The sequence below is a fragment of the Patiria miniata genome, unplaced genomic scaffold, assembly GCF_015706575.1.
Source record: "Patiria miniata isolate m_02_andy unplaced genomic scaffold, ASM1570657v1 HiC_scaffold_3, whole genome shotgun sequence".
Lineage (NCBI taxonomy): Eukaryota > Metazoa > Echinodermata > Asteroidea > Valvatida > Asterinidae > Patiria > Patiria miniata.
This window is the reverse complement of record NW_024037069.1, coordinates 44556019-44675240: the sequence shown is the minus strand read 5'-3', so window position 1 is coordinate 44675240 and position 119222 is coordinate 44556019. Positions and strand designations below refer to the sequence as shown.

The following is a 119222-nucleotide window of genomic DNA, read 5'->3' as shown; positions in this document are numbered from 1 at the left end:
TTTCATGCATATCCATTGTACCATTTTGAAGAAAAGCGCTAGCAAACAACACACGATAAAATAAATAACTCTGACCACGGTTCCATGGTTCAACAAATTTCTTGAAATCGCCTACTGATGTGAAGCAGTGTAATAACAAATTAAAACCTGGTCATGGTGACTGACTCACTTGAAGTTATGGACACATTTAAAAAAAAAAGGCAAAACCAATTCCGTGTGCAGACTGGAAAATAAGCCACTTCAATGAAAATGGCATAACTCCTCACCACAGCCACTCATTTGAAAAAAAGAATTTCGAGTCAAAATTACTTTGGAAGACAATAACCATTCATTTGAAACACTCAGTTTTTTCCTCAATATATTTGCCACAAAAATGGTGAACTTGGGTCCAGATCACTCTGAATCACCATGTAGTACATCATCGCTAAAACAAAACGCACGTTTTGTTTTCGAAAAGAATTTTCTTGAGGGTTTGAAGAAAGTCTTTGGTTATAATGTCCAATCTTACGGGACTGTCTGCGGTTCATAGGACCTTAAGGCAAAGGTTTTGGAACCAGTTCAGGAACACGACTAGAGACCTGATCGCGTTGACAAAGGGCAGGCAAGGGCTTGAGTTGCTGAAATATCATTCTTTCTCATTTCTAAAGAGTAACAAATCGCGCTATTCGAGTGAAAATTCACTCCAATCGACTGTAACTATACGACAAAACGATTAAGCGTGAAATTCACTCGATCGAAAAGATCGAGTTTTCACTCGAGTTTCCATTGAAGTGATTCTGTTCTTTTTCTTCTCGAAGTATTGTAATCTAAAAAGTCTGGTTCCTGTTTTCACTCTTTCGAAATAACGGCGTGTACACGTTGACGATTCTTCCTTGCGCTATTAGCTGATTGGCTGAGCTTTCATCAGGAACGCCCCAACCACCTGTTTTCAAAATTCTCCGATGGCAAACAGCTATCTTGACGCGCTGGCTGTACACTGCTGACTGACTGGATTGACCTGAAATATACGAATCAAAACAATAGAGGGTTTATCCTAGCAGGACATTTTTAAACTGTAAATCGTCTAAATCTCGAAGGTGATAGATAGAAATTTCCCCCTTGAGAGCAGACCCATCTTAAACCAATCGTCAAACAGTCTTGGCAAGAATTACATGAAGATCTTTGTTTTTATCCTCTTTGCTAACTCCTGCCAAACGAAGCACAACTCATGGTTCCCACTTCGATTCGAGTCTTTAGGTTCAGCACAATGTTATCAGTAAATGTAGAAGTTCCGAATTCAAATCAGAAATAAATTTCACCACGAATGAAAATAATTTCAAGGTTTCATTTTTCGTTTGGACGCAGAGCGTCCCCTTTTTGGTTTCCATGCACCACGCCTCGCCTGAGATTCCAAACATCCGCCCGTATACCTTCATCTCAGTTCCCTCGATTACTTCTCAAGAACCCCACCCCATAAATGCCCTCTATTTCAAGGATAATCCCCGTGCTGTTTTCGAGTTTCTCCCGAAATACCGATTCCTTTTCTAGATTACTATTTTTCTAGCAATACAAAAGTTATTCGCTTTCGAATGAGACATCGACCGAAAAAAAATCTGCGCATGTTTAGTTATTAAATTATTATTTTATAATTTTGAATTATTGGCAGCCAGACAATAATTCCGTTCTCATGGGGTAGGCTGGTTCCCGTCCCACAATCAGTATCGATAATGTACGGACCGGGAGCCAGTCTGCTCGCAAAGCGGATCCGTTTGTGCCCAAAACAAAAACTGTTTTTTTTTCCAGAGGGTTGCAGACATTTAAAAAAAAAGGGTGATGGGAAACAAAGTTGAACAATTGTTAAAAGAAAAAACATCAAATTTGATGAAGAGCACGGGAATGCAATTTTCTTTTCTATATATCAGCAATTATATGAACATTTTCTTCCTCCAAGATACAAACCCAATCGCAGAGTATCGTGTGTATGTGCTTCTGTCATCATAAAAGCTTGCATCGTTTGGACAGAATACTGAAGCAGACGCTGTTCCAAATTAAATCAAATGGGGAAAAAATGACATTATACATCGGAGTTACTTTGACGGCGCTCCTTTCTTGTCGTTTCTGGTTCACCCTTTGGCATGCCACATCCCCGTCAACCGTTTCTTTACCTCAGACGACAGATCACTGCACAATGCCCCAAGAATTATCCGTCACGATCAATAGAAGGAACGCAAGGAAGTATAAAGTCTGTGTAAACTTGAGGTTTTTGACAAATATCGCATATTCGAGACAAATTCCAAAGATGATTGTGGCATAATGGATTTGCATCTTCGAGGAGTATGTGTATGGGAACGATGGAATATTTTTTTCTTTCCTGAAATCTTATTGTAAAGAAAACAGACAATTTATGAATACATTAATAAAAGCATACATCGACTTTTTAATATAGTGGCACGTGAATACCACAATTCAGATAAAATTGGCAATATTTTGCGGTATAACAGCTGGACATAGGCAAGTTCTCTGTACTCCTAATGGTAGAGTCAGTGGGAACCTTGAATCCAAATTTATGCGCGTGAACGGCTCTTTAACAATATTATTGATGACATTAATGGTATGGAGACAGAATGGACGGGGTAGCGGAGGAAGAGGAAGAAGTTATAATAAGAAGGAGAAGAAAAGTCTATAGCCAACAGGCAAGCATTATCGAGCTGTTGTGAGTTTAAGTCTTCTAGACAATGTGTTTTGAAAAGGTGAAAATGGAAATTCTGAACGGGTTTCAATAATGGATTAAGGTGAAATATAAATCTACTATCCCTTTCTGTTGAAGCTTCATGTTTCTCGGTTGGTTTATTTAGCAATATTCTGGTTGTGTATGTTTGCAAATTGCTTTGATTTGCCGACTGACATACATTCCTTAATGTTCTTACACGATGCCCCACCGTCCGTATGTTTGATTAACGGTAACCACAGCGATGTACGAGTACCTTTTTTCTTCCCTCTAGCGTGCACGGGGGGCAACACGGGCCGTGCGGTGCAAACAAATCACCGTATGCATACAGCCCGTCACACGCTGCACGTGCCCACGCCGTACCGTAAACGCCGCTGGCACTTACACTAGGCGCGCTTGAGCGCACTGTATTGCTGGCGCACAAGGCCTCGCAAATTGGAGTGGTTTTGTATGAGATCGATTAGACTTTAACAACGCCCTGCGCACTGCAATAATGCTCCAAAATATGTAATGCAGTATGCACGGCGTGAGGCATAATAATTAGGCAGCGAGGCTCGGACTGTAGTCAGCAGCATACCGTGTGCTGTGGAATAGTAATACCACATTTGCAACGCAAGGCACCGACCAGTAAAGGACAGGTACTTGCTGAAGCGCTTGACTGACTAATTTCGAATATTTATGCATCAAGCTGCCTACGTAAATTAAGCGTTATGAATGCACGTTGGGTTTGCTTGATTGTCTGCCAAATAAGATAAATAAGAATGTTTTCTTTGGAGATAGGCATGGGCGCAGGGGACACTCGAACGCAGACGATGTGTGTGTGGAGGATAACTGTCAGTTATGAAAGTGGAAAGAATACTCGAAACGGCTTACCTATAATCGTCCGTATCTTCATGAATATTTATTAAGAGAAGCCAACATTTAATTTGCATGTACGGATTGTGCCACTGTGTGTGAAAATATCCCTAAAATTTCGAATAGCCAAATTTATCAAAATTAGCACAAATATTATGATGCGGTTTTTTCTCCATCGTCAATATTGACAATGAATATCACAATAGCAAGACATCAGTTAGAGTTACCATTTGTAGCTGGGTCATTCCATACACCTGGGGTCCAATTTGTTGTGTCCTTATTACATCTGATATGTATAAGATTTTGTAAATCATTCAAGACACATTCTTTATACCTTCTATCTCCAAGAGTGATTATGTGAAGCAATGTACCTGTCAAACAAATTAAACAATATTCTGAAGTCATTTTTTTTACGATACTTGAATGGCAAGTTACACAACAGGTCAGGTGTATAACACGAACACCAAACATGTCAAACTTTTGGACCCCACATTTATGGAATGACCTATCTCTGTCTTTTTCTTAAGTGAAAATCACAGAGTCCTGAAGACGTCGGGTATTCGAGACCTTCGACATGCTAAATGCGCCCCAAAATGATTGAACGTTATAATTATTCTGTCATTGACCAAATTGACATCGTTAAATTTAATGTTCAACTTTAGTTCTCCACTCTCTTTATATAGACTGACCTTCCAATTCTAACAGGGTATGGATCTTTTTACAGTTTTGTATAATTTTGATGTCATTCCGCACTCAAATTGTCGTGTTGTCTACAACACCGTACGGGACCATCAGGGGATGGACAATTTAAGGAAAGAAACTAATGAATCCGGGTCCAAATAATTTATTAATGAAATAAAACTCACATTTTGATGAGCTTAGTACAAGAGGAGTAAATATGTTTAACTGGATGGGCGTTGTTGATTGTTCCCTCAGCGGGCCGTGTCATAAGTCCGACGCCTCATTAGTCCGAAATTTCGGACTAATGAGGCGTCGGACTTATGAGGCATAAAATTTATTAATTCCGCCTCATAGGGCCGACGCCTCTAAAGTCCGACGCCTCATAAGTCCGACATCGGAACAACGAGGCGTTTAATTTGTCGGACCTACGAGGCGGCGGAGCTATGAGGCGTCGGACTTATGGGCCTTTATTTCGTTAGGGGATGCGATTTTGTCGGACTTATGAGGCGTCGGACTTATGAGCGGACCCCGTTCCCTCAGACCATGCTCAGACTAACTGCGCCGAGCACGGCAACGTGCCCCGTATTATATAGGCATTATTATAGGTAACGTTAATCCCACGACAAACATTAGATAGGCTGAATCCGGGAAAATTGCAGAAATGCTTCACAACAGTATCATGTATGAATTATCAAACATGATACCTTATCGAACAAGTGGTAATATTTGCCATGTCTACCTTGGTGTTCCGTCCACTTATCCAACAATGTTTCGCTGCTTTTTCGTTCATTTTATATTTTTCTTGATGTCTTTTCACACTATCGTCTTCCCTATATACCCGCGTTGAAATGATCATGGTTCCACCGTAAGCGGATCTGGGTCTCATAGAACACGGATCAGCAAGGCATACCACACCGTTCACACTTGCACCAAGTTGTATACAGGTCGGCTGTAAATTGTGGATTTCCTCCCCGGTTAGAGCCTCTCATCCCTGGTCCAGCCCAGGGTTGGATTTTCCCCATGCACGTAGAGCACCGGATCCGTAGGTGCCGTGTTGTATTTTTGCTAGGGTGAATGGTTCCCGAAATCCCTGTGTCGAACACAACAGGGAGAGTTGGATAGTATGAAAGGCCCTTTATTTATCCTCGGTAGACTGCTCAGTGCTTTCTTCTTCAAGTTCTGGCTTTGATTTAAAAGGAGAAAAACTTGTAATTTGGAAAAACCAAACAGAACAGTTTACTGATTCGAATCCATCTGGTCACCCACGATGGATTGACAAATGCAATATACAATAGTGGTCTTGGCGGGACTTGAACCATGGTCACCTGAGATGCAAAGCCGGTAAACAACTGTAGTACGCAAATGATTGCTTGCATCATTGCTAATTGCTTGCATCGTAGAAGAATTGGTACTTATAGAGTTTTTGACAAGAGTTTGTAATGTTCGGTTTTTTTAAATATAAATTTCTTTTTTTAAATTTCAGCACGGGCTTCTGTTTAGATATTTTTCTTGGAAGATGTATTTTGGTATTTCCGATACTTTTAATTTGCATTTTTTTTTCTAAAGTTGTAATACACGCTTAAAATTAATATTTACGGGCTTAATATAAATCCCAGTATTATCATCGGTAAATGTTTGTTTGCCGTTTAATCAACCATTGCAAGGCATGTAATTTGGAATGAGCACGCGGGGCTCTACTGCCCCGCCCATAGTTATTTTCTTCAAGTGTAGTTTTTGTCCATTCATATTGTCCTATTATTTCTTACATGTAAAAACATTGTGAACATTTTCAAACAAGATGCGGCTACATACGTATACACATGTTTTCGACCAAAGGGTCCAATGATGTCCACCCCCCCCCCCCGCGACGTTCATGGCTGCACTAGAAAACAAAGACACTTCAAATCACATCGTTTATGTGGAAGAAGTTAATAACACGCATAAAGGAACATTTGTAATAAAAAGTTAAACCGATTTAACGAAAAATACCTTGCTGATGAAGAGAGGACTGGCAAATACCCCTTAATAATGATTTCGCCTGCAAGTGAAATGGTATCGTTCGGAAGAAATCAATCATTGAAGGTGGTTTTAAAATAAAAACGTGTGCCCGCGGACACAGTTTTTACATGCGTCAGCAACGGAATCCAGTTACGCGACCCCAAAAAATAATGTGCATACGTTTTAAAAACTCTGTTTTCTCAAAATGAATAGTATCCACTGAGCTGAAACTTCAACAAGTTAGTCGTTCTGCACCCTTCATAAGATTATGAGCCACTTGTGGTACTTCATGCGAAACTAATGCACAAGACGCAAATGATTCTATGCACCTTTAAGCTGTTACGTAAGAACCCGTTCAAGCGCCGAAACCTCTCTTGACCATTCAAGGGGCCTTCGCACAGCGAAAATAATTGAAAAACTTAAGAAATTTTCGCAAAGAAATTGAGAATCTTCTGCTTCACGGGATGCGATCTGCAGGAACAGGCTGGGGAGTCCCCAATAAATTAATATATGCTCAATGATCACTGTACCATTTGCGCAGATTGTCGCTGCTGTAATTTAACGCACGCTGTTGTAAACAAGTAGTTAAAATCCTTCTTGTCTGCCCGCTATACGATCAGTAAAACTTCACAATATGAAATTAACTTTTATAGACCTATATCATAGAACGTGGTGTTAAGTTACAGCTGAACTCGTAGTTAGATCTGATCGGCAAAAACCTTTAAGGGTTAGGTCTGAACACTAAACTTAAAATTATAAAAACAAATATACATATATTTCTCAATTTAGTCCATCAATATTCCGTGCTCAGCTGAAGTCTGTTCACATTTTTCCTTTATAAGATCTAACAAACACGTCACGTCTGGTCCTTTGACTTTTACGATTTATATATTTCAGGTCAATCCGACCAATCTTTTTTTTTCAGAGGTAAGTTGTTGGACTTACTTGACCACAGATAGGAAGGCGTCTATGGAGGGGGCGGGGAAGGCCCGTGACAAAAAAGGGAGGTTAAGATTGTGGTCATTAAAAATTAGATCAAAACAATCATCGGCATTTTCGGCTTTTCCAGGGGGAGTGGTGAGGGCGGGGAGCGGGTAAGGGGGGGGGGGGCACATCATAGCAAGGGTAATACTACAAAATATTTCCGAAGTTACAATAAGATTGCGTTTAATAACGACCAACTACAGGGTGCATACACACCTCAGGTCACTAGCGTCGATCCCTTCTAACAATAGCAGAGCTGAGGTGCAATGCTCGCGCCCCAATTTCTAACTTGGCAGGGGTCCAAAAACCATTGGGCCCTACCCTCGACTACTTGTCCCGGGTTGACTAGAATTCAGTGTCAACCTATAACCTTTGCTTCGTGCCCTACACGGCACGGCACCAGGCCTGGGCACACCGAAACGATTCAGCATTGATTGACTCGAAAGGAAAAATCGTTCTGGAGGAAAAAAGTTTCTTATAGGCCTACTAAAGGTTCATAGCGGGTTTTGTTGTTTAAACTCCTGCAAAACATGGCGTAAAATCTACATCACTGTCTGGAGCTGTCCGAATTTGGGCATTACTTCGTTCCTACACATTAACGAATAACTATAAAAACAACCGATTGTCGTAAATTTTATTCTGAAAATATTTGTGTTCTGTGTTGACAGCAAAAGTTTTTCCAAAAAAATTCCATGCAGTTTGTGATTGATATAGTTCCTTAAAAAAGGCGCCCAACTGCGCTAGATGGACTCCTTGTCTACATGACAGAGAAAAAAAATGAACAGTCTTCAATTTCAAAGCGCTTTGTACAGCGACGACGAAATGATTTTTTATGGATTTAATTTACGATGTCTCCGTCCCTCCTCCTCCCTGCAGCTAACACGACCTTCGAATGTGTCAGACCAAATAATTCCACTCCTGTTCCTATACAGACGACTCATACAAACCACCGTCAATTCTGCGGGGTTAGGTGGGAAACACTAGAATTCGTCAAAGCCTCGGGAGAAATTAATACTGCATACAGGTCCATGCCGGGCGACGGTCGTCCCTACCCAGGGTATCAGCACCCTACTGTTTGGTGTCACGTGTCCAAGAATCATTTTTCAATGCCAAAACGAAATTGAGAAGTTGTCGCACCGGTACGGTGTATGACTAGTCGGTATCGAGGTTATATGACTAAACCAAATGCCCAGTTTCGGTTTATATGTAGGCGAGCTCATGTGGAAACCATCAAGGTATATACCCAAGTCGAAATAGACGATATGGGCCTGTTTTGATGTGTATGCCTATTGAGAATGAGAGTCCACAGCCGTACGTGGGTTTCCCTTGTTGTTTTACCGGGTTTTTGTTTTCGGCATGCCGGGGTCGGCTGGTCGTGCGTACCGTAGTGTTTGCGCGCTGGTCTACGGTACACAGTATGTACACACGGACTGGCTGGTTTGGGTCAAGAGTGCGGGAGTTTCGTGTCGTGCCGCGCGGTGAGGGGTCAGGGCTACGGGAGCACGCAGGCTTTCACACGGCACGTCTCAGCCACAGCACACGGTGGGGCTGTATAGTCGTGAACTCGGCGTCTGTGGCAGAATCGGTACCGCTAGACTCGTCTGCTTGCCTTGTAAATGGAAACTATGACCCTTAAGCAAGTGACTTTGTGTTTGTATCCCCCTTGAAGCACCCATTTGTTCGACCATCGTTAGCTGGTAGATCGGAAATCAGTCTAGACTTTGGCCGAATCATGCATGATGCAATGCCAAGCGATGGGTGCTTACTACCCGGATAAAATTAGAGTCGGAAGTTTTAATCGAGCAGTTCATATCTCCTCTCTTTCTATCTTACTTTTTAAGATATGGGAAACCCTTGTGTCAGATAAAGCCACTAATTCTCGTCTTGCCACCTCAGGAAAGAGTGTGGGAAGACTGTATAAGTGCAACCTAGGAATTAGGAAGAATCATGATGGGTTCATGTGACTGGTATTTGAAAAATTGCACCTGCAAGATAGTTGTCATTTTCAAATATATGTATTTTAGTATTTATGAGGAGGATGGTCGATACCTCATGACCTTTTGGTACGGTGGATTTCATTCAAATGACCCTCGAAATAGTCGAAACGCTGCAGTTACTGCATGAGGTATGAGTATAGGGGTACTCCACTCGCCTTCCATCGCTGTGACCCGGGTTCGAATCCCGCCTGATGGGCCAATATGTGGATTGGGTTTTCAGTCCCTACCCGATTCCGTGAGTTTTCCCTCGAATATTAATGGGGTTTTCCTCCCCGTGTAATTTCCTTCCACATCTTCAACCAAGAGACCCTGCTGGACATAAAGCTTTCGGGGGCTATATCCCGGCCAATTGCCGAATAATAATTTACAAATATAAACTAAATATTTAAGCTGAAATGTCAACTCAAACTGAAACATTCTGACGCGATAGACCTTATAACCTCAAAAATACTCCTGAACAACAAATAATTACACAGATTCTGATGAAATGATACCTCTCCTCGAACGAAATCATGTTTAATGCGAAGAATCCAGTGATGCAGCGAGGGAAATTGAGTTGAAACCCGGGATTAATACCAGAAAATCTCGGTGGTTGATTGGCGGAAGTGTCTTTCCTCTAGCGGGAGAGAGTTCATTATAATACCGAACGCTGAGGCAAGACTGGCTGGGGTTCAGCAGGGGGCCCTGCGCTCCACCCATCCGGGGAAAATCAGCTAGCTCTCCGCTACACTTGCCGCAGGGGCGACTCGCATAATTGCTCTATAACTTTGCCAATCTGGACAAAAATTCCTTATATTTTTACCCGACAACGCGCAGTCACAAAGCTCGACACCTTCGTCGAGGCCTTCAGCTATACAAACACACAATTTTTAATTTTTAATTTAACATTAGTAAAAAATAATGATGTTTGTTTCTCCAGGTTTTTCATATTTTGATAAAGGTACTGAGCTTATAACTGGGATTCTATGATACTCCAGACATTAAGTTTGTAGTCTTGCCGCCCATAATCCTGTTGAGTTCTTGCCTTTTTTGCTTTGTTGCTGATATTTCTTTGACTCATCTTTCTGTTGTTAATTTTGCCTGCTCGTTGTTGCTGTCATTGTTGTTGTTTTTTCATTCGCACGAGTTCTTGTTGCAGGTTTTGTGGGTTTTTTATTCTTTCTGTAGATTAACAATTATAAAAGTGCACAAAGGAATTGACTGGACCGGAATATCGTTCCGGTGCTCAACCAACTTATCCTGCCCTGTATCGGCGGGGCCTAAGTTTGTCAATATCTTGGTTCAAGGGGCGCTAGTCAGAAGCCAAAAATCCTTTTCATATAGCCACCAGGGACCATGGGAAATGGCAAACGGTCTGTCTGATCACTTCTTATTAAAAAATTACTTTACATCACCCCGACGCAAAAATTCCATCTTATGAAGAAAAAAAAATACTTATTTTCGGTGCCGTTGTAACTTCCGCTGCAGTTTTACGACTATTGTCCGCACCTTTACACGATATCTGCCTCATTATACACGAGTCATGTACGGATTTTCTAAACAACTTATTTGAACATAGCCGATTATCATGATGTGGAAATATCGGATTAGTGCGTCTTCCGACGAGACATAATAAGCGGATTCGACGCGTATCGCGGATTAGAGAGACCATTCAAAGATATGCTAACATAAAGGTTAATCCATCCTATAAATTGCGCCCGAGATTCCAAGATCTCTCAACTCTTTTCTTCGTCAAAATCCTACAAGAAAAACAGGAAAATAAGGAATTGAAACCATCTTTATTCCCTTTAATGACGAAAGAAGTCCTGCTCTTCGATTTAAAATTGGTGAATAAAAGCGAAAGATTAATTTACGCAATTAGATCCACTCTTTTACATCAAATCTGAATATTTTCTTCTGCAATACTGACAAATAACGGAAATATGACAAAATATAGTATAATTTGATACTAGTTGGATGTGATTTAGGAAAAGAAATAGTATAGAACCTTCGTAAATAAGACAACGGCAAGTGTGGCACGCGCGTGTAGGCCTAATTCGTTTCAGCCTAGAATAACCATGAAGTACAGAGGAACAAAACAATTCGTAATCTGTTCCATTTCAACCTCAACTCAAGTGCAAGGTTGTATCTTATAAAATCACAGATTAACTGGACACCTGAAAAAAAAGAGGATACCTGTTTGGATGAGGCTGTAGGGAATATTGGAGCTCAAATTCATAGATAATCAGATTTTGAAATTGATATTTTTAAAATTATTTTTAAAAGTCACAAAGTTCTGACAAATTTTCGAAATATTTGGAGCATTTTTTTTTTAGAGGAGCATTCACAGATAAGAGCCGTCACAGTCGATGGAACGAAAATTCTCCCCCACAATTTGAACCCCTATTGGTTGAGGGATTTACCCTGAAGTACTTCCCGTTTCCTTTTCAATAAATTCCTCAAAATCTAATTTTTAAACATGGACAAATCAGTCCAGATCAGCGCCAGAATATCTTTGCATAATTATGAAATGTTTTTTTCACGCGGTTAAGCTACGGACCGAGAAGTCCCTTTAAGCCTTTGACATTTGAGGCTCCATGACTGGAATTAAGCGCTCGACGGAAAGAAAGCATTTCCGAAACCCAAAGTCAACAATAATAATTATTTTATATATGCTATACATACAATGTTAAATGACAATAACCTTTTGAGCAGAATTGTAAGTTGCGACGCCGATCCAAGGTATTAAATGTCAATAAATTTACATGTGTGGCGGAAAATTGAAGGATTATTATTCACACCGGCAACCTTATAGACGAAAAGAAAAGAGAATCTCTTTGGGAAAAATATTCATTTGTCGGGGTTTTTTTGGTCGCAACAAAAATCCCGTTTTGCTGTAAACCTGTATAGTTTCTTTCATAATGTGCATCACAAAAAAGGACTCGTTTGAAACGTATACGTGTATTTATTAATTCTTTCTGATTATCAAATGAATTCAATTCGGGTGCATTTGCTACCAATTTGAAACGAATGGGAAACGCCGATATTTGTTATGCGAGCATAAACAAAGCTGATCGGTGTGTGTCACATTCGTAAATGCTAACACAGATAATAAACGCACTCTCATAACCATGATAACTGGCACTTATCATAACATTTATTTAAAAACCTGCTGCTTCTAATGTTAAAATAACATGCTTTATAATGTCAAGAGTTTATAGTCTTGCCCTGCCTTCTACTTGGCTACCCTGGAGACTTATGGGATTATTCTGATATAATTTTCAGGATACGACATGGTTTCATTTTCACTGAATTATGACGTACCTCTAACGTGACCCGTGGAAAAGTTTAAAAAACGATGTTTGTGTTCAAAATTCCATAACTGGAAAAGTACATGAGCGATTTGAATGATTCTTTCTCTAAAAGAAAGCGATACATTCATAACTTCTTTAAAAATAGGGGTACCATTTGGTTTTTTTTTTACTCACCCTGTATAGTGCGAACTGTATAGTGTTACTTATTGCCGACCCTTGTATAGGTCTAAGATTTCCTCAGAATTACCCGTGTCACATGTAATTTCGACTCCTATGAAATCCAGTCCTTTTGACCTTGTATGGACTCTCAGCTTCGCAAGCGTCATTGAGCTTTTATTGTTCTGTTCGCTGAGCCATACGCGATGCAGTCCATGAGTCCGTATTTTCATAGGAGTCCAAATTTTATCACAACACCGGTTTTGAAAGAGATAAGCACTGTGCGTTTTTTCCTCTTCATTATAAATAGGATCGTTAGATTTTTGTGCATCTTTTTTTCGTTTGAAGCAACAGGATTGCTAAAAAATCTTATGAAAACAACAAATAACTTGTTGAAGTTTCAGCTCAGTGGATATTATACATTTTGCGAAAACAGAGAAAACATAATGCACAATTTTGGGGTCTCTGATTCCGTTGCTAGCGCACGTAAAAACTGCCCACTAGCACACATTTTTATAACCACCTTTAATCATTATTTTCTTCTGAATGATATCATTTCAGGGAGAATTATTTCACGGGGTGCTTGGTACCAGTCCTATCTTGACTTTGAGCAAGGATTTATAGGTAGTCAGGTACCATTTTGGGTAATTGCCAATGTTCCTATACGTGCCTTTCAGAACAGACTTTTGTCCAATATAGGCAATTAAGTAGGCTAATTTAATCAACCACACGTGATGTATCAAAGCATTTTTCCGTCTGAGAAAAAGTGGGACCGTTTAATACTGATTCATTTTCAAGAGTTGAGCTGTATGATTTGAACTTCGCAAAGTCCAATATCATATGTGCCGAGGTGGAAACTTAATATGACCCGATTAACGACGACAGAGTCGCTATGGTAACGGCGGATCTAACGCGTCTAGTCATCGCCAAAACACCTCCGATGTATTTTTTTGGTTCATTTAGAACGATAAGATATTTTCACGAATTGTGAGTTTCCTTGCTTTTCATTTTCGTGTGTCGAAATAAGTATCACAATTAGATACGGTCATTCTAATACAGCTATAATTATGTTGGCCCAGACCCAGTCAGCTGCAAGGCTGGTAGAATTAATGCACACTGCCAAACCCACAGTGGCGTCACCAGACTTTTCAGTCTGGGGGGGGGGGGGGGGGGGGGGGGGCACAGGGGGGGGGGGCACCAGCATTTGATGGGGGGGGGGGCACTTAGGTGGATACGGTTCGCCGTCCTGGGGAGGGGTCTAAGGGGAGGGGGTAACCCCCTCCCCTTTGGAAAGTTTTCGCATACGGAGGATGGGCTAGATGCAAAATGGTGCCACATTTGATGCTAAATTCGATCTGAAGATATCTCCAGAAATTGCTATTTTTGAGGTAATGATTTTAACAACGCGCAGAATTTTGCAGAGGATGGGGGGGGGGGGGGGGCACCAGCATTTGATGGGGGGGGGGCTCTCGGGGGGGGGGGGGCACTAGGTTTTCCAGGGGGGCCCCCCCTTGGCGACGCCACTGCAAACCCATTTTGTTCTCGTATATCTTCACCGTGTTCAGTTCTGAGATAATATACTGCGCCGTATCAGGACACAAGAAGCTTATCTCGTGATGGCAAACACTGTTGTGCCGGAAAAAACTGGGAAACAGTTCTTATTCAAGTTCGAGGCGGTTCCTGTGGGAAAATGATTGGAAGCTTGATAACGAAAGGCATTTTATTGCCTACAAAAACATTGCTGGTTATTAAATGAGAAAATATGTTTAAAATCATTGCCATTCTGCTGTGTTTTCCGTGTTGTATAGGCCTATAGGCCTACTTGCCTCTCAAAAACGAAAACAAATTTTGTCTTGTTTATGTAGCAGTTTATGAAAAAAGAAATAAGAATGAGTGTTCTGATGTGTTTTTTGATATGTGAATAGTTTGCGTTTTGCTGAAATATCACTTTTCTTTATTTTGATCCATGGACAAGGTTAAAAAACGGTGTTTGTGTTGAAAATTCCATAACTGGAAAGGTACATGAACGATTTGAATGATTCTTTAGCTAAAAGAAAGCTTATTAGTTGGGATTTCATATCCTAGATCTGGAAAGTGCTACATGCAGAACTTCTTTGAAAAATAGGGGCACCTTTTGGGTTTCCTTTTTGTTTGACTCACCTTGTATGCTGAAAAAAGGTTGATTTGCAAAACCTTCCTCGGACATCAGAGGTTCTTGACAAAACGCACTTTCTTCACAACTTACCTCGCTTAAACAGAGAATGGTGTCATGTTGAATAATGCTATTATGACTGAACATTAGTTTTGTGCATTGTTTACAAAAAGTATATCGATGACTATTCGATTTGCGTGTTGGTGACAAAAACATGCAATGCAATATTGACAAATAACTTAACAATGAGGGATACTGCACTGTCGTATTTTGAATATACTCAGTTTGAGAAATGGCAAGTCAAAAAGGACTCGTGTCTACACAAACTGTCTGTTCTTAACATCTTTGCTTTATTTTTCAAACAATGCAATAACGGTATATGCAACAAACATCGATAAAACATTGATCAACAGAGAACAGTGGCTTCCGTACAAAATCTACAATACTGAAATACTTTGACAATACTTTGCTTTATAAATTACAATGCATATACGTTTTCAAAACAAGGCAGTGAATTAAGCCGAACGCGTGATCTAGGACGTTCACGTATCTGTTGAAGGAGCACATCGATTAAATACGTCTAACCATTAATATTCAAAAAGCACATCTGCACTAACACTATCAACAAAGGCAGCTTTTTTGGTAGAAGACTTTTATATTTCTTGACTATGTGCGTTGTTAAACGTGCTACATTATAATATATCCACAGGTGTCGATAACACGACCTGTCTAATGTTATCTAGTAGCTTCAATTGTTTTTTTTCTACAATCAAGATTATTTTGAGCACAACGTGTTCTACTTATAACATTTGGTGCCTGCGGAGTGGAAGAACCAAATAGACAGTGCGGTGCACTTTTTAGTCTTGTGTTCCTATTTTTATAGATATCAACATAAAAAAACATATTTTTGTTTCATAATCTGTAACTTTGAATGATTTGTAAATCAACTTCAAGTATGGAAATTCAGAATTATACATTGATTCCAATAAAGCAATCACATTCAGCCGCCATTTTGGTTTCCTGGATAAGTCTGGTGCCTATGGTATAACGACAATACTCCATCGCGAATTCAACTATGATCATGGGAAACAAGACGAAGCCTGCTGAATATAGTCCATTGAATTGATTGAACCGTCTTGGACAGCTTCTTTCTCCTCGCGCTCGTGTCTTGGAGTCTGGCACCCTTTACCCTTCTCCCTCCGTCGCCATGAATGACTGGGACTTCTTTACACCCCGCTAATTGGTCTGACAGCTCCGGTTTCCGATCTAGAGTCCTTCCTGGTGCCAAAGGTCAAAAACTAACAGGCAAAACGATATTACCAACGGAAAAACGGATCCTAAAACCAAATATGTACGGAAATAAGTGATATTTTCATTGGTGCCTATAATAAACGAAGGAATCTGCTCTCGTCCCTGCTCTCGACCCTGACCCAATAAATATTTATCAAATAACCGCGGTTGAAAAGCTCTTTTTTCAAAGGGTTTGCAATACGGAACAATACGGAAAAAAACATGGCGGCAAGCTCGAACAAAAATGAGAGCCTTCGCAGCCTGTCTGTGCTGTTTGGCACTGCTACAGCCGTCTTGCTGGAATTTCATTCAGCGAGTCACATATCCTCCATTGAGCAGCTATCCGTTCGTATGGCTCACAGCTCGGCTTCCATAGCAATGGCTTTTTGTCAAGCGAGTAACTGAACACTACACAGCCCGAAAAACAGTCAACAATAAAAATGCCGTGCAAAATGCATCAGTGCCCCGTATACACCGGAGCATAATAACCTTATTACCAATGAATAAGGGGCAATAGATGCATCCATTTATATATAATTCTGATATTCATGAAGGGTTGAATATGAAGACAATGTCACTCCTGACATCCACACACTTCAGCCAGTGGTACGATCGCACCGAGGACAATAATGCAGTGATATTTGTTTTCCCTTTCGGTAGACACAAGGTTGAGTCAATGGAGCAGGTTTACCAGAAGGCCAGCGTATCAGCGTGTCAGTCTCGCCCTTTTGACCCCGTGCGCTCGCGGCTTTTCCCGGCCGAGCAGTGTCGGTATCTCCCGGTCCAATCCTGGGCGGTTCACACGGGTATATATACAACATTACAAGCATCATCCAAACCCCTTCGGCTACATACATAAATACACAGCTTTTAACGAGAGTGTTCTACTTATAAAACAAGAGGTACGGTGTGCGAACAAACATCTCCAAAAACCAAGCATTTACAAGTCTGGATGTAAATCACATTGCCAGTGTAATATCTTACAAGTTTTATCAAATAACAGAGCCGTTAGTTAGCCTGCTTTTCCACGAATACAAAACACCAAATAACAAAAAGTTGTATGTAAAATCTACCACATTTTAAATACAGAGAACGGTGTAACTGTGCGAATATTTATATGCAGGCCGTCATTATCTTTTTACCTTTCCAATTACTGATTAACCAATTGCTAATACCTGATCAATCGATTGATCTAAACAGATCACTTCCTACTAGCGAATCCAGGATGGAGGGGCGTGTCCTTCCTCCCCATGTAGGGACGAACAGCCGTGATAAGGAAATACCAACATATCCGGAAATCTACGCCTACTTTTTCAAGGAAAAACCCCGCCCCTTCCCGCCTCTCTTCGATTTGAATGTGTTTTTCAAAGGAAACCAAATCATTATCTAATCCAAAATGAAGCTATTTTTAAACTATTCCCCTCCTTCCTTGGATCCGCCCATTTACCTCCAGTGAATATATTTAGCAAATAACAACTCTATGCTCGAGTATGTTACACTACACAATCAACAACGGTCAATAGTTCACTATATCCATGTCATACATATAAACAAAATGTTCTGATGTCTATGACGTTCAATGAGTAAAATTTCTGTACAACCAATAAATACTAATATATACGTACAGTAATATATAAAATGCAACAGTGAAAATAGCGGGGCCGCTTGCTCGAATTGACAATGCAAAACAAAGACACGTGACATCCCTGTTTATCCACTTGCTATTGATTCACTGTACATTATAATGGCAGTATGTTTAGCATTGAGTATACTTGACTCGTTCAACGTAGACCACGCAGACCTGTCCAACAAAATACAGTGGTTTGCCTACGGCGCCAAAACACAATGCGCATATTTTTTTTGCATTCCCGCCAGATTTTCGGCCTATGTCACATTTCCCGCGCCGATAAAACAAGAAAAACACACATACAAATAAATTCGACCAAAATACTCTTGAATCACGGTTTGAGCCATGCCGCGAAATAGACAAATAAACATCATAACGTACAAACAAGCAATTTCATGGCGCGATATATAAAACTCTTTTCACATAACCGGCCGCTGCTAACGGCTTTTACAAGACCTTAAAAAATGGTGCATAAAAATATACCCCTCGCCGTACGTTATCAGCGCATAAACAAGAACTAGGCGCGTATAGCGGTACGACGAGTGACATTACACAGGGGGTAGCGTAAAGACATATCGTTCACATCATTATAATATTACAAGTTCAAAGACTGCGTGTCCTATAATCACGCGGCCAAAGCTTCATTTGTTTACATTTAATATCATTTTGCTCCGGTACTTCACGGTTGTGATCAGCATTGTTTCACGGTGACAAGGATTAGTAGTGCTCTTAGCCGAAATCACCCTGATTATGCGAACTGATGGAATATCAAACCTGATTCATGCATCCAATGCATTTAAGTGATTTTTTTTTGATATCCAGGTCAACGTACGCACAGGGGTATCCAGCCCTGTCTTATGCATTCAGGGTGAGAAGGATTTGGTTTGTGTTTTCTTCAACAACACTCGTTCCCTGCTCGCTGAGATATAAATGAAATTACAGTGTGGCTGTTCAGGTTGGAGACAGACGCCACGTGACACGTCCCCAGGGCTAAATCCATCACGCGCAGCTCTGGAAAAATCCTTCTGGAGTGTAACTCTCCCTGACTGTAATGGTGAAATCCCGCGCCGTGACGTCAGTCACCACGATGTAATCGAGATTGTGCGGGTGGGCGGGGCTCCAGAATCGATGGGCAGGGGGCGGGGAAGGGTAAGACTTGGGTCGTCTCGTCACGTCTGATGTTTTGGTGACGTGGGTGTTAGCTACGGTAGTTTGGTGTGAAGTACGATTGATGCTGAGATCGAGGGGTACATTGGGGTCATGAGCTGGGGGTGGTGGGGTGGGAGTTGATTGGGGAATCGTCTTCTTGTGAAGACTCTTTGATGGGGTTGTCTTCGGAGGCCCTGGGGACGGTGTACTTGGATGTCGACCTGGTCCGGGCTGAGCCTCAGTGTGGAGTAAATTAGTACGAATGGGCGCCCGTTTAGGAATCTGCAAACCGTCCGAGTTCGTTTTCCTGACCGAGTTCATCGATCGATCTGTTATGGCCGGTTTGTCACCGTTGTGTACCCGTTTGAGATTGGGCGCTTTATCCCAATTGGGCGACTTCAGTGATGCGGTCTTGTCTGTGGGCGTTGTTCGTTCTGATGCAGGTAGGCGGTCGCTATGGGGAGAACTGGGCGTGGCTGTTGGTGATTTCGTGGAGGAGGGAGGTTTCTCAGCCGATGAGTGCTTATTGGTGATAGGAAGCCTGACCAATAGAGAGGGCGGTTTTGAAGTGATTGAAAGTTTCTTGATGGGAACTCCTGAGGTCGATGACCTTTCTGAGCTGGCGGGTTTCCCAGATACTGGCAAGTTACCTGCAGACGGAGGTTTTACGGAGCTGGGCGGTTTTACGGAGCTGGGCGGTTTTCCGGAGTTGGGCACTCTTACGGAATTGGGAGATTTTATGGAATTGGCCTGTTGCCCATGGTTGGCGATTGATTTGCCATTGGACGGTCTTTCGGGGTAGCTGACAGTCTTGGTTGTGATTGGTTGTTTTGGCGTAGATTGTGAACCGCCATTGCTGATTGGCCGCTGCGAAGTGGGCGGTTTTTTAGCTGTGGGCGATTTGGGCGGCGATCTGTCCGCTGATTTGGGCGGCGACACGCAGTTGGGTTTGTCGATAGTCTGTGACTTTTTGGGACAGGACATGCGATCCAATTCCGTCGAAATTTTCCCAGAAATGTTGGTTTTCTTGACGCAAATTTGTTTGCTGGAGAAGTGCAGCTTAGGGAAAATATTCTGTCCCGCAGATAAAGACGTTTTCTCGGATAGGGGCGGGGCGTCAGTTAAAGGCGGCCTTACTTTCATGGGCGGTCTTTCAGATGTTGGCGGTCGATCAGTTAAAGACTTCTCCTTTGTTGAAGATCTCTGGTTTAATACAGTTTTCTCAGATATTACTTGCTTTTCTGGTACGGATGTGGTTAATCTTTGGCAAGTGGTGGCTTTTTCTAATGTAGGCGGGCTTGTTGGTGTAACTGGAGATTTGGGAGAGGCGGGACTTTCAGGTGTGGGAGGAGTTTCAGGTGTGGGAGGAGTTACAGGTGTGGGAGGAGTTTCAGGAGTGGGAGGGGTTGTAGGATTTGGCGGTCTTTCTGATGTGGGCACTGAAGCAGAAGCAGCCAGCCTTATAGATGATGGCGATTTTTCGGAGTTGGGCGATCTTTCCAGATTGGGCGATCGTTCTGGATTGGGCTGTTTATCAGAATCGGCTTGCCCGTCGCACGGGGGTGATTTCTCTGAGCTACTTGGCGGTTTTTCTGGTTGTGCTTTACTACCAGCAGGTTTTTTTGCGGCCGTTGGCTGTCTTTCCGATTTGGGCGATTTCTCGGAGTTGGGCGAACGGCCGGGGCTTGTAGTCGAATGTAGTCTGGCAGAATTCGGTGACAGGGCAGAGGTGGACAGTATTATGGAAATCCTATTACCCTCACCCTCGGAAATTCTCACGTTCGGTAATTTTTCTGCTGAGGCCGATTTCTTCGGGGAATGCAATCCAGCGGTTGGACTTTTCGATGCCCGTTCGGGAATAGTCACGGTGGTGTTATTCCTAGGTTTCGGGTCATCCGAGGCCGCGCTATTTTTGGGCGAGATTGTTGACTTGTCCATGGCCGTCAGAGCACCCAGAGATTTATCCGAGATGTGCAAGACAGCGAGAGGTTTCTCAGAAGGAAGCTTGACCGGAGATTTGAGTTTCTTGTCGGTCGAAGTCTTGACGGAAATGCCCGAGTTGGAATCACTATCGTGGAAGTCCCAGACTGTGGAATCAACCTTGATTGTTGTGAGTGGGTGTGGCTTCTTCTTCTTACGTGCTTTCTTCTTTTCTCCTTTGACTGATCGATGTTTCTTGAGTAAACCTTCCTCCGCGTGTTCAGACGAAGCACGGTGGCGACGTCGATGCTTCTTTTTATGTCTCTTCTTCACATTTTTGTCACCGCTGTCTCGTTTCTCCTTGGCGAGCGAGGAAGATAATTTACGTTTCTTGGACCGCATCTTATCCTTTCTCCTCTTCTTAGTCTTCCTCAGCAAACCTGTCAGTTCCTCCTTAGGCTTGACGCCCTTAGGGTGCTTCATCTTCTTGGAGGATTTCGTCTTGTGTTTGGATTTCAGGGCGTGGCCGAGTTTCAAATCCCGCGCTCCGTGCGTGCGCTCGGCGGATCCACTCTTCGATTTTCCCGTCGAAATGGTTGCCTCCTTGTTGCTATGGTTACCAGAATCCTTGGTGCAAGGCTGGCCTGTCCCCGTTGATCCATTGGTCAAACTCTGACTACGATCCTTTTGTCCGCTGGCTGCTGATGTGAATATTTTCTTAGTGGGTGGTTCATCATCATCATCGTCGTCGTCATCGTCGTCAGTTGAATCTTCCACAGTTGCTGCTGCAGTCCGTGTTTCGCTCTCACCACCGCTCCCACCGTCACCCGTACCCTGGGAGTTACCGCCCGTACTATTGGCCGTCCACTCCGCGCCAGACGGGTCTTTGTTCCCCGTGGCTCTGGGCTCATCTCCCGGTACTGCTGAGGCGTTACCCGCTGCCAACGTGCCGTCCTCGTCTTTGGGCTCAGGTTTAAGTTCCGCACTCCTCAACAATCCGACCCCGGAGTGAACCTGAAATACGAACAGAAAGCTGCATTCACACACGCCGCATTCATAATCGTATCGTGTTACCACACACTCTGGCCTTTCAGTAACGGGGGATTCGAGTAGGGAAGGGCGTGGTTTTTTCCAGGGTAGGACTTGGCGGTTCAGTCGCGAGAGAAAGCAACGAAATATCCACCTCACCTGATTGTGCGTCCTTTTTCGTTTCCTGCCTTTCTTGACCACGGTGGACTCAAGTTCTTTGCGCCTGTAGCGGGACACAGAGAGTATAGTATAACAGTGAGGGACGATCGACAATTGAGAATAAATTTGCAATGAACGGGACTAGCGTAGTGAGCACGTACTGCCTGCCATATTGGAACGGCCTGCTACTTATTATGTACGGGCACGTACACACGCAGTATGCAAAAAAGGGCGCGGGCTGCGAGCGGGGGAAAACAGCGCATAAAATACACAGCGTTTGCATACCTGTCCTCGAACACGTCAACCAGGCATTTGGCCAGGATATTTGCTTCTGGTTCCCATGTGCTGTACCTGCCAGGAAGTGGGTGGGGAAAGAAAACGAGATAAGGGAATTAATTGGGTCGGCTATGACCTTCCTATCGAATTCTGGCCCAGTAAATATCCCTCGATGAACGAGGAATACAAACTAGACGATAAATACATCGACTGTTGGGCAGAATTGTCATACTCACTTTGCAGACCAGCCTTTCCACTTGACCAGATATTCAGGCTTTCCCTGTAGGGCAAAAAAAGAGAGGAATACAAAAGAACATTTGGTTGAATTCGTGTGAGTGGTTGACGGCGGTGCATTTGCGAAGCGCATTATGCAGCGCGCTGGGCAATGGATAAGATTCCACACTTAATCCACATTGGCCCAGCGCTCGATATTACCGCGCGCTGCATGTGTAGACCTGTACGTAGGTAAAGTCTCCACACGCAAACATTACCCGCCGCGCAATATGGTCGAGACTATACGGTACTCAATTCACTTGCCTCACGAATTCTACGATTGAGCAACGATTCCACGGCGTAAACTCTCTCGCCGATCTCAGACAACTCCATCTTGGATGACAACGTTCATGTACTGACAACAATGAAGGAATGGAGAAGAAGACGATGTTGGTGACTGAACCAAGCTGTGACTTGTCACCGCACTGTCTCCCCGTGTCGAGTCAATGTATGTGTGTACAGTGACTGGCTTTCTTCAAGCCCACTCAAGCTGTCTCGTTCGCATCACCGTTACCCTACTGGCATGCGCTGTACTAATACACAAGGTCGTTGAATACTGGGTGTGTTCCAGGCAGGCTGCATCTGCACGGCGCGAAAGCACGGGGCCTATTGCCTTGCCTGGCGGATACAGTAATGACCAGCGAGCCGGGTAAGACACAGCGCGCCGTGAGTGTGTGCAGACGGAACGGTGTGTGCCTCGCTAGAACACGGTGCATGTACGGTGCTGGTTTGCCTATACACTGACGACGGTTCAGCTCCGCGGATTGTGTTCACGGCACACACTCACAGCACGAACTGGGCCCCTAGCCTAATGCGCTCTCCGTTATTAATGGCCAGTCGTTGTGCGTGTTGATGGACCGCAGTGCCGCGATGGAATTCGATATTTTTTTTCCATCTCCCTTGTCTCTCTCTCTTTCTGTTGACGGGCGAGGGACGGTGGACGGGCATTCACTCACCGACGCGACATGGGAGGCTGAATTCAAGTTCTCAGTCGGGGAGCCAATATTAACGAGGCAGTGCGGGGCAGCCAGGGTACAGAGCTGAAGGGGACTGAGCGGCGCAGCGTCACCTGAATCTCATTGCATTACACCTGTTTTATTTTTTAACTCGTCTCCAGCAGGCCAGGGACTACTGCAGGTTGCCCTGGGTCTATACGGTATATTCCCTGGTACCGCCTAGGGCTACTGTGCGGCATGCGCCTGTTGGTGAAGAGTGGGGTTATTTTGGCGGGAACTGCTACCGCCTCATCTGTCGGCGTCTAGTCTCGATTTCTATTGGCGCGCACAACATTCACGGATCGAGCAACTGAGCGGAAATGGAAAGTCACGTGACGGGGTGTCAGCGCGGGCAAGACATGGGCGGATGCGGCTAATTTGTGCCTTTGACTCTTCTCCTGCTGCTAGTGTAGTCATGTTACTAGACAAAAAAAAACACTCCTTGAAAAGCCTGGTGCATTAACATTTCTTTACGATTATCATAACAGGACAACTTCAGGGGTGGAAGAAAGCCAATCTCTTATCTTGCGCCGGTAAAAAATATTGTCCCGGCCGTTTCTGGGTCACAAGAGATAATACAGTCCTGCCGCGCTGTTAACTCATTGTGTGTGCGTTTGCATGTTGGGGGGGGGGGGGTGGCTTGGATCCCCCCTCTCATCATAAATATCCATCAGAGCGGTACACCGAACAAAAACAAACTACCTAGACCCGGTCAAATCTCTCCAAACAACGCCGCTTGGCCCTGGCGGTTGAGCCCCTGTATTTATGGGATTTTTCGCCGGTGAATTTGTTTTTCAAACAAGGCCCGATGCAGACTGCAGAGTACGATTTGGACTGCCATGAAATACGGACTCCTCGGTTGAAGTGACGATAATTAGGACAATGACAGGTCACGTGTGAGGGTTAGAGTCAATACAAGGTAAAACAGACCATATTTTATGAGAGACTGGATCCCACAAGAGACCAAGTTTCATATAACATCGGCCCCCTGTGCCTGCCATCAGATCCTTGCTCTGATTTGGATATCACAGCAGTGAACCGTGTTTCATAATTTCCGGAGAAATGCACATTTTCCCTCCAGACTTACCCAGGTCCAATATGCTGTAGTTTGTTTTATAATTTACGCAGGGCTCACTCAGAAAGCAAAGCATCAACACCCCAGTGAGGCAGGTTCAGGCGGTATATAACACCTACCGAGAGTCAATCAATGGCAGTCGGTCAGTCAGTCTTGGACGGATTGCCGTATGCACACTATCGAGATGAACAAAAATCCTATTATTCATGTGCAACTCGATCGGGCAAAAGAGCCCGTTTTTCTCAAGTTCGACCCGAGATGCAAAAACAACATGCGAGGATTGAATCCAATGAGCAGTTCATAATATTGTTCGGGGGAATTTTCCCGACATGCCCGCTTTCTCTCTAATAAGTTAAAGCCACCCAACCCCAAGGGTCGTGTCTCTTCTTCTGACACCTTTAAAACTCTCAGTATCCCCATCTTGGCTCCTGACCAAGCCACAGCTCCACCACGGATGAGGAAATGATCGACCGTGGTTGAGTAGGTTCCCTCGTCAGTCCGTGCGCGGGCGGCGCCCCGTGAATTGAAGCCAGCCCAGAGGGAGGTAGATTGTCGTAAATTACAACCCCCAAAATGACCCGAATGCAGCCAGTTAAAATTTAACTAGCAATAAAAACAGAAGAAAGTACCGAGACATTAACATCAGCCTTTGAAATGGTGTATCTATAGAAAGGTCAAGCCAACTGACTGCATTTCCTTCAAATTCTTCGCATTAAGACTGAAATAAAACCCGGAATTAATGGGCCGGCACCGATCACAGACGAAGCATGAAGCAAAAACTTCAAGTATACGTGGAACACTTTGCCCGTTTATTTAGTGATAACTAAAACAGCACCGTGTATGAAAAACATTTGAGTGATTGATTTATCTTTAAAATGAAAAATGAACATCCTTTTGGGAGATGCTGGAGTCCCTCGGTATATTAGGCACCTTTAACTCACATCCCCTGTTTTCAAAGCGCCGTACAAGGAAGACGGCAGTCTTCTCCGACCAGTAGTTCAAAAAGAAACATTCTCACAAGAAACATATTTAGATAACAACAAAACTACATGAACGCGAAACACAAGAAACAGAAACATTAGTAACAGCTATACCTGTTCAACCAAAACCCAAGAGCAAATTTCTTGTTCATTTTAACCCCACAAAACTGCCTGTTCTCAAACTTTAAACTTAATTCTACAATGTCAACTGAATCTCAAAATCTCAAAATTCTACAATGTCGTTCTTTTGATAATGTGGCTGTTTGAAATGTCACCACGCAGGCCTGTCCAGTTTAGATAAAGCTCTGCGTAGGCCTATATAAAGAGGTTATAGCTTATCCCTATTTTGTCTCATTTTCCATTTCAACTTTATACATTTAAGTATATAAAAAGCAGATGTGCTTCCATACATTTAGAAACTAACAAGCTTCGTTTAGAATTGACGATCAACCAGCAAACAGGAACCAATTCGTTAACGACCTGACGTTCTTCAATGTAATACACACATTGTTATGTAGGAATTCACTTCCTGACACTAGTGTCAAATTTGATTCTGGGCAAAAGTTTCGATACCTAGCCTGTCCGAAGAAGGGAAAAGACAGTAACCTGCAAAACAATCGACTGCAAGAGGGTCACACAATATACACGGCAGTTCCCCCACGAAAATTAATTTCAGTCTCGAAGGTTTCAAATTGCATTTTAACGATCTCGCTGCGCAGCGCAACAACCATCCATCATTGTCGGTCTGAACTGTACAACACGTTCCTCTGTTTTTTTTCGTGGGAGGCTGTCTGGCTGCGTGAGTACGCGAGTGAATTTTTTATATTTGAGTAATTCAGGACGATTCATTGAGATTCACCCATGGGGAGAGTTATCACCGGACGCCGACAGGGGAAGCCGCCTGACCACTACGGCCAGTCTTTTGATGGTGCCCGCTGAATCGCCACTCCAATCAAAGCTTGTGCGGTCAAGCGAGCACTGACCAGCAATCAGTCTGACGGTCACGCCATATTATCTGTCCTTGAATGACAACGATAGAAAAGTAACTAAATGTATGTACTTGAAATAATAAATAGTTAGTTATTTGTAAACAAGGTGAATTCAGATTGGTTATGCTGATTGGTATTTTTCGCTTTGACGAACACCTTTAGAAGGACCAATTTCATAAAATGACCTTATACAAAGGAAAACCTAAATATGACCTTAGTTCATAGACTTTGTGTGATTTTGGACACGTGGTAAATCAAAACTCATATCCAGATAAGTTTAACATCTAAAAGTACCGGTTATGTCGGTCCAAATGGATTGGTTCATTTGGAATATATTTGGAGAAATTTTCGGGGATAAAGCGGCAACTAAAGTGAGAAGAAGACCAGTGACACAGTTTTGTGTGTAGAGGGGTCTTTTTGCATGAATATTCCCTTTAATCCTAAACCTCTTTATGGTGGTTTTCTGAAAGGATCGCGAATTTGTCTAAAATTCTTCAAACATCAAATTCTAATTTTGTTATGTTGTCAACAAATGCGATACCTCAAGAAATATGATACAAAATGAATTTGTGTCCCTGAAAAGAAATATTCTTTTCCATTAAAAATAAATTCATTTGCCGTATAGTAGAACAAGAAGAGATCTTATGAAGAAATAGATGCAATGAAAGTATTGCGATAGTTTTGGAAAATTCACAAATCGTGAGAAACGAAATTTACGAAATCTTTTCTATAAAGTGAACTCATATATCGAATTTCAGGGATGGTCTTAACTGAAAGATTAAGAGTGTATCTTCATTCTGATGAATTCACAACTCTCCGACTATATACACTTCTTTTACACGGTGAACCGATCTGGAAAGTGTGAATATTTTCATCTTTTTCGAAGTTTGGATATTATCACTGATCCCCGTACACTGTTCCATCGTCAGAGGATTCGCCGATCTTTTTTTCATCAGCAATGCTACGATTGCAGTGCATATCTCTGACGTCATATAGTCGTCATCTGCATTTTAGGCCGCGTCTGTGACATGCTTATAGGTTAGAGTCCGGGATTTAGGTCCGGGATGCGGGGGATTCGTGATTAATTAAAGGGATCACTTCTTTCTATCAACAGTAACGATGATCAATGCTTGCATCATGAAGTCAACTTGCTGTAAAACGCTACGTTGCTCCATTATGTTGGAACACCATAAAAAGGCTATTTGATCACTCTTTTCCCCTGTAACTTGCCAACCATGCATTTACTGTAAAATGATCTCTTTATTTCGTTTTCATAAATTGGAAAGAAAATGAAGTCTGCAAACATTTGAATAAAACATTCCAGACTTGAAATGTTCGTGACCCGTCGGAATAGCCCCGATGGTTAAGACAACACCTGCCATGGACAGTAACCATCTTTACTCTCTCTAATATCGCTCTTTGCTGGAAAAACTGAGCCACTGGCGGGGTTCGAACCCACGCTTCGGGAACGGACCAGACGAGTGTCGTTTACGCAATGGCCGGTTCATACTCGTCGCGGTCTCGCGGAAGTGAACGTGACCGCCAGGTTGTGACGTCACTGCCAGGTTGTGAATTCACTGCAAGTTTTGGCGCGCACAGCGAATTTGCAAAAGTCGAACACATTTCAACTGCATTGAATGTCGCTGCGAATATTTCACGACTTGAAATTCACTTCATATACGCAAATACGAACCAAATTTTCAGCGTCGAAATTATTTCATTCGTTCCGTTTGTTCTCAAGAAATAATCACATTCACTGTTATACTAAGTGAAATTAATGTGTGTTTACGCTGAACTGAACTGTTTATTTTGTGACGTGTAATGATCTCATGCACACATATATATATTTTTTCCATGAGATTGATTATCATATTCACCATTAAATAAATAAATAAATAAATAAATAAGTAAGCAAAACAAAAATGTACGGAGTGAGCTGTATCCTTTCCCTGGGATAAAACGTTGCCTTGGGCATATTGCCTACTTTAACCACACAAAACCCCTCTGGGTATAGCACGGTGTAGCTTACTGTCTTGCCGTCCGTATATCGGTGACTGGAGACGGAGGGACGGCGTGGAATTGGATCAAGTCATTGGCACGTTTCGGTCTACTTACAGAGGCGTTGCCAGAGTTGTTTGAAGTGGGGGGAAATGTGAGGCATTGAGGCTTTGCATGAAGTTTTTTTTTCGTAGAGTTGAGAGTTTCGTGTTCCAGGATTTTATGAAATCACGTTTTGACTCCTTTCGTGGTGGAGTCTAAAATACACGCTGTGCTGCCATCCATTTTTTGCAGTGGGTAGGGATGTTAAAGTCTCCAGATTTTTCGGGGGTGGGCTAGGGGTGAGGGAGTGGGGGGGGGGGGGTGGAGGATGGATCAGGCGTTTCAGCCAACACATAAAAAAAAGATCTGTAGCTATGAATCAAGGTTTGCAATGACTGATGACATTATTCAGGAAACGCAAAGAAAAGTGGGTTTTCCCCAGTATCAATAATTTACATTTGTCGGTCCGAGGGGACTGTGGGTTGTTACCCACCCTAAACAACCCCTTGGAGCCGCCCTTGATTTGTCTTAAAATCACCCCCTCCCCAAGTAACCTAGCTGTGCTGTTGCTTCGTCATCATTATAAATTGCTTTCAAGCATGAGCCTCGGAGTCTGTTTAGGCAGTCAAGAAATCACAAGCCGGATGGACCAATGCAAAAGGTGATCCATGCAGTTAAATTTCCTTAAATGGCGCCGAAGATAAAGTCTTGGAAACTGGTGAATCGTGCTCCTTTTTTCATGCCGTGACCTATGACCTCATAAACATCCACCGAGTAGAACTAACTCGCATGTAATTATATCGTCGATATGAATATTTACGTTTGACACCATCGAGAAGGCGAAGCATTGAGGGATGCTAATTGTGTGCACACATCTGATACGAATGCCGGCGTCTTGAAGTGGAAAATTCACGCGTCGAGCCGGTCTCTCACTTGTAGTTGTGATAGGAATGAACGATTCCTATCCAAGCCGTTTTTTTTTTCTTTTTCTTTTTTTCAGCGACGGTGCATGCTCCGTATCTCAACGTACCGTACGCGGCCGAATGCTCCCCCGGGAAATCAAGGGGGTATTTATTCTCATTTCTTGCGTGGTTGGCTCGAACCAAGATGCCATTTCAGCCCAGCAAGAGTGCTTTTAGAAATATCACCGATACGCAAGTCTCCATGCAGTGAATACGTGAGGTTAGCCAGCCTTATGTATTATTTACGCTGAAGTGAAATCTGTTCTTCGTAAATTGTAACCCCCCCCCCTCAAAAATTAATTCTTCATTGATGGAGGCCGTAATTTCTGCAGTCGGTCTACCGGAATAATTTGCAAAAATGTGGTCTCCGTTTGTCATTTTGTTTCTTTTATAATTGCTGTGAGAAAAAAATGGGGGAAACAAATCTTGGGTTTGAGATGAGTGGGGAACTGAAGGAAATATACGGGTTGCAATTGCAACACAAATCATGTGCAACATTAAGGTTAACGCACGTAGATATCAATTTATGCGGGTAGGTGCATATATTTAGTGAGTGTGCAAGACCCTCTAAAATAAATAAATGAATGCAGTGGGGTGGTTTTTATTTACAGCAATAAAATAACACTTGGAGCGCTTCTGATACTTGTCAAAAAACAACCTTCACGGAATAGACCTCCATTTCCAAAGAAAGTATCCTGGCAAACAAAAGCTGTAAGACTTATCGCTTGCCTGGCAAATCTTTTCAGGTTGTCATAGAAACAGGTCCCCTCAGACAAAATGGTTCTCGCGTCGCGTTGGAGTAAGTAGCAGCACAGTGATGGCTTATGTTAGATCGCTCTGGAAAATGCGTCTTAAAGACACGATCTCTCGTGCCTGCAATATTCTCCCTCGATACACGAGATTATCTCTTACTATCATCAATCAATTCGTCGACCACTATAAATGCTCCATAATTATGACACAACCGTGTTCTATATCACGACATCGTATGTATTTACCGATTATGTTCAAACCTATTTTTTGTTTTTCAGAACAAAATCCATCTCCTTTTCTTCTGATTATAGTACAAAAGAAATTTCAATTTGAAATTGCAATTAAGTATACTGATTCATTTTTATAGTGTAAATTCAGTGTTTATACGTCGGTGAAGGGCAGAACCTAATATTGATAGGGCCTATACTGATTCGTTTTTGTACAAATTTTACTGAGAAAAAGACAATTTTATTGTAGACAATAAAATATGACGTGAACGTCAAGTTAAGCTGTAATAACAATTCGGGGAAACGTTAAGTACGGGAACTTTTCTTGATTCTTCGATAGACACTTTCCCTTTTTTTGCAGTGCGTTTAATATAACGGGTCAAAACGTCAGATGGTTTGTGAAAATAACGTCAAACAAGAACGTTATCATCTTTCATTTCATTCATTTAGGCCTATTTTACTTTGCATTCATTTATTTGTTAAGGTTTAGGGCGGATTCAGGTTTGGCTGAAGGTGGGGGGGGGGGCTTTAGCTGCCACGATGGGGATTAGAATGCCCTAGTTTTGCTGTTATTTTGCCGGGGGAGGCAAGGAGGGGTTTAAATGCCCTGAACTAGCCTCGTGGATCCAGCACTGAAGGTTAACATACACACAGTCCAGTTCTGTAATACAGAAAAAAGGGAACACCTCTTCTCGTGATACTGAACGTGCCTAGAGCTTAGCAGTAAGACCAACAATATTACTGTAGGCCTACTCAAAGATCGACTATTCTGGTGGTGGGTGCATGTTTCCGTCATTTCCACGCAGCGTGATTCACCGGACGCCGGGCCTTATGCAATCGGGACCTTGGACGCGAGGCACGGGTAGGTAGGTGTGCCACAAGCTGCCAGCCTCCGTCGGACTCCTATAACCCACGCATTTTTCACGCCGCTTTCCTTGCTCTATGGTAACAAGCAATTACGGGTATTGGAGAACTTTTGGTATATAATTCTTGAAATTCAGAAACCAATACTTGTACAGATTGTCTTTTACATGATCTGGATCAGCAACGATAGGGTCAAAGTTCTGGGGGCACTGGGCTGGGGCAGCACTTAAGGCAAACGAAACGTATCATTTCTTCAGTTCATGTATAATATTTTTATCAATTCAAGATTTAGATGGGGTGCACTGGGGGGCACCGACATCCGGGGGGGGGGGGTACCCCTGTGGTCCCCCCCCCCCCCCACGTAGCTACGCCACTAACGTGAAAGATAAGAAGTCCAATGGACGATCACTTGGGAAAAGGCAGTCCTTTTTCGGGGATGAAATGATGGCCAGCAAGGTATTCTTTTTACATTCACATTTTCGCTATCGGCAATGAGTAGAGTATATACACCACTCCAGGAGCGGATCCAGGGGGGACTCCCCCCCCCCCCCAACTTGCAAAAAACTTGATCCTGTTTCCGCCCTTCGCTCGATCAGTACCTGACTGTAATCAAAATTTAAGTTCATTGCAACAACATAGAAGCAGAATAAAAGGGATCATGGAAGGCTTTCAGCAAAACACACTGTCCAAAATCGGGTTAAACTTCTCAACCATTTTGATGTCAGGCGCAGGTTATCGTTGTTGTTCCTGCTACCGTTGTTATTGTTTTAGTTGACATACGGGCCTACGGCCTTGCGCAGCAGTAGTCTAGATTGTATTAAAATTGAACACAATTATGCTGGATATCGGGAATTGGAACTAAACTTGTAAATGATGATGGTAGTTGAAAGTCAGGCGGCCTTAGGGGTATGTAGGATCATTTGCTTTTTATGCATGTTGCTTGTTTCCGATAATCTAAAGAAGAATGTTTCAAACCTAACCTGCGGAAATTTTACTTCATTAAATATTACACTTTTTTGAGAAAACAGTGAAAATAATTATGCAAAACCTTTTGATCACAGTGAAACACGATTTCGTCAATAGGACTCTTTATTCAAAAATAAATTTCTTAATTTCTTCTAAATGACAACAATTAAGCCAGAAGGAATAACTTCACGGGGTGTGTAGTAGTACCAGTACGATCTTTAATCCAAATTAGACTTTGATACCAATTCGGTAGGTTCCTTTTGAGATAAAAGCAAATGATCCATGCCTTTAATATATGCCTACTTAATTGAATCTAACCGACTACCTCCATGATCTAACGTACATGGTCTTGATCTTTGAAGGTATTTGTAGGCTTATATTTGTCAAAATATCGGGCGGAATCTTCATCTTAAATGATGAAACTAGAGAAACTCGATCGAAAGGATCTCAACTCACGGAGTCTGCTATGCGTCTTTCGCTCTTTAAATTTGCATTTACGCCTGCAGTTTCTCGCATGATTACTAATTTCCTCACACAAAGGAACTCGAGCACAATTCTACATTTCTGATATCGTGCAGTTTGGCAGACAAGGCCCAAGCCTCGGTCCGACGAATTACCAGGCTAACGTCGTGACGACTACCCGTCCGGTCTTGGCCTCTGCTGCCCACCTGTAGTCCGATCCACGGTCCACCACCCCTTCTCATCGGGATTATTACCTGACCCCTCGTTTTACCGAGGACTGTGCGTTCCCCTCAGCTCAGCGCACGGGGCAGCAACCTTCCCGAGGTCACCCCCCCCGGAACATTATTCATGCTCCCCGCTCACAAAGTGCGGTCCCTGCTGAGAGAGACGGTAGCACGCTGGAATTCCTTCCCCTAAAAATGTGGGTCAAAGGGGTAACTGGAGGTTGAGCCTCAACCCAAGAATTTATGACCAAATATGAACAGAATGAACTGGCGCAGTAGTACGTTGGGGTTTTGATTGATCTTTGCTTAGGTGAGCGGTTTAAAGGTCTGTTTAATAAACTGGAGGAAAAAAAATATTTCGTTTCATAAAGTCAACCAAATTCAACAATTTATTTCCGTTACACAGAATTTTATTATATATTTTTTAGACAAACAACTTTCATTTCTTAGGAATAATAACACTGGAAATGATGAAAAGATTATATTTTTGCCATCTGAATTTTGTAATGCTGCAAGTTTATACCCGAAGTCTCGTGCGGAAACAGTCGTCGGTAAATACCGAGTGTAGGTTTTATTAGGGACAAATCACAGTCAAAATCGATACAATTGAAGGAAGGAAACAACGCAATGCACACTACTTGATGTGATATTGTACAAACACTGACTACTTGAGTCTTTATGCATGTAGTACAGCTTTATGCGTGTTGTAGTAAAGGAAAACAGCCTTTTGATTCCAAAGATTATATCTCAATATAATCCAAGTTATGGAAAAAAAATCGGCCATTGTGAAATGAAGTTTCTGTATGAGGTCTTTGTTATATAAATAATTATTCTGATTCCACAGTTTCTACTTGGGAATATGCCTTTTCAAACAAATGGCCAATCTTCAAACGCACACTCAAAAAACAAAAGTTACAATATATTTCCTCAGTTTGGCGCATCATTGCAATACGGACCTTGCACACTGCCGCCGTTGTAAGACGACGTCATCAACACAACTACAATGCACGTTTCGAGGCCCATTCTCGTCACCACCCGCGCCAAGCCATTATGGCCAAAACTCTCCTTCGAAAAGGCGCCGTTTTCTATTGATTCACGCGTTTCCAAGACAACAATAATAATTAACCAAACGTCTGGTCTTCAAAGGCCAAGCTTCGTATCGATGTTTAACATCCCCCGGCGCGATCAACATGGAGATAAATCGTTTTATCTTGGACAAAATTCAATTACGAACAATACGGACCTGCAGCGGATGAACGCACCAAGCGGGCACGGTATATACAGGGATGTTTAAACTCTTCTCGCCCGGGGAAACATAACGAAATATCCCGATCTGTTGTGTGATCTTCCCGTGCTCTGTGCCCAGACATCAAAACGATCAAGATGTCACTGGAAAACCTGGCATTTGCTTCTGTTTAGACCACACTTAATGATTTCGTTATTTTGCTTTTTACAATGTTCCTTTCGCAGTCATATCAAAAGCTATTTGCAATCCTTAGACGGCTTTACCACTACCCCTTTCCCGTAAAAATCATCAAATATCCAGAGTTCTGGCTGCTGTGTTACGCTTTTAGTTAGTTCGAATCAAATTAGAGGTAAATAAATCCGAAAATTTTCCGATACCGCGAATATAAAACAGGAGCATTAACGCTCGACAAATTAAACACCGTTAAATTCCAGAGTTATACAATTATGCCATTACGCCAAAGTGAACGACTCTTGGTAAAATGTTATCAGACAGAAATCCTTCAAATACTGGTTGACAAAAAAAAATTCTACCAGAAAGATGTTCAGGACTGTGGAGATATTTCTCACTCAATGAAAAAGACAGTTATCTTCAATTTATTAATTCGTAATCGTGAAATCCTTGGACTAAATAAGAGACTTCCTCTGTCCCAGACGGCCACAGCAGGATGAGATGGGTTGGGACTTCAGGAGGTTCACAGGTCTCGAAGAATATGACTGTTGATCAACCCCTTCAGTCTGACCATTGTGGATTATTTACGAAATACTTTCTTTCTGTCAACGAACAGGTATTCGGAAACACGGCGGACTTTTTCGGACGCGGGCAGGATCAGGATCCCATTTTGATCACGTGCAGCTACGGCGCTTTTACTTGACTTAAAGATTTTGACTTCTGACTAGCGCCCCTTGAACAAAGAAATTGACCAATTGGGGAACCGCCAACATAGGGCTGGATAGCTCAGTAAGTAAAGTACCGGAACGGCAATCCGGAGGTCGCAAGTTCTAACCCCGTTCCAGTAAATTTCTTTGTTCAACTATGAAAAAAAAATCGATTTAAGATTTGTCAGAATACCCAGAATCTTTTGGTCTGGGAACCAGACTACCATCCGTCTCGACTTACACTTGCATAACAGTGATTGAAATCACTATAACGTATCTCACTTGGAATCGTAGACAATTAGGTAAGAATCCACGCATTAGGGTTTTTTAGTGGAGGTGGGACGTGGCCGACCGTTTTTATGTTTATAGGCCTAAGTCATGCCAGAGCAATACGCGACCATCACACGCGTTCATAAAATTAAAAAAAGAAGATGGTCTGACAATTTTAGGATTTGGCAGACAGCAAACGTTTTGCTTCCGTTACCACAGTGATGCGTTTACAAAGATATCGGACATGCCTTTTCGCCTTTTTAAACCTTAGTTATGAAATATTGGGGTCGGGCCCGGAGGCGGGCGAAATTGTAATGTAGAGCTTGTAAAAGAATACTGTTCGCGGGTTGAAGTTCCTATATTGTTTCACAGCCTTTTGCCTTACCAAAGATAACAGAACTGCAAATACGTTTGTCATTTTTTTTTACCCATATCCGTGCCAGGTTTGTAATGATGAGCTCATACTCTGCAACTCAATAATTGATTCCAGAAAGTCGAGGGTTGTTTGGTTGAAAATTTATGATAAGTTTATTAGTCATATGTTTTTTTCCTAAGCGCACAAGTTTCCTCTTTGCGGTAAGTTGATGTGGAGAAATTAAGTCCCATTAACACTCAGTCTTAACGGTTTGAGTCTCTTACCCAGTTGATGATGATCGTTTAAGTTGGACAGTAAAAGTACTGCATCTGACGTGACGATTTTCTCGGCAGACCATTAGTGAATTACCGGAACAAGAAATCCTGATCATTAATGTTTTATAAGACGTTCGCGTTGCTTTTATCATGCGATCGTTAATCAAGTCTGCAAATTAAGGAACACTGTTGAATACACTGATAATCTATTTCGTCAAAATCATTCGTGTTGTGGCAAAATACACAAATAAGTCTCAATTCACTTGAGGGGAGAAGACTCAAGAAAAATTCTGTTTTGGTGGTGTAAGGGGAACTCTAGAGTGATTTTTCAGGGCAAACCCATGAGTTGAATTAGCTGAGGACAGGAAACCCAATTCGCAAGCTGGCCTGGCAGAGATTCGAACCCGATGGGTAGAGGTGGAAGGCGAGGAAATTGCCACTGCGCCCGACTGACTCTCAAGAAGGCATTCAGGCCTTGAGTTCGGGCAGCAGTATACTCGGCTGGCCACAATATGATCCAACCTCACTGTTACCTTCAATTCTAGAAAGGAGACTAGATTGCAGAAAACTGTCCAGCCCATGGACACAACCACTCTACTCTCCTGTCTGACGTGTTCGAACCAAAACTCGTTTTCACAGGTCCCCAAATTCTGCCCTTTTTTCTTGTTCTAACCCTCCCCCCAAGTCCATGTTCATACTTGGTTTTTCGGAGTTCTCTAATTAACATTACATAAATCAATAAGTGCAGATTTAGGCAGTGGTAGGGTGGCTAAACTCGCCCTACCGTCGGACCAATGTTAATTTATTCACGTTTCTTTACCAATACCAAATTCTCCATTATAAAAAATAACTCGTTACAGTATTGCAGATCCTGAATCAGTGCTGTGACAGCACTGGTCTTTGTACGGAATTCAACTTCTGTCAGCTCTTCTCGTTAAAATAAATGGTCTCGAAATCCTCAGCTTCGCACTTAAACAAAAAAAAGCGCAACACTAAGTTCTAGCTATTGAGGTCGACACACGAACCTGAAAGCAAAAATAAAATCTCACAGGACAATTAAGACGACCGAGGTCGAAGTACACTACAACTATGACCAGAGGATTGAGCGATAGACACTGATATCATCCGATGATGGTAAAATGAGGACATATTTTGTATTTCATTGATTTCTTTTATGTTCCCAAAATCAAAGACAAAAGATTGTCCTGAATCGATCCCATATTTATTTTCATAGCAAACGAATGGGTTTTGAATTCGGACAGGTATCCAGAAATCGATTTCTTTCTAAAACAGCAACCCAAATCAGCTCCGTGCACGCGCTGCATATAGATCCAAGTCGTCGACTGGAAAAGGAAGAAAAACTGGTTTCTATCTGGCTGGGTAGAGCTTGCCAACATTGTGTATGACTCATCGACAAGCCAGCTAGGGGCAGGAAGGGGGACTAGAAGAGGAAGCAACCGTGCCTATGAGCTCCGCCCGGCCAACATGTCTCTATGATTCTTCCCCCTAGACGCGCAGTGCCCTCTAGTATCCCCCTCTGCACAGATCAACAGACACTTCTTAACGCTACATTGAGTACAGCACGCGAGCACGTCCGCGTGTTTATCATCACGGGGCTGTGTGAAGCGTTGGACGGTACGGGAACGAGGCGAGGCCCCCGGTGAAATCTGCATAGGGCACGCTGAGATATACCCAGGATGGATTATGGTCTTTAACGGTCCTGAGCTGGACCCTGGAATGAACAGTTTTGGAATCAATTGGACCAGACTGACTGACTTGCTTACTGCCTGCTTCTTGAGGGGAAAGAAACCCGTTTGAGGGAATAACGAGGAATATGCATGGACATCAGTGTCAAAAATTTGAAAACAGCTTCGAAAACTGGCCGATCTCATTAGCGAATTGCAAATTCAGAGCTTAGTTAACTTAACACAAAACTCAAGGAAAGATTTTTACAAAACCCTTGCTGATTGAAACTAAAGGGTATGACGCCATAGCAAAAAACGCATCAGACCCAAAAGGCTATCAAAACTTTCACACATTGCACGTCCGTGATAGGAAATCCAGTAATTAAAATAACTGCCTTCGTCATTAACTGTTTAGTTGAAATCGAAACTATGAGGTAAATGATCTAATAGGTTCAGTTTCCATCAGGAAATGAAAATTACTTAAATCGATGAGATGTTTAGTGGTGCAGATAGGGGAAGTATTTGGGGGAACTGCGCCTTTGATGATACAAACATGGCATTTGACACAGTCATGCAGAGTATGTTGTGAGAAAGATATCTGGCTATAGGGCCATTACAGATTTGTCTTTTGAAAAAAATAAAGGTAAATTAACAAACAATTTTCAAAATTCTCAAAATGGCTGCCATTGCTTGTTATTCTACCTATATTTTTTTCAATGGACAAATCTGCGATGGCCCTATAGCCAAATATCTTTCTCATGACATATACTCTGACTGTGTGCCAAATTCCATGCGTGTATCATCAAAAGCACAATCCAATCACCTATCTGCCGTAATATATTTAAAGGTCTCCTGCGGATAAATATCACAACAATTTCAGATTTTTTTCGTCGAGTTTGACAAATGAAAATGAAATTTTAAAACATAGAGTTTTCGTAACAATTTCTATTCAACCGATTTCTATTACTATAATCAGTTCCTATTCAACCCATTTATACCTCTTCCATGTATACATTTATCGAGAAGGCTTAAACCTACTCGTAATCAGATCAATTACAATACACGCTGCTATTGTAGCAAGATACAATTTATAGCGCTATTTGCATTTCCTATAAACCATGCTACATTTGTTTACAATGTGGATGTTGTGGTCACGTGATGCAAACTTTCAGCAAATTGTTCTCTTCTGCACTTGTGTATCCCTAGAAATGTGTTTACAAGTGGTAAATATATATCACTTGCAAAACAACATACCAAAACAAATGCTTAAGGGCCATTCAATGTTATTTGTTTAATGCAATCCTTGAAAATTCAATGTTATTTGTTTAATGCAATCCTTGAAAATGCACCTTTGTGTCCCATTTAGCCTATATTTTCAAATTTCGTTTTGCCATTTTCAAGGGGAATTTTGGTTGCTATTTTATTTTTATGCTAATGCGAACTTCCATATTCATGAGTAAATGTGTGATGTCATATTCAGCACCAACTAGTTGCCAGAATTTTGGATATTTTGCTGTATAGTGTTGTAAATTTTCTTTTCTCTGCTGATTCGTTGTTGTATCAGTACATGGTAGTAAGCCAATGAGCACGCTTTTCTCATAAGTGTTTTCAATGAACAAATGATTGGGTTCACAATTTGAACAGAGAACCCCTAAATTGAACAGTATCTTCCTGAAATGACATCACAGCAACAGTGCCCTTAGTTGTCCAGAAAAGCAGGCATTTTTGGAAGTGTTTGAAGAAGTACACTTTTCAATAAAATTAATCAAAAAGGAATGTCGATATTTTCCATACATTTAAGAGGAGTAGAAAGTTGCAAAAAATGTGTTCCTAAGAAAAATCATCTCATGAACCCTTTAAATGTTTGGGGTGCTCGTCGGTTGCCTATTGGTATGACGTCACAGGACACATGGCCTCTATCCCATGATAGTCGCAGCATTGAAGTCGCCTGGTCGGAAATCGTGAATTCCCACCTGGATTCTGAATATCTGAGAGCCACCTGTTCATCACCCCTGGTTACCACACCTGTCTAATGAATGCAACGTGGTATTTTTACACCTGTTGTTGGCTGTTGGCGATGTTAGAATACAGGCTTGAATACGAGGCTAAACCGACCCGCAATGGCAACTTATGTGTATTCTTACGTAATAAGTAGTAACAGCCTCGTTGTGGATTCTAACATGGCGATTCTGTGTAAAGGGTGATTACGTGCTAACCTTAATGCTTTAATAAGTCGTCTCATTTATTTTGGAGTGATTTAAAACCATACGATTTATACCTTTAAAACGTTTTTAAAGGCACGTAGGAAAATGGGTAATTCCTAGAAAACGGACCTACCGATATAATGAGAAAAAAAATTGCTCAAAGTGAAGATAGGAATGGTGCCAAAAAGTATCCCCTGTTAAATTATTTTTTCTCTGTTAAATACGTTTTCTCTGTTTTCTCAAAATAAGAAGTAATCCACTGAGCTGAAACTAAGTTACGGGTTAGTTTTTTTATGCGCCCTACTTAAGATTTTGAGTAATTTTTGTTGCTTCAAACCACTAAAAAAATGCATACAAAGCAAACGACTATTACCTTTAAATAACCAGACACAAAGCCTTACAACATGGCCTTTTATACAGGATCTATTATGTAGAGATAATATGCAATAACCGTCTGGACTACGATTGTCATAGGCTAAAAATCATGAATTAATTTGAAAACGGACATCATTTTTAATCATTCCTTTCAAGTGGATCTCTGTAATCTAACTAAGATTTTAATTTAATAAGTAACAGACGAACTGACGTGGAGATCCCAGTAGGATCCTTCTTAAAGCTCAAGGCAAAAGGGCAATTTATTTGTATTTGGAATTTATTGTGAAATAAGTGAGTGTTATTGCCGAAGGCCGTCAAAATTTAGCAGTTATCGCCGACAAACTTTCTTGAAATCATCTTTGTTAATGATGATTGTCTGTATCTGAATGAACGGTGCAGGGAATATCGATAATTAAACGTGGCGCCGTCTATAAAAACAATGGTTTTGTGAAAATTACGTCGCCAGCTGTGACGAGATTGTCACTTGTTATTCACAACTCAATTATTATTATTATTATTATTTTATTTCTCTGCACATGAATAGATACAATAATGTTATAAAACCCACAAAAAGAAAATCAGCACAAGAAACAAATATATGTGGAGAAGGCAAGGCCTTGGAGGAAACAAATCATATCACCCGAAGGTACAGTCTGTCTAAGTTAAAATGTGAAGTGAAGGAAAATTGACAGTAAAACATTAATATTAATAATTATGAAGACTCGTATACGAGGTGCATGGGATCAGTTCTTGTGATAAAATCCCCTTCTTGTGACATGCGCATGCAGGTTCACGGCAAAGGGGGATAGTGCCCTGCACAACCACGCATGTGCGCGCATGCGGGTTCCGTCTGAGGGAAAAATCGGCCCAAAGCTTTAATGCATCACACCAAGCAGGACTAGTACTGGTTGGGGATGAGTTTTTCCCGGCTCCGTGTTGGCACAGAAGGTGCTGTCTTACCGGGCGCCAAAACAGACTCAAGTGAATTTCCTGTAGTAATTGACAATTCATTATCTCGTTACAGGTGTCGTCTACACAGAGACTGCTAGCTCAACCTGTCACGTAGATCCTGCTATACCTGAGTTCCTTTCCCTCAGCAAAGACCCATTTGCCATCCCTGTTCTACCCGAAGCACCGTGTCTACTACCCCCGAAACACCGTGTCTACCCCTTCTTTTCCCCGGGGACACCTTCACACTTCCCCCCGTAAATCCCCGTCAAAACCCCGTCTGTCTCAACCGCCTTTCCAACTCAACCCTCGTACTTTCCCATCGATCTAAGCCACAGTGTTTTGTTAGTTTTCCCATTCTGTTCCGTTTTTCATTTCCTTTTTCTCAGCCTGTTGTAATAACTCTCTCTCAAAAAAGTCTCAATGACCCGTTACGTCAACATGAATGACCCGGTTTGATGTTGCACTCTCACTATTTTTTTTTTTGGGGGGGGAGAGCGTCAACTAAATAGCCTCCGGTATTCCCCTTTTTCTGTTGAGTAAAACTTTTCCCCAAAGCAAACAATACCGGTACTGGCAGCACCGTGACGAACAAATAAACCATGCGGGTGATTACGCGCCGCAGCCCCGCTGGTATTGTGGAGAGAGACCCGCTTGCTGGCGTTATGCATGGCGTGTTTGCATCACGCACACGGTGTGCCAACAACAAAGGACTCCCGTCTCCCCTTCTCTAGTCTCTCCCGGTTTGTGTGTCGATGTGTGGAGGCTTTGACTAGACTTTTACCGGGCCGTTCTTTCTTCATTAGACCAGACGATGGACGTGTACTTTCAACAGACCGTTGAGATTATTATTTTGATTCGATTACGGGGCGAAATATGGCCAAGCCTTAGCCCTAGGGCGTTATCTGCCCCGTCAACGGATCAAATGGGTTGCTCTCCAGGTATGATGAACGTCAACTTGGGGGAAATACATCGGCTAGTAGGCATATAGGTTTCCAGTGTGATGATTGAATAAGTGCAGGGCTGTCAAAGTTTCGCTCAACGAATTTCATGTTCCATTCCGAGAGAGACATTCTGCGAATATTTTTTTTCTCTTAGTCGCAAGTGACAAAGTAAATTATCCCGTTTCAAGCAGCATTTGTTTATTTCAGATGATAATAACGAAAATCCGAAGATGGCAATGAAAACCTCAGCATCTTCATTTTTTGTGGAAAAATGTCTATTTGGGAAAGCTGTTAATCTGAATCAGCGGGGGCAAGAACTAAGACAGAGAAGAAGTACAAAATGTATATCGCCGATATTTACTGTCGCCGAATCAAAATGATTAATTTTGGCGCATTGGACTTTGTATTTACATCTGTGCAGATTAAAGAATTTCCAAACACATTGTATTTTTTATCTACACACAAACAAAAACATTATCTTTCAAAATAATATTGCAGAATCTAAATGGACAGGATTAAACACGTCATCGCCATCAAACCAGCTTTTATTACACAGGGTGAGTAAAAAATTAAAGGAAACCCAAAGGGTGCCCCTTATTTGTTTTAAAGAATTTCAGCATGTAGCGCTTTCCAAATCTAGGATATGAAAGCCCAATTAAGAAGCTTTCTTTTAGCGAAAGAATCATTCAACTCGCTCATATACTTTTCCAGGTATGGAAGTTTGAAGACAAACATCGTTTTTTAACCTTGTCCACCGATCACATTATAAGGTACGTGATATTTCAGCAAAAATGAAACCATGTCGTATCCTGAAAATGACATCACAATAATCCCATAAGTCTCCGGGGTAGCCAAGTAGAAGGCAGGGCAAGACTATAAACTCTTGACATTATATAAAGCATGTATTTTCACATTGGAAACAGCAGATTGTTAAATAAATGTTATGATAAGTGCCAGTTATCACGATTATGAGAGTGTTTTGCAGAAATATCACTTAGGGCCTACCCGTTGTGATTCGTGGACAAGGTTAAAAACCGGTGTTTGTGTTCCAAATTCCATAACTAGAAAAGTACATGAGCGATTTGAATGATTCATTCACTAAAAGAAAGCGTATTACTTGGGCTTTCATATCCTAGATCTGGAAAGCGCTACATGCAGAACTTCTAAAAAAAAATAGGGGGCACCATCAGCAGAACTTCTTTTAAAAATAGGGGGCACCATCAAGCCACCATGATGTGGGTTTCCTTTTTTATTTTTGACCCATCCTGTATAGCTTGATTAGCACTAGTGTTAGAATATTGGGTTAAAATCATGCTATTTTCGACACTGTACTAGTTTGAGGGGACAGGTTAACAAGGGTGTTGTTTCTGTTTACATGGGAATATTTTCTAAAAGAGCTTTCGCCCTCCCAAATGTTTCTGATCAGTTGCCGCATGCCAATTTTGGTTTAGTTTATTTCAACCCCACTTACCCCTTCGTAATCTGTGTAACTATGTACCTCTACGATGTCCCATATTTTGTTCATCTTACCATTTAACTCAGGCAGATTTCCCGGGTCTAGTATATACTTCCTGATTCTTAGCTAACAGGTAATCATCATTCCTCCCAAGAGAACTGCTCTCTGAACCAAGCCTACAAAACACCGAAGAGTTTTGGGAAAACTAACGACCTTTATTTCAGGCGTAAGTCCAGTGCTATGCTATGCTTTATCTTAGCAAGTTCGAGGTGATAAAAACCACTGGCGGCGGAACCGGGGGGGGGGGGGGAGGGGGGAGGGGGGGGGGGAAGATTTGGCACCATCACTTGTTCCACTGGGGAGGAGGGGGGGGGGCTGGGTCCCACAATAGCGTGCTCTTGGAGAAGGGCGCCCCCTTTTGATGAATGAATTTTAGCCCCCCCCCCCCTCCCCCGCTTTTCGAATTCGCAACGGACAGCCGGCACTGGCGGTGCTTTGCCCTGAAGTAAACCTGAACAGTTTCCCACGGCATTTTACATGCATGCAATCGGGAAAAGATGCAAACGTTTTTGAAGTATAGGTCTACTTGTTATTTTTGATGTAGAGGATGGTGAACAATTGGTGCAGACCAAGTCTATACAGGTATACGATACTCGAGATTCAATTCTCGATGTTTGATACTCGAAACGCAAGAGTATCGATTAATAAGTGGCTCACGTTTCAATCTATATCCACGAGGCTCCAATGTGTGAGTGAATGTGAACATTGGTTTCCACAGTAACACAACTGTATATCCAACAACAAAAAATCACTGAAAATTTGGAGAAGATTTCGAAAAGTTCAACCCGTCATTCCAGAGTCCTGTATGAAGTACATGTACCTTTAATAAAATAATATTCAACACAAAACTTCACCTTGACTGCATTCTGGCGAAAGATAAACTGCTCGTCCCGGGGAGGTATCGTCCCCCATCGTAAACTTGGAACTTCTTGTCTAGACGGACATTTAGCACTTGCTGTAGACGAGACTTGACGCTGGAGTGGAATGTCTGCATATAGTGATGCAGTGGGGGAGGAGGGGGGGGGTGGGGAGGAGTACCTGGTTTCACTCCTGAGGACTTGGGACAATGGGTCGCCTGCTATAAAATAGCCAGGAGGGCGTAAGCACAAGTCCTCGGGAGGTTTTCGTGTACAAACCTATAGGAAATGTCAGGAACAAACGAAGGGAACAATGAGGTGCTCATGATTATAGTAAAACCAGACTGTGTAGGGGGAGAGGAGAGGTGTACAAATTTAAAGTCAATTTCCCTGCAGGCGCATTATATTCCGTTTCGTTCCGTTTTTAATCACAGCTTCTAGGATTAGCCTCTGTTGACGTTCAAGCAATTATCACGAAGCCAGCATGCACCATTTTCTCATTAACGTCGGGGTTAAAAGTGAAGAGAAAATTATTTCACCTGAATGAGACAACACTGATGAATTCTTTCTTTCTTGACTACTCTCTTGGGCCATTGGAGTCTTATTTTATGTCACAGCGGTATTACTTCGCAACAAATATGTTTCCAAAACGGGAAAGTCATCATTTCAAGGCAAAACAAAACTCCCCGTTTAGTTTTTAAAATCCTCAACCATTATACTGCCCTACTGAACATTCAGGTCCTGTATGGCCAGTGGCGCAGCCACCGGGGGGGGGGGGGGGACCGCCCCCACATGAAACCTTGTCGCCCCACCCAGTCGCCCCCCACTGAGATTTTGAGTTTCTAAAAAAATTATCATTGATCTACATGACGCCCCCCATGAAATGTTCCAGCCCCCCAGCGCCCCCCCCCCCCCCCCACTGAAAAATTCCTGGCTACGCCACTGTGTATGGCTCATATTTATGACTTCCATCAGTATATTGGATGGATTGAAATCAAACAAATCGGTTTTCCCAAAATAATTCCGGAAGAAAAAAGGTGCCTCTTCTATTCATGACTTTCAACTGACCATAGCGCCCCCGCGAGTCGCGATTTCGTTACCTATACCCGCCTCAGCTGATGTCGAAGCACGATGTGCTAAAAATATCCCTGTGTCTGGTTCGTAAGGCCGAAGGATCTTGTAACGGCCTCCGCTCTATAATACCTGTCGTGTCGTCTTCTAAGTCATTGAACTCAGTCCGTATGCACCTGCTCGTTAAGCTGATGCGCCAATAAGTCAATGTTAAATGAGGAAAGGCTTTTACCCGGAAACGTTTGCCTACCGTTTTTAAAGAGAAAATCTTTACTCAAAGTGACGACAGGACTGATACCACATACCAGGTAAAACTGTTCCACCTGAAATTGTATCATTCGAAGGAAAAATATAATTGAAGGTGGTTTTAAAAATGTGCCGGCAGGTACAATTTTTTTCGTGTGTTTGTAATGGAGTCCAATTCAAGACTCAAAAAATTGTGCTTCGTTTTCACCGTTTTCTCAAAAGCAAATGATTCTATCATCTTCAAGTGCAGCGTCCGGGGGAGTTTACAGGTCGAGTAAAAAAAGCGGAACCCAAACCCCCCAAAATATTTTTCATATTAAAAAAAATATGTAGCACCAAAAATAATAAAGACTGGAAAGCCAATTTCATAAGCTACTTTTAGATGAAAAAAATACTGATTGTTCAATCCGTTCAAAGAATATAACCTTTTTTAAAGGACGGGCCTTCAAAAGGACTTTGTTGAATAATTTTAACGTTTAAACTGAGATTTTATCGCTGATGATGTTTGAAGACAACTGCGACGACGTTTGCATTTTTTTTGGACGAGACAGGTTTTAGGGTCATTGTGTTTAAATGGTGATATTTTTTGAACGGATTGACCAAATTCAGTCATTTTTTTCATCTAAAAGTAGCTTATGAATTTGGCTTTCCAGTCATTATTTTGTTTGGTGCTACATATTCTTTTAAATGGGAAATATATTTTTTGGGGTTGGGTTCCACTACTTTTGACTCACCCTGTATATCAAATCTACGTGTTTCAGTTCCCATTTATTTTCTGGAATTAAAAAGCTTTCGCTGGGGTAAACAGACTATGTTTATGAAAGCAAACGTCACTAGGAATATGACAAAATAATATAAAAGGATTTGAGATCATTATCTTACAAGCATACGGTCTTGGCCATAAAAGGCCACCGTTACAAAAGTATTATCAAAGCAAAAATAATAATAAATAATCCATTTCAATAGTTTTCCCTAAATAAATTGGGGAAAATGAAAAGAGTTATGAAATGAGTTTGAATTTTCAAACCTCCTTGTCAGATCAATTTTGATACATTCTAAAAAATCTAATGACCATTCTCAGCACCTCTGAACGATTTCTTTCCTTTTTTCAGGGCGGATCTCCATTACAAAATGCAATCTAAAAACCACTAACTAATAATTTTACAAAATCTCCAAATGAATGATAAATTGATCGTGATTTCGAACACCAAATGTGTCTGAAATTCAGTGACACAAAGCTTATTTGTACAGAAAAGCGTCGTAGATGAACATTGTCGTAACTGGAAATGATAATTGTTACTGACAGTCAGTTGCCGTGTCACGCGTAGCTGCTCTATTTTCTCGTCCACACAACTGACAGCAACGCGAGGCCAGCAAAAGATGGCCGTAAAAGGGCTTCAGAAAATTCGCAATTTTCATGGCAAACTACAACCGATCCAAACAAAGTTGGTAGTTAATGACATACTTCATACATCCATCAAGGTATTTTTTTTTCTCAAAAAAAAAAAAAGGATTTCGATGCATTTTGACGATATTATTTCACGGACAAATCTACTAAAAATTAGGTCATGAAATTTCCGGGTTTTTTTCGACAACGACGAAAGTCTCCCAAATGTTGAGGTAATCAAAGGAAAGAATGAACCTTCATCTACAAAAAATCTCGTGAACTTGATGTCGTTAATATTTTAAGAATTCGATGTACACCTAATTTTTCACAACGCGAAAAGATCGTCGTCATTGTAAAGCATAGAGCGAGGAACCCAAACACGGTGTGACCTTGTGACCCCATACGCCCACTGATTGGTCGAGCTCGAGTATGGCCTGCTTAATATTCATAAGTCATTCATTGCACGTTCGCACGTGCTATTCACAATATTTTCAGGCCAATGTACATAGTACGTCGGCGTACTTACGTTCGTTTACACGCGTACATGACATGAGTGCAAATCATGAAATATCGCAAAAGTCTTCATTTTTCAACCGGTGATTTGGACCAAACATTAGAAGTCTCCTGCATGTGTTTCACATGAAAATGAAGCGTATACACTTTCCTCTGTCTAATGAATCTTGCCGTGTCTTTTTAAAGAATCGAATGTACACCTAAAAACTATCGGCCCTCGCTTTTGTTGATTACAAAATATGATTTTGTTTGACAGGCCGTAACAACACTTTATATTTGTCAAAAGCAGTTATTTTTGGTATCAAAATAAAGCACACGATTTCAACTTTTCATATTAGCCATCTTGGCCAAACAGTGCATGTATCCAGGCACTTTTCGTGTTTATCTGTAGTCTCGCATAAATCTCGTAAAACCTCGCGTACGCTTTTGGGCCACGCGTGCTTGACCTCGGGACAAGAAACTGAGGTCAAACAGGGCTGTGTGCGTGACACGGCCACTGACTGCTGACGAAACTGGTATAGCGCCCTCTTGCATTACTTGCAGAACCGCCTGATGACGTCACACATCCTTCCATCCAGCCATGGACAAATCTGTCAAAAACGTAGAAAGCATGTGGATTCCTGAAAAAAAGACGGCACATGTAAAGGATTTAACAACAAAAAAATGTTGATTTTGGATCGCAGCTTAATGTTCACCTTTGACTAGTGTATACAAATGCGGATGGGATATTGTGTTTATATTTGAACTATTATTTGATTTTTGATTGATCCTATCACTGTCGTAGTAATTTGTACAGGGCAGGATCAGTCCGGCTTACCGGTGATACCATGGGGCGAGCCCCGGCAAGCCTCGTCAGACCAGCCCGCTACATCGCGCATGAAGCCCGCGTGTTGGGGGACTAGATTCCAACTACGCCCCAAGCCGCAGCTCGTCGACACTCTTCAGCACTCGCCCGGAAATTAAAGCAGGAAGAGTCCCGAGGAATGGAATCGATAATGTTCCAACCTTCCTTCCAGGGTTTACTTTATTTCAAACCCCGTCTCAGTGCTGGAGAGAACAGTTATTATGGGAGCATACTGCTCGACACCAAGGGGATAAGGTTGATAATAGTCTGTCAACTGCTTCAAGCAGTCACTAGCATCCATGGAATTTAGCACAGAGTACTAGACAAGGCTGTTATTTTGAGAAGTTACGAAACGTTGTGAGTGGAATTTGGATTCGCCGCCTATTATCGATGACCATTATCGATGAACTTTATATAGATGATGATTGTTGTGACCTTTTTATGTTTCACATAGGGGTGCATAACAAGTAATCTGTCGAAGTTTCAGCGTATTAAAGCTAAGTGGATACTATACATTTTGAGAAAACACGTGCGCCAATTTTTGTGGGGAGGGGGAGGAGGTGGGGGGGGGGGGAGGCCTTGTAACTGGATTCCGTTCCTAACGCGCGTTAAAACCACCTTGTTTTCTTCAAAATGATACCATTTCAAGGGTAATTATTTCGCAGGGTATTGAGCAAGGTTATTCTCGTTAAATCAAGGTAATTACCAACATTTCTGGTTGCCTTTAAAAGGCTTGTAATGTGACATGTTTGAATGCAGTCCTTTTAAATGCACCTTTATGTCCAATGTATCCTTATTTTCAATTTTCTTTTTGCCATTTGTTATTAAAGGCATTTTGGGGCCTTTTTGGTTTGTATGCTAATGCGAATTTGCGTATGCATGAGCAAAAGTGTGATGTCATTTCAGGCAGAAAACTCGATGTTACAACTATTTCAGCACAAAAATTCGCCCGAATTTTGGATAGTTTGCTGTCGTAAATGTTCTCTTGTTTTTGTTTCGTTGTTGTGTCAGTACATGGCAGTAAGCCAATGAGCAAACCTTCCTCACAAACTTTTTCAATGAGCAAATGTTGGGTTCACAATTATTTGAAAGAAAAACCCCTTCACTGAACAGTGTCTTCCTGAAATGACATCACGGCAACAACGCCCTCGGTTGTCCGGAAAAGCATGGACATTTTAAAAATATTTTTAAAAAAGTGCACTTTTCAATAAAATTAACTAAAAAGGAATGGCAAATAGTTTCCATACATTTAAGAGGAGTAGAAAGTTGCACAAAAAGTGTTCCTAAGAAAAAAAAATCAACGCACGCACTTTAAGGGACCACTGATAGAAAAATGTATAGATTTAGGTACCCGCATAATTTTCACTCTGACCATGTTGCCTTTTGAACATAAGAAGGAAGTTTTATAGTGATTAGTAATGAATGGAACTACACAAGCAGGTGGGCACAAACGGCATATGGTTCAGTTCAAGGTTCATTAACTTGGCAATTTACGATAGAATATCACCATTCTCGAATTTGGAGGCTGCCTCTAAATTTGATTTTCATGGCCAAAAATACGCCAGTCGTTGTTCTGACTCCCACCATCATAGAGAGATTCAAGAGCCCATGGAATTTTGTCAAGTGAACCTTGAAAAGGCACCTTTGTGTCCCATTTAAAGTTATCAGAAATCTTTATATTACCATATATTCTAAGGAGTATTTTGCTGTCTGTTTTTGCTTTTATGCAAATGAAAATATCCATATTCATGAGCAAAACTATGATGACATTGAAGGCAGAAACGCAAGTGTTAACTCATGCACGAAGCCATTATCCTTGGATATTTGGCTGTGGTAATTTTTCTGCATTTGGTAATTCATTGTTGTTTTAGTGCATTGTACTATTAAGTCAATGAGCAAACTTAATGCAAAAATATTTCCAACGAGATCGCAATGTAACTTCAAGGCCACCATAGAATACTTTAACCATCACCTATGCAATTCTCGATGCTGTTTTCATGTTCATTTTGCCCACACTAAATGTCATAACTATAACTGTCAATTACTTTGTCGATGCGTTCCGTTTCTCCTTCCTAATTCACAACCCGTTTCAGAATGACTTCCCTGACAAATAGAATCAGACACACATTGGACATAAGCCACGATATTATTTTGAGCCACTGAAACGCGATATGGATATGTATATTGCCAGACTGATGATATCGTTAGCGCGCAGGTGTCATAAAATAGCCGTCACAAGCTGTGGATATACCCGATGTATTACCCAATATGATTTGGTTTTCGTTTGCAGCTGTCGTTCGTCTCTTCCAGTTTTGCATAATCATGTGTCATCGACAGAAATGCTAACAATTCGATTTCCTTTCCCGCATTCTCAATTGACGTTTGAACAAGAACACGCTTATACTCGGGCGTGCGACAGAGAATAGTGTGTTATCATGATTACTTTATTCAATCAAAATAAATATGGACAATGTGTACATTCAATATCTTACAGTCCGTGACAACACCTTAATATTTCTCAAAGAATTATTGGCATTTTATTTTTAGATCTATCTACAATGTAATCACATTATCTGATTATTACAAAAATAAAGGTTGTATGATTATATTTCATCTGTCTGAACTGCAGAGAATTGCAGTGTTAAATATACCACGTCGTCAATACAGTGGGATAATTAGAAATCAAGTGAGACAAGAGATAAAAATATATTGTTTTCTTTTGCGATATGCAACTGCAGATTAAACATTAGAATTTAAAATGACATTTCCTCACAACAATTCAACTTTGACATGAAATATGAGAAAACAATTCGTCGAATTCGAATTGACTGCTTTTTCTCAAAACCACGACAACCAACGTGAACCGACGTGCTGTTACCACTAAACTCCCTTTCCGTGAAAAGGACGTGGACAATTTGTCCAATTTTAGTTCTATACACAAACATGAAATACATCCATCAATTTAAATTTACGGAGGAAACGTGCAACCCCAGTACATATACCCCTCGTCACCTGTGACATTTCCAATGATAGGCCTCTAGACGAGGGTAGAATAATTTTCCTGTACAGCGAAACATAATGTGTTATTTGGGACATTCTCACATGATAGGCCTCTACACGAGTTAAAAATAATTTCCCTGTTTGGCGCAAAATAATGTGTTATTTTGGACATTCTGTACCCATCTCGGTAAGAACGTATGAAAGCCATTGTCTCAATGGATAACCTTTTCCTATATAAACAAAAAAAGAAGTAACGTAAACATATAACCATTTTACGACGCTGTTTGTTTCCTAATGTTGACCGGGGAAGTCACAGATGCAAAGTCCAAAGTATATTAGTATAAATATTATTTTTTTCAGTTGTCGGAGATACATTATAAAAAGATCATGTGATGGGCTTATTTTGAATAAGCGATTATTACAAATAGAATCAATGGGCGGGGTAGGGGATAAATATAAGATCACGAACGGATACATATACCATGCAGATATAACTGGCCTATATGACCAATTGACCTCATGTACCAACTGATTAAAGGTAGAGTATATGTGCAGGGTTTTTTTCGTTTGAAGCAACAAAAGGACTAAAAATCCAAAGAAGGGTGCTCAATAACTAACCCGATGATGACATTTTTAGCTCAGTGAATGCTGTATATTCCGAGAAAACAATATTCTAGGATCTCGATTTCCATTCAAAAGTTGCCGAGTCATGTTTTGAATTGCGCCCGAAATCAGCGTCCGGGACACGTTCTCATTCAGCACATTTCATATACGCGATGTCACGCACCGAACCGACGAAATACTAACGGAAAATTCCAAAAATGCGTCTTTAATAGACGCATCTTTGAAAATTACCTTTTATATTGTTTTCTTCAAAATGACAGCATACCAGAAAGAACAATTTCACAGGGAATTTAGTGCCTCGGTTTTGCCCTTCACCGACACGACGTATAAACAATGTATACGCAGTGTGTTACCTCCCGAGTGAAAGTTGGAAAAAAATCACTCGGGTGGGACTCGAACCCATGACCTGGGGGGGGGGGGGGGTGATTCAATAGCCCATCCCCCCGGTCAAAAAGTGTGGGGGGATATATACCCCCACCCCACCCCACCCCACCCCGGATTTACGCCTCTGCTTTAAACCAAGTAAGCTTTTCAGCAATAATTGTGTCAGTTACTTTTTGGATAGCTGCAAATGATCTACTCTACCTTTAATGAGAACCACAGGTTATGAAATCTTAGGTTTAGTGCTGGCCCCAGAGGGCAGGGCTACCTGACTGACTGGTCAAGTCACTGACTGACTGACAGTCACGTGTGAGCCGGGCAGTGCTATCTTATATAGGATTACCCCGTTTTAACGCCAATAAAGCAGCCTAAAAACTTTAAGCTATAAAATCCGGCCCATTTTGTAGACAAGACGCACGAAAAGACCTCCAGCGATTATAGACATTCTGAATCTAACATGTTTCTTCAGGTTTTCGAGCTAGAGTGCCTCAGGCACTTTTGAGGAATCCCGAAGTTTCACCAGAAAAAAATAAAACAAATAAATAAATAACATAATATATTATATTCAGTACAATAGATCTTTTGGCACCCTGGGACCAGCTTTCAACTGGTTTCCCCTAGTCTTGTTCGGTTACTTGTATGGAGCCGCTGTCTTCAAACGCCGTCAATAATTACACTTATGGCCAGATTCGGAGCGGGAATATTGCATGCATGTCGGAAATACACGTACACCAGTTATGTTGTTAAGCCTCATTGTATCGACAGCCTTATGTGCGCTGGACTGCCGAACAAAATGCTGGCACCCATTAAGCCCACTCATCAATTCGACTGGATTTTACACGGTAGGGAACATGCATCATCAGGCCATGGCACTGCTGGGCATTGTTGGCCAGGTTTACGCCATGACATTAACCTTTATAGTTTAGGTAACAAACGGCCGTAATAAATCAAGACATATTATGTAGGTGAATTATTTTCAACGAAACAGCTAACTGATTTGTGGAAATAAAGATTGCTATTGGCGAAATCGTGTTTCGTGATCAAAAGGTTTGCATGGTTTTCACTGTGTTTTTTTTCTTGGAAAAGTGCCACTTATGTTCGACTGATTAGGTTTTCAATATTGGATTTTGAGTGGTGCTGTTATTGGAAACGAACAAAATGCATGAAAAGCAAACGATCATCCATGCCTTTAAAAAGGAAACCGATATTGCTTTCAAAGGCATTCAATTGCGAAAATGCTGCCTTTAGTGCCTTGTCAAAAATTGTCAGGGAGCCGGTTGGGTACCTCAGGTAGGCTAGACGACCCCCTCGGCAAATTCAAGGCTTTTGTCATTTGTAAAATGTTGGCATTGTAAAAAACCTACAGGTAACTTGAAAAGAATATACACAGTCCTTTAAAATCAAGTCTAGCATGGCAATCTGACCCAGAATAGCAACCTGCCCGTCTGTCCTTGGGATAAACCTGTTTCTCTATATCTCTCTTCCCTGGTTGACCGGTTAATTGGCAATATTTGCCGCTGAGACACACATGATCAGCCCGCCAGGCAATTTTCAGCATATTCAGGGTCAATCCACACTTCGTAATGATTCTGTCAAAGCACATTATTACTGGACTAAAAGCCGACAAAATGAAGAACAAACGAACAACTGAGGCATGCATTATAGAGGCAGGGCTGACGCTTTCTCACTTGGCATATTTCACTTCAAACTCGAGACTTGAAAAACGTTTAACCTAAAAGACCCTTTTACAGGTTACGGAATATGCTAATTTCACATGTGACCCTCGCTGTGGCGGTCAGCAAAGCATGGTTAACCCTGAAACCGATGGGGGGGGGGGGGGGGGAAGCACGGAGGTGCACTACATGCTCACGGCTACGGTAAACGATTTGTGATGAACGCATGCAGTGACTGCGCGTTTTCATGCTAGGTTAAAGTTTAGTTTTGAATCTATTTTGGTCACTTCAAAAATACTGCTCCGTGTCAATGTTGCGATATAATTATAAAGTACTACATGCACTGCTGCTTGCTACTCTATCCATGTATATAGTCTTATCATCAGTTGACGTGCTGTGTTAGAGTAAAGTATAGAAGCATGAAGTAGAGAGTAACAGATAACAATTAAGTTCTATAATCAATAATGCGAATGAAGGAAAGGTTAGGAGGTCACGTACACTTCGTTCGATTGCAGGTACGTGGAGTAGGGAACACGCAACATCAACATACTCCATGCAAGAACGATGAAATGAAGATCAATAAGCGATCGCCACAATTTCACATTCGAAACAGAATTCAAATTCACACATAACTGCATGGCATTCAATTTTCTGAAGATGATCAGGATAAGTGTTACCGACTCCTGTTTGTCCAAATCAACAAATAAGACTGATTCGCGTTTGGTAATTTCTCAAGATACTTCCCAAGGAATCTATTAAATTTATCGGATGCTAGATGCGACTTTAATGACCTTCTGCCCTTCGCATGGTTTGGTGAAAGAGACTATGAGCGTCTGCCATATGCACAAGTTTTCACCTGATTGCTTAGTAATCGTCATGATAACTATACTTGAAAAGAGTCTCCCTTTTTCAAGGTCCAACATGGCCGCGATTCACTGCAAAATATCGAATTTTATCTTGTTTGTTTGTCCCTGCAGGAGGGAATAAAACATGGGAGGTTTGCTCAACTGCATGCACACTCATTCTAAAGCATACACGGAGAACCATCTCTGCATGACGCTTGATACTACACATGCAGTTCGCTCAGGACAATGCTCAATGAAAGACATTTCTTATTGTACTGCTTTGTCCAGTCTATAATTATACCTTTGAATGCATTTGGATTGACGTCACGCGCGTTATTAATCATTAAACGGCACATTACCTTTTAATGCTGCAGTGTGTTATTATATCTCTCACAGAATACAATTCAATATCCGTAGGTCTAATGGTATCCGTCTCATCGAATTTCTTTAGATAATAACTCAACACAGAACGATTTTCATTTCAAGAAATATTATATGACAATAATTATAATTATATCATTTATCAAGTAGAGAAGGCGAGCACGGAATATGCAAATTGTTTCGCATTTATAGCCTAACTAAAAACATGCACATGTCCTACACGATGACAAAAGGTGTGCGAGTAAAGCCCTCAAATTGAGCCTTGATGACCAAAAAAGAACACGCCGACTCCATTGTATGCGCGTTGCATTTGCTAGAAAGAGAATTAATTATACTTTCCCGTGCAATTCAGACAAAAAATCGCGAAACCTTAGACTTATCGATTTCATGTGCTCACGATCGAACCTTATTCCAAGACAACTTGCTATGATGAAATCCCCAGCTGTCCGATCCTAACGAGAAAACAATCTGTCTAAAAATTGGGTCCCTCGCGTGTTTTTTAAGCAAATGATAATTATGGCTCTTTGCACAAAGGGTGAACATTCACTCTTCCGATTGAGCTAGGGAAAAGCGCGGGCGTTTATTGAAACTCTTTCAAAAGCAGAATATAACTTTCCACTCTAAATCCTGTTACCCCTCCTTGCATTAGTCGATACAGTGACATTCCACACTTAATTTGTAGGATTAATGTACAATTAATAATAATAATAACAATTGGGAGGAGGAAAATAATCCTTACTCGCGGCTGAGAAGCTGAATTGCGAAGAACGCAGATTTTTCCGGAGGGAGGAAAGCCAGAGAGCCGGAAAAAACCCTCGTGGCACAGGAGAGAATCAATGCACAACTCTACTCACATAATGGTCCGAGCCGGGAATCGAACCCGGGCCACAGTGGCGAGAGGCAAGCAATGTACGCACTAGCCATCACTGCCACCTACTAAATTGCATTGCAATTATACTATAATTATTGCAACTTACCTCTAACTCATTTACATTGAAATTTTCAATATTCCCATTTCCAATATATAAAACCCAACTATCACCGCTTCGTTGGTAAACGGTACGGTGTTATGTTCAATGCGCGATCGACGCCGCTGGTTCCAGTCCGACTTTTAAACTCTTAAACAATAAAATATAATGGACTTTGTGACCAGGTCAGATGAGAGTAGCACGCGTTTGAACACAAAATGTCGAATGTGCCAAAGTTTGGTTCGAGTAACCACAATCCTTTGCGTTTCCTTACACGATAGAGTGACCGGAAGTCAACTTGTACTAATGGCATTAGTTGAGACAAAAAGGTAAAGAGGGAACTAATCCAGTACAGCAAATAATCGTACAGTGTTATAGTACTGCGTGTAATTATGCAATATTGTTAATTAGCAATTAAATTTCATATAGTGATCGTGCCAATTGCTATCCAACAGAATTCGAAATGAAAATGGGTATTTCCCGAAATACCCGCAATTTTTTTGCGAGGCTCTAGCGTCGGCGCGGAAACAACAACCGCCATTATTTTTATACAATTTTAAAGCTTGGGATCTTAACTTTATCCCTGGTGAGTTTTGGTTTAATATTTAAAAGAGTTTCAAAATTATTCATTTCAAATAAGGGCATGTCGAGAAAAATAATCAACCGATTTCAAGGGAAATCGATGATGTGGTACATCAGATGCAAACTCGAGTCAACAAGCTGTTGAAATAACCAAAAAATATAAAACAGTTGATTTATATTAAAAACGTATTGAACTTGAAACGAAGAACAATAGTGTGAATTTATTTTAGGTGTAGTCTACGTGGATCGAAAAAGAAAAGGAAACACAAAAAGTAAAAGGCTGAGATCGTCACATTATGAACATGATGAAGCATTTCCACATTAGAACAAAATGCACATGGTTGATTTTCTTTGAAATCGGTTTACTTCGTTTTTGACATGCCTATTTCAAAACCTTTTTGAAAATCAAACCAATACTTACCAGAGATAAAGTTAAGATTCCAAGCTTTAAAATGATATGAAAATAATGGCGGTACGTGTTTCCGCTGCGACGCTAAAGCCTCGCAAAAGAAAAGTTGCGGATATATTTGGGACTCGCTGTATTTCTGAATTACTTGAAGCATGCATGTATGGGTGAAGTGGATGGTTTTATGCCCGTCGTAACTAAGTCATTCAGACGCAATCTTAGTATCTATGATACTGTTAATCATTTCTGGTATGCGATCAGCTTATGATATCGGATCACGGCATAATACATGACATATTAATGAGATGTGCTGAGAAGCAGAAGGTCGTGGGTTCACATCCCAGTGAGGGATGTACCGAGCACTCAGTGCCTGCATATGGCATCGATGGATGGCAAACATCTTGTTCGTAACAATTATTGTCAACAAATTGCGAGTGCAATCAGGTTAATCATGTGATAACCTTGTTTCCAAAGAAACCATCAGCATGACCACTTTCCCTGATAGTAATAGTGACACCGCCTGCTGTTACATCAGTCACCACTACCCCCTCTGATCTCTTGGCGCGTTGAGGCATGGACGCATCCAAGTTGGTGGGTTTGGCAGGCATCGAGATGGCTTCTTTGTTTACTGGAGGAAATCTGAACCTCCTCTTCAGTTCTCTGTCGTTTGTGTTGTCATGGCAACATTCTTGTGATGATTGTTGATTGGCAACAGGCTCGCGTGTGGTTTCTACCCTTTTTGAATTCTTTGGGTAATATTTGATTTCGTCCGGGTCAGAAAAATGTGCCTCATCCGTGTCCGAATCGTCTTTTTCCTCCGTCGGATGATGTTCTCGCAAAGTCTCGGTAGATGTGATCCTCCTGAGCACGAGTTTTGGCGAGAGCTTGGGATCCAGGCGATGCTGTTCCGTATTTCTGTCGAGCTGTAGTTCTGGCAGCTCGTCCACGTAAAAACTCGCGAAGTCTCGTTCGGTGGCGGCGCAGGCTTCCCGGTCACCTGATTCGGACGTGTTGAGTGAAGTCTGACTACGGTCCGAGTTGGGACTCCATGTCCAATCCGATCGGTAATCTCCCGGGTTGACTGCCGCGGTATCTCGCCTACCAAACGAGGCACTGGGAGCCGAAGTAGACCTGGAGTAAGCCTTCCGAGCGGTAAGCCCCACCGTATCTGACGCCTGATTCCCTACCGGGAATCGCGACGATTGCCCCGGTGGAGAGGCAGCGGTGACCACTGGGGTGTGCCTCGTACACCATGTCCCGTTGCTTGGATCCTTCACCAATCGAAATCGGCTTGGAAATTCAGAGTTAGGCCAGTCATATGGTACATTAGACAGGTACATGGGAGACGGCTGTGAAAAGAAAACAAACAAATCACAGAACAGTCAGTTTTGTTTGAAATACTTCAACTTTGAACGTTTGTGCACTCTTGTAAAACAGAGGTACATTAGAAAATAAAATGGACAATCATTTGTTCACTAAAATGTCATCATCATAAAGGATAGAAAGGCAAAAAAACCCAGTTAAGACGGGGAAAAGTAAACTTTGTTGACCAATGAAACGAGGGATGATGAAACGTTGTACTAAGAAGCAAATGTGCGAAAAACCTAAACAAAACAGATGAATGAGTATGATTCCATATTACACTGGGCACACCTTAAGTGATGGTAATGATGATGCATGCATCGCGGTTTCGTAGATAATTATTACGAGACAATTAAAAAAAAAGCTTTTTTGGATTTCCTTTATCTGTCATGGCACCATTCAGTGGCATAACTAAGGGAGACGCCGGGGGGGGGGGGGTTCATTCAAGGTCAGTGCAACATCTTTAAGTGTGCCCCGTGATGAAATGTAAGGGGAAAGGAATGAGTATTATTGTGCAAAACCCATTGAGTTCCCCCTTCAGAAAATGAAGCCCCTATATATACTCTTGAAAAATTCTACAGGGTGAGTGAAAAAAAAAACCAAATGACAGGACCAATTTTTGAATGAAGTTTTGCCTTTAGCACTTATATGAAAGCCCAGTCATTAAACTTTCTTTAGGTAAGAGAATCATTCACATCACTCATGTACTTTTCAAGTTACGGAACTTTGCACACAAAACACCGTTTTAAAGCTCTGTCTACGGATCACAGAAGAGGTAAGCGTCCTTCAACAAAACGAATTCAATTCAAAAACAATTCTCTCAGGGATGCATGTGAATTGTTTTCGATTTGCTGAAACATTTACCTTTTTTTGGGATCCGTGGACAGAACTTTAAAAAGGTGTTTGTGTTCAAAATTCCGTAACTTGAAAAGCACATAAGTGATTTGAATGATTCTTGTACTAAAAGAAAGCTCATTGATTGGGCTTTCATATCCTAGATTTTGAAAGTGCTAAAGACAAAACGTTATTCAAAATTGGTCTGCCATTTGGATTGCGTTTTTTTTTTTTACTGTAGTTAACTTTGAGTGGAAAACGTCAAATTTGCATACAGCTAATCCTAGCTGTAGGAAATGGGTGCACGTTTTGACTCTTTCTAGTCAAACCTAACCAGGTATTTTGGGTCCCCTGCAGCATTGGCCCCCGTTAAGACTCTAGAATTATTAAATTATGGAACAAGTAGAACTTCATAGATTGATTGGGTTAATACGGACAAAAACTGACATTAGATGCTGAAATGTGAAAGTAAGCCAGCCCTGCACGGTTTGTTTTTGCGCGGATCTATATTCAGAGTTAATATTAATTTGGTCAGTAAGATTTATTCTTCATTTTTTTGTTTTCGAAATCGATGCCATGATGTACTGGTGTATGATTGAACAATGCCGGGACACACACAATCCAAATAATAGCAAAATATTAAATTATGGAACACATAATCCAATTTTCCCCCGAAATTAAAAAAACTGAAGGAAAAAAACTATGAATAATCTCACCTATAAGCAAATCTTGCGTACGCTAGAAACTAGCCATTTCTATCCCATATATCCCATATAATAATACACAATGAATCTTCCTAGTTAATCGTCTCAGACTGTCATTAAGTCCCCAGCAATTAATGCTTTATTACGGACGAGGTTTATGCCGCACAGCCGTTGCTTTTAATGTACCTTTCATGTACCTTTTGACGTGTGGCGGTCCGAGCACGCTACCAAAGGCAATGATGCAAAAACTGAACTTGAATTCGAATTTACATGATATGCGTATACGGTTTAAAAGGTGTGCGTACAGAAACATTGGATCGGGGGGGGGGGGGGGGGGGGACGGGGGTCATCCCCCCCCCCCACCCCAACGATTTTATTTTTCGGAGGAGTGAAGACAAACATTGCGTATATCCCTCGCTAGCCGTCACCTGAAATAGCATACGCTACTAGAGATATACTTCATCCACTTCCCCTTTTTTGTAAAACAAATACTCGAGCCCTCTTGGCTCCCCGAAAATTCTGGATCCGCCCTTGACAAGAAACGTCACTGCGGCACCGGAAAAAGTTTCCTGTTACTTCATCTTTTTTTCCGTTGTTATTTCATCGAGATAACCATAGGCAGTGTGTAATATCGAGTTTTGGGTATGTTGGGATTCGACATTTTTTTTAGCATAAAACAGTGAACTAATCGCCGGATTTTTCCGAGCCACATACAGATACCATTTTCAATGGTCCCTAATTGTATATACGCAAAGGGATACCTTACGCATTTCGTGTGTGCCAAACTGTGTAATATGATATATGTGGTATATCTTTTTATAACCATCCCTACCAGCACAATATGCTACATCATTATACAACAGATGGTGTCATCTACCATTATGACACCAGCATTATCTACCTTGATTGAACGTTTGATATTTACTCGTGGTTATATCACCTGTTCATTCGTTGTTTACAGAGAGCCTGTACCATACCTCTGGTAACCACAGAGGATTCTTTATATCACACCATAATTTGCTGTTGTTTTCATTTTAATTTATAGAAATGAGAGCAGTGGCGTAGCCACGGGGGGCTTGGGGAGGGGGGGGGTGCGACAGCCCCCCCCCCCATGAAACCATGTCGCCCCCACTGAGATTTTGACTTTCTAAAAAATTATCATTGATCTACATGACGCCCCATGAAATGTTCCAGCCCCCCCCCCCCAGCGCCCCCCCCCCCCCCCCCCCCCCCCCCCCCCCCACTGAAAAATTCCTGGCTACGCCACTGAACGAGAGTTCAACGAAGCACGAAGAGAAGTTGCATATTTCATTGAAATCAGTTGGATAACTTTCGGTCATAGGCTGATACGCCGAACTGAAATATAGTCGTCAAAATCAAATTCACTGTTAAAAGCAGACTTTTCCAAATGTACGTGTACACTAACCAAATGAGATTTGGATGCAGAAGACGACCTCAGAAGAAACAAACCTAGTGCACATTACACAAAGTGGGTTGGGTTAATTTCACCCAGGAATCAAGGCTGAAAATGATTTGAATGCAGGGATTAAATTAATATATCTTAGACAGAAAATAGCAATCTTCTTAAAATCCTCAAAATGTAGTCGATGAAAAATCCTCTTGCACAACACGAGCCTATAATAAGCGAAAGCCCACAACGTAAGCTTTCATTTTGTATATAATAGAGCTCCATAGTCCCTCCCATTCTGGAGATATGACGTAACATAACATTAATAACGTCCTTAGAGCTCAAATTACACAACTGAGAAAACAGGCTTTGTGTTCATCAAAATCAACATTTCTGTGAATGAAACCTGAAACTGTAGGTATTAAAGATGTCATTCATGATAAAAAATGAAAATCACATTTTGACAAAATTTTCATCCTCTTAATGTTGAGCGGGCGATTACACAATAATGCTCAGCGCGACTTAATACTCTTTTGTGGAGCTGGTCACAGATATGTAGGCTGACAACAAAACTTCTTAAAAAAACATAAACAGCCACACAACTGCATTGTCTAGACCTCCCATCCATTTTGTCATCATCTGGAATTCGCACGTGTATCGATTATTCCTGCTTTCACTTCATATAAACTCTCATCAGACGACACGATTTCTTGGCGCGCTTTATTTTCTGACTTGGCGCCTTTTTTCCCCTTTCTTCTCACCTGCGATATCTGCCTTCTGGGCCGTCGACCTCTGCGTGACGTCACACCAGTGCGCCTGCAAAGCAAACACAAGACAGTTTATGTCATACTGCCGACAGTGTGTGAAGAATAAAGGCATTGAGTACTCCTACTCTAAGATTATTCAAAACACCGTTAAAAAAATCAGTCTATCTCCGAAATATACATGGCAAATTCACCGTTAAAAACATCCATCGTGTCAAAAAAAGAAAACGTGCACGGAAATTATTCAGCTTCAATATTACTTCCGTCAAGTTCAAAGTCTTCAACATTTAATGGCGTTGATCTCCGATGCAGACAAAACGGGCAAATTAAAAAGTCACGAATAGAATTTGTTTGAAGCAAAAATACGTGCTCCCTTTATAGTGATAACATTTTAAAAAAAATAGGAATTTTCAACATTTGATTTGAAATTGTAATTATCTCTTTGAAGTTGCAAGCTGCCAAGGAGAGAACGCTTGATTTGTGGAAATTGTGTGCGATTTGGGGCTCATTTATTTTTGTACCGTATTTGAGTTTATCAGTATTTCAATTTCGTATGATTATAATCGAATTCAGATGTTTTTTTTATAGAGTTTCAATTACCTCCGAGTCCAAAAGCCTCACCACCACAGGAAATTTTATGCAGGAAAACTTGAGTACAGACCTGACGATATATAATCTTCGACAACATGCGGCCTCGTTTCATTATTGATCACAGAAACTTGACGAGTTAAAAACAACGACTGATTTTTCTCTAGTCACGCGGTATTATCTAGCTTGCAGAACTTGCCGGCACTGAGATATTCACAATATTATAAGGACTTGAGACACGACCACAGACTGCGCCGACTTAATAACGAACTATATATACTAAGGGAAATTTCCAAAAATGCGTATTAGTCACATCGTTTGAAAAGGCCTTCCTAAAGTGTTTTCTTCAAAATGACAGCTTGAAAGAATAATTTTAGAATAGTTTAGTACCAATACCATCTAAACCAAGTATGCTTTTTAACAATAATGTCGTCATATACTTTTTGGATAGCTTCAAATGATGTACCATTCTACAAAGGAAATAATATCTGTACGGCAAGGTGTAAACGACTCGCGTGGATGTCCAATTCATCAATTTTTAACGGCTTGATATTCGATGACAGAGAGCTGATTAAATAGTTATTATTATTGGAAGAGACAGATAATTTGCTGCTTATCAAAGGCTGATATATACGTATACATGATGATAAACGTTCTCTTTCGACTTACAGAAACGCAAAGGAGTGTGGGTAAGCCGAACGCCAATGGACCATTCCATGGCAACTCACGTTACATTTTTAGGATTTTCCGTTAACTCTGTGCTGACGCTGTTTTTTTTTTAAATAAAGTCAAAGCATTAAGAGGGAGATTTTTCTTACAAAAGATCCCTTGAAGTTGAGTGACTAAGCTACAAAAAAGAAAAGAAAAGATGCCAACAAAATAAAGTTCTGTTGGTTTGGCAATACTTTTTTTTTAATCGGCGACTCACGTTTACACAAAGAGGACATGGCAAAAAATAAACACCATGCAATTTAAGTTCACTCATGTGCACTGTTGGAAACATCTTGTCAGTGCCATTTTATCATTATGCTACCATTATTTCAAAACAATTAATCATGAAGTCGCTAGAGCGATACATTTCGGTAACTCACGTTACCGTTACTCACGTTACAGTTTGTCCCCGTGTTTGGTACAAGTTAAAACATAAGTACATTGTTATCTAACAAAATATTATACAAAACGTGAACCTTTCTCTTCGCCTGAAAAACAAAACCTCAAAATAAGACTTGGCAAAATAACTATGTAAAATCCATAATTTTAGAGGTCCCCCATTCCATGATACACCACTGAAATAAAAGTTCTTAATTGTTGTCCTTTTCAATTTGATACCACATTAATTTTTGAGTTTGTGATGCTTGTAGTTCTCACGATTCCCCCTATTGATCAGGCAGCCGTGTCTACTTTCTCATGGAATTGATGTCATCACTTGGCATCCAATCATGGCATACATGATTTTGGTCTCTTTCATATTCATTATCTCATTGAATCAATCTGCACGCATGCGCTCAGACTGATGCGCAATCAACCTTACATTTCCTCGTCTTTCAAACATTGCATTGTATGCAAATCTCTCGATTCTCTCATGAACGTTCTTGCCTGCAAATTAAGTATTGACGAGGCTGGAAAGATAATTCCGGACCACTTTTTGTGTTTGTATTTCCTGATATTTAGAGGTGTGGTCAGCTGTGTTGTTTACATCACCCGTGGCTTCGGAATATCAATTTCTGTGTTAAAGTACCTTGCATGAGAAAGTAGGTAAACAGTGTAACATTAAAGGGAAGACCCCACTCAGTAATTGCCATGCTTCTCACCAACAGGAAACAATGCACACTGCCTCTATAATTACCCTCTTGTTAGCATTGTCCTCCATAACTCTTCTTACGGATGTGTTATTTTTAGGTTCAACGTAGCAGTACATTCACACTGCATTTTTGCCTCGTCGTAGCCTCGCATTATATTTAGAAGTTCGTCTATGTGTCGCAAAGCAATATACAATGAAAACAACTCAATTATGGTTGCTGACAAGAGGCGGATAACTACATTCCATGTTCTATTATTAATCCTTTTAGCACCGCTTTCGGACTGCCTTCTAGAGTAGAGCTGCGATTCAGAATAGTGAATGGAAAATTCATAATTAAGCACTTGCCTGGAAAAGTTAAGAACAATGCCTTGTTTTGTTTTATGCAAGAAAGGTCTTTTTAGTCCCTTTATAGTCTTAAATTCTTTAAGCTACTTAGGTCTCTTGCTAAAAATCTTTGGAGCAATGTTTTCTTTCAAATAATTATAAAACAGTAGAATTGCGGTGCTATTTGTACTAGGCCTACATGTGCGCCCGAAATCACACCCAATTTCACCCAAATCCAATGAAGTATTTAATTGCTGTTGTCTCACTTGGACAAAGGACGACATGCCAAATCTGAACTCGGTTATCTATCTGAGCTCAAGGCCATAGTGGTTGCCTTTTGTCAAAAACAAAATCCTTATAATCCTGTGTCTTTGAGTGCCGAAGATATCCTGGTTTTAAAGCCAACGAGATATCACTGAAGTATTCCAACCAATACGGAAGAAAGCCGGCGATGTGTTATGAAATATGCCCTTTGTAAATTTTCAATTTCCTCAATAGGCATTTCCCCGAGGCGCCCCAACAGGAAATACAATCTAAACAAAAAATAACAAAAGGTCGCGTTTCCTGAAATGCCGTTATTAATTGGCGAAATTAAATTTAAACGAAAAATAATCAACGCGCAATGACGTCATGCGCGGAGAGAAATCGATCGCTGTGAAAAATGTTAATGAACTATCTCAAATATAAAAATATGGCCAGTGAAGCAGACAGGTCAATTACTATGATTGTGTCTTCCACACGTGCTTACAGAAAACGCCATGAACGGGAAAACGTAATTATAAACAAACATATCATCACGAATTTGCATTTGCTAAAATAAAGTTTATTTGATGGGGAAAAATACGATAAAATATCAAATGTCAGAGAGCATTTACGTGAACGTAAGGAAAAATACAGATATCAATGAGTTTTTAAAAATCGATATGGTGCCTTACTGTCGTTTTTTTATTTACTGAAAGATGGTTTCAAAGTTTACCCTGCAAACATTGTATTTCACTTTCGAATTTTGATTACGCAAAGTCACAGAATTTAGTCATAAATTCACTGATCGGATCGCCTTCGCATCTACATCGTGGATCCGGGGATTACATTTCGTACAGTGATTGATGGCCTCGCATTGTTTATTATTTATTTAAAAAAAATTCAACAAACAGTGCAAGCCGGATCTTCGAAAATCAGAATTCGGGTGTTTTTTTAACATGCCCACAGAATTAAAATGGATTCCACTGGTTTTCGATTTGCACATGTTATAGCAACTGTGCACCACACAGAGGAATTTGTAATGAAATTTACAATCAGCCCTTGCGCCTGACGATTATCCAGTTGCTGGTGTGTTTTTTTTTCAATCGAAAGGTGTAAATAAGTTCCCCTACGTCAGCGTCGTCATGGCAAGCGATAGAGCAAATAAAAAAAATCCTGAACTTATTCACACAATTAATGGACTATATTTCATTTTTCTTTAATCTTTTGATTTCGAAGCAGTGCGAAGACAGGCTGCACTAGTTTATCCACTAACTTCTATTTGAAAAGTGTGTGGAATGTGAGGGAAACTAATCAGTTTTTTTCTATTATATAGAAGAGTTGGTTCTGAAAAACTTGTGAGAGTTTTCTTGATGTATGAGACTTTGAACGCTGTCTGTCCTCAGAATAAATTAAGGAGATGGACAAAGTAAACTATTTTGAATGTCAACCTACAATTCGTCATACAGTATGTCACAAAAAAGTGTCCGTTTTACTGTTTTTTAAAATAACTACAAAACCACGAAGGCAGTTATGCAGATACCTCTTATCCTTGGCTTCAACCCCTATGAGTTTCATGTTATTTACATCACGCCTCGCTGCACAATGGTTGATCACAACATTTTTAACATTGTGACCAAATTCCTTGACTTATTCAATTTCAGTGCTGTGTTATGTACAAGCTGTATAAAATCCCATGTTGTGAAAAAAAGGCTGAATGGATGTGGTTTAGGATTGGAATCATTTGCCCTAGGGCATTAAACTCTTGCCATGATGACTGATGCAATGATGCCATGATGACTGATTCACAACATGAACGATTTTACACAGCTTGCATAATACATCACTGAAATTGATTAAAGGCAAGGAACTTGGTCACAGGGTCCAAAAAGGTTGTTGCGATCGATTGACCATTGTGAAGTGATGCGTTACTATAATTCAATGAAACTTATAATGTTGATGTCAAGAAAAAGGAGTTTCTGCACAATTAAAATAAAATTGACTTCATGGTTTTGTAGATATTTCAAAGATAGTCAGACGGACAATTTTTGGGGACAAACTGTACAGTGGAGAGTGATATTCGCAATCTTCATTCTTATAAGATTTTTTTTTTTGGGGGGGGTTAATTAATAATTAGAGATATTTTTCTCATAATACAGAGATATCGGGCAAAAATAGGTAAAAAAGGCGCCTTTACTCATGGGCCTACGATGGCGTATAGTTGACGGTATGAACGCATCACTTGGACATATTGGATATCGCGATTCAGTAAGTTGCACAATGAATCGAAGTCTGAGCAGTTCCCTTGAAACATAATGTCCAATAACACAATAATAACGCGCTGTTTACAAAAAGGAAACACACAATGACATCTGGCCGTCGGGACCCGATCAACAATTCCCCTTGCAACAACACATTTGTCCCATTTTTCCCTCTTTCTTTCCTATTTTGGTTTCCTTTATACTGTTATTCGTGCTTAATATAGAATCACAATTTGGGGACTTAAAGTTCCGGGAATTATTATATATTTGTTTTCTGCTGCACAAAATCCCCTCCCACGTTGTTTTTACACGTGAAATGAATGTAAAGCCGGTGTTACAGCGTTAAATTTTGTGAATGGTGTCGGGCTGACTCGCTCTGCACTGCCGTGCAATATCGGCTGCTCATATCATACATCTAGAATTGGACATAAAGACACTTTGAATATTTCTTTTAGAAATTCCGAAAGTTTCTCAACACTGCAAAAACAAAATAGCGGCGCTAAATTTAACATCAGTGTACGACCTGAAAAAAACCCCCCAAAACAAAAGAGAGTGACTCAAATAATGTTTCATATTTTTATTAATTGGCGTATAAACACTCTGAAGTAACTAATTTAGCTACACAAGTAGTAAAAAAACCAGCACATTTTCAGAAGGAGTTTCTGACAGGAATTACACTCTACTCTGTCTAATTACACTCGTAGGCCGACATGAAAATTAAGGAGAATTTCCTGATGCTCTTGTCTTACCTGGTTGCGTATGTGTCTAGTAACCTCTTGTCTAAGATGTTGTCCTCCGGTTCCCAGGTGTTGTGTCTGTGGACAGAGAAGCAATGTGAGTTGATATTAATTAATCATTATAAAAAAACAATACATGTTAAGAAGTGGAATCATTTTAATTGGTTGCGACGAAAATTATGTATTATCGTAAGGTACGCTGACTGCGTCCCAGATATCAAAACTATCGCAGACAATATGGGAAAAAATACAGCGCGCGTGGAAAAAAAATTACAACAGAACTGATCTTTGAGCCATTGATATTAAGGTTAAATTCTTCAGAGGTCATTTAAAAAGGCGACGCTTTGGCTAGTTCTAAATTAGACAATTATAGTTATTGTCTCCATTGCGATTTCTCAAAATGGCGTTCAATCAATTAAGCGACAAAATTGTTGAGCTAAATTGTCGAAACTTTGCGCAAAAATCGGAATTTATACAGAAACAACTCGCGATAGTCAAATGCTTGAATCGGATGGAAATTCCAGATAAACTCAAAGAAACTTACTTGTTGGACCACCCCTTCCATTTCACCAGATATTCCGATATTCCCTGAAAAAATATTAATCGGAAAGCAAGTAAAACTGTGTTAATCGGGCGATGTTCTTAATGCAGTCACTCACAATATAGTTGAAAAGTGCTAAAGAAGTATAGCTATATTTAATGGTTTTTTGGGTTTCATTCACTATTAAAACACCCAAAGTTCGCTAAGTCACATGTTATCATTCTATAGTGAGATATGATCCAAAATGTGTGGTAATGTCACTGTCAGTATCTATTTTGATATTTGTCTTCTTCATTGTAAAGATGCAAATGCTTATTGTTATTTTTCGCTTAACATTCAAGCCCTGGGCCCAATTTTACAGAGCTGCTTAAGCACAAAGTTTGCTTAAGCACGAAAAAACTTGCTTAATATAATCAGGTTACCCCACCAAAACTTCATGTGATTGTTGTGCTAAGTAAACAAGAGCTAAATACCAGTCACAAGCAATGTACATCGCATGGAGTTTTGGCTGGTAACATGATTATATTAGAGCCTAAGCAAGGTTTTTGTGCTTGGGCAAATTTTACGCTTAAGCAGATCATGAAACAGCTCTATAACAAGTCTATATTTTTTGCAACTAGGCATCATATAGTGCGCATAAGTGGTTGTATTTTGAACAGATATGATATGTGAGCGTGTCGGTAATTATCTCTCGAGTAATCAATATGATTAAAGGAATAACAAGCTTGGCGTCGTGGGGATTTTGATAGGTTTACCAATTACAGAAAATAAGTACCTTGTAAAAACAAGGCATTAAAATTCGTCTCGAAATATCTGTAAATAATTTTAATTTACAATTTGAAGGTATAGGCATGATATAAAGGACCTTTTGAAATTATGGTTTCTGCTGTCACGTGCGGGAGCTTTGATCACATATTGCAAACACAACATAAATGTTTATGTTCTGGTCTTAAGTTATCAAATTTCCAAATGACATTTGTAACCTCTTCTGTTCCTTATAGAGTCACCTGTAATGTTTGCATCGATCATGTTGTGTTCCATTCAAGGGGACTTCACCATGGTTTTCTAGTTTGTAAATAATGCATCTCTATATCTGTATTTATGCATGTTGGCTAATGAGGAAATAATGTCATTCTTCGAGCCATCCTGCGCTTTAAAGGCAAATTGGTAACGAGCACAAAGGTGAATACCATTTTCATAATAAACTCATCATTTTTGTTTTCGCCTGCCTTGTAGAACTGACATGTACCGTACCGGCTATGTGAAACAGTACCCTCGCGGTGTACATTAAATTCAAACCAACCATGATATGCGTTCCGCCTGAATAAGTTTTAACATAAGAATTTTTGCTTACATGATTATCATATGGAAGGCTTTTCATGAATGTTTAACCAAAGACGACAGAAGGGTCTACACACTGGGCCGCATTTAGCCCATGTATTACGGGGTAATCATATACGATAGGACTGCCCGGTTCTCTCCGCCAATCTACAACCAGTCAACATTACGTGTGGCGCTTATTCAGTCATTCCGTCTGTCAGTCAGTCCGAAAGATACACGAGGCTGGCTCTTTGAGACCAGAAGAAAAGAATCTCTCGCGGTGATGTATGTAGCAGGCTAGAACGTAAGAATCCGATCAAGTGGCCCGACGCTAGCAGTTCTGGCTTATTCTCAATCTCACCGTACTGATATTATCTGCCACAATGTCCAATCATGAGTGCAAGATGATCACGTGCACAGATTCGTCTATGGATTATAATTCGACACATTCGCACCCTTTCGTATACAATCCCTTAAAGTCACGTAGGAACGGACTTGGTAATTACTCAGAAACGATATCGATTTAATGAGAAAATCCTTGCTAAGCATGAAAAAAAGGACTGGTATCAATGAATAATGCCTTCGCCTGAAATGGTATCGTCAGGGAAGCCAATAATCATCGATGTTGGTTTTTAAAAAGGTGTTCGCAAGCACATTTTTGTTTCACACTTATTAAACGACATCCACTGTGACCTCAACGCCCCTAGTGCTGATTTAGAGATTGTTCACGAGAAGGTGCGATTTCAAAAGATCAAAAGGCAATTTTTGAATCGCTTGCACCGCTCGGGCACTTGTGAGAACCAAGACAAATGTGCGTATGTTTTCTCTACTAACTGAAACATCAACATGTTGATTGCTACGCACTCTGCTTAAGATTTTGAGCAATAATGTTCCTTCAAACGAAAAAAGAAATACACAAAGTCCAAATGGTCCATTCAGTCGGTTAATTTATGTGACATCAAGGTCTCGTAGGATGGGTTACTTTGTAGTTGGATTCCAGAGATAGTGCGCGTTATAAATATTTGCATTATAATAACAAGTATACCCTTTGGGAGACACTTTAGCGTCATAAGTTATACCTTTGGAAGACACGTCGATTTAGAGAGACATTTCAATGTCTCCCTAATTTACATCCCCTACTTAGAGGCAAAATTTTACCGTCGCAAATAGGCGTTATGTCATTTCAGGCAGAAACCTCAATGTCACCGCTATTCCAGCACCAAAAGCTGCCAGAAGTTTGTATATTTTGCTGTCGTAGATTTTCTTTGCTTTGGTGACTCTTTGTTGTTGCAGTTGGCCTACATGACAGTAGGCAAATGTGCAAAGTTTTCTCACAAATGTCTTCAGTGAGCAAATTGTGGGTTCACAATTTGAACAGAATTTGAAATGTCATAAGAGCAACAGCGCCCTCATTTGTCAGGAAAAGCATGGACAATTTAAAATGTTTAAAGAAGTGCACTTTTCAATAAGATTAACCAAAAAGGGATGTCACATAGTTTTCATACATTTAAAGAGGAGTGGAAAGTTGCACAAAATATGTTCCCAAGTAAAATTCATGTTATGAGCCTTTCTGCCATTTAAGTACTATCACTCATCAAATCTAATCCATCTCGTCCGTGTACATGTAGCTCCATATTTATCGTACGATTGCGATTGAGATGTTATAGCGAAATGCACGAATGACAAACAAAAATGACTGTCCTGATCAAATTACTGGCTTTATTTTGGCGCGTTCACAACCAATTATCAGATTCACGGGCGGGAAATATTGAGTGCGATTAAGTTACTCGTGTTTTGTTACCGCATTTTGTGCACGAAGAAATGGAAATGTTCTTGCTGTCTTAACGGATCCATTGTGCTTTTCAACCCCGTCCTCAAAAAGGAAATAAAAAAATCCAGCACCTTAGAAACAACCCTTTTTTTTGGTGTAGAGCGAAATATGAGGTGTAACGGAACTATTGCTATGGTCTCCTTAGGAAACCTGATTTCCTGAAAATAATTCAGATTGGTACTACTGATTGGTAACTATTTTATTTAAATGTAAAAAAAACCCAAGTATTGCTCTAGAAGTTGTGAATATTACAGTCAAAATGGCGGGAAGTAATAGTCCTCCGCGTGAAAAAAATAACAACTTTGAGGCAAGGGGAGAGCTGGTCAAACTTGATGAGGGCGCTATTTAGGTCACTGTATTAATAGCGCATACCACTTTAATACTGAGGATTTATAAATGATGTGTTCTGGAGTTACATGCACATTACTATTTCTATTTTAGTAACTTTGTGACTTTTCTCCGAAAGCGCTGGCTGGAATCCCTGAAATGATATTGACAACAGTGAAATTCGGTGACATCGCCTCTTTCCGGTATTGAAATAATTGTGGCTGGAATGAAGGTACAAACTTCACCTGAATCTCCAAAAATAACCATGTTGCCTGAGCAGCCTAAATAATAACCATATCGAAAACATTCGTGTCAAAGCAGCAACTTACTTGTTTCAGCAATCATGCTGACACCCATCCCCTCAATCCTACTAATTGAAAGATACCTTTCTCCTTCGTTTCCCTTTAATTGCTTCCACGATGTAGACATCACTCCGAGACTGGCTAAGTCCTTCCACTACTCCAACGGGGCTGGCTGGTATGTCCAGACTGACCGGGCTTCTCCCCAGCTCTACCGGGTCCTCCGCGTCGCAAGCCCCGGGGGAATACATCCCATCACACGGTGATCCCATAGTTTGTCATCATTCAATGCAAATATGACAGTGCAGTCAGTGAATATAGCGCACCATATTTGCTTATATTATCACCAGAAGCCAGTAACACACATTGCACGAGACGGCTATTGAACATGTATTCTTTGGACCGACCTCGTATGCGGATCTGCCGCCATAGCGTTTATCATCGTCAGTTAAACACATCGATGTTTTCCGCATACGTGTACAGATTCACATGTATCATTGAGTTGGCGGACGCGATATGGTGGCACACATGATGAAGTATGGGACGGCTATATCGACGACGCCACTCGATATAGTGACGTAACCGACGTCAGTGATCACAGAATGAGATAGGGAATCCAGTAATCGACTCTCTACAGATGCTAGGCTTCGATTCCACTCAGTGTCGAGGTTTAGTGCTATGCCATCATAGATACATGATGATCCTAGACCTTCAGGTCCCAGCTAGCATGCACGGGTCAGCGGATTCAGCGAATTATTCCACAAAGCGTGTCCCTCTAGGCTCTACCTATATGATCAAAACCAAACACACAGAAATAGACAGTCCACCCACTCGATATTCAAACCAAACAGAAAGTGGGATACAAGATGCATGTCTGTTCAACCACGGTCTGTTCTACCATGGTAAGCCCACGTACAACACAACGCAACTTTTATTTGGTATCATACGCTTCACTTGGTATCTTATCGTGGTAGGCCTTTATAATTTTCTCGTACACAATACCATTTTAAAGGTACATAGCATCATTTGCTCTTTATGCATTTTTTGTTGGTATCAAGCAAAAAATTGCTCAAAATCGTTACGAAAGGATGCATAACAATCAACCTTTGGAGGTTTTAGCTCAGTGCATGGCTACTGTACACTTTGAGAACACAGAAAACACGTGTACACATTAATTTTTTTGTATGGTTTGGTAACTGGAGTACGTAGCTAAGGCCAAGAAAGTCTTCGGTTTCTGGTATGGAGCTTGCCCCAAAAGTGGTGCGGCGACGCGGCTTTCTTTTTTTTTTTTTACTTTTTTTCTTCAAATGTCGGTGATGACTACAAATGGTGCCTGACTAAATTTAGTACAAAACGTACCGCTATGGGAGCCCAGAGAGGCCACATAAAGCTTATACTCGATCGTAACCCCATCTAAAAACACATTAAAATTGTGCAGCAGCAGGATTCCAGTCAAACCAGAGAGTTTGCCGGTTTTGAGACATCATCTTACAGACCCAGAAACCGGAGCCTTTTTTTTGGCCTAACGCACGTTACATGTGAGCCAGAGGGGCAAACCTGGCCACGCTCAACGATTGTTATAAATAATTTCTGGAGGAATGATTCCACAAGGTATTTGGTGCCATTCCTACCTTCGCTTGAGCAAGTCTATACTTTCCGGACAATTGCGATATTCCTACTGCAATCCTACATGCCTTTCAAATAAACACCCATTCCCATATTGACAGTGTTTGTCTTTCTCAAACACCGTGAAGGATGCTTCTTTTTATTTGGAAAGACATATCATGCAACTGAACATTGTAACAATAGATCTTTTATGTCGATGTATATGCGTGACAATAATGTTGTGTGGGTGGCAATAATGGTGCAACCACAGAGCCAATGGTGCAACCAAATATTGGGGTTTCAACCCGTCAGGTTGAAAAGGTATGGGCACACACACGACATGTACGTACTGCTGAAGCTTAGGCCAAAAAAAAGTCTCCGGTTTCTGGTATGGAGCTTGCCCAAAAAGTGGTCCGGCGACGCGGCTTTTCTTTTTTTTTTTACCTGATTTTTTTTGCTTCAAATGTCGGCTGATGACTGCAAATGGTGCCCGACTAAACTTAGTGCAAATATATGGGAGTCCAGAGAGGCCACATAAAGCTTATTCTCGACCATAACCCCATCTAAAAACACGTTAAAATTGTGCAGCAGCAGGATTCCAGTCAAACCAGTGAGTTTGGCGGTTTTGAGACATCATCTTTCATTGAAAAATAACTTTTTTCATTTTGCCGACGCGCATGGCTACGGCGACGCGCGCGCATACCAGAAACTTTTTTTTTGGCCTTAACGGTTCATTATTTATCAGGGCCCTACATTTTGGAACTCATTAAATCAAACTCTTAGAATTGTCAGTAGTAGGCCTTTATTCTTTATTCAAGTCTCTGCTTATGGAATGTTACAATAATGCTTAATTTTAGTTTTACTTATTATTTGCTGTGAACATATTCTTATAAGGATTTCCCATGTAGGTTCTGATTGTACTAGATTTGTTTTGTCTTGTCCCGTTTCTGTTGGTCCCTTGTCTCTGTATGTGTAACTTCAAGTGTACTTCATTGTGTAGTTAAAGGAACAAATGTAATTAGTATTTATCATGATATATCTTTTTCTACACATAATGGACTTCTCCACTTGACAAGCTTGCTTTTTGGAGAAGCCCACCGCTTAAGCTTATCCGTTTAAAATCCAAACTATTGTATAAACCCTTTCTTTCAATAAAGATGAATGAAATATGAATGAATTAATGTGAAAGCGGAAATGCACTAATTGCCAATGTGAATATAGTCTCTGAGCAGAACAGGTCATGGAGGAAGGCCCAAGCATGTATAACATGTGCAGAGTAAATATCTAGTCCAACACGTCCTCACCATTGTGCCTTGACAAACAAAACGTGTCAGGAAATGCATGAACTATACCAAGTCTGTATTCCATAAAACGTCAACCACAATGTCTTCCGTGTCTGTAGTATCAAGGAAATAGTGCACTTCTTTCTAATGGTTACACCTCGACCCAACGTGAACTGCGAAATCAACTAACGGTGTTCAGCTGTAGTTTTGCTGTTAAATGTTTTGGACTGGATAATCGCTAAAATTGGACCAGGTCAAAAACTACTCTGCAAGGTAATGATGGTTGAGTATTACCCGTGAGTTGTGCTCTTATACCTTGTGAGTTCCGATGAGTTAACAAGTCGCCAAAATGCATCATGGGATTTCGTGACAACGCCCTCTGTCGTCAAGAGAAACAATTATTAAAAAGACATGACAGCAAATTAGGCATTGAAAACAATACTACATGCTGTCAGTTGTCGTCTAAACCTGAGAACACCAAAAAGCACTTAGGAAGACCAGCATGTTTCAGCGATTGGAATGATGAGATATCATTCAAATATTGGGTGCATTCGATTAGCTTCCCCGAGTCAAATCGGGGGGCTTAGGGAAGACGGTCCACGTCATCATGCATCATCACCCGCGGCCTCACCCGACGTCAACCATTCGTGAGATGACGGCTTCAGTGACGCGCTATGGCGCAGTAAGAAGTGGAAGCCATAGACGAAAACGCCCGTTTTGGACGAAGTCTAACTTTGAAATCGACTGCCTTTCTGCCATATGCAAAAAAATATATAAAAATCATACCTTCGAACTGGAATGAAAGCCTCTTAAGTCGCAATGAGTTATTATTACCATTATTACCAATCCATCCCGCTGTCCAGCCACCATATTTGTCTGAATCTTGGAATTCCACCACTACGGTACCACTCCGCGAGCAGGCTCGGTGGTTGCTGCTCCGAGTATGACGTCAAACCTAATCGAACGGAACAGGGTCTAACTTGAGTGGACCCGTGTGAGCTAATCGAACGCACCTTTATGTGGTCACAAATATTCGATTCGGAATGCACCTGCGTGTCCTATAATCACCAGTATATTTATTCACCAGTCTGTTTCATTTTACCGTTAATATCATTTTTTGAGAGAAAACAAATCTCGACGATAACAAAGTGACGTTGAAGAAAGAAATGGAGGAAAACCAATTATAGGTCTATTGATCAGATTACGTAAAGACTTTAACGTGACTGATTCTTGCACGTTTTGGCAGGACCTGAACCTCAATCAACCAGTGATTTGATGTCCAACAGCTACCACCATACCTAGTTAACAAGTAACAGGTTGTCATATAGTTGCGGGTATCTCAGTAGTCAATGTAAAAATGACGTACACCATGGTCTATCACATTTGAGCAAATTCGCTGATTAATTATACAAGACAACCGCATCTTGACCTCTAGATTTTGACCAATCAGGGGCGCTTTCTATATCGGGTCTTCGGTCAAAAATGATCACCAGAACTTCCATTAAATGCCTCTTGAATGGTAGAGATGTTACTGTTGCCTACCCACTGACAGCTATAACTCATATAGTTCGAGGTATGGGGACGGTTGTCCGACTGTATAGATGAGTTCGTGTTGGTGGTTAGCTTTTGAAACAAGCGATCTGATTGGATTTTTTTTTCAATTCATATTTGGAAATGTCACGGATAATTAGTCGCAGGAGGTCATAAAAGTAAATCAGTGGACTCGGTTTGCCAGGGTACCGTCTTGCGACGACAAGAGTAACAAGGATGGTATACGGGGGCATTCACGCTTTTGTACACGTGTTGATCACCTGTGAGTGAATTTCAACTGCTTTGACCTCTTAATTAAATTGACTCAATCCAAGTTGGAGACAACACTGCTAGTGAGTATCGCCTCTCTTTTCTCAAAGACTCATTCTCCCGCTATAGCCTCTGAAAATAATGGTTGTTTATTTATTGGTTTCGCTTTAATTCTCGGAAAGGAATTCACGCAATCAGAGCAAAACAGCAAACTCACACAGCCTCTTTGCGCCCGACTCGGTCATTTTGTTAATGACTATAGAATAAAACTAGAGATGTGTTTGTGGACAAACACAAGCTGTTTCGGATATTTGAAATACTCTATGCACGTGATGAACAATCAGTGACGTCACTAAAAATGTCATCTATAACAGCACATTATACGTACATGTCAAGTTATAACCAAATCGAACATATAGGTCTGTAAATATAGGCCTATAAAGAACAAAATGCCCCTTTAAGGGACGTCACATGACATTTGATGATGGCATCACATGAATTTTCATCTATAACCTATCTCGGCATTGGTACGATCACGAATTTCTTCTAGGACCATCTGTGGGTGGTATAGTCTAAGTGTGTACCAGCTCTAACGTCGATCGCATAATTTACAAAAGTGCAAATGTAGAGTGCTTTAAAACGTGTACAAAACACATGGGGAAAAATGCATCTTTAATGTGACGTAACCCAACACCTGATGATGCCACGATCACACATTTCTTCTTGGACCATCTGTGGGTGGTGGTCTAAGTATGTATTAAGTCTGAGGTCGATCGCATTGATGAAGGTGCCAAGGTGGAGTGTTTTCAAACGTGAACAAAACATATGGGGAAAATGTGCATCTTTAATGTGAAGTAACGTGACACCTGATGACGTCACAATCACGAATTTCTTCAAGGACCATCTGTGGGTATTGGTCTAAGTGTATACCAAGTGTAACGTCGATCGGATTTACAAAAGTGCCGAAATGGAGCGTTTTAACACATGTACAAACCCTATGGGGAAAAACGCATCTTTAATGTGACGTAACCTGACACTTGATGACGTCACGATCACGAATTTCGTCTAGAACCATCTGTGGGTGGTGGTCTAAGTATGAATTAAGTTTAAAGTCGATCGGATTTACGAAGATGCCAAACTGGAGTGTTTTAAAACGTGTACAAAACATATGGGGGAAAATGCATCTTTAGTGTGACGTAACCTGACACCTGATGACGTCACGATCACGAATTTCGTCTAGAACCATCTGTGGGTGGTGGTCTAAGTATGAATTAAGTTTAAAGTCGATCGGATTTACGAAGATGCCAAACTGGAGTGTTTTAAAACGTGTACAAAACATATGGGGAAAAATGCATCTTTAGTGTGACGTAACCTGACACCTGATGACGTCACGATCACAAATTTCTTCTAGGACCATCTGTGGGTGGTGTTCTAAGTATGTACCAAGTCTCAAATCAATCGGATTTAAAATAGTGGCAAAGTGGACTGGTGGAAGAAACGTGTGTTAAACCTATGGAGAAAAAGTCTGAAAAAGGAGAAAAAAAAAAAAAAAAAAAAAAAAAAAAAAAAAAAATCTTAACGAAAACAATAGCTGTTTCGGTGAGTCACCGAAACAGCTAATTAATATTGTTACAGGCACCTTTCATATAGAACAGCATTGGGATGGGGTCAGGGATATAGCACGCAATCGTACCCTAACCATAGTCCAACAGTCCCCCCCCCCCTCAATAATATAATGCGTATAGGGACGCAAAGGGTAATGCATTTCCTTTAGTTATTTATCATAGGGCGTCCACTTGCCTCCCCTATGACATTTGGAATTGCTTTCTTTTAGGAAATGAAAGCATGAGCACCTCACAACCGCGCTGCAAGCATAGTATGACCCTCTCTCGCAATTTAACCAATTTTACAAGCGAAAACAAAAATGAATACTGTCCATCTTTGACAGCTCCCCCATTAATCAGATGGCGCCCCGGCCGGGTATACTAGTTCCCGGTCTCTCCGTTGTCCTTCGGACTTCGAATGTAGGGACTGATAGCGGGTAATAGATTAGGAATACACACGTTTCGGGTTTTTTCTCCAGAAAATGTATTTGTGAGTGAAACCCGTTCACGTAGACAGAATTGTCACAAACACGTAGACCGCAGTTCACATCCCACCATGACATCCCAATATAACCATAAGCCGTTCAGATATTCACCAACAATTTTCAATATTCTCGCAAATGGCCAGTGAGTGCGACACTTTTACGACAAAGTTGTACCTTAAAGAGACACGTTTTAGGTGACCAAGACATTTCAATTTCAAGTCGTATTTCAAGGCATTATAGCCTAATCGATTCCTTATTGTACAAACTCCAAAATGACGATGTTTGGTGATGGTAGGTCAAGTTTAGGTTAGGGTTATTCACTAAAAGTGGGTTTTTTTGTGCACAAGTATATGGGAAGGTCTCCAAAGGTACCATTTCCTGTAAAAATTATTATATAATCGATCATAATTTTCTTGCACGTTCTGTGTCGATTTGTTATGATTGCACGTGCATATTTCGTTTAGGATGGGCGGGGCCAAACTACCAAAAATCTCTCACCAAAGGCGGATAGCCTTTCTCGGAAGCGAATTTCATTTCATACATTGCTATAGTATACACCAATGCGATATTGAAATGATGGTGACGGTTCTGGCGGCCATGGGACGCCTCCATGCTTGAACGCCCATCACAGGTGCGTTTTTGTACAGCTCTGAACACGTCACTAAAGGGACGTGCATTGTGTGAATGAAATAACAAAGTGAGCTTTGGAACGTGCCAGTAATGGCGGAAAGCCAGCCCAGTAATCACAAAAAAGTGCGCAACTCAGATCTGTCTAAATACTCTTTGGTCTTTGATGACATATCAGCACGTATGGCGGAAGCACAGGCGTCAATAAACTGCGTGTGAAGCCATACAAACAATCCTTGATTCCATTCATAACTCCGCGCATTTAATTTCTAAAGAATTGCATATTTTTGAATGAAAAGAATCGAAACCAGACCGATATCGCCTGTAATAAACGCAACTCTCGTTTCCTTTGAAAAAAAAAATAGAATGGCCTTTTTGTTATAGTTCTCTGTATTTGGACTTCGGCCTCTGAAAAAAATGATAAATCAATGAATGAACTGTCGACAGCTAACGCAATGTCAATATGAATCATTGATATGCAAGATAAAGTAGTAATTGTACGGATGGTTTACTACTTCCTAGCTCATGTTTGGATTCGTAATATACTGATCACGCCTTAATGACGTCACTGAAACAGCGCCCTCGGGCATCAGGGGAAAACCATGAACAAAATAAATTGTGAGATAAAAGTCCGTTTTTCATATGCAAATGCGCACACGTTCTTCCAACAAACTGTTTGCTGTTACCTACCCCTTGTTGGGGTACGGTCTACCCGATGTTCCCCAATACCACCCATGTTCCCCAGTACCTATGTTCCCCAAAATCCCTGGGGTTAGGGTAGGGGTTAGGGTCAGGTTAGAGATGGTTAGGGTTAGGGTTAGAGTTAGGGTTGGGAAACATAGGTATTGAGGAACATTGATATGTGGAACATAGGTATGCAGGCCCGGATTACCCAATAGGCACAGTAGGCACTGTGCCTAGGGCCTACGAAAACTTGGGGGAGGGCCTATGCGAAAATACCGCAGTGTGCCATAAAACACATAGACCTACCCACACACACTCCCAAGCGCAGAAAACGTTTATACAAAAGTTTTAGGGTCTCTCTCAGAATTTTCGAGTTCACCAACTGACGCTTTACAGCATGTATGCATAGGCCCTACGTATAAAATGTACGTGTAAAGTCTGTCGTTCTGAAGCGTCGATCGGTGGGGAACAGGGGGGGGGGGACATGTCATTCCCCAACGATTTTCGTGCCTGAATAAAAAAATGTAGCCTACATTTGATTCTATTCTATAGCTCAGAACAGTTGATTTAATATGACTCCAAACTCGAAAAAGTAGTTTAAATGATGATCTTGTGCTAAAACTTTGGCAGTTGTCAGAAAATTGCCTCAGATTGCACGCACCACATCAAACCGCGCCTAGAATCCAATTTTCTTCAGGGCCCTTAAGCGGGCCCCGAACCTATACGCCGTTTACGCTTCGCACTCGCATAATTAGTACTGATACACACATGTATGTACCACCCCCACTCTTGAGAAGCTTTTCGAATGTCCACGGCCGGGCGTTGGTCATCCCCCCCCCCCCCCCCCCCCCACTCACCGGAACACACATACGCAACTGGCCGTCATTGCACTCGCGTGTTCACGATTTTAATCATGCCACCGGCTAACGTTAATGTGACATTATATTATAATGGAATCATTCCCTAGACTTAGCGTAAGTACAAGAAAAGATGAATTTTCCCAAGCTAGCTAAGGGAGCTGAATTAGGATCAGACAACAAAATTCCCCCGTAAATGTTTGTAAACGGGTCAGTAGTTTGATATAAATATAATGAGGTAAGGGAAACTTGCTAGAATTTCACTCAATCAGCGCGATATGTCATTGCCGGCCGAAAGTAGCACGACGCCAAACAATAAGACAGAATAAGGACGAGCTTGGGAAAGGTTAATTGCTCGTAGTGACTCTGAATAGTCAACTGCTCGGTACATACGATTGGTAAGAAAAGAGTTACGTAACAGCATTCACGCGTATATAGCGCGATGCCGATGCATCTTTCGTGCAGCTATGAAACACAAAGTCTCCCGCTGCGGAAATAAGGATTATGTTTTAAACGCAAAGAGAAAAGCATCTACTGAAACAGTCTAGTTGTTAAGCTGTCTGACAGCGGAACCCGGGTTAGGGGTTCGAATCCGGTTGGTGTCATTTTTTGGTTTTCGTTGCCCGCGCTTCTGTCATTTAAGAGTATTAATTTCCCGCCGTCATTTACCAACAGCAGTTAGCTCGGTCGGTCGGTAAGCTGACTCACAAGTTGGGACTGTCTGCGAAGTCCAGGTTGGCATCTGCGTATAGGTACGGGGTTCTTTTGCTGACTCGGCAGCAAGGCTTAGAGTGCCACCTCGTTTCCTCCCTTTATGGTGCCTGACTTTCGAGTTACATGGATGGACAGGGAAGGAGGTGTGGTGGGCCGGGTACCGAGTCCCGGAAGAGTTCTATATGGAAGTCGGTAAGGGGCTCATTGAGTTAGGGTCATAAGTCCGACTCCTGAAGACTTGGCCATCGCCACATAACTTTTTGTTTTATTTTCTTTCTTTTCTATCGGAGGACAATAATTGCAAGAATGATTAATTTGTTATGTTAAAAGCTTGCAATTGTTTCGAATTTTTTTTAAAAAAATTGCTCGAAAATACAAAATTCAATCCAGCTATAATGTTTTCATTTCATTGTGACAGTTGCAAAACTGCATGTACATGCTCAGTGTATTTGTAGAAAATAGCACATCAACTTGTGATGTAAGTTGCCACCATCATCGTAACATGACGAAGAAATAACCACACAACTTTGCAAAAACATATTTTTATCCTTTTGTGAGAGTATACAGTGCGTTAAAACTTTGCGTAATTGTTTCACTGAAATGCCATCACTGTGATCGAAGACAGGGGTATATATAATTATTTCTCAATTATTTAAATCCAAACATCTTCGTGCAGACAGATTATTTGTACACTCCAGCGACTTTTGTTTTAAATATCCTTCTAAGGATATTTCATTAAACACCATTTTTAGACAAACAAAAATGTTTGAAAGCTAAGAGAAGTGACTGACACAATACGCATGTATTAGGCTTAAAGTCGACGTTTGGATGCGGTGTATCGGTTAGGAATATGGGTTTGGAACCAGACCAGTCCACCGTAGTTGATGAAACAATACAATAAAAAAAATTATAAAATAGTATTATAAACTTTCTTTAAGTTTTGGACTTCTAGTTTGGGATTCAGCATTTCCTTGTATTGCAGTGGCCTGTTTGAGTAAAAGTGAATATCACTGTGACTCAACAGTAAACGGTTAATCACCGCAATAAGTAAACAGTCATCCTACCGATTGCAAAATTTGATGACACTTTGCACAACCTTGGAACAACGGGTGTAGAGAATTGACTGGGTTCTAGTTATAGCGCCCTCACTTGTCAAAGGAATGCAAACTCATGGGAGGCGTGACAACACAATATTATCAGGGGCGGATCCAGGATTTTTTGCGGGGGGGGGGGGTGTTTCATCAGCAAATCAATGCTCCTGTGGGTGGGGTGTGGGGGTGAGGGGCTCGTACCATACCTTTAATGGAGGCGCTGTTAAAATCCGACGATCATCAACACTACTACGGAATAGTGTAGAAATACCCCCCGCAACCCAGCTGGCTCTAACCAAATTGTGTGCACAGGCGGATGTTAATACCAGTATAATTGTAATATTTTTTTGGGTGTCAGAGCGGTGGGGGGGGGGGGGGGGGTCACATTACTTTTAATGTATTTCTATGAAAACAAAAACATTTGAGTCAGTTCTGGGGGTGGAGTTTACCCCCCCCCCCCTCTGAATCCGCGCCTGATATACAAAAACGACGAGTGGAAACGATTTCATGACAAGTACGATTCACTGTTAAGTGATGGTCATTGTCTTTTTGTTGACACAATTTTATTATTTATTAGGAGTTGTTCACTGAATCGTGCAAAAACTGACCATCAAAATATACTGTCTTTCGCGAACCTTACAATTTGCAGTATTTTCCGCAATGTCCTCTCGATATGTGCAGTGCGCATCATTTTCCTTGAAAGCAAATATTGACATGCTCCCTGCATGAAACATTGACACCCAGAAACCCTGGTGTAATCTTTTAGTTTGTTGTCCTTTTGTTTGCTGTCCCATAGGGAAATCCCACGCCGATATTACCGCTACTTTAATTAAAAAAAAAAATCTTGACAAGAAACAAACATCAAAAAGGATGATGGAAATGAATAATCGAATAGCAGTTTTCAACATTCATTGTTCCTATGACATTTTACCGCATTATGTTGGACACAAGGAATTATATCTTACAAAAATATACCCTCATCTTTTTGTTTGTACAAAATGGGCTCGCCAGTTGGAAAATAGTGTATCGCATACGCATGACATGGTGGCTGTTGTTTACGCAGACAGGACGGTACTCAACTTGATACCATTTCATTTTTCTTGCGGTTTACGTTGGCGGAAATAATGGCTTGGTTTTTCTTCCTCCATTTTTATGGGAATAAATCAGTGGAGAATCGAAGCGAAACATAATAATTTTCTTCAAAATTTAAAATTGTTGTTTTGCACATATATCTGGACTCAGTCTTGATATAAACGCGAAACGATAAATTCAGCAAATTGAAAGCATACAATCCTGTACAAATTTCAAAACGTGGCATTGATTATTGCACAAAACGAAAATGTTTGCACCCCTCTCTACCGTTCTACATCTTTGAGAAAATGAATTTGGAGGTGATTTTGACTATTTGACAGTAACTAAAAATGCAAAGAATTACCATTTAATCTCTTTTTTTTGGTGGCATATTCAAACGTGTGTCATTTGAGTTCAAATGCATCAACTCCTAAAGATAATTCCGTTGGGGTGTAAACCGAAGAAAGAATGTTTTTCATGATTCCGTTTCTCGGCGAAAAAAAATCGACCAAAAAAAGTTTACCACGTTCGTATAATTATATCAACTTATCTTTGAATAAGCACAATTTCCAATCAGTACACTCACATTTATAGTACTTTTCGGGTCAACGGTCATGACACGGGGTAAATCAACTATTTGAAGAACTCCAAAGAACCTTATTCAGCGCTGATTGTTTTCCACAGGTTGTCGAGATTCAAAGTCCACTGAACAAAGGACCTCAACCAATGTCTGCTTAATAGTCTGAGTGGTGCGTAATACACAATACTCTGAAAAAGTGAGCCGACATTGCATTGTCAGAACACAAGCAATATTTCGGTTTCAGTTTCGTACGGTTTGTGTCAACAATCAGGAGAGTTATTAGTTGTTGGCCAACATAAACCTTTTTGAGTGGGGGGCACAGAGCACGGCCGTTTAAAGTTTGTTCTGTGTTTTAAGTTATAGTATGATTTAATAATAACTAAGGGTTAATGCTATAGGCAGAAAGGAGTTTAGTGCATTAGAATTAATTAACCAGTCTATTTCGCTTGTCAACCAAGCTCCTGTATTTCGTACAGGAAGTAGACAGGGCGAAATTAGGTGAGACTTTGTTATTGTTTCTCATCGCAAAGTGTGCAGATATGTAAATCATTTTTTTTTAGCAGCGGGATATTAGCTCAACAAATCATCGTGTCTCTCCGTTAGTTAGTTAGTTAGTTAGTAACAACCATCAAGTTGACATTGTCTATTGCTCCTACATGTTTCGACCGATTTCAACCAAACTTTGTCAAAAGTATCAGTAGCCCAGCCCCAACATGACACATGACCAAACTGGGGTCAAGACTCATCATGGGGTCACTGGGGGTCAAAAACCAGGTTTTTTTTCAACTCAAAATAGTACTCCTTCCAGAAATTACACGGTACAACCACGTGACTTATGCATGAACAAGAATTCGTTGGCCCGCAGCTTCCGAGAACCCAAGGAAGCTTCTTATTTTTTTGCATGGAATTAAGTTATCTCGTTCGAATTTGTCTTGTTATTTCAATTAAACGAAGTTCTTTTCGAAAAAAATCAAAGTCTTACAGAGCCTAGCCACGCATGCATGAACAGCTAGATCAATGTCAGGAAAGGACTGCCCCGCCGTATTAATACCGACAGTGAAATCCAATAATTATGGAGTGCGTACCCCGAATGAGGTCAAGGTGGAGTGACTCGCAGCGATCGTGCGTGCTTTCCCGTCGCAATTTGTTCGCACTGCCGGCTGGCCATGCCGGCATGATCAAACGCACAATCGTTAAGGAGAGATTACTTGCATTACTGATCGTTCTGGTACTAAACACCTCGTGAAATTATTCTGTCTGGCTTGCTGTTATTTAGAAAAAAATCGAGAAATATATTTCCAACAATCAGTCAATTGACTGATTATTGTTATAAACGAAATCGTGTTTCGTGATCAAAAGGTTGTCTATGGTGTTTCACTGTCTTCTCGAAAAGTACAGTATCCACTGAGCTGAAACTTCAAAAGGCTACGTTTTCAGCATTTTGAGTTATTATGGGAATCAAACAACGCATGAAAGGCAAACGATTCAATATACTAAATTGCTAGGGTCTGCGTATAGAGGGCAATATACTGATCAAAATCGGTCAATTTTCGTAGCATGAGGGCAAATCAGATATTCAGTCGGTTAATCGGCATAATGTATCACCTGTTTGCATTTGTGTGGGGCCGTTTTAAGGTGTAACCACTTGCTAAATAATAATTAATTGAACATTCCTCGACTTAATAAGTTACTTATATAATAACAACTATAGGCTATGCTCCCGGCGACAGATGCAACGACGCGGGAAGACATGGCAATTGTTTCTATAAATATTTGTGTTTTGTGCTCTTAAAACGTATATTTGTCTTGCCATACGGTAGTTATCAGCAATCTTGAATAAACCACTATTAATAATTGAACAATTGGGAACTTTGGAATGTGCATGGATTTATATCCATGAGGCGACAGTGCATATTTAAAGACAGGATGGGGGCATATTTGTACACATGGCGGTGTCTAATACTCAAATCAAAATTCAGCAATGCCAATTCATCTGCAAGAATGGTTATTTACAAGTACCGTGCAAGATTCGTCTCCCACGAATCAAATGACGATTACGTCAGTTGTCGACAACTGACCTATACACCTTATATTCCCGCAGGCACTGTAAGTACTATAGTGGAGCAGATAGGGGTATTATTTGGGGGATTGTTCGCTTTGATGATACAAGCATGGAACTTGGCACACAGTCAGGGTATGTCTTATAAGAAAGATATTTGGCTAGAGGGCTATCGCAAATTTGTCCTTTGACAACAAATTGGTAGAATAACAAGCAATTTTCGAAATGTTCAAAATGACTTCCATTGCTTGTTATTCTACATATTAAGACATATTTTGACTATGTGCCAAATCCCATGCTTGTATCATCAAAGGCACAATCCCATCACCTATCTGCCGTAATACTGTTGTCATTAAGATGATAAATTGAAGTTTTCACGGAGGAGACTAGCTTATATTCGATATTTGATAAATTGCCGAACATGAACTTCGCAACTTTTTCAAAATACCCAATATACATGAGCAAAAACAAACATGCTTTTAATACCTTACGTCGGATCTGCAACGCGCTTGAACTCACTCGTACCAGAGACCTTTGTCGTGCAAGTATAGCTCACCGATTCCACTTGCTAGAAAGCCGGTGGACGGGTACGGTCCAAACCACGGAATCTTCGAGTAGGATTTGATTTCAACCTTTGCTTTTATTCCTTCTCAACAACTATAGTCGAATCGAATGTAAAGCAAACCATCTATGTCGACATCTACATGTGACTGCGAATCAAGAGGCGAGAAATCACAATTACATCATCGACAAACACTTCCTAGTCTATTTCCTGAACTTCCAACTCAAAATTTTCCCCAACTTGTTTGACATTAGTGATTGAGTCAACTTACCTCATGAAATTTCAACTCGGGTTGTTGTTTTATCTTATTATTAGTCAATCACTTCCTGTATTATTAATGAGTATTTTTTTCCAATTTTATCTAGGATTCTCGAGGGGATTTCGTCTCCTCTCCCGCAGATGGAATGACTGTGCTTTATAGGTAAACATAAACCTGCATTATTCATTACATTTTGTAATCGGGAACACACTGAAAATAAATAGGGCACAGATGCCATTTTCGCAATCTTCTTTCAACTATTTGTCATTCTAATTCTTGTCGATGCATGCGATTTCACCAAATGGATTTTAGATATAATGCCAAACAACAACCTGTGTTTAGTCTACAGGGTGAGTAAAAATAAAGAAAACACAAATGGCAGGAACAATTTGTAACGAAGTTCTGCATGTATCACTATCAAAATCTAGGATATGAAAGACCAAATCAATGAGCTTTCTTTTAGTACAAGAATCATTCAAATCACTCATGTACTTTTCAAGTAACGGCGTTTTAAACACAACCACCGTTTTAAAGTTCTGTCCACAGATCACAAATAAAAGATGCGTCCTTCCGGCAAAACGAAAAACAATTCACAATCACATAGGGATGCATGTGAATTGTTTCGTTTTGCTGAAAGAATATTATACCTTTTTTGTGATCCATGGACTGAAGTTTAAAACGGTGGTTGTGTTTAACATTCCGTAACTTAAAAAGGACATAAGTGATTTGAATGATTCTTGTACTAAAGAAAGCTTATTAGTTGGGCTTTCATATCCTAATGTTAATTTTTAGCACGATTTTTCTCTTTATTTAAATCGGTCCCTTTCCGAGCAATTGCCAATTTTTCTACGTACCTTTATAATGAACCTATTCCGGTTTTCATAAAAAAACAATCGAAATTTAACATCTTTACTGCGTGCTTTTTATTGTGATTAGGCCTACGAGGGTACGACACTGTTTATTATGTCAATCCCAAATTCTTCATACCAAATATTGTCCTTTTTTCTTTTCTTTTTTTAAACAAAATGCATTCAACGCGGAACGTTATGTGTTTATCCTAAGAATGTAGATATGGAATCATATATTTTCAATGCCGTACGAGTTAGGAAATGAATGCATGCATTTGTGTGTCGAACCTACGAATTGCCAAAAACAGAGATTTAGAAAAACACAAATAACGGAATTATCCCTTATAAATTCGGAGTGCACCATTCGATTATAGTGGCTTGCGAAAACCACACTTCCTTCTACATCGCAATGTCTTGTTGTGTTGAGGTACATTTTACCTTGACGTTTTGCATTTGTTCAGCATGCACATACTTCGATTTTAATATCGAACTGATGGTGTTTTTGCGGTCGTGTGAAGGCTGAAAACGAAAGTGGCGTGACATTTTCCCGTGCTTCATTTGCATTGCGAAAATAAAAGAATGTGCTGCTGTAACCGTAAGCTGCAACGAAGCATTTAAACATACACAGGGAACACTCGCAGAAGATCAGACGGCTGTTTTCTTTCGTCACTTTATTAGAATGTCTTTCTGTGGGGGAAATGTAGCAATTGTGACATCATCAATTTACAGTTACAAATGTTGCAACCAATTTAAACCAAAGTTTTTTTTTTCTAAAAGGAAGCGAATTTGCATCCCAGTAATCCATCCGTGGATCATGTCTCCCTGTCAAAAAACCTCTCTTTATTCAAAAATATAATCTGTATATATTTACAAAAACCTCGAAATAAATCGTGATGCTTTCATTTCGGCTACGATTTGAGTCATCTCTCGCGTGATCTCTCGGGAATTGAACGAGTACTGGTATCACAACTTGGTTACTGTTTACTATAACTGGTTACATATAGAAATATCATTATCTATCAATTCTTATAAATTTCGTCAGTTTGAACAACCATGGTCCTGAATAAATAAACTTCAGTCTACGGGGAACTTAAGGTAAATATTTCATTCTAAGTTTAAAAAAGGAATTTCCAACAACATATATAATGACAGTGCGATGTGGTACGATACCAGCGTGAGTCATTCGAGGTAAATCATGTGATCCCGTTTGCCGGCTCAACCAAAAGTGCCCATCAAATCAAAGGCTACATTATCAAGATTTCTTCACAATCATCACTATGTTCATTATCTGTAACAGCTTTCCTACACTGCCGGCAAGGGATACATATACCTATCTCCGGAATGTGTACGTTACATTGCAGAAACATTCACGTACGTTATATATAACAATATATAACAATTAGTTCCACAAACCGCATTCACACATCAAAGCAATACTAACTGGGTAATGTCTTTTAGAAGGGAACAAATCTTAAAACAATAACCTAAATAAAACTGCGCGAGTTAAAGGGAATATACAACATTTGCAACATACAACATCAAAAAACAAAACTAAGAAATTATTATGAAAATACCTTACTGGACTGTTAGTGAATGACAGGCTAAAGCATCCTGTAAAATCATGGCACCTGGTGTGCTGGTTGGCCGACCAGCGTTGGAAAAATCTGGGTTTTTTTCTTCAAATACTGCCCCCAATTTACCATATTTAGTTAGTCCGCATTTTGTTTGCAATCGATTACACACCTATGAACGGGTACAAGCCAGCTAGTCTGGTTCCCTGACCTTACAATTCCCCAACGTCTATAAATTGCTAAATTCGTCACCGACACCACGAACTGACACCCGGTGGTCAGCGTTGCAGAAATACAAATCGAAGAAAAAAGCTTTTAAAGGTTTGACACGAATTTACTCAGTAAAATAATCCATCTATCTTAGAGGTTTTATTATCACTTAACGTTAAAATGCTTTAACTACTCCATTATAAACATTATATTGTGAAAATATGCTTAGTTAATTAGCAATTAAATGATTAAGACGGGTGTCAGTTCGTGAAAACGAACATTTATGTGTTTTTGGAGAGTGCACGCATGCAATAGCATTAGTGAGTGTCAGTTCGTGAAAACAAAAATTTACGTGTTTTTGGAGAGTGCGCGCACACACTGCGCATGCGTGCCTGCACTCTCTAAAAACACGTCAATTTTCGTTTTCACGAACTGACACTCCCTAACGCTATTGCATGCGCGCACTCTCCGAAAACACGTACATTTTTGTTTTCACGAACTGACACCCTGTGCAGTGTCACTTCGTGGTAACAAAAATCACCAGAATTAACCAATTTCTTGAACATTCATTAGTAAAATGTGCTTATTTTAGATGATTTCAGCAATTTTAACTTCGTCATGTTAAACTTCATGATACAAACTGCTTTATCGGCAATAAAAGAAAATTTGAATTTTTAAAATTGTTTGTACACATGTGATGCAGAGGGTGTCAGTTCGTGGTGTCGGTGACGAATTTTTCCAGTATCTACGAACACAAAACGTCAAACAAGTCAGTGTAACAATATTTGCCATAAAATACTAACTCCCCAAATCCATCCATTTCTGAAAATTACAGCAAAAGCAAATGTTGTTATTACCTTTAACGACAAGACAATAGCTCAAAGGTTTTCTTGGATCATCAGGGGTAAATCGAAAGAATATTATAAAGTTTTTCTCAAGTTGCGTTGGCATCACAACTGATCCAGGCAAGCAATAATAGAAAGCTTGAAATGTTGCCAAAACTATAAGGGACATGACACTGTTTGGACGAAAGAGCCATTGGCACGCGTCCAAGAGATATAACGCCCTAGGCAGCTGGATATCATGATGCTACATTGTTGTTGGTTCGATCGCTGGGGCTGACAACTCGGAAAAAAACTTTCAGTTTATAATAACTGGGCCAGAATAAAATGGTAATTGTTCTCTTGTTCATACTTCCTAGGGTAGGTCCACTGGGAGCGAAGCTACCCTGGATGGTGTTGATTTGTACAACTTCCTGGCAGGAAACCGAGCTTTCCAAACTCGTTTACTTAAGGAAAATATGACAAAGCACATTAACAGGTGCGTGAAGTTTCTGGCGGGAAAAATACATTTAGGACAAACCTTAGTACGTAATAACGCACCCTTTTCAATATTGACAATATTGCTACAATTGTTTTTCGCAAGCCATCGGACAATATGCGAGTATACAATGTCTATGAATTGTATAGGGAAAACAATATTGAACAATTGAGAATTTAAATCTGTCCTTTAATAAAATCCACTAAGGAACGAAAAGCCGACTAATAAGGGCAAGACCACTCCCTATATTTAGTATATATGCTGTCACAACAGCAGTGATCCCTTGTAGCTAATTTAAAACAAAGAATTAATTTTCACTGACAAATACAAAAGATGAATCTTGTTTATTTGAATGCGTATTTATTAAGTATAGACCGGAATATTATATATGGCTAAAATAGCCTCATGCTGTGTTTTAGTGTTAAACTCTACATTTTAATATAATTTCATTTGGGTTTAGTTTTACAATATTGTATTTAGCTCGATGTACGGGACAGGGAGTAGGCCTGTACTTCCGAGTTCAAAGGTCATACTACATTGACATAAACTGCACCAATAAGCAGGCCTCGCAAATGGATCACGACCAAAGATTGGGGCCTATACCATGACACTTCTTTGTCCTACACTTTTCATGGTCTGGGTACATGTTGACCGATTCCCTTTTAGGACTTTGACGGGTAATGATTCTGGATAAAAAATTAAAAATAATAAAGTGAGAACCGTTTCCTTCATTAAAATGTACCCGGTTCATTTAAGAGACACTTATACAGGTTTGTTTAAATCTTAACTAAACGTCAAATCTTAGGAGTCATAAGCTTAAGATCTAAGAAAACACTAAACACTTTACTCCGTTTAAACAAGTGCCATCATAAAATTGCACATTATTTAACCTTTACATTTCGACGGTTAAAGAAAAAACAACATACAAGGCATATTTGAAAATTAAAAACAAAATGTTAAAACTCAATTTAGCATTACTAAAAGGGCGGATATTTAACGGTTTGGCTTTAAAAAATACAATTTGACATGATGCTTCCATATTGATCAATTCTATGTTGTGAACAGCAGTAGGCCTAGCTATCCCAAATGCATGCGTGGGAAGTTTACAGGACTCAGTTCAATCATCACTTTCAAATGCCATGACTCATGTTTCCGATTTTATTAAAACGGGTCCACTTTTCCCACGTATACGCGCAAACATATCACCTTGCTAGAAAACAGCAAAATACTGCAAATCCTGTTTTCATGGTAACGCACGACGCGAATGAAGTCTATACAATCTACAGGCCGAACGTAGCCCTATACCAAGCTTTGGCATGGTTCTGGTCTATAATACGGAACCCATCGAAGCGGCTTATAGCCACAAAAAAGATTAAAATTTAGGACATGGAAAACATCGTCTTTCTTGTTCCCAATTAAACCACCTGCTTACCAATGTCAAACAGGTGTGTAACAGGGGTTCAAGTTCGCTTTCGTAAAACTAAACCAAAAACTCTATCATAATCTGACATCTGCCATTGATTAACAGGGTTCTGTGACCTTTTTTGCCTCTAGTTTTGTTTTCCATTTTTTTTCAGGACTCGTGACATTTTTGTTTGTTTCTCGTAAGCTCCATCCACTTGATTTTTCTCTCTCTCACACATTTCCAAACAGCACCATACCAAGGACATGCCAGGAGCGATGATATTCCGTCCAGTCTATCCTACGCCATATTAACCATCACTGTCTCATCAAGAATCTTCGTCAACATCACAACCTATGTATTTTGCATCCACATATAATTCCATCCACCTCACATTGTTTCCTTTAAGTTTCCTTTACTCTGACGACTGTCTCACGAAAACAAATTCGTTTTGTGACAAGGTGACTTCACCGATGAGTTTTAAATTCGGTAACACGAGTCACACAGTCTTCATCATCAGTCAGACTGTTCTCAGTTGTTGCCAGACTGTTCTCATGTTCTTCTCATTCATAGTTTCTTCACCAGCAGGCAGATTCGGGCTCGTACTTTCTAAAGAATCCCTTAGGAGTGTTACTCTCCGCGATGGCAATTGTCACGTCACCGATTGTCACGTTGGTCACGCTAATCTGCGAGCTTTCCTCCATGGAGTCACGGTACTTCCTCAGTAAGGCAAACTTGCCCAGCTTGACGGTGTTGGTAGGAGTGGTGGCGTTGGTGGTTGGGGAGGGAGGCTTAGAATCCATGGAGTTGGGGGAGGCGATGGGCGTGTCACAACCCATGTAGGTGGCACTGTGTGGTGGTCTGGGTGCGGTGGGTGAGGGAAGGCAACCAGCGATGGGTGATGTAGCATCACGACAATTACCGGTCAGGGAGCTGGTCTCCTTGAGTTGCAAGAAACTGGGTTTTTTGACCGTCTTCTGTTGCCCATTCATCATGTCTTTGTCCGTATGGGGGAAATTTCCATTAGCGTCTGGCGTCTCCATGTCGGTACTCGCTTCTTCGTTGCCATGGCCGTTACGGGCTTCCGTATCGTCTGGACACTCATTCGTCTCCTGCTCGTGAAGCGTCTTCAACTTGGCCTGCTCTGACAGAAGCTGATATTCCTTGCACTTGGCCAGAAGTTCACGTCTCTTATTCTTCAAATCCTGTGAAGAAAATCAGCAGAAAAAAAATACGAATCAGTTAATGTTTCAAAAAACTAATCCATGGGGGGGGGGGGTTCTGCGAGTATACAAGGGCCGAACCAGGGGAAGTGGGTAACGGAGGCCATCCCCCCCCCCCAAAAAAAAGAAAATAAATAAATAAATAAATAAATAAAAATAAACAAACCCAATCGTTTTTTTTTCAAGTGACGTCGCAATGAAGGCAGGCACTGCGTATACCACCATCTTTTCCTCAAAAGTATTTGGTTAAAATAGTCAGAAATTGCCTCGGATCGCACCATAGAGCATCTAGAAACCATTTTTTCCCCCGTGGCCCTTAATTAAGCGGGCCCCGAACCACACGCCGTAATTATTGGACCCATTTTTGGAGGGACCAACAATTGTTTTGCCCCCCCCCCCCAAAAAAATGTGTGGTCAGGATCCGCCCTTGCGAGTATACAATTCTTATCTATTGTTATCAGCAGCTAGATTTGATGGTTTCATTGGTTCGTTGGACAAAAGAATTCGGACTTGGCCATCAAGTTACAGATCGGATGTCTGAGGTATTATGGCGACGCAGGCATATTCACAGGGACATGTAGTCACAAAGTCTGTATTATTAAACCCTCCCCGTTCATTAATTACAAATTAATGTACATAACAAACATGGTAGAAGTAAAAACAAACAAAAATCCCAAAAAACACGGAATGCACAAAAACATTCCTTTAAAATCGATAACACAACCAGAATTAAGCCAACCCGACTTTCATGCCAAAAAGCATCCCAATCGGTTATCAACTTGGCGCTTTACCAAATAATTTCGTTTTCTCATTTGCCATTGTAATGCCTGCTTTTCTTTATGAGGACGCGCGCCGCACGCGTGCTTACACTGCCCCACGCTATAATTTGATCTCTCCGAGGTCCCGAGTAGACATGTTGACAGTAAGATTGTTTTTTCGCCGTTGGGAACTGAAAAGACCATAATAAGTCGGGCCCCCGCCTCCGCATTAAAGCTGAGACGGCATTCACCCGTAGCTTTTCCATGAGGTCAATTTCTACAACAGGTGTTTATGAGATAACCGTTAATTTTTTTGTGTGTGAAACTTCGGGTTTTCTTTGATTTACATGATTTATATGATTTGGTTCATTGATTTCAATGCTTTCTAAAATACACAGGGAGATACAATGATATGTAGTAAACTAGATATAAAGGATAATCAGTGACTGAAGTAAATAAACTAACTGATTCAAACTAAGTTCAAATAAACTAAATGGGAAAAAAATTGTGTAACTGCATGACAGTTAGACATTTAGTCACAACAGACCATAAAAAGGTTACAGCAACGTTCGTTATTAACGTTTCGAAATTACATGTTACATTGTTAACATTAGATGTATTGTTGCTGCTGTTTGAAATTGATACCTGTTTGCACTAACTGATATCGAAAATCTCGTTTTTGTTGTAAATGACACATAAGACAGCCGTCGTGTTTTCAGTTTGTCTGACCAGGTTGCTCACGAGGCGAGTTAGCAGACGGAAGGCCTTCGTGCGATGTTCGATTTCTGATACTGAATCTCTAATCGGTTCAGGTTTCACCGTCCCCTGCATGTATACATGGAGGTATACCCTCAAATAAACGGTCAGGGGTTTACAGCAAAGAGAATATCTTTTTTTATTATCGCTTTGAGGAGATCCTGTAAAATTATCCGCCACTCGACATGTTTTTTGATGGTATTATATGACCATCATCAGCTCAATTCAATGGCGTGGGTTAGGTTACAGTTTGTTTCTTAATTATATATAGGCCCGGAAGAAAGTATAAAATCTTCAGACGAGTGATAATTGGAGTCAATGCAGCGAATCAATAGCCTTTGGCTCAGGCAGGTATAGGGCAGTCCGGGCTATGACAAGAATCTCTGCATGTATGCGGTTTAATTGTTGACTGGAGAAGAGGCTACGGGACTGAATTTTAGTGACCCCGATCCAGTAAAAATGGATGATTTGGATGAACTTATTCGATACTCAATGTCCTTTAAATTCGTTAATTAATTATTTTAAAGTGATATCCGTACAATTTCGGGGCTTTTTTTTTAAATTGGGAGAATTAATATTACTTTCAAATACAATCTTACATCTTAGTTTTTACTCGTATCATTAAATGTGGGAAAAGTCCTCACAAAAAAGAAACGTCAATGAAAATTGTTGAAGTTAAAAGAAATTCCAGAGAGTAACTTTGTTGTACATTTTGTGCCCTCGTGCTTTCGTAATGATGATAAAGTCTTCCCTTTTCCTCCAAATTATGTGCTTGGAGTTTGTGGGTGACTTCGCGGAACTGCTGAACATAAAACGGCTTAGCTAAACGCAGCAACATTTTGCTTACTCAAAAAAGGTCAAAAGCCAAAAAAGTCAGATGGCTCCCAACAGATTTGTGCTGTAAACTTAGTTTATTGTTACTGAATTAAACTAACAGTTTTTACTTGACAATTGTCATACAAAGGCTTGAATTCGTCCCAACCACAAGGAAAATGATGAGAGACAGCTACTGAGAGAGTTCACGGTCATGAAAACATGGAAGGCATGCCACTGTCATATAGTAAGGCCATAAAATCAAATGGCCAATAAACCCTTACATCCAAGGGTTAACCAAGACCTTTCCCATGACACGTGACTCTCGGTCAAGGGTCAGCATTCAGTCATCTGGGGAAGTCCATACCTCGCCTGAACTGGTCCGTGTGAAATCCACACCTCAGATCACCCCCTATAAATTCATATTCCAGATTTCAATTTCTGTACAGTTCAAAAGACCAAGTGCTTAAAAGTTCACATCGATCCTGTCTATTATGTTCAACTTCTTCCGAATCAAGTGACACAATCCTTGTTCCTCTTCTTTTTTTCCCACGACCGACCAATTTTCGCAAAAGTACAACTTATCGGAGATACCCATCCTTGACAATTTCGAATTAATCAAGCGCTTATTCCGACCTCCTTAATTTCCTGGCTATTATGAAAGACAAAAGTCAGTTCGCGGAGCCTTTATTTAGTTTTTGAATCCTGTTTACGAAGGTAAAATATCCTTCATATTTCAAATTTTATACAAAGATATTTTAGCGTAAAAGCTCTGGAAAATTGCCAATAACTGTATATGGTTTGGTGCAACGAAACAGACATTATCCGATATACAGACATTAACCAACACAGCACCTCACGTGTGCCCACACGCAACTGCTGCAAGCGTCCAATATATGGTAAGGCTTCGCCTGATTTTTCAACTGACAAACGTGGCGAGTTTACTTTAATCAAAAGAAAATATTCAAACACTAAGTTGTCATTGTTATGTTGGAGATGTTTTTAAAAACGATTCATCACGCCCCTCTGTAAAACACGTTTTATGTTTAAGTCTCTCGATGAACTCATTAGGCCTAATTAAAAAAAACATGTTTAGCGTCCTGCCTTTTGAAAAAAAAAGAAGGAAGGATACCCTTTTTTCCAAAATGGCCGCCGACCCATTTTCCAAAACGGCCGGCTGGGCTATTTATCAAGATGGCCGCCAGCTTTTTTTTTTAAATGGCCGCCACTTGGACTCAGGAAATGACATATGCCTACCAGCTGTATATGGGCTAGATCCAATAGACAAAGAGGCCAAAATGATGTCCTGTTTAAAATTTATCATTTTTTCCCGTTTTTTTTCTTTTCATTATTCAATAAAAAAAAAGCGGTGGCATCCAAATGGAAGCAGGGACGCTAAACCTGTTTTTTTTTTAAATTTGGCTTATACTCTTTACAAAGGATGACCCGGACAAATATCATGTACCTTATAGCAGCCATCCTGTAGAGGACAACGCCTTTGTTTTGTTGGGATATGCAGAGTGAACCATTTGTGCATTCATTGTTACTGAATTAAACACAAAAGATGCCCTCTAAGATGGCCGTTACGCAAAGGTCTAACACACCGAGAATCATCAACACAATGCCCCCTAATTTCTACCGTCACGGGCCAGCCCTTCAACGCTCATGTTCCAAAAAGCCACATCATCCCAATCAAAACTGGACTTCTTTTGTCGATGTCCAAATCCACTCTTGAAATTAACCGACCGGGGGGGGGGGAGGAAGTGTCCCATTCTCCTGGCGTTAGGCCATATACCATGAACAAAGAGATGACGCCCGATGGAACCAAGTCTAGAAGTCAAGTTCGATGACCCCGCCCTATATCAGGCTAGCTAGCAGCTGCCGTGTCTCCATTCAATAGGCCACGCGCGTTCTAAGCCTTCCGCTGTCCAGATTGTAATAACCCAAGCCTAACGGCCATCAATTGTTGACGAACGGCCTTTTCTTTTTTGTCTAACAGATTCGTCACGAAGAAAGGCTTTTGCGAATCCGACACTAACAACAAAAACTAATTATTCCTAATGCGAAGGGCTGATTAAAATGATCCGAACTCGCGAGTGCAGTTTCTCGAACTTGGTTTTTTATATTGATGACGTCCGTATACGATCTTTTGTCTTCGGGAACATGATTGTAATGATCAATTTGACAAAGTGAAATTGTTGGTCTAAGGCTAAGTGGCAAATGAATGCAGATATTCTGCAATGCTGCATACGTTGTTGTTTTGAACTTTTGATGCCGACTTAACTTTGAATAAAATACCGTTTACTATAATGTCACACAATTGAGAGGAATCTTCCTCGATGTAATTGCCCATTGATATCGTAGTAAAATGTTCCAATAGCATTCAGACTTTGTGCGTTACAGGCAGTGGCGTAGCCAAGGGGGGGGGGGGGCGTGGGGGGGGGGCGACAGCCCCCCATGAAACCTTGTCGCCCCCCAGTCGCCCCCCACTGAGATTTTGAGTTTCTAAACAAATTATCATTGATCTACATGACGCCCCCCATGAAATGTTCCAGCCCCCCCCCCCCCCCCCCCCCCCCCGCTGAAAAATTCCTGGCTACGCCACTGGTTACAGGTGTCTCAGAGGGCCTTTGTTATCTTAATTTAGTAACAATGAATGCAAAACAGGTTTACTAATGCCTGTCCATACGATACAAAACCACTGGCCCCTAACTCCACCCTAACGCATGACGTCTACTTGGAGAAGGAAATGAAAGAAAAGACAAAATTATACACAGGACGTAGCTAGCTGTCTCTTGTGTTTCTTGGACTTTGCGCGTCAATCACAACTTGAATCGAGACTTCTGAGTTCCCTCTTGACTAGCATACCTTAAGGTTGGCTGGTTTACGGCCGGGTCTTCCCTTCCTATACTGCTCAGCGATCCTGCAAGACAAAAACAGAGAATAGGATCCTTGAATTTTGGCAAATTGCAAGATTCCTTTGTGTTGACATTCACTACCAGGTAAACATGGGTAGTTGTGTTTGTTTTCTTGTGCAAAGACAGCTCCTTATTGCGTCGAGCGGTACTGACAAACAAACTTCCTTTCAATAATGTCTCGAGATTCGTTAAAAGGCGTTTAAATGTTTTGACATATTGTGTTAATCTATAACCCAGAGGCGAATGCAACTTTTAGGCACTTAACCTCTTTCGACTGAGGGCAAAATTCCTCCACGATTTTACCATTTGTTGGTTGCACCATTTATGGGGGTCTAGGTCCATATAGTTTCTGTGGTTGATTTGGATACATATGCTGGCTGCTATTCGTTTCTCAGTTTAATTTTTTTGACAGATGTCCAAACGTCTCAGTTTTGACTTTTGAGTTTCTGAGAGCTTCTTTTCTTTTTCAAGATAACACTTTATCGTTTAAGATGGTATGACAAAACGAATATTGAAATCCCCCAACAAAAACTCCAAATCTCAAGGCTAGGTTACTTTAAAGCAGAATAAAATGAACGATTTCGATCGCGCAATCACGCCATCAGTAGAAATAATTCATAGGCTTGACCCAGAAATGGCGGGAAGCTAGATATGACGACTGCATTTTATATCCGCTCTGAGGAAAGTTGGTGGGAATGCTGACATGAACCCTGGTAATATTCTCCATCGTAAACGGAACATGTGGTCGAAACACCGCCCTGAAACGTGAACCGTGATGATAGTAATTTTAACGATGTTATGTAGCTGCTGGACACATAGGATTATCTATCACGCTTTAACCGTATTTCATCGTAACTGAAGCATGATGGATTAACTGCGACAACATATAGGTGAAGATTGCCTATTGGTGTCAATGGAAGCGCGCTTTGTGTCCGAATTACACACACGTCTATGGAAAGTAGATGTAGCCGCTTCTATAGGCGCATGTGTAATTGCCGACCGTTACCAAGTACTTCAGAGGCGGCTTTCGAGGGCTTTCGAGGTCAAAACTTGTACTACTCGAAGTTCGCACGACACGTAATTTGTAACAAGTTAGTTAGTCATTCATTTTAATTATACTATTATTATTATTAAGCATTCTTATCAAATTTTGATTTCATACTAACGAGGTGTTAGTAAAATTGAATATTATGCTGAAGAATAAGCACAGTAAATCAGTTGAATCAGCAGAATGATTTTAATTCTTAAAGAATAGAACCAGTTTGTCAATCATGAAAATAAGCGTTTAGCCGATTTAAAATTTACATTATATTCCCACGCCTGGGATAATCTAAATCTTAAAATCAACACCCAGTATTTTCATCAAAAGATCGCAACAACACATGTTGGCCTTGAGCACACATAAATGTATACGTATCGATCTGGGCAACAGGGGCGATTAACAACAATAGTTCCCCAACCACAAAGCTCCTTAAACCCAATCGTTTGGCAGTCGTGGTCTCATTTATCTATGGGATCCCTTTCATTAAAGGCTACCGGTACTAAACTACAATGATAGTACGTGGGTTTATGTTCACAGTACACGAGGCGTTCTGACATGACCGTTGCTCACGTCACGCGAACGTATGGCGCACACGCAACAACATTGGACTGACATGTGCGCGCACAATTATTAATTCGTAATAACCATGTGTCGATCTCCATTGAGTAATCTAAGAAGTGATCATTCAGCCGATACCCAAAGCGTGGGAATCGAATGAGATCCAATGAGCGTTCCTTCTCCATTTTGAATGTTCAAGTGGACAATGATCATCTCATTACCGAACCATTAAACTTTCACCATAGTTAATCACTGCAAAAGCGGGTACCGGCGTCTCAGGGGGCGGGGCATTTGTTACTAAATACAATGGTTTGTCCATGATTTTGCACACCAAAACGACTCTCTAGTTTACCAAATTATTTTCATTTCCTGTATACTCCTCTTCTGCGTCAAATACTCTTTCCCCGCGGCTTAAAGATATAACGGATGCCATTTACAAAAACAAAACACCAAATTTTTGCCGATTCTCAACAATACAATAATCTGTATAGTAGGTTATTAAAAAATAACTTACCGAAATTCAAGCTCAGTTATCATACTTTTGAGAAAACGGTGAAAATGCATTTTCATTTTCTTAACACAAAGCAAGATTTCAGTTGAAAGTTCTCCCTTCCTTTCATACGTTTTGGACTTGCACCCGGCTCCTGTGGCTCGATCCAGTTCAGGAAAACAATTCTCATTCACGGATATTTTAAACTAAACCGAATTCGGACATTTTAGGGGTAATTAACTGTGTTTTTTTTGTTTTGTCTTGCGTTGGTTTAGTCTCAACTATAACGAGAAAATGATGGTAAATTCCTTTTTCTCGGAAATGACAGCATTACTAAGCGAATTGATTTCACATTTCACATTTTCACATTTTGATCCTACATGTGTATATTATTTACTCACAATCAACTAGGATATTTCATAATATTTGGTCGGTTAAAATGTTTCAACGTTTGCAAATGCTGCCATTAGAATTACATTTTACACGAATGGCATAGGTAAACGAAAAGAAATGTTCTCTCAAAAATTCACGCGGCAATCAAGCCTGCCCACCTGTGGGTTGATTTTGTTTAGAATATGACCTATACACCTTTAACCGTAAAAGCAAATATTGAATTTAAAAGTTAAAAAAATGCCCACATAATTTCAACTTCACTCTTTTTTTCAAACGGAGAGTGCTTGGGGTAATTCTACAGCTGGTTTCGATTTCGACGAGCAGAATTCAGAATGGATAAAGGGATCGTGTTGTTTTTTTGCTCAACATTAGCGAGAACTATTTTAAAGTTTAGGAAAACAATTGATGCTAATTTGCATCGATTTGCCAACTCAGTCAAGAAGGAGAACGGCGGGCCGTGCTTGCTGACGATCGAGGCATCACGTCAGCAGCTTTATTATATAAACCACGAGAACTTCTATCTTCCGGGAGTATTCGCGTCTAACCGGTAAGATATCAGCGATAGGTTGAATGACCTCCCATGCAGCCACCTGCATTGACTTACACGGTGAACAGTCATGACGTCATCAAGAGTACGAGTATCTGGTCGTGCAATATCGGATTTCTACCGCTTGTGTAATGTTAGTCTTGTTAGAGAGTGGCTTTTAAATATTAAAATAACTTTTTAAGGAGTGCTTTCTTTTGGTCAAAATGGCAGGCATTTTCGAGTTAAAAAGAACAACTCTTTCACGCTATTCGTGGTCACGGTGCATTTTGAAACCGTCCAAATAATTTACCTAGTACAAATGCCGATAAACGCCAAATTTCCCTAGGCTAAATAGACATAACTTTCAAACCAGATTATAAACTGATGGATCATGTACCGTTAATTCTTAAACAGAAGTTAGTCTTGAAGTTTCCTTATTCAACTGTAAACCTTCGCATGCAGTTATAGAATGATGAAATACTCTGGAATTGTAGGACTTGATTTAGGGGTTTCGTTCAGCAGGGCGATCTGTGCAATGGGTTGCATGAATTCAACGACACTACTCTTGATCTTAGTACGGCAGAAATCGAGAAGAGTTGATTGGTGTTCCTTTAGACAACCCAACTGCATTAATCAAAACATGTATTTTTTTATTTTAATGCAGATATGTTATTCATACAAAAAAAATATGTCGCCCATTTGAACTCTATCCAAGACTTCCACATATACTACAGTATAATTGACACGCACGATGAATAATTGAGTTAAACAATGAAATTCGACGATCGATATCGAAACAATCCCCTCGATACCTCAAGGTGACACTTTAATCGATAACGCAATATCGATACTGTGCAAATATTTCTGAGGAGTGTTTTGACATCTCGGTGTACAGTGAAGGACACCGGATTGACTCGCGTTATAAATGTTAACGATTGATACCTAAATGACGTCCGTGTTGAGATTATGCAGTCTCTACGAGTACGTTCCTTTCCAATCCCAAGGGACCTCGAGCTATTTATAGATCTGAACAGGATGAGAAGTTGCACGCTGTGTTTACAAGCATCACATAATCTTGAAAGTGCAAGAATCCTGTCAATCACGCCATCATTAAGTTGAAACACTTAGTTAAAGGAGCATGCACACCATCTCAAGCTTCAAATCAAAGTAGCGACAACCCGCCATTTTGTCTCCAAACGCCGTAAAAGCTGTCTTGAAAATAATGATTTTGATCCTGCACACAACACCTGCCGGACCGACTACTGCGAACAAGACCTTTCGTCATGTGTTACTCTCTTTTTCATGTACATGTGTAAACAACACAACGAAAACAATTTAAACCTTCCTCTGGAATAACTCAACAATTGTCCATTTCACATTTGAGTAATTAAGCAACGCTTGACCGCATTTCGCCATAAAATAATATTCAGGCCAATAAAATCATGTGAGACTATTGACAGACGCGTCAATCCTTTCTGGACTGCCCAGGTTGACATGTTGATTTGGTAATCTCATCTCCTCGCGATACATGTCAGAATATAAATAGTGACACTTTCACTTGAGATAATTTAAATCCAAACCATATTCCCAAACGGCAACGGTCCCGTCTCAAAATTCAGGAAGTCTCACTTGTACTTTCCCTTCCGAAATAACAGTGAACCCTCGGAATAATGAAACATTCATTAGTTGATTTTCTCCCTTACCCGGTAGATTGCCAGACGACTTGAGCCATGTTGCTTTACGCGCTACTTTATGGTCGTCATGGAAATGTAGTGTTGCGTATAGCTATAGGCAATATCCAAATACGATTTTTATTACAGCTTCGTATAGTCGTAAATCAAGTCGTTAAAAAGTTCAATGACATGCGTCTGCAAAGTGGAAAATCATACTTCCTGCCATTGTGCCATTATCAATGTTTCATAGTCCACGAATTCTCAAACTCGAAGCCTGGTCGTTGGGTGTATTTGTTTGTTTCCATAATCCCTGTCTACGTTTTTCTAAATCAGTGGAACTTTCGAGAAATTTAAGCTATCATGGCAAAGAAAAGGTAATTGCGAAATCCCATTTGGTTTGTCGCCTAATACGCAAAACACATTGCTCTTTTTGGCAAAGCAGTACAAAAAAATATAATGTAAACCCCTTTCGATATTTCATTAAACTTTTGACATCGAAATGGTTGACTAGACAGGTATAGCGGTACAACGCCAATGTCAAGCTCTGTACACACAGTCAGTTTTTTATTATAGCCAAAAAAACACCGATGACAACGTCACGGCTGCCGCGCCTCTAGCCTCGACGGAATTATTTCGTTGGCATATCAATAGATATCTGACGTCACTATTCGATTATCACAGTTCAATCCTTCAGTCAACAGGTCCTTCTTTGCACGTTGGGGATTATTTCCAACTTCACAGACGATTATCCTGATTGACTATCGGCGTAAGGATTTGTAAACAAAACGCCATATTACAACAGACCTGAGACACAGTGACGTCACGCTTTATCTACATTTTACATGCGCGCCCTCTTAAAACAAAGAAGCTCGTCGTAACAGCCGGGTCATATAAACAAGCGAATTTGTAAACAAACCGTGACGTCATTATGATTCAGGGCTATATATAAGTCGACAAAACAAACAATAAATCTCACGCAATGCGTGCATGCCACTTGGGTATATGACGTCATTGTGGGACATCATCACTTTTTTGGAAACTTCAATTTGATCTCAATCGCGCAATCCAAGTTGCTGCTGTAAAAAATGGTCCAACAAAACAGTACACTTTACTACAAAAAGAAACTAATAAATATGCACACTGATCTTTGTAAATAACACCGATGGCGTGTTGATACGTGCATGGACGTGCCCTTGGCGCGAACAGGGCTCTCAACCAACTAACCGCGGTATTATAAAGAGAAAAGGGTTACAGGATACTGCCTTACATTATAAATATCCTGACCACATTCCATTTGCTGTTGTACTTAAACTATTGGCCCTGAGATCCGGGATAGCGACCCAGGCAAAGTTCAGTACCGATTCACGGACGTTTCGATTCCCAGGGATGTGGCTATTATGCTCCCCTCTCCCGTCAGATAAACAGCCACGAATTAATTCAACAAGTCAATTGGCGAAACGGGAAGGGCTTCAATTGGTTTGACTCTGGGGCTTACCTTTCCTCGAATTCCAAGATCAGCACAGGATCCAGGATGTTGTATTCAGGTTCCCACGTGTTCATCCTGCCACAGAGAAAAACAACAAAGAGGCAATTTCGAGATGTGAACTTCCTGATACCAAAACCCCAAATCTGGGTCGTGTTCTGTTAAAAAAAACAACATGAATTTAATGGAAGTGACTCACGATCCACATGACATGTGTATGTTTGTTTTGTTTGTCTGTTATAGTTTGATGTTTTTACACTTCATTTGGTTATTATTTCAGCATGATGGCTGACAAACCGCAAGTATCGGATCGTAAATTTCCATATTTTTCATGACCTGATAATAGTAAGCTTAAACCAACGCCACAAATTACAAGTTTAATTGACGTCACAGTATTTCATGTATCGAGATATAGCGGGTTTTTTCTTTCGGGGGGGGGGTGTCCTTTTCAAGCCCACGTGTCTGACTTCTGGGCACGCAATGTCGGACGTCAATGATGGCTGTGATTGGTCAAAACCTCAGTGGGCGTTGCTTAGTGGATCGGTCTCATGAATGCTAATTAGCTCACACTGGGATGGGCTCGGATGTACACATTCATATAAAGCGACCATGACATGAATTGCACTTTGAATTGCAAAGGATTACATGAAAAGGGCCCTTTTAATCGCTTACCCTTCTTCCAAAATTAAGTGCGTTATTTTCATTCAGCTCTTCGACTTCGAAGCCGAGAGGATATACCGATATTGATATCTCCGCGTATCATAATTCGGGAACAGCTAAAAGCAGGATGATTTGGTTTTTTTTTATTTAAGGTAGAATGGATTCATTTGCACTAGAAGGGAACAGGGACAAAATCATTATTTTTTTTATTAAAAAAAAGTCTATCACGATTCTGGGCAAGACATCATTAACGAATACCGACATTATCTGTCATCACTTGTTTGGACTTTCCCACAGATCAACACCCAGAGTCATCATTAATTTAATCAATTTTGTTAATTTGTTTTTGCAATTCACTGTTATCTTCGTCCGTTCTATCTTATCCTTGATTAGGGTCGAGGCCCCCTCAACATCCTATCCACGCAGATGAGTCATTTTGCCCGGTGAATTGGAAACATCCACATCTTCGTCTCCCTGAGGAGTTTCGACATGACACCAGCTTTAGTCATGGTGTCACGTTTCAAACAATTTCCAACATAACAATTGCTCACACAATATCAACCATCTTTACTACAAATATTTACAAACAAAGCTAAACCCAGACTTTCGGTTTAAATACCTTCATTAAGCTGACGACACAGTTTCGCAAGCCAGTGATTAATAAACAAATATCAAAAGTACTTTTGCGTCAGTGTTTCGTTTGTGTAAATATACCTTTCGTAAAATCAATACTTTGGAATACATTCAATGACGGGTTTCAACACCACTGATCTACGGATACTGAGAAAACAATGTTTTTTTTAATAAATCGCTTACATTTCAATTACCAAATTATCCCCGACGCAGTTAAAGAGGGGGGGGGGGGGGGGGACAGCGAAATAACTGTCCCTCTCTCGAACCTGCTTCATCCCTCAACTTAAGGACACGTACCCTCACAATCACTTACATCCGTGGCTCAACCTTGCCGGGGCTCACTGACATTATAATGATGCAGGTTATTAAATATCGTGACTTTTATCGAGGAATTTCAACTTGCCACTGAAGCAAAGGGCCCAAGTACTCTCTTTTATTGCGAGAATTAACAAAAAGGAGCCTCCGTTTCATGATAATTTGTCAGTGGATGACGACGCAATCTTCTGTTTACAAACACCAGACAAATGACGTTCATTTAAAGCCGTTTACATCTTCACCTCAATCTAAAACTTAAAGATTGTCAAAATGCAATTGTTGACATGTAGCAACATGATGCAACCTTACGGCAATAACCGTGGACTCATCTGACACACGTGTGTTTATCCCCCAAATGACGTCTTACACAGCGCCCTCAAACCTCCTCATCCGTTCAAGAATAAGGCCTACTGACGGAGAATCCTGTAATTCCATGAACTGTGCTATATTATTACCACAAGGCCACCTTATTCGCGAGGAAGCCATTTTCGATCGTGTTCCCTGAATCTATTTTATAAATTGTGAATTGTTGAATGGGATGGTGCCAGACTAGTTGATTGGTATGCATTCCAAACCTCACTTTCGATATTTTTGTAATGTGGCTTAAAACATTAGGGCATGTTAAATCACAAATTTTTAAATATTCATCAGAGCAGACTGGCATGAATTTGTAATGAACTTTTATTTCATTGCTTTCATTTCTACTCGCAAATTCCAAAACTGAAGATGTTACCTCGCTTTCAATTTAATATGGCCGACTCGTGAGTAAAGTCTATTGGACACTTTTCTACGCTGATAGATCTGCGACTTTGCCCGATGCAACTATTATAAAAAAAAAATAATGTCTCTAAAGTTGACGTCACGTTATGTACCTTCGTGATTTATTCATGACTAGATACTTTGTAGTGTCCCGGTGCTTTCAAAAACTGCAGTCAAAGAATTACATGGGTCTATAAAACTGATGCTATTTGGTGATTTTGTCCTTCAATGTTGTAAACAGTGTCCATGATACACAAAAACCGGTTTCGTCCATTAACATTTCCACAGTATCTGTTTTTGTGGGCGTCTTTTATCGCAACAATTCCTAAACCACACGTCATCAGTGCAATAGGGTGTGGTTAGTTGCGACAAAAAGTGACGGGTTGTCTCATACCAAAATACGGCATAAAGAGTGCTAACTAGTTTGACATACGCTTCGTGGGAGTTATGACGTCATGTTACTATTTATATACCTGCTTGGGCAGCCTTTCCACTTGACAAGGAACTCAACTTTCCCCTGTGAGAAGAAACGGACAAGAAGAAAAATATTCAAATCAGGTGGGACTGGAGAAAATTAAGGACTATACATGATTAATATATTTTTTTTTATTATTTAGAAAGCCGAGAACTATTCGAGGGTCCTTCTATGGGAGGAAGGGGCTGAAATCTTTGTCGTCTGACGTTGGTTTAGGAACTGATTAATTAGAGTGGTTGTTGGTTGGGGTCTGTGCTCAAGGAAAAGGGGCTATTTACGCCAACGAATCCCTTCTGCGCTCCCCCTCGTATCCGGAATTGTAAAGCCAAGTATTAAGGGGTTTACTTAGCTATAAGAAAAAAATCCTTAAGGAAATCTCGTTTCACCCTTTTCCCGCCTCAATTTTTTTTTCAGCTGAAAAATCCTAACTTCACAAATTTAAGGGGTGTTAATATATGTACACAAACGGATGATTGACCTTGTATTTCTGCCGTTTAAAGACTTTAATTGTGATCGGATTTCCTTGTTCAAATCACCCCCCCCCCCCCAAGCCTAAACCTGTGAAATGGTCTCGCGATGTCGCGCTAACAAGATAAATGAATGGGTATTGAGTCATGATGCAAGTCTGAGGCAAGGCAGTTGGACAGACTGAGTGCTATAGAGCGTGGGTGGACTTATAAGCCAGGCCCCGGGGCCGAGAGCTTGCTGTCTGCGGCTTGCCATATAACAAGGGCTGCAACATGTACAGGCCCTACAATATTGGTTGACTCTGCCATTAACCGACTGTCAATATATCACTGTGCTGTTATCATTATGATCTCTGGCATTGTGTTTGTCAACGTATTCTACTCAGCATGACTAGTCAATACAGTAAGCCCAGGCTGCTACCACTTTAAATCGATAATTATTAAACTCGACTGTTGAATATTTCAGTTAGAATTTATTCCAATAGAAAAAATTAAACTTGTGCGCCAATATTTAACTAATATGTGGAACTCGAAATATATTGACCACAGAGACAGAGGATTTCATCGCTGATTGCATCAAGCGCTTATAATCATATCATACTGATTTAAAAGGTAATTGGGCTATTTGGATATACGAAGTTACAAGTAAATATAACATCGACTTCAAAATAAAATCCATAAAATGGAGATACAAATAGTTGATTTTTTTTATGCAGGAAAAAAAATATCGGGTATTAACCGACCAGTTAATTTTAAATGCTCAGTTAATTATTCTAGAGCATATACACACTGCATGATGACCCAGATAAACCCGATCAATCAACTACTACTACTAGTTGCACGCAGTTACGAAATCATTGCTAACAATACTGCCGGCCATGGGTACTGTCAACTGCAGTGTCTATTGCACTCCGCCTAGAGACAAAATTGACCTTCAGATTGGGCGATAGTTACATAAGACTCGTGTAACGGTGTATACTCACATGTCGAGATCTTCTCTTCTTGATGCAATCAGCGATGAAAACTCTGTCTCCATCCATTTTGGAAAGTTCCAAAAAATTGAATCAAATCCCACGAAATATTTTTAAAAAAATCCAGCAATTTGAGACGAGTTTATATCCAGCCGGCAGTTGTCATCGGTGAACGATATTCCACAGTAACTGACGGTTGGCGATTTTTATCATTCAAACTCCATCGGGTTTGGTTTGTTGCGATCATGTGAGCGCTAGCCTTTCAATAGCCGTGTTGATAATGGTATCATTCAGTGGCGACGTGAGTGTACAAATCCAAACGATCCGTTGAGGTAACACGTACGGCCGGGTGGTTCACACACTACATGCAGTCCGCGCATAGCCAATCGAGCCCACGCGAGTTGCTAAACAGCGTGCGGGTAGATCGCCTCCTGACTAACGACTAGTCGCGTTGACACAACACTAGCCCGTCTGGTGACAGCCTCGGCTCTGAACACGTGACGTCTCCACGCGCTTGTTTACATGCATGACGTCACGGCTATTGTAACTGATGAGGTGACCTTATGGAGGGGGGGGGGGGGGGGCAGTTCGGCCCGCGGCGCATCGAACTAGTTCGCACCCCCGTCCTTATTTTTTTCGCCCTAGAGAATAGAATTGAACCAATGATCTGATTCAGACGTGAACTGAAAGATGGAATTTTTCCTTTTCAGTATATCAATTCACGCTCCGGATCCGGCCAGGAAAAGACACGCTCATTGTTCAGTGGTTCAACCTCAACCGACGGTCCTGCTGCATATAGTTACTGCAATAAAATTTTATAGACGCAGAACCGAATTCCACACGGGCAAATTAAAATGAATATTTACAAAAATGGATTGCGTGTAGCGATGGTGTAAGTCGTCGTAGTTTAAGGAATCGGACGCGTGTCGGTTTATTATTGTTGTTATCAATATGCTTTTAGTTAATTAACTGCCTCGTCACTGCCTGACAAAGTTCAAACGTCACTTTCTGTTGTTCGAGAAATTGATAGTCAGGTAACAATGCCATGTGGGTCGTGTGGCGGGTATAAATCACAAGTGTGTCATGGCTACCCGGCAGACATTCTGGAAAATTCTGGAAATTCAGTGTGATTCAGTCAAGTTACTCTATATAAGTGCCGTTTGGAAATTAAAAAAAAACCCTATCATGAGTAGCCCACATGAATTGCCTTCAGCTTGAGAATGATGGGGTTTGAAAGAACATGGATTGAAGCCGGGGTAAGCGGGAGGGGTGAGGAGGGGCGGGGCGAGGCTGGGCGTGGACGTCGCAACTGGAAAATATGAAAATCCTAACAATCTATTCATCATTACCCGAAAATAAACTGACTGATGCTTGAAAACTAGTACACGTCGCAGCCAAATAACATCATCTTGGGAATTTATTGGAATGACGTCATAGGAACGATTAAGAAAGCCTGGACTTGTACATGTGACTCGACGGGACATCTAGTTCGATGAATTTCATTGCCTAAGCCAGGGATACCAATTTGCAGATAAATGTTACCTTATAAATGTTAATACTTCCATGGCCTCGAATCCCGATGACAAAATCATAAATATTTAGAGGTTCTCCCCGCCTTCTGTGGGTTTAGTCAGTCTTGAATAACAAATGTCATACATTATAAGTTTGCGTCATAAATGGGGTACGCCGGTATAGTACCGGTTATTAGTTTGCGCCATTGTATTATAAATTTACTTCTCTTCATGATCAGCACGACCGTAAATCCACCCCCCCCCCAAAAAAAACCCACCCAACTATATTAATTAATTAATTAATCAAACTGGGAAAATGTACTTTTAACTTTGCCAATTTATTGAAGATATTTGAGGCCATGGCACAGGTCAATGAAGACAAAAGTTACACTGCATTATTCTGAATCTCGGAATAATGCATGGACGCCACCCTCTACGCAGGGCCTAATATTGTTCGATGTTTTTATACGAAGTGGTGTACTTCATGATGTAATTTGTCAATGGGATTCAAATTAGGGTTGGTGCATTTTTTAGGGCAAAGGGGGCTTTACACTTAACAGTCGATGCCTTCCTTCGATTCATGCTGACGTTGCAACCAAAACGAAATCAGTGACGTGCTTTATCTCATCAAGTTCGGCAAGATAAGACTTTTTTACTTCATGACGTGTCACTAATTTTCATTCAGGCCTAATACATTTGCCAGGTTATCTCTGTATGTGGGATTGCGCAAGATTTAATGTCGTGGAGGCAATCACGGACTGAAGTTCATCGTGTCATAACTTCATTTAGATTTTTTTTTTAAATTTAATGAAATATTTGAACCTAAGATATGATTCAGTGTCATCCCTTTCAATAGAATCTGAGTCAAAAATCAATTTCGGTTGATAGTAAACGCCCTTCAGTTTTTGAATCTAAATTCGGTGAATCACCTTGCGCGCTAAACTCGGCGCCTCATGCTGCGACTATCCAGTGCTGTTATTAGTTCATTGACATGCGCATGTCGAGTATATATTAAGATTTATTCTGCTTTTTTTCCGGACCGACAGGCCTACCGCAGACTCAAAGTATTGTCATTATGGCAGCTCCAGCTTTGGATTGTAGCTTTAAAGGGTGGTGGTGGTGGTGGTGGGGGTGGGGGGGGGGGGGGGGGTCAGGCATGTGCTACGTACGTTTTGTCTTCACGATTTTCCTACCTTCATGGGGGAGGGGCTTAGACCGCTTACCCCGCCCCCTTGTAGATCAACTGATTGCACATCAAAGTCGGACCCTTTCGTAACATCACGTCCGTGTTTTTACGCAAGAGTCATTCAATGATTAACAGTTTAATTAACTCATCCGTGATTGCCCCCCCCAAATGTGAATACATTAATGTTTCATCTTTATATAATAACATTTTTTCGTCAATTATGTTCTTCGCTTTAACAGGGGCGATATCAGTCCCTACACAAAGGTTCTACTTTCAAGTCTTAAATTTACGCATGGCAACAATTTTTCAATGTTTCAATTTGTTTCTTGCATTGACGTTCGTTCATGTCATCGATTGTTTGTTAAACACGAATCAAGCGTCTATTAATATCTGATTAAATAATTTTACTGCCAGCATATGGCATCATTGGGCTGGATGGTCTTTGCTTATGTTGAATTCGTGAAATCAATCTTTAATAGCTGGTACGTTTTAGGGGAAATCCATAGAAAATTAGAAAATTAGAAAATTATTTTATAAAAAAATACCAGGAAGTCAGTTGAAGAATTAGAGGGCCGTGGAATTAGAAAACCCAAAAAAAAGTAGACGGATAATTTCTAAACGCTGAAGTCAGACTTTGTGGTAACCGTATTTCGGATGTGGTATTTCGGATCTACGTTTCATTCAAAGCTTAATTTGGTAGAAACACACATTTTAGGACTTGGGAACTGTTTCTGCGTGTTCCGCAATACTGCGACGTCACTGTGGCGGGCCATAAAAACCAGCGGTTTCATAATGTACATGTACATGTACATATATGTACACTTCGCACAGAAAGTACCAAACTGCATCCGTCAGATTGCAGAAATGAACAATGCTGTATGTAACAAGGCCATGGACGCTCATGAATAATGCATATATTATGCAAATCAGTCACCATATTTGCTTTTTGTTTGGCTGGTGCAAGCAGATTTCATCACCACACATGAATTACCCAAAGACTCGCGTATAATTTGCTATATTTTGTCGGGGATTACACGAATTCGTAATTGCAATCTGCTTCCATTGTTCTTTTATGCTGAGGTCGATAGTTACGCCTCACATAATTTCGAATAAAGTGACTCATAATCATATGTATAATGTACATGTATATAGTTAGCATTGATTTCGTGTCTCGGAACCAAGTTCAAGAGAAAACAATTATTTAGGCCAGTTTGAATAATCAATTGTAGTTTTTCTTTATAATACGACGAAATTCAGTTAAAGATAGTTCCCCGTGATATTTTCGAGTTTAACCTCGAAAAATAGATTTGCTTTTTCAATTGCTATTTCCCACCCTTTATAAGTTATTCACTTATAAATGAGATGTCGAGCGAAAAAAATTCAGTCACGTTTAATTATTAAATCATTTCTTCACAAAATTCGAATATTGGCTGCAGACAATAATTCGGCTCTCTCAGGACGGGTTCATTTTGTGCGCAAAATGACAGCCCTTTTTAAGAGGGTTGCAGACGTCCCAAATCGGAATATAAGATTTTTCGCTATTAAACAAAACATACATTAATCAATTTTACAATGGCTGATAACGGTAAATTGCAAGCAGTGTTCCTACTACTGGTACTGCAATCATTCAACCAAGTCTCGCTGGTAATACTCTGGCGCTCAGATATTACTTGTATACGTGTATATAAATTTCGAAATGTCATTTTCAAAAATGTATTGTCATGGTTAACACAACGACCGTTTCCTGTAAGGTTTTCGAGGCATGGGTGTGGCAACATCTTATGCTGTAAACTTCCATTTTTTTCATTTTGATCATATCCTGATTAATCTTTCAGTAGTGAGTTCTTCAAAATTATGTAATAATTCATTTTTATTAGTGGCGTTACGTTCAAGGAGAGTATGCTATTACTTGTGTTTTTAGCTGCGAGATATAGCAGCTCAATCAACAAATCATCATATCTCTTCGTATAGTCCTTTATTGACATTGTCTATTGCTCCTACATATTTTGACCGATTTCAACCAAACTTTGTCAAAAGTATCACTGTATCAGTAACCCACCCCAGCATGTCACATGACCAAACTGGGATCAAAGGTCATCATGGGGTCACTGGGGTCAAAAACCTGATTTTTTTAAAACTAAAAAAAACAAACTACTCCTTCCAGAAATTACATGGCACAATCACGTGACTCATGCATGAACACGAATTCGTGGCCCGCAGCTTCCGAGATATTTCCGATCGAGCTTGTTTTCCCCCCAAAAAACAGGATTAAATAAAATCCAGAATCCTTCTCTGTAAGCATAATTATGTTCAATGGGTTCTTCGCTAGGGCTAGGAGCTGACGTTTATATCACTATTTACTCGCAACCAGCTGGTATAACAGCTCAATAACGCCCACGGTTTTTTCTTCTAAGCTCCGCCCGCCCACTCAACGTCGGCCTCTGTGTGCGTTTCCTGAATGTATCACAAAAGGACAGAGGCTTAGGGGGAAGAAGAAGCCAAACGAGAAATCAACTTTTGACCGAATGCACACAAAAAAGTGCGTTTCAGATGGTTTTAAATTCAATTGATTTTGATGAGAAATCAAAAAGCTGCTGAAATTTGCTGATACGAATGGCAACTTATTTGCTTGCGGTTGTGTACAAATCGTAAAAGATCCATCCTTTTCGCTGTTTTTTGTTTCTTCCTATTTGGCGGTTCTTCCCCCCCCCCCCAATATATTTTGCTACAAAAATCTTATTCTACAAAAAAAGTACAATACAGTTTAAGCCTTTCATCATAATGGGTACAAAAGTGAAATATTTATATTGTTGATCCGTATCGCTTCGTGTGAATACAGAGTGACCCCTAAAAGGTTATGCAAACAGATATCGTTACATTTCTCAAAAAGTACCCAACATGAGTATTTCATTTTGATGGAGCACATTAATTATACTCTTGTGTATAATTGTGGAAAATGTCATGGAAACCCATTCATGCAAACCAGAGCTGTAACAGATTATAAAAGGATATGTGTTTTTCAACCATTCCAATGGGAATTACACACTGCATTGGAAATCGCTCAACCGGCACTCTGCAATGGGTCGTTTCATTAACTGTGTAAATCACATTGGAATGGTTGAAAAACACATATCACATAAACACGTTGGCATTTATAATCTGTTGTATCTCTGGTTTGCATGAATGGATTTTCATTAAAGTTTCGTTGTGATTATACACAAGGGTACAAATAATAAGACAGGTTCTTTTAGAACTTAAAGCAGGACTGTTCTTATCAGAACAAAAAGTACATAGCGAAAGTTGATAATAAGCAGGACAAGTTCATTTATACCACATGGTGTTACCGCAAACCGATAACAGACATCTTTTCGTCGTGATTAGGAGTACAAACAATTATACTCCATCAACAAAATGCTGATGTTGGATACTTTTTGAGAAATTTAAAGATGTCTGCTTGCACAACTTTTCTGGGTCACCCTATACTTAACTTCTCAATAACAAACTTCTAACATGCGTTACAAAATTTCCCTCATTTGAAAATCATTCAAGAGCAAAACACAACTTGTACATTTACATTTGCCCTTTCTAAAACTGGTTATAAAAGTAATACAATCAATAAAATGGTCCAACGCCAATAATATCAATTTGACCTGATGTGTCTGCGAAGCTCATTGTCTCTGAAGCATTCCTTTAAAAATATTCCCGAAATGTATCTTGCGCAACTTAAAACTTGCACGGTTTGTGGTAATCAGGCTCTGCGATTGAAACCGACTTCGAACGTGAGTATGAGGCGGAAATGGCAGAAAATCCTAACAGAGCAGCAACGTCAGCAACTGCCACGGAAAGCTTTCCTTTTCCTGAAAACGTACTGATAAGCCCATTAATGTGAGGAATGCAGTCATTAACTATAGAACTTCGGGTTAAGTCCGCTTTAGCAGGAAAAACTAGCATGCATTGGAAAATCCACGTTCAGGCACTTAGAAGTTGTCATGTTGTGTTAAAGGATTTGCCTTAATTGTCCTTTCGCAAAAGATCGACCTTCTTTCGTTTGTAAACATTGAGGGCCATTTTGTATGGGCTGCCACAATGAATCTAAGCATAATGGGCATGAATCTAAGCCGAGGTTGGCAACAGATTTTACCAAAGATTACATATTAACACCCTCATTACGTAAGAAAGAGGCATATTTATCAAGTCACTGCGTTTGAAAGTTGTTTTGTATATCCAACAATCCAATGATTATGTTTAGAAACGTAAACTATTCTTTATTTTGTCAACCGTGTGATCTACCCCTCATATTTTGCCAACCTGCGGTTGGCAAAAAGTGCCAAGCACGGGTTGGCATCGGAACAGGTCTATTTTAAAACAGTAAAATACCACAGTTTTTAATGTGTTACCTAAGTGTTTTCATTTGATTTTATTGAAGATGCTCTCCTCAATTCAGTCAACGGAGTGCGAATTCAGTTCCAAAGCTGGTTCAGTGTTCTCACGAGAGCAGAACCTCATTTGAATAATGAATAGAACTTATTCAACCACACTTATTGCTGTGAGTTTGCAATCATACTGAATGGAAGTAGAAGGACGTCCACCCGAAATGAGTCTGCAAAAAAATTGCACGCAGTACCATTGATCAGCAGTTATAACCACTCAAATCCACGGTCATCTTGTTTCTAAATCCATGTTTCCATGAACGGTCTGAGAGGTCAAACAATACTGGTCATGTAAGTTCAAACTAGTAGTTCCGACTAGTTCCGCGAATTTCATGTGTGCAGAGATAACACTTCAATCATGGGTCCTAGCTATGCCTCTTCACCAGCTTACTAATACCCATGAAGGTAGGACTTTCGCAGTCTCGCAAAAACCTTCAGGCACTCCGAATCCACCAATAAACTTAAATACGGTTGGCTGGGAGTGTTGACAATACGAGAACCCCTTTTCAATAGTTTTCTCGAAATATCGAGACCCGAGAACAAGAGCTTAGTACACCTCGTCACTCCATGACCTTGCTCTATAGCCAAGCAACGATCTCCTTCGCAAGTTGACCCAGGTACTTCCTCAGTAAACAAGGCCACTCTCAGCCCTGCAGGCAGAATGATGACGTCATTACAAGTGCCGATTGCGAAAGGAGAGGGGTGATGTGAGGGTTTGTTTTCATCGAGCTGCGATTTCCAGGAAAAGCGTCACAACAAGATTCAACAACACTCTCCCTGGAGAGGAAAACAGAATCATTCAAGTCGGTTACCGCCTTAATTGCAAACAATTCAAACGATTTATTGTCTCTTTGGCACGTCTCCCGACGGTGTGCCATCGGATCCATTGCAATGTGAGGCAGATATATTATAGCATTTGGACTTTCCGAGAAGAGATAAAATGTGTTCGGAGCATACGTGAGAGGGCACAATAATTATTACCATAGCCTGAAATAACAACAGACACTTGGGTACAATAATACACTCACATAATAAAGAGGATTTCCGACTAAATTGCGGCCGAATGAACCTTAAAAAAAAATGTCTGTCATAATTCCGACTTGTTATTGTGAAACTGTCAGCATGACTCGAGATTACGATTAAATGTGTTGATATATTAATGGTTAGATTCAGGCAAATTAGTTCACGTCTGGTTGTTTCCTGAAGTTTAATTAAATATAACTCTGACGTTAATTCTTTGACGGCTGGCGATTTTAAATCACCAAAATTAGCATTTCGGCATTATCCAGTTACGATATTTATTTTGAAATTTGCAAAAATGACACTAAACCCGAAGATCGAACCATTCTTGCATCGGGTTTTAGGCAATTCTAATAATGGGTTCATTTTCCGCCACACATTGTCCTTAAAATATAGTGACAAAGCAATTAATGAGAAAAATAGATAATCTTGTTGAAAAGTATTAATGAATTTTCGCAGACGAACACACAAGTGCAAAACTGGATTGTAATAATTGCCACTATCATCAATCTATAGCAAGATTAGCAGAGTGCATGACTCCCCAAAAATATGATTCACACTGTCAGAGTAGATTGTATCGTAACTCGTATACAACCCGCTGAAACCATTGTAATACGACGTACATGAACACA

The 119222-nt window shown here is 40.6% G+C and overlaps 3 protein-coding genes across 3 annotated transcripts; all 3 read right to left on the bottom strand.

Annotated features, from left to right (window-relative positions):
- Nucleotides 1-15150: 15150 nt before the first annotated feature.
- Nucleotides 15151-23604, bottom strand: LOC119737639 (proteoglycan 4-like). Its single transcript, XM_038212110.1, has 5 exons — nt 22811-23604; nt 22510-22553; nt 22283-22348; nt 21998-22061; nt 15151-21823 (listed from the first exon to the last, which is right to left on the bottom strand). The coding sequence occupies exons 1-5, from the start codon at nt 22877-22879 to the stop codon at nt 18740-18742; spliced, it is 3327 nt and encodes a 1108-aa protein (XP_038068038.1). The 5' UTR covers nt 22880-23604; the 3' UTR covers nt 15151-18739.
- A 33788-nt stretch (nt 23605-57392) lies between these two features.
- On the bottom strand, nt 57393-73657 carry LOC119738613 (polycomb group protein Pc-like). The gene is made up of 5 exons (XM_038213521.1): nt 72985-73657; nt 69125-69168; nt 68593-68658; nt 62627-62681; nt 57393-58906 (listed from the first exon to the last, which is right to left on the bottom strand). Exons 1-5 carry the CDS (start codon nt 73168-73170, stop codon nt 58007-58009), a joined length of 1251 nt encoding a protein of 416 aa, XP_038069449.1. The 5' UTR covers nt 73171-73657; the 3' UTR covers nt 57393-58006.
- An 18807-nt stretch (nt 73658-92464) lies between these two features.
- On the bottom strand, nt 92465-110909 carry LOC119737579 (chromobox protein homolog 8-like). Its single transcript, XM_038212033.1, has 5 exons — nt 110456-110909; nt 109004-109047; nt 106176-106241; nt 99949-100003; nt 92465-94735 (listed from the first exon to the last, which is right to left on the bottom strand). The coding sequence occupies exons 1-5, from the start codon at nt 110510-110512 to the stop codon at nt 94109-94111; spliced, it is 849 nt and encodes a 282-aa protein (XP_038067961.1). The 5' UTR covers nt 110513-110909; the 3' UTR covers nt 92465-94108.
- Between the last annotated feature and the right edge of the window lie 8313 nt (nt 110910-119222).

Excerpts from the sequence above, each read along its gene's own strand:
- LOC119738613 (XM_038213521.1), bottom strand. The coding sequence starts at position 73,170 with ATGGGATCACCGTGTGATGGGATGTATTCCCCCGGGGCTTGCGACGCG. Across the intron at positions 69,169-72,984 it reads AAGGGAAACGAAGGAGAAAG|GGAATATCGGAATATCTGGT; the intron begins GTATCTTTCAAT and ends ATATTTTTTCAG. Across the intron at positions 62,682-68,592 it reads CTAGACACATACGCAACCAG|GCGCACTGGTGTGACGTCAC; the intron begins GTAAGACAAGAG and ends TTTGCTTTGCAG.
- LOC119737579 (XM_038212033.1), bottom strand. The coding sequence starts at position 110,512 with ATGGATGGAGACAGAGTTTTCATCGCTGATTGCATCAAGAAGAGAAGA. Across the intron at positions 109,048-110,455 it reads AGAAGAGAAGATCTCGACAT|GGGAAAGTTGAGTTCCTTGT; the intron begins GTGAGTATACAC and ends TTCTTCTCACAG. Across the intron at positions 100,004-106,175 it reads ATCTTGGAATTCGAGGAAAG|GATCGCTGAGCAGTATAGGA; the intron begins GTAAGCCCCAGA and ends TTTGTCTTGCAG.
- LOC119737639 (XM_038212110.1), bottom strand. The coding sequence starts at position 22,879 with ATGGAGTTGTCTGAGATCGGCGAGAGAGTTTACGCCGTGGAATCGTTG. Across the intron at positions 22,554-22,810 it reads TCAATCGTAGAATTCGTGAG|GGAAAGCCTGAATATCTGGT; the intron begins GCAAGTGAATTG and ends TTTGCCCTACAG. Across the intron at positions 21,824-21,997 it reads GAAAAAGGACGCACAATCAG|GTTCACTCCGGGGTCGGATT; the intron begins GTGAGGTGGATA and ends TTCGTATTTCAG.